General features: G+C 36.3%; 1 protein-coding gene across 4 annotated transcripts; it reads left to right on the top strand.

Moving 5' to 3' along the window:
• The first annotated feature begins 10,792 nt into the window (after window positions 1-10,792).
• Window positions 10,793-111,787, top strand: LOC136025149 (protein CREBRF homolog). 4 transcript variants are annotated; one of them, XM_065700901.1, is made up of 11 exons: window positions 10,793-10,849; window positions 59,943-60,256; window positions 74,149-74,350; window positions 77,716-78,407; window positions 81,562-81,809; window positions 84,675-84,779; window positions 87,491-87,683; window positions 89,669-89,845; window positions 95,615-95,688; window positions 97,928-98,065; window positions 103,433-111,787. In XM_065700901.1, exons 2-11 carry the CDS (start codon window positions 60,117-60,119, stop codon window positions 103,525-103,527), a joined length of 2,064 nt encoding a protein of 687 aa, XP_065556973.1. In that variant the 5' UTR covers window positions 10,793-10,849; window positions 59,943-60,116; the 3' UTR covers window positions 103,528-111,787. The 4 variants fall into 4 exon arrangements, with proteins under 4 accessions (XP_065556973.1, XP_065556972.1, XP_065556975.1 ...); XM_065700900.1 differs by lacking the exon at window positions 10,793-10,849 and adding an exon at window positions 33,161-33,231; XM_065700903.1 differs by lacking the exons at window positions 10,793-10,849; window positions 59,943-60,256 and adding an exon at window positions 60,645-60,769.
• Window positions 111,788-112,767: the final 980 nt, after the last annotated feature.

Genomic DNA, 112,767 nt, shown 5'->3' on the forward strand with positions numbered 1-112,767 from the left:
TTCCGGTTTCCAAGATTTCTGTTTCCCCCCTTCAGCCCCCTATGTCCCCAGATCCGATTCGAATAGAAAATAGAGCATCTGAGACATGATATATTTCTATATATCAAGTTTCATTAAGATCCGATCACCAATTCGTAAGATAAAGATACCTCAATTTTCAAGTTTTCCAAGATTTCCGGTTTATCCCTCCAACTAACCCAATGTCACCGGATCTGGTCGGGATTTGAAATAAGAGCTCTAAAGCATAAGATCCTTCTAAATATCAAATTTCAGTAAGATCTGATACACCCGTTCGTAAGTTACAAATACCTGATTTTTTTAATTTTTCCGAATTACCCGTTCGTAACTTAAAAATACCTCATTTTCTCTAATTTTTCGGAATTAACCCTCCCCCAAACTCCCCAAAAGAGAGCGGATCCGTTCCAGTTATGTCGGTCACGTATCCAGGACTTGTGTTTATTTTCCCCACGAAGTTTCATCCCGATCCCTCCACACTAAGCGTATTCCAAGATTTCAGGTTTCCCCTCCAACTCCTCCCAATGTCACCAAATCCGGTCGAGATTTGAAATAAGAGCTCTGAGAACGCAATATCCTTCCAAATATCAAATTTTATTAGGATCCGATCACCCGTTCGTAAGTTAAAAATACCTCATTTTTTCTAATTTTTAAGAAATTAACCGTCCCCCCCCAGATGGTCGAATCAGGGAAACGAAAATTTCTAATGTCATGTGGTCTGGTCCCTGATACGCCTGCCAAATTTCATCGTCCTGGCTTATCTGGAAGTGCCTAAACTAACAAAACCGGGACCGACAGACAGACCGACGGAATTTGCGATCGCTATATGTCACTTGGTAGGTACCAAGTGCCATAAAAACGAACATAAATTATTCCGTATATGAAACAGTTCTTCACCTCCTCAACGCCCTGCTCTTTACGCGAAAGCTTTTAATTGTTTTAAAATTGTGGGAACGAGTCAAACTTTAGCATAAAGAGCGGGGCGTTGAGGAGGGGACAGCCCCTTTCATATGCGGAATGAATTTTTTTCCGTTTTTAGTTTTAATGTTCCTCCTTACTTTCAGTTAAAAAAGACTTGTTTTCTTTTTTAATTTCTGAACATTTTGAATTAACGCAGTTTTTGATTTTGACACATCGCTCATTAATAATTAACACAAAATTGGGTATTAATTTTACTTCTTTGGCCAAATGGCTTCCTTAAAATTTGGATCAGACGATTTTGAGAAAAATGGTTGAGGGAGGGGGCCAAATTTGCCCTCTAATTTTGTTGGTTACGTAAAAAGACCACTAGAACTTTAAATTTTATTTACGAACGTTTTTATTAGTAATAAATATATGTAACTTACGAATTAACTTACGTAACGAGCTTCCATATTCGTATATTCTTATTATGTATATGAGGGAGTTCGCCCCCTCGTCAATACCTCGCTCTTTACGCTAAAGTTTTAATTTGTTCCAATTCTTTCAGAATGACCCTTGAATCACAAAAGCCGTTTAATTAGAATAAATAACTCTTTTGAAATTACTAAAAATACTTTAGCGTAAAAAGCGAGATATTGAGGAGAGGATGAACCCTCTCATATACGTAATAATTTCTGTTCGTTTTAAGTTTTAATTTTGCTCCTTACTTTCAGTTGTAAAAACCTCCACGAGAAATTCCTCCATGGAAAGATCCTCCCGCGTAACTCCGTCCCCCAGACCACCTACCACCAGAAAAATTCCCCCTAAAAACGTCGGTATACTTCCCAATAACCAATACTGTATGTAAACAATGGGTAAGGTTCATAACTTGCAGCCCTTCCCCCAGGGACTGTGGGGGATTAAGTCGTCCTCAAAGACATAGCTATTAGACTTGTCGACTATGTTGTACAAAATGGCTATCTCAAAATTTTGATCCGGTGACTTTGGAAAAAATTAGCGTGGGAGGGGACCTAGTTGCCCTCCAATTTTTTCGGTCACTTAAAAAGGGCACTAGAACTTTTAATTTCTGTTCGAACGAGCCCTCTCGTCACATTCTAGGACCCCTGGGTCGATACGATCACCCCTGAGAAAAAGAAAAAAAACAACAAAAAGACAAATAAACACACATCCATGATCTTTCTTCTCGCAAAAACTACAAAATTCCACATTTTTGCAGATAGGAGCTTTAAACCTGTATAGTAGGGTTCTCTGATTTGCAGAATCTGATGGTATGATTTTCATTAAAATTATGCGACATTAGAAGTGGTTTCCCACTTTTTTCGAAAATAAGGCAAATTTTCTCAGGCTCGTAACTTTTGATGGGTATAACTAATCTTGATGAAAGTAATATATTTCAAATCAACATAAAAATCCGATTCATTTGATATATCTATTGGTATCAAAATTCCGTTTTTTAGAGTGTTTGTCTCTATTGAGCCGTTTTGTTCCTTACTTGCAGTTCGTTTCCACGAACTGCTTGATACGCTTAACATAAACGTGGTTATCAGATAGTGAAAAGTCAACAGCTTATAATATGCATGGTTATACTGTTGTTCATGTCCCTAGAATGGTAACAAAGGGCTCAGGAGGTATTTCTTTATTTATGAAATCTGATATTCAATTTAGTAGAGGGTCTGACCTTGAATGATTATTTACATTAGTAGTTTCTAATTGTATGACAGTTTATTCTCTTGTCATTGATCTGAACATCCAGTTTACATGTGATACTGTCTGTTTGTTTTATAAACCCCTTTCTTTCCAACGCATCTTTTCTGTGACTTGCTTGATCAGCTTTATTGAGTTTGAAACTTTCTCTAAAAAACGTGTTTGTGTTTTGGGAGATTTTAATTCCTGTTCCAGTTCCAAAATTGCAGGGGAGGTATATGAACTAACAACAAGTCCTTTCACCTCTTTGACTTCTTTTTCAGAAGCACTAGCCACTGGAAGCGCTATTCTCCTCCAGTCTGCAAACAATCAATATGTGCAATTATGAACAATAATACACTGTTATTGATTGTGGGAAGTGCGAGTACCTGAGCTACCTGTCCCCGGCAGTTTAAGGCCACTAGGCCGGCCGGTACCAATACGGCTCTTCCTACTCATTCCCACTCTCTTCTGCACAATCAAAAACTATAGATAAATCATGTCCTTTTAAAAATTGACTTCTTCAAGCTTTAATAATTATTAAACAATATTTCTCTTCTTTAAGATATCAATTGCTGCCTTAAATATCTTACGATAAATTTCCCATGGCAGGTTAGAATCCAGGATAGCTGTATAAGTATTTGGAATCTTAGCCAAGGAGCAGAAACGCTTAAGAGCAATAGTCTCCTCACTCTGAGCTTGGCAATCAAATAATATATACTGGATTGTTTCATCTGCTGAAAAGCAGACTTAATTGCAATATGTTAAATTCTGGATCAAATGATGAATGTGACTATCTTTTTGATCGACTTTCATCTCTTTCAATTTCTTTCTTTCTCGTGTTGACCTTAAAAGAAATTCTGCCACTTTAATAGATAATATATTTATTTTTCATCCACCTAATTTGAAGTTTACTTCTGGTCTTGTGTTCACGGATCTTTCTGATCACTTCCCTATTTATCTATCACTATTTGTGCCTAAAACTGAGATTGCTGTGGATGAGCAGGGTGAGTCTTCTTGTAGAACTATTACAGATAAAAAAAAATTCTAATTTAAGACAGAGTGATCTTCAGAGTGATGATTGGTCTGATGTTCTTAAAGCTAATGATGTTAAATATGCAACAAGTTCATTTTTGTGTCGTATGGGAACTCTGTGGATAAACATTTTCCTCTTAGAAAGAGGCCAAGGAATTCGACGCCCAAATGTTCTTAAATGTCTAGAGGTCTGATCAATGCTACACATATGAAGGCATCTCTGTTCAAGGCTACATGTAAAAGTAAGACACAGGATGGTTTTTGAAGTATAAATAACATAAAAATGTGCTTACTTCTTCAGTACATGCAGTCAAAAAGCTGTATTTTTCATGTCGAATTGATGAGTTTAAAGAGATTTTGTGCAAGGTTTGGTCTGTAGTTAAGGAAGCTCTATCTTGTGAGAAACTGAAACAACTTTTCCCATGTCTTTACAGAAAAGCTGATGGATCTATTGTGGACGAAAATTCTTCAGCAAGCACCTTCAATTCGTATTTCACCACACTTCCTTCGGTTCTCATTCCACCCCAAAGCAGAGTGAGTAGTTTCCCTTAGCAGAAAAGTATTTCCTCCTTTCCCCATGCAGTGATACCAAAATTTCTAGTATTATTTCTCAGCTTCCAAGTAGCCGTTCAGGTGATGGTTTTGGTTTGAGTAATAATGTCCTTAAAAAGATTGGTCATTTGTTTCTAACCCCATCTCACATAAAACTAATCTCTCTCTTTCTTCTGGTGTTTTTCCTCATTTACTAAAGTTGTTAATGTTGCACTTTTGCATAAAAAGGTGATTCGTCTCTATTTCAAACTATAGACTTATTTCTCTTCCTCCCTTCGTCTCTAAGGTTTTTTAAAAAGTAGTGCATCGTAGACTCTCTTCATTTGTATTTAGTACTAAAACGACTGTATAAAATTGTCTCATAACTAACCATCAGGATGTTTTCGTCCCATTTTCTCTACTTTGTCTGCACTCTCAAATACAACAGAGTTTGCGGAAGTCAATCTGGACAAGGAATTGTGTGTGTTGGGTGTTTTTCTTCACTTTTGGCTAGCATTTGATATTTTAATCTTGTTGATGGTCTTTATTGCCATTTGCACCCTGTTATTTTTGCTGACAACAGTAACTTTTTCATTGCTGCAGTGGACCTGCCATCTGCCACTTCCATTGTTCAAGATCTTCTTGAAAAAGTAAAAGATTGGTACTGGTTAAATAATATGGCTCATAACAGCTGGAAGAGTGCCATTGTGCATTTCAGGACCCCTTATCATATGAGAGACGAGAGGAAACAATCACCCAGACTTATGGGAACGATATTCTACCGGAAGCTAGTATGGGGAATTTTTTATGTGTGTATCTTGACTTTTTCTTGTTTTAGATCACATATAGCTCACACTAGTTCCCTCATCCTCCGCCAGTCTTCAGTGTTGCAACGGGTTAACTCATTTCTTCCCCCAAAGGTTAAACTTTCTCTTTATTATGCTTTTATTTTTCCTTACTTTTCTTATTGTTGCTCTGTCTGGGGTAGTGCTAACAAATTTCTTCTTTGCTCACTTCAGAGAACCCAAAATAGGGCAGTGAAGGCTACTTTTCTTCTCTCTCAGCTATACCCTTCCTCTGATCTTTATAATGATGCTGGAATAGATCCGCTGGATCCTATTGTTGATAAAAGTAATCTTTATTTAGCGCATTCCGCTTTAGTAGGCACATTTCCTCTGTCTCTGTAGCAGTTTTCCCCACGGACAAGCTCAGTTAGCTACTCTTCTTCTTTGCATAGTTCTTCTCTAAGATCTAATTTACCTAAGCAATCATCAACAGCAGCTCAGAGGCCTCCTGTTTATCATTCCATTCTACTATAGAATTCCATCCCTTCTGATGTCCCTCTATCTCTCCTTGCAAAAGCAGTTTCTCGGCGGGTCTTTCAAGTCCATTAAGTTTTGTTCTTTTTTATTCGTAGTATTGTTATTTTAAATTCTATCCCAATTTATGTGTTTCTCTCGTTTTGTTTTAAAGTGATTTTCAGAAACCTTTCTGTCTGTTAAAAGTCCTTGTCCTATTCCAATGTGTTTCTATTGTATGTATTTTAGTGCTATATAAAAGTCCAATGTTTTATTATTGTATTGTGTCACCCACTACAGGCCAAGCTTCTTGGGCCAAGCAATCGTTTTACATTTATAATTGCTTTTTTTAATCAACAAATGGTTGAGTGATTGATTGATTGACACTACTTTGTATATAATTTTTTATACAATTCTGAAAAAAGATTATACCAGCTTTGTCTCTCACTCAGATAATCTGTCTTGGCTTTTTCAACTTTTGAAAGTTGAAAGCCATGGCTCTCAACTTTTTCATCACAGTCCACCAAGTTGATTTTAATTCAATTATTTTAAATTCTTTTTTTTTAACTTTAACTATTGTATAGACACTTTAAAATTATACAAAAATATTTTTTGATGTAACTAAATGTTTTTTTTAACTAAAAGCATGTTAGAAAAAATATTCAAAAAATTTTTTTATTTAAATTTGATTCAGGAAAAATAGATATTACATAAACAGTAAATATATAAACAATAAAAGTTAATTATTAAGACAGATTTTAGAGATTTTCAAAAAAGCTTAAAAGACTACAAAATGGTGTTAGATCAAATAAAAACTAAGCCATTTGAATCACGATGGTCAAAAACCTTCGAACGGAGGCTCAACATCCTTCTTCTTCAATACCAATAAATAATCTAAAGCTTAAAAGGCATTACGTGACAAAACATTGGCTCTATGGCCAGTGAGAAGAAAAAATAGAACAAACACAAGAATGTTTCGTCAATATAACTTCACACAAATAAAACCAGGTGTCTTAACCAGTCAAGTGTCTTTACTTGTCTGTTTTATCAACAAGTTTTGGTTTCAGCAATGGTTCTTCTCTTAGTCATCTTTTGGCTATTTTTTTTTTTTTTTTTTTTTTTTTTTTTTTTTTTTTTTTTTTCTTTTTTTTTTTTTTTTATTGCATTGAAACACCCGTTATTCAGTGTTTCCGACTCGTCCCTTGTTTCAGATGTAGCTTTATGAACAATAATTTCTGCTTTTAGAACCCCACAAAGTTTATTTCTCGATCATTTAAATTAATTTACTAAACAAAAAAACAACTGAAGAATAGAAAAGGCTACATTTTCTGGATATTTTGCTAATAAAAAGGGATAACAGGTTGATTTTCTCTATATATGGAAAACCTATACAATAATGATAGATATTTTAAAAAAACACAACCATAATGAAAAACCATAAAAAAAAAAACAAGCGTAAAAAAATAAAGATTCACGATCTACTGATTCTAAAACTTCAAATAGCTATATCCCTTTACACTATGTTCCAGTCCTGGGTGAAAAACTTGAACGAACTTTACTTAAACATGGGATTGAAACTTGCTTCTAATCGATAGAATCTTTGGGTAACTTTTGAATTCTGGGAATCGTGAGACTTGCGGTAATTTAGGGAGAGAAGCTTTAAGCATTCTTTACTTTTGTCGTTTCCCAAAAGAATAATTAATTTCTTGTTCAAATTCATTTTCTTATTTTGGTCCAGTTGCTTTTGTGTTTTCATGGAATCTTCTCGCTAATTGTGTGTATTTTCTACTGCTTTATTTAAGAGAGTAGCAATTGCATATGTATTGGCTTTATCTTTTATTTTCATTCTTTTTATTTTAGATTTCTTTTTGTCTTTTAAATTGCTATGTTTTAGATTATTTCTGTATCAACAATGAAGACACCTAGCGTTATACAGGCAAAATATTTGCATGATTGTTTTCTCTTCGTATTTCCTTACTGACCATAGACCCGTCATTTTTCTCAAGTTTGTTTTTTGTCTTATCTTTAATTTTCCCGCTCAGCCTCTTATGTTAAAAATACAGCCCTTTTGCATTTGAAACCATCGTGGATGACTTGTTTCAAACACATAAAAAAAACTGACGAGAAAAACTTGTCGGTACGACAAAAAAAGTGTTTAAAAGGTAGGTTCAAGATGCTTCCTAAAAACGAAAATATCATGTATAAGTACACACTTTCTGTTGCCAAAATTTGGCGGAAAAACCTCCTTTGTAAATATTTATAAATGGAAAGCGTTACAATTATAAATTACCCAAAACCACTAGATTTGGTGGTTCCCATCCAGAAACAATAGTTTATATACGAGACGAGTCATGCTCTGTTTAAAGCAAGCATGAGAAAAGGAATATATATATATATATATATATTCTTTTTTTTTACAATTTGTCACTGAACCATATAATCAGCTATGAAATATATTTCGGCTGCTATAACTTTTCTCAAAATACCTACAGTGTCTTTGAAATCTATGTTAATCTTGAAGTAGAAGCAAAACATGCTGTTAACTAGGAATCAAAAATATTGTCACGCTACTTGTAATGCAACGCTAGGACTGGTATTCCTAAAGAAATAAACATATGTTATCAATACCCCCCCAGATATTTTTTGAAAAATACCTTTTTTGATAATTAAACTGAAAAATACCTCTTTTTAGAACTTTTGTTAAAAAAATTGCTCCAGTGGATTAAAAAAAACTTTTTGCCTGCTTCCCGCAAGGTTTTTATGGCACTTGGTATTAACCAAGTAACATATAGCAATCGCAAATTCTGTCGGTCTGTCTGTCGGTCCCGGTTTTGCTACTTTAGGCACTTCCAGGTAAGCTAGGACGATGAAATTTGGCAAGCGTATCAGGGACCGGACCAGATTAAATTAGGAATAGTCGTTTTCCCGATTTGACCATCTGGGGCGAGTGGGGGGCCGGTTAATTTGGAAAAAAATAGAAAAAAGGAAGTAATTTTAACTTATGAGCAGGTGATGGGATCTTAATGAAATTTGATGTTTGGAATGATATTGTGTCTCAGAGCTCTTATTTTAAATCCTGACCGGATCTGATGATATTGGGGGGAGTTGGAGGGGGGAACCTAAAATCTTGGAAAACACTTAGAGTGGAGGGATCGGGATGAAACTTGATGGGAAAAATAAGCACAAGTCCCAGATACATGATTGACATAATCAGAACGGATCCGCTCTCTTTGGGGTAGTTGGGGGGAGGGGTAATTCTGAAAAATTAGAAAAAATGAGGTATTTTTAACTTACGAACGGGTAATCGGATCTCAATGAAATTTGATGTTTAGAAGGATATCGTGTCTTAGAGCTCTTATTTTAAATCCCGGCCGCATCTGGTGACATTGGGGGGAATTGGGAGGGGGAAACCTAAAACTTGGAAAACACTTAGAGTGGAGGGATCGAGATGAAACTTGGTGGGAAAAATAAACACAAGTCCTAAATACATGATTGACATAAACGGAACGGATCCGCTCTCTTTGGGGTAGTTGGGGGGGGGGGGGGGGTATTTCTGAAAAATTAGAAAAAAATGAGGTATTTTTAACTTACGAACAGGCGATCGGATCTCAATGAAATTTGATATTTAGAAGGATATCGTGTCTCAGAGCTCTTATTTTAAATCCCGACCGGATCTGGTGACATTGGGGGGAGTTGGGAGAGGGAAACCTAAAACTTGGAAAACACTTAGAGTGGAGGGATCGGGATGAAACTTGGTGGGAAAAATAAGCACAAGTCCTAGATACATGATTGACATAACCGGAATGGATCCGCTCTCTTTGGGGTAGTTGGGGGAAGGGTTAATTCTGAAAAATTAGAAAAAATGAGGTATTTTTAACTTACGAACGGGTGATCGAATCTCAGTGAAATTTGATATTTAGAAGGATATCGTGTCTCAAAGCTCTTATTTTAAATCCTGACCGGATCTGGTGACATTGGGGAATGTTTAGGGTGGGGGAACCGAAAATCATGGAAAACGCTTAGATTGGAGGGATCGGGATGAAACTTGGTGGGAAAAATAAGCAGAAGTCTTACATACGTGATTTACATAATTGGAACGGATCCGCTCTATTGGAGGGGGGGGGGGTTAATGCTGAAAAATAAGAAAAAATTAAGTATTTTTAACTTACGAAGGAGTGATCGGATCTTCATGAAACTTCATATATAGAGGGACCTCGTAACTCAGATCTCTTATTTTAAATCTCAACCGGATCAAGCGTAATTGGGGGGGAGGGGCAGGTGGGGGGACCGCGAATCTTAGAAAATACTGAAAACGGTGAGATCAGGATGAAACTGGATGCGAAGAATAGAAACCTGTCTAAGATACGTGACTAACATAAACGGACCGGATCTGCTCTCTTTGGTAGAATTGGGGGGGGGGGGATAATTTTGAAAATTGAGGTATTTGTAATTTACGAAAGGGTGACCAGATCTTAATGAAATTTGATATTTTTAGAAGGATCTTGTGCTTTAAAGTTCTAATTTTAAATCCCGACTAGATCCTGTGACATTGGGGGGAGTTTTAGGGGGAAACTGGAATTCTTGAAGAACGCGAAAATTGGGGCATTTTTATCTTACGAATAGATGATCGGATCTTAATGAACTATGATTTTTATAAGGAATTCATGTCTCAAAGCTTTTATTTCAAATCCCGACCAGATCTTTTGACATTGGGGGGAGTTGGAGGGGGAAATCTTGGAAAAACACTTGGAGTGGAGGAATCGGGATGAAGCTTGGTGGATAGAATAAACAAATATCCTTAATACGTGATTGACAGAATCGTACTGGATTCGCTCTCTTTGGAGGAATTGGGGGGAGGGTTTCAGTGATTGGCGAGTTTGGTGCTTCTGGACGTGCTAGGACGATGAAAATTGGTAGGCGTGTCAGGGAGCTGCACAGTTCGACTTGATAAAGTCGTTTTCCCAGATTCAAACATCTGGGGGGGCTAAAGGGAGAGGAAAAATTAGATATTTATAACTTACGAGTGGGTGATCGGATCTTAATGAATTTTGATATTTAGAAGGACATCGTGACTCAGAGCTCTTATTTTAAATCCTGACCGGCATTAAGCCTCTTATTTTCTTTTTAAATCAATCTATTGATTCATAGAATTTTGTTCGAGCTCATACCATATGATCTCTTGGCTCTTAGCTCTTCTCGCCTCGTCACAAGTGCCATATGAGCTCTTAGCTCTTGTTGTGAATTGGTATCACTGGCTAAGTTTAAGTTTCTATCCTACGCCATCTAACACGATTAAACAGAAGGCACGTTTTATATTCAACATTAGCAAATGGTTTAAAAGATTGAAAACATTGTTTTCGTTAAAGGTTCTGCTTTGTTTTATTTCGATTTTCTTATTAACTTTTGTAGTCATAATCAAATAAAAAGCAAGCTTGGTAAAATTCTAGCTTACCTATTTTTTTTTATCTTGGGAAGGGGTTAGGTTGGGAAGATGGAAATTTCAGTAATGAGTCCAGGGCAAAAAAAACTCTGAGAAGGTAGGCTATTGCCAAGCTTTCATGTTATCCCTCGTCTGACTTTTAAGTCTTGGAAATTCGCTAGCCTATTTAAAGGTGTATTCCTATTGAAATTTGGCAAAACAACATTTTACCTTAATTTTCAGCTATCAGTTTCTTTCTCTCTGGTTTCAGTTCTGAAAATAGGCTAACTAAACTTCTAGTTTAGCTACTTTATGCTATCTTGGAAAAGGGTGAGCCTAAGCTAGGAAAACAAAACTTTCAAGGATGGATCTAGGCTACAAACAAAACTTTCAAGGATGGATCTAGGCTACAAACTAAGTATGTCCCTGTAAGTAAAGTATGTCCCTTTATTCAAAAAGGACAATGTACTTCTTGAGTAAATCCAATGAAGGCCCACTAAGCTGATTGCCAGTATGGAAAACAAGCCCTACAGTGAACAGCTGAGGGAACTCAGCCTCCCCTCTTTAGTCTTCAGGTGAAAATGTGGGGACATTATCCAGGCACACAAACTTCTCTCTACCAATCAAGAAAGTGAGATCCTGGAGATTAACCCCTCCCACATACCACAAGGACACCCAAAACAAATCTGCAACTTCATGCAAGAACTAGAGCAAGATACAGCTTCTTCTCAAACCAGATTGTGAACCTCTGGAACAATCTCAAGGAGAACACTGTTTCTGCTTAATCAATAGATGTATTTAAACACCATCTAGATGCTGAGTAGAGTGACAAACTGTAGAGATTTGACTGGGATTTTTAGTAATTTCAACTATTTATTCTACAGCCTTTCTGATTCAGGGGCCATTCTTAAAGAATTGGGACAAAACTTACAATTTAGTGTAAAGAGCAAGGTATTAACAAGGGTACAAATCCCCTTGTATACATAATAAAAATATAAGAATATTAAAGTTTGTTATGTAAGTTAATTCTTAAGTTATATATATTTTTCACTAATAAAAACGTTTGTTAAAAATTAAAAGTTCTAGTTTCCTTTTTAAGTAACCAAAAAATTGGAGGGCAACTAGGCCTCCTTCCCCACCCCTTATTTCTCAAAATTGTCTGATCAAAACTAAGAGAAAGTCATTTAGCCAAAAAAAGAATTAACATACAAATTTCATTTTAATAATTTATGTGCAGAGAGCCAAAATCAAACATGCATTAATTCAAAAACATTCAGAAATTAAATAAAAAAAAAACTAGTTTTTTTAACTGAAAGTAAGGAGCAACTTTAAAACTTAAAACAAACAGGAATTACTCCATATATGAAATTGGTTGTCCCCTCTGCAATCCCTTGCTCTTTACACTAAAGTTTGACTCTTTGCCACAATTCTACTATTTAAAACAATTAAAAGCTTTAGCGTAAAGAGCAAGGGATTGTGGAGGGGACAACCCATTTCATATATTGAGTAATTTCTGTTCGGCTTAAGTTTTAAAGCTGCTCCTTACTTTCAGTTAAAAATAACTATTTTTTTTAATTTAATTTTCAGTTAGAAAAACCTTCCAAGTAACTGGGTGGTGAATAGCCTGTTTTTCAATACTGTCAGCAATTTTATTTCCCTTAATCATTATGTAAAGGAACCCAAATCATTTTCAGTTGAAGAACCTGGGAAGACATTATTTTCTAAATCCTTTCCTGTAGATGAACAATGATTGGAATAACTTTTCCCTGTCTCTTTTTCAAATCAAAATAACACTTAGAATCAGAGAAGATAACAAAAGCTGGCTTCCAGCACATTATCCAGAGCCTTTTGGAGAGCATGACATTCTGCATGAAAAATAGAGGCTCCATATGAGACTTTAATCCCAACTGATGAATCATTCCATTCAGAAAAAATGCCTGTGGATTCCTTACCATCTTTGGAGCTTGGCAATATGTTCTCAGAGTATGTTTTGCCCCTGGATTCAGTACTGTAAGTTTCATTTTCCTAGCCCTAACCCCTTTCTAAGATAGCAACAAGAGCTAAGAGCTCATATGGCACTTGTGACAAGGCAAGAAGAGCTAAGAGCCATGAGCTCTAACAAAATTCTAAGAATTGATAGATTGATCTAAAAGGGAAATCAGAGGCTTAATGCCAGTCAGGATTTAAAATAAGAGCTCTGAATCACAATGTCCTTCTAAATATCAAAATTCATTAAGATCCAATCATCTACTCATAACTTATAAATACCTCATTTTTTCTAATTTTTCCTCTCCCTTTAGCCCCCCAGATAGTTTTCCCAGAATCTGGAAAACTGACTTTATCAAGTCAATTTGTGCAGCTCCCTGACACCCCTACCAATTTTCATTGTCCTAGCATGTCCAGAAGCATCAAACTCGCTAAAGCACTGAACCTCTCCCCCCAACTCCCCTAAAGAGAGCAAATCCAGTATGGTTATGTCAATCATGTATCTATAACATTTGTTTATTCTATCCACCAAGCTTCACCCTGATTCCTCCACTCTAAGTGTTTTCCAAGATTTCCAATTTCCCCCTCCAACTCCCCCCAATGTCAACAGATCTGGTTGGGATTTGAAATAAGAGCTCTGAGACATGAATTCCTTCTAAATATCAAATTTCATTAAGATCTGGTCACCTGTTCTTAAGTTAAAAATACCTTAACTTTTCCATATTAACACCCCCCAGCTCCTCCAAAGAGAATGGATCCATTCCAATTACGTCAATCACGTATCTAGTACTTGTGCTTTTTCTTCCCATCAAGTTTCATCCCAATCTCTCCACTCTAAGCGTTTTCCAAGGTTTCTGTTTCCCTCCTCCAACCCCCTGTGTCCCTGGCCCCAATTCGAGTTGAAAATGGAGCATCTGAGACATACAATCCTTCTATGTATCAAGTTTCATTAAGATACGATCTCCTATTCATAAGATAAAAATACCGCAATTTTCACATTTTCCAAGAATTCCGGTCCCCCCCTCCAACTCCCCCTCCCCAATGTCACAGGATCTGGTCAAAATTTAAAATAAGAGCTTTAAAGCACAAGATCCTTCTAAATATCAAATTTCATTAAAATCTGATCATCCCTTTGTAAGTTACAAATACCTCATTTTTCCGAATTATCCCCCTCCCCACTAACTCCACCAAAGTAAGCGGATCTGGTCCGGTTATGCCAGTCTCGTATCTTAGACTTGTTTTTATTCTCCCCATCCAGTTTCATCCTGATCTCTATGCTTTATATTTTTTTGTATTTTCTAAGATTTCCAGTCCCCCCCTTCAATGATGTTGGATCCGGTTGAGATTTAAAATAAAAGATATGAGTTATGAGGTCCATCTAAATATGAAGTTTCATGAAGATCTGATCACTCCTTTGTAAGTTAAAAATACATAATTTTTTCTAATTTTTCAGAATTAGCCCCCTCCCAATAGAGTGGATCCAATCACGTATCTAAGACTTCTGCTTATTTTTCCCATCAAGTTTCATCCCGATCCCTCCACTTCAAGCGTTTTCTATGATTTTAGCCCCCCCAAACTCTCGCAATGTCACCAAATCTGTTCTGGATTTAAAACAAGAGCTTTGAGACAGGATTAACTTTGAGACAGAATTTTTCAGGATTAACCCTCCTCCCAACTAAGCGGATCCCCCTCCCCCCCTAAAGAGAGCGGATCCGCTCTGGTTATGTCAATCATGTATCTAGGACTTGTGCTTATTTTTCCCACCAAGTTTCATCCCAATCCCTCCACTCTAAGTGTTTTCCAAGGTTTTAGGTTCCCCCCTCCCAACCTACCCCCCCCCTAATGTCACCAGATCCGGTTGGGATTTGAAATAAGAGCTCTGAGACACGATATCCTTCCAGACATCAAATTTCATTAAGATCTGATCAACTGTTTGCAAGTTAAAAATACTTCATTTTTTCTATTTTCTCCGAATTAACTGGCCCCGCTCTCCCCCCCCCCCCCAGATTGTCAAATTGGGAAAAAGACTAATTCTAATTTAATCTGGTCTGGTCCCTGATACGTCTGCCAAGTTTCATCGTCCTAGCTTACGTGGAAGTGCCTAAAGTAGCAAAACCAGGACCAAAAGACAGACAGACCAAAAGAATTTGCAATTGCTATATGTCACTTGGTTAATACCAAGTGCAGTAAAAAGTACTTAAACTATAATTTTATTGAAAATGCAATTCCTGTTATTTGAGTAGAATATTAAGTTAGTTCAATGTTTTCTTTTGAAAATTTAGGATAGTATATGTATTTGAAGATCTCTGAAATCTAATAAATTGGGATTGAGTGAAGTTGAGAATCTTAAAACAGTTTTTGGAAAAATTCTACTTTAGCTACTTTTTGCTGTCTTGGAAAGGAGTTACCTTAGGAAAATGAAACTTTCAGGAATGGGTCTACAGACTAAAATAAGTCCCAGAAGGTATTTTGAGGTGCCTGCCTCCACTGCTTCTCTCTCTCTTGAGGGCTGTGACCTTTGATGACCTTTAAAAATCTTTGTGTTATTCAAGCAAAACCTTGCAAAACAAATCTTCTGCTTAAGTGAAGCACAAGAAAACAGTTTTAAGTTTTTCAACTTTGCTCAATCCCAATTTATGAGGTATCAAAGATCTACAAATACATTTCCTAAACTTAGAAGAAAAAAACCATTAGTATGGCTTAAAATTTTACTTAAATAACAGGAATTGCATTTTTCAGAACTAAAGCCAGAGAAAAATAAACTGATAACTGAAAATTAATGTAAAATGTTGTTTGGTCAAAATTTCAGTAGATATAGACTTGTCAAGTTGGAAAATTTATAAGACCTAGAAATCAGAGGAGAGTTAGATGGAAGCTTGGCAATACCTCCCCACAGTATATTTTTGGCCCTGGATTCATTGCAGAAGGTTTCACTTTCCTACCCTAACCCCTTTCCAAGGTGGCAAAAAGAAGCTAAACTAGAATTTTACCCAGATTTTTTTTTGTACTTCATTTCAGAAGAAGATCTGTTTTGCAAGGTTTTAATTTCAAAACACAAATATTTTAAAGTCATCAAAGGTCACCTTTCCTGACTAAAGATTAGGATATACCTTAGTCTGTAGACACAACCCTGATAGTGTCATTTTCCTAATCTAACCACATTCCAAGATTGCAAAAGATAGCTGAACTTGAATTTTACCACAAGTTTTTTCAGTATATGCCTAGTTAATTACCTACAGGGAAGGAAACGTGTTAAAAAAACTATTCTCACTTCATAATATACAGAATAATTGTAGCTAACACATTTTTAGCTAGCCCCACTATACTTTACCCCCCTAATGCTCAAATATATAGCCTAAAGTATATATTTCCCGTCTATTCTTCTATTGCAGCCCTCTTGTTTCAACCCATGCTCCTTTAAATTGAATCAATTGTTACAAAACAAGAACCACACAATAAAGTGGTGAGTTGCAGAATGCATGGAATTGTATAATTTGGGGGTACTTATATGGGTCTAAGCCTAGGAGACCAGCCATACATAAGGAAACATGTTGAGAAAACAGTTCTTACTTCATAATATGCAGAATAATCCTAGTTAACACATTTTGCAGCAGTAGAACTTTTATCTTCACTTCTTTCTTTTTATATCCAGTTTTTCTATCACATTTATAAATATTTATGCCTATTCTCCTAGTTTTGAAAAGTGTTTATAAACAAATGCCATCTAACCAAACCTAACTTATCTCTATTTGTCTATTAACATGTTTTTGTGAGAAATAATTAGATGCCAGTGATGGTGTTTAATTAGATTTATGGAGTATTTGAAAACTGAAAAATGCAGTTGAATCCAAAAAAGAAAAGAAGAAATCAATTGATGAAAAAAAAAATTATATTATTGATTTCATTTATATTCTGAGTGAAAGGAACTAAAGCTCTTGCTAATCCTTTTGTTTGAGAAGTATTATTTTGCTTTTTCATTTAATTCTATTGCGGGGTTAGAGTTTCTGGAATTTCCCTCTCCTGAACTCAATGTTTCCTAACACTTCTAGCCCCCTCAGGGAAGGGGGCCAAGCATCTAATTGGTTATCAGAAGCTGATATTCCTATTGTTGTATCTCCAATATCCAATGATGATAGCCTGAATGAAACCATGATTACTGTCTCTGAGCCACCAATCTCTGAAACTGACAACCTGCTAAATGAGGATTTTCAGACAGTAGGCAGAAAATAGAAACGAAAAAAACCTTCTATGAGTCCTCCTGAAATAATGGGACTCTCAAACCCAAATCCAGCTGTGGAGATAAATGACAAATCAATTATCCTTTTTACTCCAACAGTAGAAGATCAATCTTTCTCTATCAAAAATATTACTAACATTAGAATGAATCTTTTCAAAACTTTTAGATGCAGCTTCACTGTGAATGTGAACAGAGATGGTTCACTAATGGTTATGTTTCTAGACAGAAATGAAGCCTACAAAGCCCTTAGCCTAAATAAAATTGGCAATATCCCTGTTACACCTGAATGGTAATAACCAACCCTGAAAAATTCTCAGAAAATAGTACTGTACAACATACCATTGGAACTGTCAAATGACGACTTGAAAGATGGCCTTATGAACAATAAGGGGGAAATGCTGGAGGTTCTGGATGTTCATCGTATGGGCAAACTAGATTCTAAGGGAACAAGAAGTAGTAAGAGTGTCCTCTTTATCTTACCTGCTAGTTCCCAATTTGACTCAGTATTCCTTTTTGGTCAGCAAAAAGCTCATAAAATATACCAAGAAAAACCTCTTCAATGCTCAAAATGTTTTAAGCTTGGTCACTCATCTAAGTATGGTTCTTCTTCTGTGCCAGGGTGCCCTAATTGCCTTGGTAATCACTCCTTGTCTACAGAAAGTAGATGCACTGAAGTGCCTAAATGTACAAACTGTGATGGTAGACATCAATCAACAGATCACAATTCATGTCCTAAATAGGTTCAACGAGCTAAAGTTTTAAAGATTGCTCTTCAAGAAAATGTTCCTTTCCCAATAGCTGCAATGCAGCTGGCCAAGCGGTCCAAAGTACCATCAGGTCCAAGAGTTAATGAGGCCAAAGAAGGGAATTTAGCCCTTCCTCAAAAACCCTGGCTACAGGTCCACAAGAACCAGCCGAATCAGGCACTCATACTTCCTACTGAGACTTCTTACCCTCCATTGGCTAAAGAGCATCCCAAGGTGGCTGAAGCTAGTCCATCCCTCAACAATCCTAAAACTAATCCTAAATCTTGGTCTGAAAGAGTGGCAGCTTTTCCTAATATTTCTACTCAAGCCATAACTATGCAAGATAGAGTTGGACCTCATATTACTAATTTAATTAAATATGTTGCATCAGTGGACCTAATATTACAATAAAATCTGGCTAAAGATAAAAAAGCCAGTATAACAAAAGAAATTGCAGAACACTACTTTTCCAATTCTATTTTCAATGAAATAGGAACAGAATTACAATGGAATTGCGTCTCTTTAAATTCAAATAAACTTGCTGATCTTATCCAATGTGCAAATGATAAGAGAATTGGAATTATTTGTCTACAAGAGACTAATCTTCATCAGTACAAGAAAATCAAAATGCCTGGGTACAAGTGCTACAGGAAGGATAGATCAACTAACAGAAAGGAAGGGGGTGTGGCAATTTTTGTTCATCTTTCAATCCAACACTCCCCTCAACCCTTAACTATCTACAGGGATGAAATAGATGTTGTAGGCATATTAATTACCTTAGTCAATGATAACCATCTTGCCATAAAATCCTTTTATAATCCATGTGGGAGTAAGGACATCCAAAGTATCTTGGAAACAGAATTATCAGGTAATAATACCTTTATTTTTGGTGATTTTAATGCCCACAGTCCTCTCTGGGAACAATCAGCAGGTAGCAACAAAGCAGGAAGAGGAATAGAGTACATATTGTCCAATTCTCCGGACACCTTGATTTTCACTCCATTTGACTTTCAGACTAGGTATAATATTTCTTCTAACTCTTTCTCAACTATAGATTTGCTTCTAGGTCCTTCTTCATATTATGATTTAGTTCAGATGGTAAAGGTGTCGTCTCTTCAATCTGATCATTGTGCAATTCTTACATCATTTCAAGATTTATGCTACACTCCCAAACCCTACGTCCCTACATTTATCAACTCCAAAGGTAATTGGTCCCTTTTTCGTGAGATATTAAATGAAGTAGGTTTTTCCTTTGTTTCTCCTAATTATGATATTAATGCCATTGAGTCTAATTTGAGATCAATCCTGCTGGAGTCAGCTAAATCGGCAATTCCAATGACTAGGGTACGTTTTTACAATGGCTCGAAAAGACACAAGAATTGGTGGAATGATGAGTGTAGGGTTGCAGTTCTGGCAAAAAGAAAGGCTCGTAAAATGTTTCAAAAGCACCCATCTCAGTCAACAGCAATCTTTTATAAGCAGTCATGTGCTAAGGTGAAACTAATTTGTAGGAGAGCTAAACAGAGTACATGGCTGAATTTTAGCTCAAGTATCAGTTTTAGAACCCCTATTTCAAAGGTCCATAATTTCATTAGCCAACTAAATAGTGGAAAGCAGCCTAATGATGACCGTAGATATGATATCATTCAGGATGGATATCCAATTGTCTCAGATAAAAAGAAGGCAGATCTGTTTACCAATGTTTTTAAAAATGATTGCTCAGATTTTCATCCCAGCCGACCTCCTTTTTGTAATCTCCCTCTTACCTGTTCTTATAAGGGTACTCTGATGAAACCTTTTTCCCAAGATGAATTTTGTGTAGCACTTAATTCTCTTAACATCAAGTCTTCCCCAGGTTATGATGGTATTTATATGAAGTGGATTCTTGAGTCCCCAAAGGTGGTTCATACAGCCCTCTTAAGTCTTTATAATCTTATTTGGTCAAGTCAAAAGTTCCCAGATGCCTGGAAGATTGCTCAGGTATTCCCAGCTTTAAAACCTTCTTATTCATCTAATGATCTCAAGTCTTACCGTCCTATATCAGTATAATCTTCCTTTAATAAAATCCTGGAAAGGCTTGTCTTATCAAGAATTGAGTGGTTTTCTGAAGTCAATCTCTTTCCTAGTGAACAAACAGGTTTCAGAAAAGGACATTGCTCTTTAGATAACATTACCCGGCTAGAAATTGATGTTTGTAACTCTCTCAACAAAAGACATGTCACAATGGCTGTTCTGTTTGAGCCGTCGAATGCCTATGGAAATGTAGTCCACAATAAATTATTGGAAATCCTAATAAATCTTGACTTCCCGTATCCTTTTATAAGTTTTATAAAGCCTTTTCTAACTGATAGATATTTTTACGTTCAAGTAAATCAGTCTAGAAGTGAGCAATGCCCCATTACGAGAGGACTTCCTCAAGGTGCAATATTGAGTCCTCTTCTATTCAACTTGTATGTTTCTGAATTTCAAGTATCTCATGCATCATTTGGCCTTTATGCAGATGATTTGATCATTTGGAAGTCAGGAAGGGATATTAGCCTTCTTCAAAGCCTTATTCAACAGGATATAAGTTTAGTCCAGAGATTCTCTTTAGCATTTGGCTTCCCAATATCAATCAGTAAAACTAAAGCCATTATATTTACTAATGGTACTCTAGATCCTCCTAATCCACTGACAATTTTCTCAAGGGAGATCCCATATTGCAATTCAGTGAAGTTACTTGGTTTATTAATGGATTCTAAAATGCAGTGGCATGAACATATTAATTCTTTGAAATCTCTGATTATTCAGAGACTTTGTATTCTAAAGAGACTTGCTGGAAGTAAGTGGGGATGTCACCCAAAAATTATTTTGGATTTTTACAAATTATATATTCGTTCAAATATAGAATATGGGATTCAAATATTTTCAGCTCGTCCCCCATCCTCATTCAAAATCCTTGAATCTTTACAAAATTCTGCTATTCGAATAGCTTTGGGTGTGCATAAGCATACTCCTCTGTCAAAGTTAAGAACACTGTCGGGATTGGTGTCCCTAAGTGAAAGAGCATCTAGTCTGAGGATAAAGTATTTCTCGCAAATCCAGGCTTATGGAGCCAAGCATGCTGTATATGCACATACCTTTGCTGAGAAGTCAGCCTGTTCCAATGCCCATTCATCATGGAATCAGTTTCAACTGGAGGTCCCAAACTGGAATCAACATTTGCTTTATGCATATCCCTTTACTGAGTCCCCCCATGGAAAATGAGTCCTCCAAGCTGTCAAGTAGAACTTATCTCTATTAGTAAAGATTTGATTCCTAATTATGAGATCCAGACTATTTTGGCTGAACACATCTCAAAGGCTTACCCCAACTATAGAAAAATATATACAGATGGATCCGTCCAGAGGGAAAGAGCTGGAGCAGGAGCATGTATCCCATCCCTGAATTTGAACATTTATTCTCCTCTCCCATTGGGATCTTCTATCTTGTCTGCTGAATTATGTGCCATCCGCCTGGCCTTGGATGCACTTATAAATTATAACATTGAATCTGAAAATATACTCTGTCTCTCCGACTCTAAATCAGCATTACTACTGATCCAAAATATTAATAGAATTGCTAATGACAAAGATTTATATAATATTAGAAGACAGCTTCTTAATCTTAAGATCAAGGAAAATGAAGTTTATTTTCAACATGTTCCTAGTCATAAAGGTATAAAATATAATGATATGGCTGATTCTCTAGAAGCAAAGGCTTCCATGTTATCTCCAATCCTTCCTCTGACCTCAATTCACGAGATATTATCAGGCAAAGATCCAAAGTTAATCACAGTACATTAATGTTATCTCCATTTCATACAAGATTAAATACAGTGCTATATTACCGGCTGAAATCAGGTGCCCTACTTCTAAATAGCTTGTTATTTAATTGGAAGCTACATCATTCCCCTTTATGCCGAATCTGCTTTTCAACAGAGGAAACAATCCAGCATATTTTATTTGATTGCCAGGCTCAGAGTGAGGAGACTGTTGCTCTTAAGCGTTTCTGCTCCTTGGCTAAGATTCCAAATACTTATACAGCTATCCTGGATTCTAACCTGCCATGGGAAATTGATCGTAAGATATTTAAGGCAGCAATTGATACCTTAAAGAAGAGAAATATTGTTTAATAAAGATTAAAGCTTGAAGAAGTCAATTTTTAAAGGGACGCGATTTATCCATAGTTTTTGATTGTGCAGAAGAGAGCGGGAATGAGTAGGAAGAGCCGTATTGGTACCGGCCGGCCTAGTGCCTTAAACTGCTGGGGACAGGTAGCTCAGGTACTCGCACTTCCCACAATCAATAACAGTGTATTATTGTTCATAATCGTATATATCCATTGTTTGCAGACTGGAGGAGAATAGCGCTTCCAGTAGCTAGTTTTTCTGAAGAAGAAGTCAAAGAGGTGAAAGGACTTGTTGTTAGTCCATATACCTCCCTACAATTTTTGGAACTGGAACTGGAATCCATTCCTGTTTTTCAGATTTTTTTTTCTTTTTTTTTAATTGTACATCAGTGAAAGAAGTGAAGATAAAGGTTTCCCCATGCAAAATGTGTTAACTAGGATTAGTCCGCATATTATGAAGTAAGAATTGTTTTCTTCGCATTTTTCTTTATATTTGGCTAGGGTTCTAGGCTTATACCCTTATCTGTTATAGCACCTACGTTAAATTCTTCATCTAAGTAGAACCTATTTCTCTGACCAATCCAATATATTTTGTGAAATATATTTTGTGAAATATAACAAAATATAATGAGAATGTAATACTTCAGAAACAAATTTGGGCTATATATTTGCACATTGGGGGGGGGGTGGGGTGGAGGAGAAGTATAGAGGGTCAGCATACAACATGATTTAGGTACAATTATTCTGCATATTATGAATTAAGAATTGTTTTCTAACTTCACACTGTCCAAATACTTTATTTACATGAAATTAACATGATTAGTGCTCACTACCATTATGCCTTCTCAGGGCCAGAATATAATTTAAATTTTACTTAAAAAAATAACAAATGAATATGCATTGTCTCTTCAATATTCATATGCTCATCATATTTATTCTTTAAAATCTAAAAAAAAAAATATTTATTAAAGTTATATAAGTGAAAACATTTAATTTTTTTGCGTAAAGTGCAAATTTAATTTTTGCCTGAGGAGGCATCAGGGTTCTGACCCCATCATGATACTTTCATGGTAATTTCTGCTTGTTTTGAGAATGATTCTGTTATTTATTTTAATTTCAGTTTGTTTTGGGTATCATTTATTTATTGATGCTGATTTGTGGTAGTTTTATGCTTGATAGATTGTTTGATTCCATTTTTGCCCATTTTTGGTATAATGGAGATCTTTAAATTCATTTCAAAACTTATTTTTGGGAAAAAGTTTTTTTTTTATTAATTTGTTTTATAGTCCTTTTCAGGGGAAAAAATTGGAAGGCTGATTGCCCTACAATCACTTTTGATTCTTAAAAAGGGCACTAGAACTTATAATTCCCAATGAAATTAGCTTCTTTAAAACATCAACAATGTTACTAGTTATGATAGAGCAGTGCTGCCTATGATATTATTTGTATGCCCTTTTAATGCCTGCATGCATATAGTTTTGTGTTTAATAGAAACTCCCCCTAAAAGTTTCAACTTATTGCCCTTAGTGTCATTCGTTACAGAAGAAGTAATATTAAAGTATGCACATAGTATGTTCTGGCTAGTTCAAAATTTGCCACAACTTACCCTCAAAGGTATAACTTAATAATGTAAACTGTTGTTGTGATATTGCTTTGTCTCCCTTTTGACAATCTCCATGTTGTTTTGATTTAGTTAAAATTTTTCCTCTATATTCTGTCAAAATTTTCACCTTCGTACACTTAGCCTTAATTGTACTAGTTTCATAGTAGTAGTGGTTGTAGTAGGAACAGTGGTAGCAGTAATAATTAATACTGATAGTTGTAGTAGCAGTATTAATAGCAGTAGTAGCAGGTACATTTTGCCTCTGAATATCTCACTCATGATATTCATGCAGTTTCCTCTTGATATGATGAGCCATTCAAAAAATAGCTGATACATCTCCATCAGCAATCTCTATGCACATAATATGCATTGATTTAGTTCAATTTTCCCCTCAACGTTTCTTCAGATGTTTATTTCAATATTCTCAGCCTTAGTAGTACACACTATAGAAATAGTAGCTTTAGTGGTAATAGTGGTAGTCCCCCATATGCCCCCAGGGCATAATTTACAGCCCTTTCTCTAGGACTCTGGGGGTTTCTGTCAACTCTGGTGGTTTGTAACATCCCCAAAAACCTTGTTTTGAGTTCAATGTTTTGAATTCAATGGCTATCTCAAAATTTCTATCAGATATATGTTAAGAAAACACAAAAGTGTGGAGGGGCGGTAGCTGTCCTCTGAAATCATTTTAGACTCTTAAAAGGCACTATAACTTCCAATGTCAAATCAAATGAGTCCCATCTGAAATTAATATGACCATATTCCATAAAAACCTTATTTGCCCCCCACGACATAACTTACAAACCTTACCCTAGAACTCTGGGGGGGGGGGGGTTGTGCCAACCCTAGTGGCATTGTTTTATGTTCTTTGGAATACTTTGAGTAAAATGGCTATCTCACAATTCAAATTAGATACATTTGGTGAAAAGAGGGGTAGTTGGGGGGGGGGTCTAGTTGCCCTCCATCACCCATGACTCTTAAAAGGGAACTAGAATTTCCAATTTTCAACCAAATGAGACTTTTAAAGTTTATTCTACTATCCCTCCGATAATAACCTTAAATGCCCCTGGGGCATAACTTATAACCCTTACCCCAAGGCTCTGGTTTTTTCAGCCCCATAAGCCTTGTTATGTGACTATTTTGAATAAAATGGCTATCTTAAAATTTAAATTGGATGTATTTTGGGAAAATACAATGTGTGTCTGTGGGGGGGGATAGCTTATGCCTGATTAAGATTATGCCTGAATACCAATTACAAGCTTCAGATAATGCACTATTTTCAGGTCATTTAGGAAATTCAGTGCTAACTTGGACCTTGCAAGTTGGGATTGCCACAAATTCAGCACAATGCAGTGCATGAGTGATTTCTGCACAAAAAAAATGTTCAGTAGAATTTTTTTTCACTCTCCAGTAGGGCTGATACCCAAATGAGAAGTTGATGGGGAACTTTGATCCTCTTAAGACTTTCGTCTAAGACCTGCGAATTGTTTTGCCACAGTTGATTCAATTTACAGATACACAGGCTGAAACAAGAGAGATACATTGGGAAAATAGATGGGAAACATAAAATTTCGGCTATATTTTTGCACATTAGGGAGGGGGTTAAGTAATGCAGGGCTGCATGCAAAATGTGTTAGCTACAATTAGCGTGCATATTATGAAGCATGAATTGTTTTTCTAACATGTTTCCTTCTCTACAGGTCCTTGTCTAGGTTTATACCCAAGTGTTTATCTTGTCCTAAGTCAGTAAGCATTTGATACCAGATGAACTCGCCAAGCTATATTTAGGCTACCAAGGCCTTCCAAAACTGCATGAAAGATGGCATGTGATTCCTTTAATTATCCCAAACTATCATTTTGGCTACCATATATTTTTTTGTTTTTGCTTTCTTAAATATTAATGGAAGGCTGATGCTTGGCTAGTACTTACTACATTCTTATCAGAATAACTTCATTAAATGTTCTTTTATAGGCTAGGCTCCTGTAATTGGTTAAGTCTGTCTATAGGACAGAAAGCAGATAGGAAAAAAAAGAAGAAAATACCACGTGGTTCAGTAAATATGCAATTTTTAACATAATTTTGAAAGAAGGTGAATACGTCAGTTGATTATTTTTTATGATCTTCCATAATTCAGTAGTTGCTTTGAGGGCAGTTTACATTTTGAGCCCTTAATGGGGCCCAACAGGCAAAATAGTCCATAGTAACCAGAAGTTCAAACATATGTTTCTAAAAAAAAAACTGTCTAGTGAGAAAAAATTGTCATTTGCAGCTGATCCAGTAGCCTAATGGTAATAATTATTTTGCTTAGCCTAGTCTTAATAGTAAAATGTTATTTTAAAAACAAATTTGCAGGAATATTTAAGAAAAGTCTGAAACTCCTTGAAAATGACATCACAGCAAAACTGAGATCATTTTTGAAGGGTTTCTGGCTTATTTTAAAATTTTCTGCAGATTGGTTTTTATGGCACTTGGTATCTACCAAGTGACATATAACGATCGCATTCTGTTGGTCTGTCTATCCCGGTTTTGCTACTTTAGGCACTTCCAGGTAAGCTAGGACGATGGAATTTGTCAGGCGTATCAGGAACCAGACCAGATTAAATTAGAAATTGTCTTTTCCCCGATTCGACCATCTGGGGGGGGCGGGGAGTGGGGGGACGGTTAAATCGGAAAAATTAGAAAAAATGAGGTATGTTTAACTTACGAATGGGTAATCGGATCTTAATGAAATTTGATTTTTGGAAGGATATCGTGTCTCAGACTCTTATTTTAAATCCCGACCGGATCCGGTGACATTGGGGGGAGTTGGAGGGAACCTAAAATCTTGGAAAACGCTTAAAGTGGAGGGATCGGGATGAAACTTGGTGGGAAAAATAAGCACAAGTCCTAGATACGTGATTGACATAACCAGTATTTGATTTTAATGAGGTATTTTTCACTTAAGATCCGAGTGATCGGATCTTAATGAAATTTTATATTTAGAAGGACCTCGTAACTCAGATCTCTTATCTTAAATCCCGACCGTATCCAGTGTCATTGGGGGTGGGGGAGACCGGGAATCTTGGAAAACGCTTAAAGCGAAGAGATCAGGATGAAACTTGGTGGGAAGAATAAGCACAAGTCCAAGATATTTGACGGAAATAACCGGACCGGATCCGCTCTCTTTGGTGGAGTTACGGGGGGGGGGGTAATTCGGAAAAATTAGAAAAAATGAGGTATTTTTAACTTACGAATCGGTGATCAGATCTTTATGAAATTTGATCTTTAGAAGGATCTTGTAATTTAGAACTCTCATTTTAAATTCCGACCAGATATGGGGGGGGGAACTGGAGGGGAAAACATAAATCTTAGAAACCGAAATCTTGGAAAACGATTAGAGAGTGGAGAGATCGGGATGAAACTTGATGGGACGAATAAGCACAAGTTATAAATATGTAATTGACATAATTGGAACGGATCCGTTCTCTTTAGGGGAGCTGGGGGTTGTTAATTTGGAAAAATTGGAAAAATTAGAAAAGTTGAGGTATTTTAACTTAAGAACGGATGACCGAATCTTGATGAAATTTGACATTTTGAAGGAACTGATGTCTCAGAGCTCTTATTTCAAATCCCTGCCAGGTCTGTTGACATTAGAGAGAGTTGGAGGGGGAAACCGGAAATCTTGGAAAACGCTTATAAACGTCGTAGATACATGATTGACGTAACTGGACTGGATCCGCTCTCTTTGGGGGAGTTAGGGGGTGGGGTTCATTGCTTTGGCGAGTTTGGTGCTTCTGGACGTGCTAGGACGATGAAAATTGGTAGGCATGTCAGGGAGCTGCACAAATTGACTTAATAAAGTTGTTTTCCCCGACTCGACCATCTGGTGGGCTGAAGGGAGAGGAAAAATTAGAAAAATTGAGGTATTTTTAACTTACGAGTGGGTGATCGGATCTTAATAAATTTTGATATTTAGAAGGACCTCGTGACTCAGAACACTTATTTCAAATCACGACCGGCGTTAAGCTTCTGATTTTCCTTTTAAAGCAATCTATTGATTCTTAAAATTTTGCCAGAGCTTATACCATATAAGCTCTTGGCTCTTCCGACCTCGTCACAAGTGCCATATGAGCTCTTAGCTCTTGTTATACTAACATTTTACTTGTAAGAATACAGAAATTAATAGTTGCCATTACTGAATCAGCTACAAATGGCAATCTTTTCTCACTACTCAGTTTTTTTCTTTTTTTTGTAGAAATATGTTTTGAACATTTGATTGATGTATTTACTTTCATCCTAGCAAAGTCATGTTGAAAACTGCATAATTTCCTTCGGTTCCCTATCCAGTCTTATGTCCAAATGTAATTATCATTGCTGTGTTGATTACATCCCAGCCCTATCCTCAGAGTTGCTACCCCAAAAAAATTAACAGTAACCTACTACTCGGGGTTTCTCAAAATCACTACCTATTGAACTAACCAAAAGGTTCTATCTGTATTCTGGTACTGCTACTCCTACTGCTAGTCCATTACTTTTACTAAAGGTAAGGGTATTCACATTAGATTTTCTGGAAATATTCAAGGGGATTTTAAATATAAAAAACAAACATAATATGTATGCAGATTGTGTTTAGAAGAATGCTGAACTAACCAAAGGGCTTAGAGCATTCAGTTGAAATTTAAGGGCATGTTGGGGGATTTTGGACTAATGATGAGGCATTATGATCATTCTACCACTAATACCACTACTGCTACTGCAACTACCACTGCTACTGAGGCAAAAATTAAGGTAAGACTTCCAAGGAATGCTTAGGGGATTCTGAGCCAAACCAAAATACAGTATGTGCACACATTTTGTCAAAAAGGTGTATCAGCAATATATTAGGAACAGCTTTAAGTGCTAAGTTTAAACTTTCAGGGCATATTTTGGGGGATTTTGAACTGACCGAAAGGTATTACGTACATACTACTACTATTTCTGCTACTACTGCTTCTACAACTACCACTACTGAGGTTAAAGGTATTAAGTTTAAACTTTCCACACATGTTTAACTAATCAAAAGGCAGTATGTGCATGATGCTACTACTACTTTTACTGCTTGTCTACTACTTTTACTAAGGGTAAGGGTATTAAGATAAAATTATCTGGAAATATTTAGGGGGATATTGAACTAAATCAAAACACATTAGGTGCATGCAGGTCGTCATAAGGAAGTACCAGCAGTATATAAGGATCTAAATGCCCTCTCAGGGCATGTTAAGGGGGATTTAGAACTAACATACCCAAAAGGCAATATGTGTATTATACCACAATATGTTTATTATACCACTACTACTACTGTTACTGAGGCTAAAGGTATTAATGTAAAACATTCAAGGAATGTTTTGGAGGATTTTGAACTAAATCAAAATCCAGTATATTCAAGCATGTTGTCAAAAGGGCCTATCAGCAGCATCTTAGGAATGGCTTTGAGTATTAAGTTGAAACCTGTTTTTATGCTGAGGAGGATGTTTAACTAACCAAAAGGTACTATGTGCTAAATACCACTATTGGTACTACTACTACCGCTGCTATGATTACTACTTCTATGGAGGCTAACTGTTAAAGGTAAAACTTTCAAGAATTATTAGGGGAATCTTGAACTAAATCAACATACACTATGTGCATTCAGTTTGTCAAAAGTTTGTATCAGCAGTATCCCAGGAACAGCTTTAGGGCATGTTAAGGGGGACGTTGAACTAACTACTACTACTATAGCTGTGCTACTACTACCACTATTGGAGCTAAGGGTATTGAGGTGAAACTTTCAGGAAATGTTGAGGGGGATGTTGAACTAAGTCAAAACACACCCCGAAGATGTAGGTTGTCAAAAGGGCGTAACAGCTTAGAGTATTAAATTGAAACGTTCAGTGTATGTCGAGGGGATACTGAACCAGCAGAAAGGTGGATATATGTATAGGCCTACTACTACTTCTGCTGCTACAACTATTACTATTACTAATACTAGTACTTCTAAATTTAAGCGTATTCGAGTGAAATTTTCAGAAGAATTTGAGGGGGATGCTGAATTAATCAAAACACGCAATGTGTATGTTGGCTGGCGAAAGGGCAGCAATATCTCGGGAACGGCTTTGAGTATTGAGTTGAGACTTTCAGGGTATGTTGAGGAGGATATTGACCTAATAAAAAGGCACTATATGAATACTACTACTATTTTGCACTGACACATGCGTCACCAAGAGCAGGATTTTCTGACCTTTTTGGCACTTCTTTACCAATTCTAACTTTCCGACTAGGCACAGCAGCTGTCTCTGCGCACTTAAAGCATGGAAAATTTCGATGCAACAAATGTTTAAACACATTTGTTTTTATTCTTCTTGAATCAGTGCGTTCTTCTGTAATAACAGGAAAGGTATTCTAATTTTGGCAAGAATCTCGTCTGATACTGCATGGTATGTATTCAGGTGGATTTTGCGGAAGGGGGATTTCAGCGAGGATTAAATTTCCGGTAGGAAATTTTACTGGTGGGGGGTTGTAATTTAAGTGGGAGGGACGTTCCTCGGAGGAGTTTTCTGCGAGGGGAGAAAATTGTTCATGGAGGGTGAGCCAAATTTACCAGTATTATTTGAAACACAGTAAGAAATTAATTTAAACAATTGGAAGTAAGGAGCAACATCAACACTAAAAAACAAGAAGAAATTATTTCGTATATAAAGGGTTCCCCCTCCACAATACCTTACTCTTTAAGCTAAGGCTTGACTGTTTATCCGAATTTTTTAATAACGACTCCTGAAACGCAAGAACTGTTTAATTAGAGTAGGAAGTTTTTTTTTAAAGTGCTTTAAAAGCTTTAGTTTAAAGAGCAAGGTATTGAGGAGGGGGCAACCCCTTCATAGACGGAATAATTTCTGTTCGTTTTGAGTTTTAATGTTGCTCCTAACTTTCAGTGCAAAAAATTTGTTCTGTTTTTTTTTTTTTTTTTTTTTTTTTTTTTTTAAATTTAATCTGTGTAGAGTTCACTGTTCTCAGTTATATAATAGCCCAGTAGCCCAACAGTTGCTCACCTACTTGATCTTGTTCATGTCTTTTTTATATTGAAAAAAAAATATCATGAGAAGAGCAATTTTATCGCCTTTATTTTGAATTATTGAAGTATTTGATGGAACTGCCAACAAGGACAAGCAACCCTTTCCTGCAGTGAAAGTATCGACTGGTAAACCCAGTTGGGGCTATTGAGAAGCATATTTGTTCTACTGAATGCCAAGAGTCCTTTCTGTAGAGTGCCCATCTTCGGTCCTTTCTGTATTTCCCATGTTCGGTGTTGTCGAAGTATGTTTTTCTTTCTGTTGCTTCTTTTTTGTTTTTCTTGATTGGTACTTGTCTGTTATATAAAATACACTCGAGAAGTGAAGTTTGATGACAATAAAATGTGATGAAAATAGAATATTTTACTAGCAAAATTGTGAAGGTCATTTTTGAATTATTAAATTGGGAGCTTCGACGTCGGCTGACCGCCTCAAAGACAAAGTTTATTATTAACTTGATTCTTGACCTAGTTCATTTTAGTTCATTATTAGCGCGATTCTTGAGGACACCGGCTAGTTTGCATTGACTAGTGATAGAATATAGTGTCTCACCATGGATGTTGAAATTAAGATTTGGGATTTAAGATTGGGATCCGCAATCCCTCGCTCTTTACGCTAAAGTTTTTAATTGTTTTAAAAAGTAGAATTGTGGCAAAGAGTCAAACTTTAGCGTAAAGAGCGGGGGATTGCGGAGGAGACAACCCATTTCATATACGGAGTAATTTCTGATCGTTTTAAGTTTTAATGTCGCTCCTTACTTTCAGTTATAAAAACTAGTTTTTTTTTATTTAATTTCCGAACGTTTTTGAATTAATGTATGTTTGATTTTGGCTCTCCGTACATAAATTATATAAATGAAATTTGCATATTAATTCTTTTTTGGCTAAATGGCTTTCTCTTAGTTTTGATCAGACAATTTTGAGAAATAAGGGGTTGGGAAGGAGGCCTAGTTGCCCTCCAATTTTTCGGTTACTTAAAAAGGCAACTAGAATTTTTAATTTTTAACGAACGTTTCTATTAGAAAAAATATACGTAACTTAAGAATTAACTTACGTAACAAACTTTTATATTCTTATATTTTTGATTATATATATGAGGGGGTTTGTCCCCTCGTTAATATCTCGCTTATCACACTAAATCTTAAGTTTTGTCCCAATTCTCTAAGAATGACCCCTGAATCAGAAAGGCCGTAGAATAAATAGTTGAAATTACTAAAAATACTTTAGGATAAAGAGCGAAGTATTTATCTCCTCCTAAATACCTCGCTCTTTATGCTAAAGTATTTTTAGAAACCCTCATATGCGTAATAATCTCTGTTCGTTTTAAGTTTTAATGCTACTCCTTACTTTCAATTGAAAAACTTTTTCACGTTTATATTTTCATTATTTTTTTAATAGTAATGCTAGAAAATCCTGCGCTCTTTTCATTGAATTTCTCTTCCCCCATGAAATATTCCTCCAAGGAAAGATCCTCCCTCATAGCTCCCTCCCCTCAACCCGACACCCAAACCAAAAAAAATCCCCCTGAAAACGTCGGTACACTTCCCAATAACCATTACTGTATGTAAACATTGATCAAAGTTTGTAACTTGCAGCCCCTCCCCTAGGGACTGTGGGAGAGTAAGTCATCCCCAAAGACATAGTTATAACGGTTTTCGACTATGCGGAACAAAATGGCAATCTCAAAATTTTGATCCGTTGACTTTGGGAAAAAAATGAGCGTGGGAGGGGGCCTAGGTGCCCACAAATTTTTTTGGTCACTTAAAAAGGGCACTAGAACTTTTCATTTCCGTTAGAATGAGCCCTCTTGCAACACTCTAGGACCACTTGGTCGTTACGATGACCCCTGGGAAAAAACAAACAAACAAATAAACACGCACCCGTGATCTGTCTTCTGGCAAAAAATACGAAATTCCACATTTTTTGTAGATTGGAGCTTGAAATTTTTGCTAGTGGGTTCTCTGATACGCTGAATGCGATGGTGTGATATTCGTTAAGATCCTATGACTTTTAGGGGATGTTTCCCCCTATTTTCCAAAATAAGGCAAATTTTCTCAGGCTCGTAACTTTTGATGACAAAGACGAAATTTGATAACACTTATATATTTAAAATCAGCATAAAAATCCGATTCTTTTGATATATATATATTTTAGCATAGAAGTTCCGTTTTTTAGAGTTTCGTTTACTATTGAGCCGGGTTGCTCCTTACTACAGTTCGTTACCACGAACTGTTTGAAAGACCGTTCAGAAGTATAAACCTTTCACATACCACTCTTGAATAATCCTTTTTTCTTTTTTTTCGAATGGACGATTATAAATGCTTAATTGATAAAAATAAGATCAAGGGTTATCGACTTCAAGACAATTTGAAAATTGGCGCAATGTCTTCCCCTTTCAACTCCCATTAAGACATGCCTCCTTTTTTCGTTTACGTCACAGCATGTGATCGATACAAAGCGTCCTTGGAGTAAACCGCCCAGCGGAACCAAAACATTCGAGTAGATTTGTGCCTCAAGTTAGGATTTATTCTATTTAACAGATTCAAGGTATTGTTATTATTAGTAGTTTTCGGAGTAATAAATTTATATGGAGATTCTGCATTTATAGTTTTATTTTTAAGAATTCAAAGATGTAATGAGGGGGTTTTCACGCTATTTTAGAGAAAGGATAAATTAAGGTTTTACATCCTCATGTCACAAATAATTAAATAAAAACAAGTTTTTTAATTAAAAGTGAGGAGCAACATTAAAACTTAAAACGAACAGAAATTATTCTGGGTAAAATTCTAGTTAAGTGACTTCTTGCTATCTTGGAAAGGGGTTAGGTTAGGAAAATGAAACTTTTAGAGATGGGTCTACAGGCTAAAGTATATCCTGGGAAGGTATTTTAAAGTACCCACTTCCACTTCTTCTCCCTCTAGAGGGCCCTGAAATTTGCCTACATGACAGGTCTATTACCTATTGAAATTTTGGCAAAACAACATTTTACCTTAATTTTCAGTTACTAGTTGCTTTTTCTCTGCCTTTAGTTCTGAAAATGCAATTCCCGTTATTTGGGTAGAATTTTGAGCCATATCAATGTTTTTTGTTCAATGTTCCTATTACCTGAACAATTGTTTAGGGTCATGAAACTGTTGTTAATAGATGCATTTTGACTTTTTGAACATTTTTTCTCTTGCAAAATTACCTTATTATATATTTGCACATTAGGGGAGGGGGGGGGTAAAGCATAGCATATATTAAATACAGCGATGGTTAGTTTACATATTTAATATATACTATGCTTTACCCCCACCCCCCTGATGTGCAAATATATAGCCCAAATTTGTTTCTAAACTATTACATCAACGAAACGGAAATGATTGCAATTCTATATGTGTAAATACAGGATATTTGGGCCGGAATAACTCCATAACGGTGAGTTTGTGGTAGTTTTACTTTAGGCATGTTTTTATGAGCAAAATTACAAATTGGAAAAACCTTTTAAAGCATATAAATCCACTCCTTCCCTCTCCAAAGAGTACTGATCTTTGATGACCTTGCACTTTGTATTATAAAAATCTAAATACTTCTACAGCGCAAACGAGGCCCAGGGAGAGTGTTCATACAGTGAGGATCATACCATGACTAATAACGTTTTAAGGAGTTTGAAGAATTATGTCTTAAATTTAACAACGTTTTCTTCTTCTTCTGTATTGTTCACATCGGCAAGACAGTCCCCAAAACAGTGTTTTTGATACCCAAAACTGGCCCTCAGGAAAAACCATCCTTCCCTCAGCCCCTGTCTAGTTCTGTATTAGCACTACTGTGTATAGTACCAGTACAAATCAGTATGACTGGTCATAACGGTAGTTATGGGTATTGATGACGAAGAACTGCAAGTACAATTACTTTTACCTTCCCCTATAATTGCATTTTTGGGTTGTACATTGCAACATCACTGCTCGAAATGGTCTGACAGCAGATTTCTTGTAATTTTATAAACAAAACTTTTCAAGACCCTAAGGATTTCCGAAATAAAATAGAGTTTTGATTGTGAATCAAATAAAAATTGATTTAACTCAAAGCTATTTTCTGAACTAAAAGTCGCTGTGGGTCCCTTCAAAGCTTGGGCTCAAGAACGTGTTCCTCTCCCCTTGCGGCATCCATATCTCTAGGATTTGAGCTGTTTTTTTTTATCTAATTTAATTTTTTTCCAAAATTAGAACCTATTTTCATAGAATCTTTGTAACCATAAAGCATGTAGAAGTGGCGGTAGAAGCTAAAAAATACTTCCCGAACCGTTACCACGGCAACAGATTCATTCCTTGAAGCTTCGTTCACGTAGTACATTGTTTTCCACAGTTCAAAAGAATTCAGTGTGTGGTTGAGATGGGTAATTCATCCCCCCTAATTTTGGAGCACAATATTGGATGTACGTCTGTCCTTGAAACTTTCATTCACGTACAACAGCTCTTCCAAGTTGGAAAAAGCCTTTCCTCTCTGCGTTTGCACATGCTTTTCACGAGGAGTTCGATATCTCAAATTTTAAACAAGGAGAAACTAACTCAAATAAGAAGTCAAATTTGACACGATTAAACAACAAAAACGATAGAAATTACAACAACAAATAAATTGAGTTGCCCCCTCCCCCCCTCAAATTCTCCCTAAAGACTATATTGCCATTTTTGGTTTGTTGAAAACTAAATACATTGCCTAGAGTTTTACTAATTAATGTTTCTGAAAGTTATTTATTTTCTAAACATTCGGAAGGAATATTTCAAGAAGAGAGAAAATCTTAAACAAAACATAACTCGTCCTTATAGTAAAGCTACTTATAAACGCATATATTTTAGTGTTAGGTGGACGTGTAGTACCTTGTTGAAATCAAAATCATACAAGAATTTATGATCTGTACTGCTGAAGGACCCTTGGTGGGGTCCAGGTAATTTTTCTCGATGCAGGGGAAAGTCTGCAAATACTTTCTGGGTAAAGACAAGGATTTTCCTCTCAGATGATTATCACATATTTTTTTTTGGGAATCACAAAATCGTGCTTCTTGCATGTTTTTAGTTTCCTTAGAAAGATAGGAAGTTATGGGTCAAAATATAGATGTAAAATCGGATATAGGTTTAAGGTCCAAAAAGAATTGTTAGAAGGCGAAAATTCGGGTACATCCAAAAAGATAGTGTACTATCAATTAAAAATAGTAAGTAATAATTATGTAATTAGTTTGCAATTCCAGCTGGTTTTGTCGAATTTCATGAATGAAAAAGTTTAATTAAATTGAAGAGGTCAGAAAAAGAACCTGGACTATGAAAACGGGTTCTTAGCCTATATACGTCAGCCTTTTCTATCAGTTAACCTTGAAAAGATCGGGACTGGTATATTTTGTGTTTATTAAATCTTTTCTGGGTACTGGTTGGCATCATTTCTTTTTTCTACAACCTGACGAAACAAGTAACCATATGACTCAATCCTTGTTCGTCTTATCTATTGTTTCTGGAATTCAGGCTAGGAAAAGCCAAGCTATATGGTTACATATTTTGCCAAGACCCGCCTACCTATAAGCCAATCAAAAAGGTTTAAAGATTCTTGCCAAAATTTAAGTAACTTGTTTACCTTCAATAATTAAAATGTTCTTCATTTTATTGGCTTGACGAATGAATGTCCGAGTCTTGTTATCATCCGGGTTATTAGAAAGGTTTCTCAGGGACAATTTGAAGGGGATGTTCTGAACAATTTTCTTTTTTTCTTTTCTTAGATCCGAGATCTATTGGTTTTCTTTTCTGTATAAATATGCAATTTAGAATAGCATAGGATTTGTCTGGGACTGATATTTGCTTACCCAAGCATTATCAAACTCAACAGGAGAACTTAGAACTAGATTCTTGTCTCAGATTTTCCTCTCGTCCTTATTTATATCATACAAAGGCGACGGCAGAAAATTTTCATGGGGGGAGGGGCAGACGCCAAAATAGCAGTGTTGTTGGGTGACAGGGAACATATTGAAGGATCTTTTCGTAGGAATAAGTTTATTTTTAAATACTTTTAGGAAAAAACTCAAATAAAAAGAACAATTAAATTGCATACAGAATGAAAAAAAATACAGTAAATCTTAAACGAAAAGGATTCCTGGCAAAGGAATCAATTTATTTAATCAATAATATTTTTGATTATTATGCATTATCTTAAAAGGAAATCAAACTCAAACCAAAATCACAGAAAGACTTATTTCTTCTGTATACTATAACAGACGTAAACTTGTCCTACACCTCAGAAAAATTTACAGAAGGAGTAGAGATACTAAAAAATCATCCTGCCTGCATAGATACCACGTTTTGATTTTGTAACTGCCACGTAAAATGTACCTCTTTCATAACAGGAAAGTTCTCCCCCTCGAACTTAAATCCCTTATATATTCAGACATTGAAAAAAAAGTTGAGATAGCGAAAGAAAAATAAATTTAAACTTACTATCCATCCGTCAAATTGACCCTCTTTCTTTTTATTGTCGTATCCAACTAAATAAAATGAACAGGTTCAAAAAAATTACCGTCACAAGAGAATCTTACTAAATAGTTTGTGATAATAAACGGGAAGTAAAAGTGACCTGGTCCAATATTCACCAAAACTAAAATGGAATTCTCATAATATTTGCTAAACCGGCAGTATTGGCTTTTTATGCTGGTTCTAAATGTATAAAATTCTTTCAGTATGTTGTTACCCATGCAAAACTAAAAATCTGAGGAAATTCTTGAAAAAAGGGGAAACACCCCCCCCAAAAAACAAGCGATCTTGTTGAAAATCTCTTTATTAGATACATCATATCAGAGAACCCTACCGTATAGTTTTCAAGCTCCAATATTAAAAATGTAGAGTTTCGCATTTTTTTTTTCAGAAGAAACGTCATCGATACATGTTTATTTGTTTTTAGTTTTTCCCAGGGGTGATTGCATCAAACCGAAGGTACAAGATAATTGAGAGGGGGCTCGTTCAAACACAAATTTAGAGCTCTTTAAGTGACTGTACAGGTTTGGCCAGGGGAAAGTCTTGTTTTCTGCCGTTTTATGGCACCAAACTGCGACTTCATCCCAAAGACAATGAACTTGCAATTAATTTAAAATTCTGAGAAGCTAATTGATTTAAAAGTATCAATAACTATATTTTAGGCTTTCCAGTTGCAAAAGAAGTAATGCCACACTGTGGCAGTACCGGATTCAACCAAATTGATTCGTTTTATTTGTAATGAAATTAGGCTATGTTTGGTGATCTGTAATTGCGTATCAGCTATAATGAGGGGGGAGTCATTGTTTAGGTGGGGTAGGTTAGATTCCTCAAAAAGTACATTTTCATCTACAAACTGCTAAAATCTCTCTCTTTACAGCTAAAATATCACATTCCCATACCTACCAGCACAGAGGTGCAAAATGCAAGGCAAGCCATCATCAGCCCCGCCAGGAAATTTCTTTGGGTCGGCAAACACTGCTAGGAACTTAGTTTTCAACATTTTTAATGTTAATATTGATATTTTTCTATTTATATGAAACACTTCAGTATATTTAAACAAATGTATATAATGTATTAATCTGTAAGAAAATCCTATTGTAGAGGTTGTGATGGCTTCAGTTATGTAGAAGATCAAAAGTCTCACATAATTTCCATGCATACAAACAATAATACTCCTTTTCATTTAATCGAAATTCTTTAGTAGTAATATTAGCCAAGACTTTTTACCAAAATTATTATTCATCGCCAATTTTTTAAGTATGCTCAAATTTTATCCAAGATTGGAATTGCAAATTTAAACGTACAACTGTACTAATTAACGTACGATTATTGATTTACAAGTTTTAAAGGCAATTAACCAGGGATTCAAGGGGCATTTACCTCAAATTATATATTGGTTAGACCTGGGTATGATTTTGAAAACAATCAGAAATTGAATAAAAAGAAGAGCCATTCAAGAGAAATAATGAACAAGGTGTTAAGAAGAGGACATTCCCCTTATATACAGAGTAATTTCAATTTGTTTTATGTTTTAAACTTGCTCCTTACTTTAGTCGAAAAATTTTATCTGTTTGTTTAATTACATTTCATGAAACTGTAAAGTTTTACGAGTACAATTCTTTTGGTAATGCAGAAAAAAACGATCAGTATTTCAATGATCTCTGTTTGAATTTTGATGGGTAATCGACAGTTCGTGGTAACGAACTGTAAGTAAGGAGCGACCCGGCTCAATAGTAATCGAAACTCTAAAAAATGAAATTTTGATATCCATAATAAATCTAAAGAATTGGCTTATTATCACGACTCCAGTCGTGAAACCAACTTACTCGGTCATCCTAAAGCAGCCACCGAAAGGGCTTGATAAACCTGCGCAGCGTAAGGATTATCTTGAAAGTCTTGCTGACAGTGCATGTTGCTCCCACATTCTTGACTTAAAACCCCTTCGGAAAGAATGGCGTATTGTGTTGGACGATAAGAAAGCTGTAGCCTCCCTTGCGAATTCTGCTCAAGATGCGAAACTGAAAGCCCCCTTACATTTAGGCATAATTCGTCACGTGCCTGATGACATTTCCGACTTGGACTTATGTGCGATGATTCAGAACTGTGTGAAAGCTGAGAAGATACGTCAGACTCGTTCATACAAACTAGCGTTTGAACAGAAAGCTGATTTACAGAGAGCCTGTATGAACCCTATTGTTTTTGGTTACGAGAGGCACCGAATTGAGGAATACAGGTTCCTTCCTTTGCGCTGTTATAACTGTCAGCAATATGGACATTCCGCGAAAGCGTGTAAGAACTCTGCCTGTTGTTCTTGGTGCACTGGTGATCACAGTAATTCAAAAGACAGTCCCTGTTCTGGTGTTATGAAGTGTGCGCTCTGTGGTTCTACTGATCACCCATGCTATAGCATCAAGTGCCAAGTATCAAAGGCGCTCCTGAGTAACAAATGACGAATTCCCCGCTTAGAGTTTGTACGTGGAACGTAAATGGGGCTATCATTGAGAAAATACCATTCATAGAAAGCACACTCTGCTCCAATGATGTACTCTGCTTACAAGAACATTTCCTGACGAAAATACAATGACAGTATCCGTGTTTTTGCAGTTCCTGCAGTTTCTGCAGTTCGATCCAGAAGAGGGAGGCCCCCTGGGGGCGTTGCAGTACTTGTGAGTTCACGGTGGTCCACTGAATTAATTGCGGAAAACGAACATTTCGTTGCTGTGAAAGTCGGCCAGACTTGTATATTTTCTGTTTATCTGCCGACTGATTATCGTGACCTAGCGTCTGAGGAGCGATTCAGCAGCGCCTGTGCTAAACTCGTGAAAGTTGTTCACGATTGTTGTGACAAATATGGTAGTATCATAATAGCTGGTCATTCCAACTGCAACGTTGCCGGAAGTTCTAACACAAGGTCACAGTTGCCCCTACCTGCTTTACCTGGGTTTCAAGTCGTTGACAATGACCACAATTTTACCTACCTACATAACTCGGGGTCCACCAGCTCTCTAGACTTTTTTCTCTATTGTGATGGCATCAGACCAGTAGGTTTGAGCCACGTGGACACTGGTGTTTGCGCTTCCGACCACTTCCCACTTACCTGTAAATTTGAAGTGGAGCCAACTTGTATCAGTAGTACAGTCAGAACAAAGTGGTTTTACAAATCTGATTGGGGCAAAATCGACACCGCTGGTTACATGTGCATGCTAGACGATATTCTATCCAAAATAAAAGTGCCATTTCAGCTACTTCAAATAAACCTGGATATACCTCAAAGTGAAAAACGAATCCTACTGAATATTTACTGCTCAGAGATTACTCATGCTCTACGTAGTGCGGAAGCCTTAGCTGTACCTCGTCGGAGGGTTCGTGTTGCGTCGGAAGTGCCCAGGTGGTCACTGAACCCCGATCTTGTGGCTGCGTGTCACAAATCTAAGTTTTGGTTCGGTATATGGAATGAATGTGAGAGGCCAGGCTCCGGACCTGTATATGAAACTATGGTGTTTACAAAGCGTAAGCTTTCTAAAGCCTTGACTAAGCATAAGACTACGGTAATTGACAGTTTATCTGAGCGACTAAAAGATAATCCCAATGAAATTTGGAAATTTTTGAATAAAAAGACAGCAGCTAGTGATCCCTCTTTGCCTGTACTCCCAAGTGAAAAGCAGTGGATGAACTATTTTACTAGTGAATTTTCACCACCCGACCCTCTCCCAGAGGAGAGTTTCTCGGCTCAACCAGATGAAGCTCTTTGTCGATATTCTCGTGACCTAGGTTTTATAAATGCTTCAAATATCCGTGATTGTGTAAAGAAAGTGAAAAAGAAACAATCGCACGGAATTGATGAGCTATGCGGCTTGCACTTACTTTACGGTACTGAATTTTTAGTTCGCCATCTGGAGCTGCTGTATCAAATGATTCTTAATTGTGAAGTAGTTCCAGATATATTTTGTGCGGATGTTATTACCCGTGTTCCTAAGAAGGGGAAAAATAAAAGTAGTTGTAGTTCTTACCGGCCAATTACTGTTTCGCCGATTTTTGTAAGTTGTTTGTACTGTTGGTGATGGATGATATTAATCAAGCTTGTTCCTCACCAGACCATCAGTTTGGTTTGAAAAAGGGTTATAGTCGAGAACATGTCCGTACAATTATTGCTAATATTTTGGTAGAAATAGAAAAAAGTGGTGAAACGGTGATTATGGCTGGGCATGACGTCTGTCGAGCATTTGATTCAGGAATACATCCCCAATTGTTGCTGAGTGCTGAGGCTCGTGGTCTGAATCGGTCAATAGTGCGTGTATATAGGGACATGTATAGTAAGCTGTACGTTGTTGTAAAAGTGCCGTTTTCTAATGGCTATGTGCTATCTCGGGTCCGTATAAGAGTTTGGAAAGGTATTCGACAGGGTGGTGTTTCATCCCCTCCTCTTTATAATATTAGTGTAGTGGAGGCCCAAAAAAGGTTGTAACTAGTTTCATTTTTAGAGGCCTTGATCTGTCGTTTGCTAACTATGCAGATGACATGTTGAATTTAAGTAAATTTTGATATTTTAAGTTATGAGTATAAACAGATTGCTCTTAGATTTAACCCAGAAAAGAGTGAAGTTGTTGTAGTAGGAAAGTCGACTAGTCGTTCATCTGCTGAAAATATTCGCCTTGGATCGCATCTTTCAAAGCCTTCGTCTAGTATTACTTACCTTGGTTTGCCAACTGGCTCTAGTTTAAAGCATACTAGGACCCTACTGCTTGAGTTTTTAAGTGAAAGACTGCGAAGGACGTATGGACTTCTTGTTTCATGTAAATCCAGGTTTAAGCGGGCAATTCTAGGAAGGATATACAATGCGTTTGCTGTGCCCCATCTACTAACATTAGCAACCTTTTGGGAACTTTTTAGTCAAACTGAAAAAACAGCTATTTGCCGACTGTATTTCCTTTATGCGAAGTTCCTTTTAGGTATCCCTTTATGGAAGAGTGATCGATGACTTGTGTTTAGTTTTGGTATAGCGCAACCATTTGTAGTCATTGAAGAACGCCGGTCTCGCTTTATGAATACGCTAGATCGTGAAAATAGTTTACTGGGTGCTTTTTTGTTGTGAGATTTAATTGAATGTATCTTTTCTTTTTCTTTTTGTTTTTTTTTTCTTGTCATTACTCCATGTTAGCACTATGTGTGTCTTTTCGGAAATAAAATGATAATAAATAATAATATAAGGCTGATTAAATTAGTTTCTACCCATTAAAAGCTACGAACCTAAGAAAATTATTCGATTTTGAAAAAAGGAGGGAAGGTCCGCCCTAGAAGATGAAAAACCTCCTCTTGTATCTTTTTTCACCCATGGGAGCCCTATTGTACTCCATGGCATTGGATCAAAATTTACATTTATTTTTTTTCCAAAATTTTGTAATTTTTGCCAGAAGAAAGATCACAGATGCGTGTTTATCTGTTGTTTTTTTCCCAGGGGTGATCGTATCGACCCAGTGGGCCTACAACGCCAAGAGAGGGCTCATTCTAACGGAAATGAAAAGTTCTAGTGTCCTTCTTAAGTGGCCAAAAAATTAGAGGGCAACTGGGACCCCTCCGACGCCACTTTTTCCCAAAGTTGTCCGATCAAAATTTTGAGACAGCTATTTTGTTCAGCATAGTTGAAAGGCGCATTAACTATGTCTTTGGAGATAAACAGCCTCTGAGAAAAGGTTTTTAAATTACAAAAATGTGTCCATTGTTTACGTATAGTATTTGTTATTGGGAAGTATGCACACATTTTCTGGGTGGGGATGGAGGACGAATTTTCTACTGGGAGGGATTTTGGACGGGGAGAATTTTCTATGGAGAGGGAAGTTTCCAGGGGGTGAACTGTTCAGGGGAAATTTTACATTGGTGAATTTGCCAGAATTCCTATATGAAATTTCTTTATATGTCTTGCTTTCTCTTTACCGATTTAATTTTACGATTGGAAATGTTAAGGGTAACTGTCCGGGATAAGTTTCGCCAGGATTGAAATGTGCAAAGGATATTGGACATTTGGGGACTATTGGGGAGGGAGATTTTTCGTGGAGGTCGAGCCAGACATCCTGGCGTTATTAAAAAAAAAATGATCCGAAATTAAATGAAAAAAAACAAACAAGTTTTTCAACTGAAAGCAAGGAGCAACACTAAAACTTGAGATATGCTAAATGAGGGGGGTGTCCCCTCCTCAACACCTTGCCCTTTGCGCTAAAGTTTAAATTTTTTCCAGATTCTTTAAAAACGACAAATGAAACACAATGGTCGTTTAATTAGAACAATTAAATAAAAAAAACAAGTTTTTTTTAACTGAAAGTAAGGAGCGACATTAAAACTTAAAACGCACAGAAATTACTTCGTATATGAAAGAGGCTGCTTCCTCATCAACGCCCCGCTCTTTACGCTAAAGTTTGACTCTTTCTCTCAATTCTTCTTTTTAAAACAGTAAAAAACTTTAGCGTAAAGAGCGGGGCGTTGATGAGGAAGCAGCCTCTTTCATATACGAAGTAATTTCTGTGCGTTTTAAGTTTGATGTCGCTCCTTACTTTCAGTTAAAAAAACTTGTTTTTTTATATTTAATTTCTGAACGTTTTTGAATCAATGCATGTTTTGATTTTGGCTCTCCGCAGAGGAATAATCAAAACGAAATTTGCATATTTTTTGTTGGCTTAATGGCTTTCTCATAATTTTGATCGAATGATTTTGAGAAAAAAAGAGCGGGGGACGAAACCTAGTTGCCCCCCGATTTTTCGGTTAATTAAAAAGGCAACTAGAACTTTTAATTTTTTACGAATCTTTTTATTGGTAAAAGATTTACGTAACTTATAAATTAGCTTACGTAAAGAACTTTTGTATTCTCATTTTCGTATTACATATATGAGGGGATTCGCCCCATCGTCAGTACCTCGCTCTTTACACTAGAGCTTAAATTTTATCCCAATTCATTAAGAATGACCCCATGAATCACAAAAGCCGTAGAATAAGTAGTTGAAATTACTGAAAATACTTTAGCGTAAAGAGCGAGGTATTAGAAGGAGGTGAGCCCCTCATATGGGTAATAATTTCTGTTTGTTTTAAGTTTTATTGCTGTTCCTTACTTCCAGCTGAAAAAGCTTTTTCACTTTTATTTTTTAATTGTTTTTTTTTTTTAAATAATGCTAGTAGCCTATATCCTGCTCTCTCTTCATGGAAATTTTCTTCTCCCATTACAAATTCTCTAAGGAAAGTTCCCCCAGCATATCCCCCTCTTCTCAACCCCTCCCCCAAACCAAAAAAATCCTCCTGAAAACGCCTGTATACTTCCCAATAACCATTACTATATGTAAGCACAGGTCAAAGTTTGTAACTTGTTGCCCCTCCCACGGGGACTGTGGGGGAGTAAGTCGTCCCCAAAGACATAGTTATAAGGTTTTTCGACTACGCTGAATAAAATGGCTATCTCAGAATTTTGATCCGTTGACTTTGGGAAAATAAATAGCGTGGGAGGGGGCCTAGGTGCCCTCCAATTTTTTTGGTCACTTAAAAAGGGCACTAGATTTCTTCATTTCCGTTAGAATGAGCCCTCTTGCAACATTCTAGGACAACTGGGTCGATACGATCACCCCTGGGAAAAAGAAAAAAAAACAAACAAAAAAACAAATAAACACGCATCCGTGATCTGCCTTCTGGCAAAAAATGCAAAATTCCATATTTTTGTAGATAGGAGCTCGAAACTTCTACAGTAGGGTTCTCTGATACGCTGAATCTGATGGTGCGATTTTCGTTAAGATTCTATGACTTTTAGGGGGCGTTTCCCCCTATTTTCTAAAATAACGCAAATTTTCTCAGGCTCGTAACTTTTGATGGGTAAGACTAAACTTGATGAAACTTATATATTTAAAACCAGCATTAAAATGCGATTCTTTTGATGTAGCTATTGGTATCAAAATTCCATTTTTTAGAGTTTTGGTTACTATTGAGCCGGGTCGCTCCTTACTACAGTTCGTTACCACGAACTGTTTGATAAGTAACTTTTTTTTCAGAGCCTAAAAACTAGCGTGAAGAGCGAGGTGTTATTTAATGAAGCTTAGAGACAAACATCTGTCTAAAGGCAATGGAAAAAATGTCAGTTCTATTAAAAGTATATGAAAATGAAAAAAAAAGTAATTACAAAAAATACACAAAACAATCGCCTATTTACAAAAACTAAGATATACATTCCCAGCATTCAGTTCTGTTGAGCAATGCCGAAGCGTTGGACGAATGTTTTTAACAGATATCGACAGTTTTGAACATGGTTATCAAACACCAAAGTGTTTAATGCCTTTAGACTCAGTGCTTGTAAAAAGGAATGCATTATCAAAGTAGTTAGTTCAAACATAAATATAAATATAAATTTATTTTGAGGGAAAAAGCTTGAAAAACCCTTAGTTGTAATAATGTGTGCCAGAAGGGTTTCATCGGCGGGAGGGGGGCTGGTACATTGTGCGACGCTGGCCTCAAATGCTAGGAGTTATCAGAAGAAACGCTAATGTTTTGACAGTTTAATTAATTTGAGATCCATGATCCACAATTATGACACTCGATTTTCTGGGGAGAAAGCTCTATTCCTGCTTTTAAACGGAGCCCTATTCCGTCATTCCATGACAGCCAGCAGATGCACGTTACGTCATAGGGAATGTTTTTTTAATAGATTCAGGTGCATCTTATGTTTATAAAAAACTTATGAGGGCCGAGTCTTCCTTACACCACTAAGATTGTTCCGTAATAGTCTTTAAAAAACCTTCAGGGCCCGCTAGTGGGGACCTTCAAAACGCTGGACCCCTAGCGAGCAATTCTACCAGCGCCCTAGCATCTAATGCCAATTGAGCCCTAGCAAGCAATTCTAATGGGGCCCTAGCATCCTATTCCATTGGGGGTCCCCTAGCATCTATTTCGCCGGGGGCGCCTAATCTAACCACCAGAGGGGACCTAGCATCCAATTTCACTAGGAGGGGGATGCCCTAGCATCCAATTTCACTAGGAGGGGGATGCCCTAGCATCAAATTCCATCGAGGGCCTAATCTAACCATACGGGTGCCCTAGCGACCAGTTCGACCGGGGGCCTTAGGGGCCCTAGCAAGGAATTCCATCGGGGACCCTAGCAACCAATTCCAACAGGAACCCTTCATCCAATTCCATCGGGGTCCTAGCGTCCAATTTCATCAGGGGCCCTAACGTAACCACCAGGGGCCCTAGCAACCGTTTCAACCGGAGCCCTCGCGAGCAATTCCATTGGGGTCATAGCAATCAATTTCATCAACAAGACGTTTTTCAAGATGTTTCAATATTTCTTTGGATGTCATGTAATAGGGGAATGTTTACTTACGTCAAGTATGACGCAATCATTCGTGACATGCTAGACTTCATGGGAGCCGTGGAGAAATACCCGCTTGTAACTGAGGAGGGCACACCAGTGGGTGTTACGTTCTATTTTACGTAATTACATATGGTCCCCCTGCTAGGGACCCTGGATGCTAGGCCCCCTCTGGTGGTTAGGTTAGGCGCCCCCGGTTACATTGGATGCTGGGGGCCCCCAATGGAATAAGATGCTAGGGCCCCATTGGAATTGCTTGCTAGGGCTCAGTTGGTATTGGATGCTAGAACGCTGGTAGAATTGCTCGCTAGGGGTCCGGCGACTTGAAGGTCCCCCACTAGTAGGCCCTGAAGGTTTTTTATGGCACTTGGTATTAACCAAGTGACATATAGCAATCGCAAATTCTGTCGGTCGGTCTGTCGGTCCCGGTTTTGCTACTTTAGGCACTTCCAAGTAAGCTAGGATGATGAAATTTGGCAAGCGTATCAGGGACCGGACCAGATTAAATTAGAAATAGTCGTTTTCCCGATTTGACCATCTGGGGAGGAGTGGGGGCCGGTTAATTCGGAAAAAATAGAAAAAATGAAGTATTTTTAACTTATGAGCGGGTGATGGGATCTTAATGAAATTTGATGTTTGGAATGATATTGTGTCTCAGAGCTCTTATTTTAAATCCTGACCGGATCTGATGATATTGGGGGGAGTTGGAGGGGGAAACCTAAAATCTTGGAAAACACTTAGAGTGGAGGGATCGGGATGAAACTTGGTGGGAAAAATAAACACAAGTCCTAGATACATGATTGACATAAACGGAACGGATCCGCTCTCTTTGGGGTAGTTGGGGGGGGGATTATTTCTGAAAAATTAGAAAAAATGAGTTATTTTTAACTATGAATGGGTGATCGGATCTCAATTAAATTTGATATTTAGAAGGATATCGTGTCTCAGAGCTCTTATTTTAAGTCCCGGCCAGATCTGGTGACATTGGGGGGAGTTGGGAAGGCGGAACCTAAAACTTGGAAAACACTTAGAGTGGAGGGATCGGGATGAAACTTGGTGGGAAAGATAAGCACAAGTCCTAGATACATGATTGACATAACCGGAATGGATCCGCTCTCTTTGGGGTAGTTGGGGGAGGGGTTAATTCTGAAAAATTAGAAAAAATGAGGTATTTTTAACTTACGAACGGGTGATCGGATCTCAATGAAATTTGATATTTAGAAGGATATCGTGTCTCAAAGCTCTTATTTTAAATCCTGACCGGATCTGGTGACATTGAGGGAAGTTTGGGTGAACCTAAAATGAATGAACCTAAATCATGGAAAACGCTTAGATTGGAGGGATCGGGATGAAACTTGTTGGGAAAAATAAGCAGAAGTCTAACATACGGGATTTAAATAATTGGAACGGATCCGCTCTATTGGGGGGGGGGGGCTAATTCTGAAAAAATAAGAAAAAAATACGTATTTTTAACTTACGAAGGAGTGATCGGATCTTCATGAAACTTCGTATTTAGAAGATCCTCGTAACTCAGATCTCTTATTTTAAATCTCAACCGGATCAAGCGTAATTGGGGGGGGGTGGGGTAGTTGGGGGGACTGGAAATCTTAGAAAATACTTAAAGCGGTGAGATCAGGATGAAACTGGTTGAGAAGAATAGAAACCTGTCTAAGATACGTGACTGACATAACCAGACCGGATCTGCTCTCTTTGATGAATTGGGAGGGGGGGGGTAATTTGGAAAATTGAGGTATTTGTAACTTACGAAAGGGTGACCAGAGCTTAATGAAATTTGATATTTAGAAGGATCTTGTGCTTTAAAGTTCTAATTTTAAATTCCGACCAGATCCTGTGACATTGGGGGGAGTTGGAGGGGGAAACCGGAATTTTTGGAAAACGTGAAAATTGGGGTATTTTTATCTTATGAATAGATGATCGGATCTTAATGAAATTTGATTTTTAGAAGGAATCCGTGTCTCAGAGCTCTTATTTCAAATCCCGACCAGATCTTTTGACATTGGGAGGGGAGTTGGGGGAGTTCTTGAGGGGGAAATCTTGGAAAAACACTTGGAGTGGAGGAATCAGGATGAAGCTTGGTGGATAGAATAAACAAATGTCCTTGATACGTGATTGACAGAATCGTACTGGATTCGCTCTCTTTGGAGGAGTTGGGGGGAGGGGTTCAGTGATTTGGCGAGATTGGTGCTTCTGGACGTGCTAGGACGATAAAAATTAGTAGGCGTGTTAGGGAGCTGCACAATTTGACTTGATAAAGTCGTTTTCCCAGATTCGACCATCTGGGGTGCTAAAGGGAGAGAAAAAATTAGAAAAATTTAGGTGTTTATAACTTACGAGTGGGTGATCGGATCTTAATGAATTTTGATTTTTAGAAGGAAATTGTGACTCAGAGCTCTTATTTTAAATCCTGACCGGCATTAAGCCTCTTATTTTCCTTTTTAAATCAATCTATTGATTCATAGAATTTTGTTAGAGCTCATACCATAAGATCTTTTGGCTCTTAGCTCTTCTCGCCTCGTCACAAGTGCCATATGAGCTCTTAGCTCTTGTTTAAAGACTTATGTAACAATCTTAGAAATCCTGGAGTAAGGAAGCCCCGGCCCTCGTAGTTTTTTTTTTTATAAATACAACATACACCTGAATCTACTAATAAACATTTCATTTGACGTAACATGCATCTGCTGGCTGTCATGGACTAACGGAATAGGGCTCCGTTTAAAAGCAGGGATAGGGTTCCGTTTAAAAGCAGAGTCATCACTACTATTCTAAAACGAAACAAATTTTTCCATCAATTAAATACCATCAATATTGTAGGCAATAGCACTGCCTAAATAAATAGCGGTATAGGTTCTATGTACTGCTTTTTTTTTTACCAGGCCGCTTCATATGGAAGGGGTTGTCTTAGAAACTCCACAGGGGGCTTTTTCGATTGAAAATCAAAAATTCTAGTGCCTTTTCGAGAGTTAGAAGTGGTTGGAGGGCGACCAGTCCCCCTAGTGATTAGAAGGCTATCAACACCATCTTAGCAATAAAAATTACCAGTTAAAATAAATAATACCAGATTATTCCCTTTGTTCATAGTATGTTCGACTTCTAAAACGGAAATATTTATAACTTAATATCAATATGCAGCATGTCTAGGTTCAATTATATAATAAGCGTTGTTCTGCGTATTTTCGAAAAGAAACCGATATTGCGAAACTTTTGTAAAACTGTTGTAACATTTCTTGGGGAATGTAAAGACTCGTGACAACTTTTCTATCGTTATTACAAAATGTTCGCCTGCTGGATTTATTCAACTACTCACTGTAACTACTGATTATGCAATTTATCCATGATAGATATAAATAACTTCTGCTAAATTTTTGTTTTGCTAAATGTACACGTGGACAAACTCTTACGTCATTTTCGCAAAATATCACGTGTCTCACTGCACCAGAAAACTTTCTCGTGCCTTTTGTTGGCATCCAATGCCTCAGTAAAATGATGTAAGTTAGTCACGTTATTGGTTGCCCACGTGCTTAGGTTTTGACTTGAAACGTGAGCTTCGTGGAAAATATTTTGAGTCTCAATTTGATCTTTTGCATAAATCAGCAGAAAAAAAATTTCTACTTGAAAGTAAGGAGCGAAATTGAAACCTAAGATGAATAAAATCTATTGTTTCTAACCCTCAGTGACGTAAATGATTATGAAGTTACCGCAAATAAACTGACTGCTGATATTTGCCTATATTAGTATAGTTATGCAAACTGGTTTTGTCCAGAAAACTCAAAATAATACGTGGAATTTTGTACAGCACAAGCAAAAAGCAATTTATGACGTTTTGTGAAGTTTAAATTCACTTCATTTGATGTGACTTTTGCGAAATGAACCTAATGCAATTTTTGGGGAGAATTTGTAGGCTATACGAAATGACTCCTGGTTATTAATAATATAAATAAAAAAAACAGCCTTTTCAGCTCAAAGTAAGGAGCAATATCAAAATTTAAAACGAATAGAAATAGTTACGTATAGCCTATGAGGGGGCTACCCCCTCCTCTGCACTTCGCTCTTTATGCTAAAGTTTGACTTTTTGTTTCAATTATTTAAGAATGACTCCGGATAAAGAAGGGCCGTTTAATTAGAATAATAACCTCTTTACAAATTCAGAAACTACTTTCGCGTAAAGAGCGAGACACTGAAGACGGAGCAACCCCCTCATATACGTAATAATTTCTGTTCTTTTTTAGTTTTAATATTGCTCCTTACTTTCAGTCGAAAAATTCTTGTTTCTTTTTTAGTTTCTGATAGTTTTGTAATTAATACTGGGAAATATCCCATATAAGGTCATCCCATGTAAGCACCCCCACCAGAAAATCCCCCCTGAAAATATCTTTATGCTTCCCAATAGCCAATGCTATATTCAAGCAATGGGCAAAGTTCGTGACTTGCAGCCCTTCCCTGGGGGCTGTGGAGGGTCAATTCATCCTCAAAGATATAGTTATTAGATCTTTCCACCATGCTGAAAAAATCGCTATCTCAAAATTTTGATCGGACAATTTTGGGTAAAAAGGGGGTGGGAGAGGAGTAGTTTCCCTACAATAGTTTTAGTCATTTTGAAAAGGGCACTAAAAGTTTTCATTTCCGATCAAATGAGTTCTCTCCCGATCTTCTAAGATCACTGACTTGATATTATCGTCCCTGGGAAAAAACAAACAAATGAACATGCATCTGTGATCTTGCTTTTGGCTAAAAATTCAAAATTCCAACATTTTTGTATATAGGAGCTTGAAACCTTTACAGAAGGGTTCTCTGATATTCTGAATCTCATGTTGTGATTTTCATTAAGATCTTTTAATTTTTTAGGGGTGTTTCCGCCCTTTTTCAAAAATTAGGCAAGTTTTCTGAGGCTCGTAACTTTTGATGTGTAACATTAAACTTCATGAATTTTTTATCTTATTCGAAATTTAATTCTTTTGATATATTTATTATTATCAACACTCTGTTTGTTACAGTTTCTGTTACTATTGAGCCGCATAGTTCCTTACTTACAGTTCGTTGCCACGAACTGTTTGATAATACATATAATCTAATTGTGTTGCGAGAGCAACACTTTGCTTTTGTCCCGTTTTTTTTCTATGCCGCTGATCTCAGCTTATTTCTGGAAACTGGTAAGGGTCTAAACTGTGCGGTTTTTACGGAAAGTGTGGACCTCAGGCCGGATTGACGAATATGACTTTACATTTTGGAAAGCTCCGGAGAACTCTTGCCTGGGGCCAAAAAGGATGGTTTTTGCTTGTCCACGAGCCAGAGCCTATGGTGTGCGAAGTGGAGTGGAGCTATATAGCCTGTGTCAGAGAGGAGTATCTGAAGTTTTGCAGCCAAACTTTCGTTTCATCAAACCATGTTTCTGCTTTCAAGTGGAAAGCTCCGTTCTAGCAGGCAAGCAGGCAGGCACCACTTTCAAATTGAAGATGGACTAAAATCTATAAGTGTTAAATATATGCGGCAGTTACCCGGCCCCACAGCCAATATATCTTCTTTGAGTAATAAATAGACAAATTTACAGAAGCAAAAATATGGCATTTTCCCACGGGTCCGAAAGTACTGCCATCTATTGTTTCCACCCATTTCTGTTCGTGATTTCAGCTGAGTTTATTATTTGGTTTTTCGGACTTTGGATTGCGGTAGAGAAATATTATCAGATGTGCCTAATAAACTTTAAAAGTTCTCTCATTGCTAAAGAAATTGGAGCTGATCCTTAGCTCCTTTCTAAGTGGTGGCGCTAGAAAGTTGGCCTATGGCAAAAAAATCAACTTTAGAACTAAGACAGATAGAATTTTTTATTCGACGGCAATCGATAGCTCTTGATGAGCTGATCAAAGTATATGGCATCTATTTTTGGTACAAAAATTTCTCCATGAGGTATACCAGTTTGAAGGTTTCAAGTGGTTGACAACTTCAGTAGTAAGGTACACACTGAAACGAAACCTAGGCCGATACAAATTGTGAGACATATAGAGGACTTGTAAGCAACAGTTGGCTGTTAGGTAATAATCTTAGCAACTTTTGCTAGTTGTTGTATCTGTTATTTGTTTCCAGTGTATTTGATGGTAAAACCAATTTGGTTCCAGTGGTAAGACATGTAGGGGACTTGTAAGTAATAATCTGCTGTTAGGCTACAGTCATCTTCAACGATGAAGGGTTTGCAACTATGCTAGTTGGTGTACCCATTTATTTGTTTTCGGTGAACTTGAGGCCTATCACGGGAGAGGGACTTGTAAGTAAGAATCTGTTCACTTTGGGCTAGAAATTTGTGCAAATTGGTGCACATTGTATTTGATCTCTTTAAATCTGACAGAATTAATTGTTTACGCAACGGGTACAAATGATAACGTAAAACAATGAGGTAGTTTCGTAATAATTAGTGTCACCTAATGTATTTTAATCTTGAAAAGTTATGGATAGCTTTATAATACCAACTAGCTTATATAAGATACTAGCTGTTGGGGTGGCGCTTCGCGCCACCCCAACACCTAGTTGGTGGGGCGCTTCGCGCCCCCCAAGCTCCCCCGCGCGCGTAAGTCGTTACGCGCCATATTAGTTACGCGCCATTGTAGTTGTGTCCCTGTGTCCCACCTGTGAATATAGATAGATTTATATATGTGTTTCAAACTACGTAAAAATTGCGAATATACAACATTCTTGGCTTTCCCACTACTGGGAGCTTTCCGTTTCCAATTGCCAGCAATTGATCTGAAAATGTTTGACCAGAGTCATCGTTTTGCAATCGGACACGCATATTTGTAGTTAATTTTAATATTTTTACGTGTGCCCATAAATTAGAATTTTTCAGGCAAGCATTCATTTCGTCTGCAGGAGTTAAACTACGTAAAAATTGCGAATATACAACATTCTTGGCTTTCCTATTGTCTGTGCATATACAAAGCCGTATGTACTAATAATGACGTCATATGCAAACGCTCTTCTTACAAACAAACAAACATGCATACACACAACTCGTTTTTATATAGATAGATAGATAGATAGATAGATAGATACAATACAAATTAACTCCGTAAAACTTGCGAATATACAACATTCTTTGCTGTCCAATTGTCGCTGCATATAAATAGATTGTCAGGTTTACCGACCCTCGAACATGCAACGTACAATTGTCCATGGGAAAAACAATCAGTATTAAGATCTATACCACATTTTTCTAATGATTGACCTTGAGCTTTGTTAATGGTGATTGCAAATGCTAATCGAATTGGGAATTGCAATCTTTTAAATTGAAAAGGCAGATCCGTTGGAATCATGGGAATGCGAGGAATAAGAACAGCATCACCCTCAAAAGGCCTTGTCAAGATTGTGGCCTCTATAATTTTTAGAATATTCGGAAATACTTTTTCAATCAATTCATTTTTGGACGTCACTAAATTATAGAAATCAGCAGGTAGTTGTATACGTCCTGAAATTGAGTCTATCGTATCATAAATGTCTTTTTGTTCCGACGTTAACTTGGAAATGTTATTTTGTACATACGACAATAGATCACTCATACTGTAACTTTGTTCACGATCCAATTCTACACATGTCGAAACAGCAGCGATACGGTTAGGTGAAGGCATTCCCAAATCCTGAAGAGGTTTGTTTGCCATATGTACGCACAAATCTTCTATAATAACTAAAGTGTAGTTATAAATTTCTGATATAAAATCAAAAGTCATATCTGACGTCTCTAACTGTTTTCGATGGAGTATATCTTCGGACATTTTTGACTTATATTTTTCCCATGACTCTGTAGGAGCTGATGGAGAGCAAGTTGTTAAAATGATGCCAAACAATGCACGAATTTGACTTGGGGTTGACGTTTCGCACGCGTCATTGATGCAGTTATCCCAGTGTTGGTCATTCTCCAATAAATTCAGAGCTTGGCATGCACTACGGTAAGTGTCATGTATAGTACCGTTTACAGTTCTCAAATACTCAAAGGATGTCGGACCGGGTACATTCACCAAAAGCAGGCGTAGAAAGAAGCATTCATGTTGATTGGGGTGAACGGTGTAGAGTATTCCTATCGTGGTATCTTTGAAGATGGTAGGTTGGCCGTCGACTGACTTACCCTGTTTTCGACGTTCAAATACTTTATTTTTAGTATTCCACGTGTAATACGAAGGCACTTCAGTATACAGCAGTTTTTTTGCAAAAGAATCATTTTTGCAAAGCGAAAAAAAAAGCTGTTAATTTTGTGTCCGGTGGATTCAGGGCTCTTTGTTGCACGTTGGTTTCCGGGAAATAAACACGTTGACCATTCTGTAAATGTACCGCTAAGTGAACAACAGCTGGGCTACGTTCATGTATCGGAAATGAAAGAATTCGCCAAACAGCTTCATTACTGCTTATGTATCTTCCAGCCTGATATTGTACGATTTCGTCGAAATCTTTGATTTCGGGCTGCAAGCCAAAAACTGCCATGTCACTGCCTTTGTTGACGTATTTACATATGTATTTGATTGCCTTTACGGAGTTACAGTATTCAACGTTTATGTGTGCATTAAATGTTTTTGATAATAATGGGGAATATGGAACAACCCACTGGTTATCTACTTCGATGGTGGTACCGTTGCCATTGTAGGTTCTTCAGTCATTTTACAATTAGAAATTTCTCTTTCAACGGTCTTCTTACAATTAAAAATTTGTCTTTGAACGATATTCTTAAATACCTGTGTCCCGGTCGTCATTTATATTCCCTGTGTCCCGGTCGTCATTTGTGTCCCGGTATCCCAATCTGTAATTTCTCTTTGAGTGTCCCGGTCGTTATTTATATTCCCTCTGTCCCGGTCGTCATTTGTGTCCCGGTTTGTAATTTCTCTTTGAGTGTTTTTTCTTTTTAGTATTTTTTAGTTTTTTACATTTTTTCTTTTTTCAGTTTTCTTTTTCTTCTTTATTTTTCAGCTTCACTATGAAATACATATCGCCGAACCTTTGTTTTTTTTAACTAAAATCTGGTAGGCATTGATGACCTTATCCAAGTCAAAATCCCAAACCCAATCATCATCGCTATCATTTTCAGTTTTGATATGTTTTGACTCTCGCTGTCCAGGTGGATCTTCATCTAACTGCGCGGTTTTGCGTTCTTTAGCCTCAAGCCTGTTTCCTTGCTGTTCTTTTGATTTCTCGGCACTCTTTCTTTTCTGACTGTCTCTATCAGCAGCAAGTTTTTTGGCATAGACTCTTTGAGCATCTTCATCGGCTTTTGCCATGGTAAGTTCATCAGTCATTGTAAACTTAAACATTAATAGATTTCTACGTGAACATATGTCTTAAATATCTTGAATGACGTCACCTTCAAAGCAAAAATGACGACAACTAATTTCATGACGTCAGCCGACACAGAAACATGGCGTCACCTGATCCACAGACAGACAGACAACTTATTTTAATATATATAGATATCTATATATATAAAAATAAGTTGTCTGTCTGTGGATCTGTGGATCAGGTGACGTCATGTTTCTGTGTCGGCTGACGTCATGAAATTAGTTGTCGTCAATTTTGCTTTGACGATGCTTAGTATATTGTAAAACACATTAATTTGGTTAATAATATACCATTTAAAACACCAAAATGAACATTCTGGAGTAGTCACTCGATGAGAGAGGGTGTCAGAACGGAGAATGAAGGTCCCAGGTTCAAATCCTGGTTAGGCTAAAAAAGGTAAAAAACTAAAAACTAAAAAAAAAACTGAAAAAACTAAAAAAAGGCAAAAACTACAAAAAAAACTAAAAACTAATAAAAAAAATAAAAAAGCTAAAAAACTAAAAAAACTAAAAAAACTAAAAAAACTAAAAAACTAAAAACTAAAAAAAAACCTAAACTAAAAACTAAAAAAAAAACTTAAAAAAAAAGGAAAAAACTGAAAAATAGAAGAGAAAAAGAAAACTAATAAAATTAATAAAAATAAAAAAAAATAAAAAAGATAAAAACTAAAAAAGTAAAAAGAAAAAACGAAAAAAAAACTGAAAAAAAAAGGTAAAAACCAATAAAAAACTAAAAAGAAAAAAAGGAAAAAAACTAAAAAAAAATTTCGAGAAAAAGAAAACTAAAAAAATATAAATAAAAATAAAAAAAACTAAAAAGATAAAAACTTAAAAAAAAACTAAAAAGAAAAAATAAAAAAACTAAAAAACCTAAAAAAGGTCAAAACCAATAAAAAAAAAACTAAAAGGAAAAAAAGGGAAAAAATTAAAAATTTATTTCATCATATACCAATTCAAAAACGAATGTATACCGGGATGACGACCGGGACACAGGGAATATAAATGACGACCGGGACGCAGGAACACAACTACAACGGTGACGCCGGGGGCACAGGAGGGACATAGATGACGACGGGGACACAGGCAATGTTCGATTAGCAATCATCATCAACAAAGCTCAAGGGGCAACAAAGCTCACCATCAAACAAAGACGAACGGGACGCTCAAAGAGAAATTACAGACTGGAACACTGGGACACAAATGACGACCGGGATACTGGGAATATAAATGACGACCGGGACACAGGGAATGTTCAATTAGCAATCACCATCAACAAAGCTCAAGGGCAATCATTAGAATCATGAGGTATAGATCTGAATATGGATTGTTTTTCCCATGGACAATTATATGTTGCATGTTCAAGAGTCGGTAAACCTGACAATCTAAATAAATGACGACACTCAAAGAGAAAGCGACCGGGACAAAAGGAATGTTCGATTAGCAATCAACAAAGCACCGGGACACAGGGAGTATAAATGACGACCAGGACATAAGTAAAAAAAACTAAAAAAACTAAAAAAAAAGGTAAAAACTACAAAAAAACTAAAAAGAAAAAAATATATAAAATACGATGGATATATAAATGACGATGGCGACTCAGGGAATGGTCGATTAGCAATCACCATCAACAAAGCTCAAGGGCAATCATTAGAATCATGAGGTATAGATCTGAATACGGATTGTTTTCCCATGGACCATTATATGTTGCATGTTCAAGAGTCGGTAAACCTGACAATCTATTTATATGCACAGACAATGGGACAGCAAAGAATGTTGTATATTCGCAAGTTTTACGTAGTTAAAAACATATATATATATATATATATATATATATATATATATATATATATATATATATATATATATATATATATATATATATATATATATATATATATATATATATATATATATATATATATATATATATATATATATCTATATTCACAGGTGGGACATAGGGACACAACTACAATGGCGCGTAACTAATATGGCGCGTAACGACTTACGCGCGCGGGGGGGCTTGGGGGGGGGGCGCGAAGCGCCCCCACCAACTAGGTGTTGGGGTGGCGCGAAGCGCCACCCCAACAGCTAGTCTATATATATAAAAATAAGTTGTCTGTCTGTCTGTCTGTGGATCAGGTGACGTCATGTTTCTGTGTCGGCTGACGTCATGTTTTCGACTGACGAAATTACAGACCGGGACATCGGGACACAAATGACGACCGGGACACCGGCACAAAGGGAATATAAATGACGACCGGGACACAAGGAATGTTCGATTAGCAATCACCATCAACAAAGCACCGGGACACAAATGACGACCGGGACACAGGGAGTATAAATGATGACCAGGACATAAGTAAAAAAAATTAAAAACTAAAAAAAAGGTAAAAACTACAAAAAAACTAAAAAGAAAAAAAAACTAAAAACTAATAAAAAACTAAAAAAGCTAAAAAGCTAAAAAAAAAACTAAAAAAGAAAATAGAATGAAAACAGAAAAAAAATGAAAAATAAAGGAGAAAAACAAAACTAAAAAAAAAGAAAAAAAAACTAAAAAAAGGTAAAAAACTAAAACCTAAAAAAAGACCAATTCAAAAACGAATGTATATACAGACCGGGACACAAATGACGACCGGGACACAGGGAATATAAATGACAACCAGGACACTCAAAGAGAAATTACAGACCGGGACACCGGAACACAAATGACGACCGAGACAAAAATGACGACCGGGACACCGCGACACAGGGAATATAAATTACGACCGCGACACTCAAAGAGAAATTACAAACTGGGACACCGGGACACAAATGACGACCGGGACACAGGGAAACAACAACAACGGGGACGCCGGGGGGCACAGGGGGATATATAAATGACGACAGGGACACAGGGAATGTTCGATTAGCAATCACCATCAACAAAGCTCAAGGGCAATCATAAGAATAATGAGGTATAGATCTGAACTCAGATTGTTTTTCCCATGGACAATTATATGTTGCATGTTCAAGAGTCGGTAAACCTGACAATCTATTTATATGCACAGACAATGGGACAGCCAAGAATGTTGTACATTCGCAAGTTTTACGTAGTTAAAAATATATATATCTATCTATATTCACAGGTGGGACACAGGGACGCAACTACAATGGCGCGTAACTAATATGGCGCGTAACGACTTGCGCGCGCGGGGGGGGGCTTGGGGGGACGCGAAGCGCCCCCACCAACTAGGTGTTGGGGTGGCGCGAAGCGCCACCCCACTTAAGATTGAGATTTAAGCTCAATCTTATTTAGATAAGACTCAGGTGACTTTGTGATTTTTGACGACACGTGATCTGTGTCGCACCAATGGAAACTGATGAAGCAAACCAGACCCCCTCCCTCCCAGAGAGTTGTCAAGTCCTTCTTGTTTATAGCTCTTGTGAGAAATTGTCATACAGGTTATGCCGATGTCGAGTTAAGCATTCAAATTGGTTTGTTTATGGTTGCCTCTTTTCGTTTAATTTTGTATTCGTAAACTGAAAATAATAAAAGGCTTGCAATCTTACGTTGCCATGAACCTACTATGCAAATCTGGGTGCAACAATGTATTTGGTACTTGTGTATCAAAACCACGCGCTACTAGTAAATGCATTATGAGGTATCTTAGTTATACCCTCTCTGTTCACCTTGACTGGCATGACTAATATTCTTATTGGTACTTGTGTATTAGCCAGTACACACTCGAGTAGTGAAGTTAGGTTAATCATAATGAAATAGAGCCTTCATATAACCTTTAGTTAATATAATAATATAACTTGGGGTATATATTTGCACATTAGGGGGGATGGGTAAAGTATTTGAACAGCGCCCCTAGCCTAACCACACCCCCACCCCCTGTTGTGCAAATGTATAACCCAAGTTATACAAGTCCAGTGCATTGTATCAACCGTTGCTTATCTTCGTAGCTATGAAACAGGTTTTTTGAGATATAATCTAAGCGTAATTCTAGAGTGTGTACTGGCTAATACACAAATACTTTCTTATTTATTATATATTTTTTTCTATTTATTGCACCTATATGCTCATTCATCTATTTTATTATTTTTTTTTATTTTATTTTTTTGTAGATAAAGCGACAACAAAATCTGTGATTCAGAACCAGTGAAATAGCTTAAGCGAAGTCCAAAACCGTGATTACCGAAGAACAAATTCTGTGATATAACGAGAAGCTATTGTGCATAGAAGAAAAGTCAGTTATTCTATGAAAATTGTGAAAGTGATTTAAAGTTCTGTTTGTGATTATGACGCTTCCTAGTTTTGGAATGGCTGGGTTTGACCCAATATTTGATTTAACGGAACTACTTTCTAATGACGAAAACCTACAAAGTTTAAATCCAGATGCACTGGTGAAACAAGAGTCATTCATTGACGAAAATATGCCGTAAGTTTGTTTTGCCTCTTTTCTTTCTATTTTATTGCTAAACATAGCTTGAGGGTAAACATTGACATTGAGGGTAAAATTAAAACGAAATTTACGATTGCTGTTTTCTTAGTTATTCTGGTCAAACTGTTTCTACTATCCCAAGTCCTAGATGTACCCTTTTTTAGATCCTTTCACTAAAGTAGAGTAATAAAGTCACACAACCCTGTATGATATCAATAAAATATCCGGCTTTGATCTTGGTTCAGGTATTGTTAGTCAAATTTTGAAAAATTATCGACACATTGGAGCCATTTGGAAGGCAAATATCTTTTTTGGCAAACATTTCAATTCAAAGGTCACATGCTTTAGTCAACAGGATTTGGTACCAAATTGGACGAATGTCAAAGATTTTATAAACATAATAATGCGGTTGTTGATGTCCAGTTCAGTTTCTTATACTTGTACAGATAGAAATATTTTTCCCATGGGATTTATTTGAAATTTTTTCCTGCTATCGGACCCTTGAGGAAGGCAAGTCGTGCTAAAGCTTATAAACTAGTTGTTAAAGGGTTCTGTGTCACATTGATGCATACTTTTTACGATGATACAAATGGTTCGCGTTTACGTGGAACAAGGTTGGTAACAGTCTAGTTTGGTGGCTCTTCAGAACCAAACATCATAATAAAACGAAAGTAGTATCATTAGATTTTTCCTTTGTATTGTTTCCAAATGTTATATTTGCGTTTCTGATAATGCACCTCACACCCTGGTGGTACATATCCCAGGGGGGGGGGGATCTGGATTCTTTGCCAAAGCCTGGTAAGTAAGGTAAAGAGATGTGGCCACTGGAAAATTCAAGAACACGAAAATTGAGGCTCTTATTATTTATTATTTGTGTCATGCTTGTTTTGTCTCTTTTTGTTATTTCATGTAAATATTTAAAGCTTTAGTGTCATTGCATAATACGACACCGCTCAGCTATAACAGTACAAAATCAGGGCACTTTGACGAAGAAATTGTGTGGAAACATGAGTGGAAGCTCGTATGCCTATCACTATGTGTTGGTTCTTTATATATTAAGAACGTCAATTGATTTTCTCTTTTTGTCAATCAAACATCTGGAAAAGGTAACTTTTCTCCTCCAACTCCAGGGTATTTTTTTTCAACCCTGTTTAAAGTGTTGAAAAATAGAGTTACTAAGGACTCCATTCCATGCCTCCAAATACATAAAATGGCGTCCATTAACTTACCCCAGAGGCAAGAAGGATAAACTACCCCAGAAGGCAAAAATGTATCGTAAAATGTTGAGAGGTGGTGGTTAATTATACAAAGAATTGTTCCCAAGTTGGTAATATTAGACCTATAACAGATAGCTCCAGTCTTGCCTCGATTAAATCGAGTTTCTCCTGAATGATGAGAAATGATAAGAATGTCACTGTTATTGCGTTTCCTTTTAGTTTCGTATATATCCAAGGGGGTGTGTTCTGTTTTGTTTTTTGTCAGATGACTCTTTATCTCTTTTTGCCAAATCGCTATTGTTTCGAGATCGGATCAACTTTGTTTAATTATACTATTGAAACTTGGTTCAAGTCGATCAGACCTATGGGTAGCCCTCTAAGTTTTGAGAAAGAAAAAATGCGGTAATCTTGGAACCAGAGCGTGTACCTTGCTCTTATGGTAAGTTCTACATTACTCGTACTCACCGGCAATTTCTGGAACGATTTTTTGAGCGTTGCAATTCAATAGATAAAGCTTTCAAATTTAGGAAATCTCTTGAAACCTTTTGCTTTGGTTTGGTAGAGAATAGTTCTTCTCAGCCTGACCATTTTATTTGATTTGAGGAAATGACAGCTATTTTAACAAGATAAAGGTTATATATATATATATATATATATATATATATATATATATATATATATATATATAATATATATATATATATATATATATATATATATTCGTGGATTAGTGATTATCAGAGATTTTGGTAGCCTAGATGTTGATTCAATCTATATATATAAAAATAAGTTGTCTGTCTGTGGATGTGTGGATGGATGTGTGGATGGATGTGTCAGGTGACGTCACCTGAAAAAACTGGATTAGGTGACGTCAAAACTAAAAAAACTAAAAAAAGGCAAAAACTACAAAAAAAACTAAAAACTAATAAAAAAAATAAAAAAGCTAAAAAACTAAAAAAACTATAAAGGTAAAAACCGATAAAAAACTAAAAAAAAAACTGAAAAAACTAAAAAAAGGCAAAAACTACAAAAAAAAACTAAAAACTAATAAAAAAAGTAAAAAAGCTAAAAAACTAAAAAAACTAAAAAAACTAAAAAAAGGTAAAAAACTAAAAAAAATAAAAAATAAAAAAAAACTAAAAAAAAGGAAAAAAATGAAAAATAAGCTAAAATAAAGGTAAAAACCAATAAAAAACTAAAAAAAAAGGAAAAAACTAATAAATGACGACACTCAAAGAGAAAGCGACCAGGACAAAAAACTAAAAAAAAAGGCAAAAACTACAAAAAAACTAAAAACTAATAAAAAAAATAAAAAAGCTAAAAAACTAAAAAAACTAAAAAAAGGTAAAAAACTAAAAAAACTAAAAACTAAAAAAAAACTAAAAAAGGTAAAAACTAAAAGAACTAAAAAAGAAAAAAATAAATGACGACACTCAAAGAGAAAGCGACCAGGACAAAAGGAATGTTCGATTAGCAATCAACAAAGCACCGGGACACAGGGAGTATAAATGACGACCAGGACACAAGTAAAAAAAAAAATTAACAAAACTAAAAAGAAGGTAAAAACTACAAAAAAACTAAAAAGAAAAAAAAACTAAAAACTAATAAAAAAACTAAAAAATCTAAAAATCTAAATAAACTAAAAAAGAAAAAAAAGGAAAAAAATAAAGGAGAAAAACAAAACTAAAAAACGAATGTATATACAGACCGGTACACCGGGATACAAATGACGACCGGGACACAGGGAATATAAATAACGACCGGGACACAGGGACACAACTACAACGGGGACACCGGGGGAAACAGGGGGATAACCTGACAATCTATTTATATGCAAAGACAATGGGACAGCAAAGAATGTTGTATATTCGCAAGTTTTACGTAGTTAAAACCATATATATATATATATATCTATATTCACAGGTGGGACATAGGGACACAACTACAATGGCGCGTAACTATTATGGCGCGTAACGACTTACGCGCGCGGGGGGGCTTGGGGGGGGGCGCGAAGCGCCCCCACCAACTAGGTGTTGGGGTGGCGCGAAGCGCCACCCCAACAGCTAGTTTACTATATAATTTAAAAAACGAACCTAATATCAAAAGTTGTAATTCGGTCCTGCAAAATCGCAAAAGGATTCAGAACGAAGGCGGTGCCATAGGACTTCGTTAAGTGAAGTGCCATGAGTCTTCAATGTATTGTATTTTTGATTTTTTGTTGTTTAATTCCCTCCCACTTTGCATGAAAGGGGTGGTCGTTGAAACTTAGGAGGAGGCTCCTTCAGTTGGAAATTGAACGTCTTAGCTCCCTGTTTAACTAGCAACAGTGATTGGTGGGCAACAAGCCCCCCTCCCGCTTCTTAACAAACAAATACAACGTAGAGACAATAAGGAAAATTTCAAGACAGTGGAAATTATTTCTGTAGATATTTCGGCCCTATGTCCAAGGGCCGTCTTCAGCACAATACAAGAATAAGAGAGAAACTATATATATATATATAAAAGAACTTACATCAAATTGTGAGGATTAAAAACTGAATAATTAAAAACACTTTTTAAAACTTTTTTTTTAAAATAGCCCTAGCATCCTTACTTCAACGAAGTTCAACCAGGACTGGCGAAAAGAATGAAATGAGAATATAAGCTCATTCAAACTGAAGAGAATAAAATGATTAGATGCAATTTCTTAAAGCTAATCTTGCTTGTTTAGCAGCCTGTCTCAAAGGCCTTTTCGTAGTTGGTTCAGTACTATTATAAATCGGTTTAGTAAAATATTTTGTTAGATCATTTTTAATTAAATTTGAGTATAAAGAATTTAGTGAGTATTCCCCCAAGTGAATAATTAAAAATGATCTAACAAAATATTTTACTAAACCGATTTATAATAGTACTGAACCAACTACGAAAAGGCCTTTGAGACAGGCTGCTAAACAAGCAAGATTAGCTTTAAGAAATTGCATCTAATCATTTTATTCTCTTCAGTTTGAATGAGCTTATATTCTCATTCCATTCTTTTCGCCAGTCCTGGTTGAACTTCGTTGAAGTAAGGATGCTAGGGCTATTTTTAAAAAAAGTTTTAAAAAGTGTTTTTAATAATTCAGTTTTTAATCCTCACAATTTGATGTAAGTTCTTTTATATATATATATATATAGTTTCTCTCTTATTCTTGTATTGTGCTGAAGACGGCCCTTGGACATAGGGCCGAAATATCTACAGAAATAATTTCCACTGTCTTGAAATTTTCCCTATTGTCTCTACGTTGTATTTGTTTGTTATGGAAAGGCAGTGTGGTCTTCGTCGCTATTTTCCTCCCGCTTCTTTTTCACTATCTCACCAACCCGGTAAACCCCAAAAACATCCAAACAAAATTTTGAAGAACTCATTTTGTTCCAGCCTTTGAGCATGACATTACCCCACAGCCCCTGGGTCAAGGACCGTAAATAATGTAAATTGCCCAATTTGTTAAAATGTATTTTTTGTATAATGGAAAAGTGGGGGCTTGCTTGATGCTGATTGTGCAATTTGATCAAATTTTTTCAGAGGCTATTCTCTGGGTCAAAAGGATCAATCATATTGTTGCAGGAGGGGTAGTAGGGGCTGGAAATAGGCCAAGAAATTCTTAGTCCCTGATCAGTTTGAAACTTGCAGTCGCAAGTCCTTGGACCAAGAGAAGCCCAATATGCATAAAGTTATGGGAAAGCCCCCCCCCCCCCTTAAAAAAAGAAAGAGAAGAAGAAGAAGCTTGAAAATAGGTGCCAAAAGTGATTTGAGGGTAACTAGCCTCCCGAGCGCTTTTGTGCCAACTCCCCCCATCCCTAAGTAAGTCAAATGGTATTGGGTCCTAATTTTGTGATAACGGTAGGCTTTAATAGAGAAGCTCTCAGGGATCGTTTAGAAGGCCAAAATTCCCAAAATTTTTGAAGGGTATAATCTTGAAACGGCACGAGTACCTGAAGTTTATATTTTTGACATTAGGGGGGGGGGCAAAGTCTGTCCATCGGATTCCATCGATTGTCTTAAGCTACTTAGGTTGAAGTTTGTTGAGACGGCGCTGGACAGCTGCAGTTGTGGGCCAAGTTTCAGCTCCTTATAGCAGGATCTAATAGACTGACCCTCTAAGGATCTTCGTTTTGGTGGCTCGTTTGATCATTGGCTTCTTTCAAATATGGCTCAGTCTACCGAAGACGCAGAGGCATTGGCTGCACGGACGGCAACTTCATGGTCGATGCAGTCAACCTTTGATATAATAAAACCAAGGTAAGTGAAGTGGTCAACCACTTCGATTTGGTTTCCGGTGACCAAGTAACTAGAATTATCGGCGTCTGATTTTAGCTGCACTACCATGGCTTTCGTCTTCTTCCAGCTAATGAATAGTCCAGCCTTGACAGCTTCACCCAGAAGCGTGTTTAGAGCCATCAACAGCTGTGACTTGGAGTTGTTGACTAATGCTATCTCATCGGTGGAGTCATAACCAGTGACAACTCTATCCCTGTACCTGAGTCTAAAGCTCAACTTCCGGCTTTTGCAAGTCGTAACATGATAAAAAATACAGTTAAATAGCTCAGAAGCAACTGAACAACCTTGCCTAACTCCTGTTTTTACTGGAAAGGATGCGCTAAGTCTACTTTTCACTTGCACACAGATTTCAGTCTCTTGATGCATGGCCCTGAGTAGGCAGACATATCTTGGCGGGAGGCCAGTATTAGAAAGGATATTCCATAGAGGATCACGCTCAATTGAGTCGAATACTGCTTTGAAACCAACATAAGCAATGAAAGCCTGCTGGCGAAACTCGCTCGTCATCTCGATGATTTGTCTTATAGAGAATATCTGCTCTGTCGTTGATCGGCCAGGCATAAAACCAGTCTGCTCTACTCTGCGCTTTCGTTGGAGGTGTGTAAAACATCGCTTCAACAAAACCAAACAAAATAGCTTGCCTGGTACCGAGAGGAGCGTTATCCCTCTATAGTTCTTGCACTCCCTCCTGGAACCTTTTGTCTTCCACAGTGGTAGGATCACTACCGTATGCCAGTCTTTCGGGATGATCTCTGGGTCCCATATTGCATAGAATAGCATTTGGAACTATAACAAAATAGTGCCACCGCCGTTTTTAAGCAGCTCTTGCGGAGATCCAACAAAAACCAAGTGATTTGCGGTTTTTCAATTTCTTCGCAGCATTCTGAAGTTCTACCACAGAGAACGGCTTAATGTCAACATTAACGAGGCTATTATAAATCAAAGCTTGGGGAATGGCAGGGGTCGCTACAGATGTAGAGAAGCAGAGATGAAAAGTGTTCGTTCTACCTTGAAAGGTTGGACACTATGTTTTCAAGTAACACCCCGTCCACAGATAGTATGTTTTCAATTGGTTGAGCATACTTGCCCGAGAGGTAACGTAAGCGTTTTTACACGGCTCCAACGTCCTTCCTCGTGGCAGCTTCTTGTAACTCAACTTTGGCGTCATCGAACAACTTGAGATCTCCATGTATTAGCGTATTTCTGACGCCATTGAGATGTCGATTGGTCTTCATATCCCCACCCAATCTGGCTTGCCTCCGGAATTAATGGCGTCCACAGCCTCCTGTGACAGCTAAGACTTTTTGACCTGAACTTGCAAGCTAAGAGTTGTTCTAGCTGCGTCGGTGACTCCAGTTTTAAACGAGTCCCACATGGTTTCAATATCCGAAAGCTCAGACAGGCTTTCAAAACGGTTTTTAATCTGAACTGCGTACCGCTCTTTGATCACATGAGTATCAAGATTGTGGATATTTAGCGTTGTAATGGGCTTGTCGACCTTCTGAAATTTCAGCTTAAGACGAATTTTTGCAACTACAAGTCGGTGGTTGTTATTAACCAGGTCAGCACCATGAAACAAGTGGCAATTAAAAGCTGGCAACCTCCATCGTCGAGAGATGGTGATATAATCTATCATTTTCTTTGTGACGCCGTCGTTACTATACCAAATACACAGATGAAATTGAGGTCTTTCGAAAACTGTGTTGGAGATAACAAGCTGATGGGTTCTGTAGAACTGAAGCAAAAGATTTCCTTTGGCTAAATATTCTAGGTGTCTGGTCAACCTAAATGTTTTTGGACAATAGGACACTTTATAGTGTTTTTGCGCTTTAAGCCCTAATGGGACTTCTATATTCAAGGTTAAGTAGTAAATTAAATTAAAAGACACTATGTGTGGCCTGATCATCAAGATAAAGTATGTGCTCTTTTTGTAATATTATCACCTCTTCTCATTTAATAGGTAAACATAAATAATTTTTGGGTATTATACTTTTATTTACCAAATATTAAAAAAACTGCTCGGCTGTATTTTTAGAGTACCCTTCCGTCATAGGGCACCACTGTCACGGTAGAACTAAACTTAAAAAAAAATCAACAGAAATACTTTTCAGTCACTCGAAAATCCCTCTCTACCATGAATATCAATTCGTGAAAAAAAAACTCCAAAATGCTTAAAATTCCCAAATGCTCCAAATGAAAAACCTTGTCTTTGCACCAATTTACACCAAAGATACACTTAACAATTGCACTAGGTTTTTAATTTCCATTTTTAAATATTTAGCTCAATTATTTTCACACAGCCCTATCGAACTAATCAAAAAAGCAATTAAACACCTCTTTTATCTATGAATGTGTGTATTATTTGTTTATTCTTTTACACCCTCTTGGGAACGGTTTATGAGATCAAGTTGAAACTTAGTGTTTTTTCGGGGGGGGGGATTTTGACTGCGGATTTTAACTCAGGGAGTGGACAAAGAAAAGCTAATCACATTTTCCTCAAATCTACTTAAAAGTGTTAGCACATTAAGCCCTTGTGGGATTAGAGTCTATTTACTGTGAAGTAGCAATGTAAATCGAAAGACTATGTTTACCCAGTTTAACAAAACAGAATATTCACAATATCTCAAGAACATCTTGGGAGAAGGAATTAAAACTTTAATTATTAGGTAGTCTAGAGGTGGGGCAATGAGGTCTTCAAATTATGTAGGCTATGTGGAGGGGGGAGGAGTGGATAAAACTGCTGTCTCCAAGTAGTGAAGTAATTCCAAAGGCATTATTTGGTGCAAGTTTTTCAAATTACTAAATCCGCAAAGTCTCTGGAAAGGTTTTAACTTGGAGGGAGTGTTCGGGAGCTAAATGGACCTCAAATATTTACTTGGAAAAGGGAGCAGATGCAGACTGTCTAAGGATTCGGTCTCCTATCTGTTTAATGTTTGTGGTACTAGCAGCCCCTATTTCACTAAAGCGATTCCCGGTGAAGTAGCGATATAGAACGAAAGAAATCGTGTTTATTCAGTTTATCAAAATAGCGTATCTGCATTATCAGGAACAGCTGGGAGAATTTGGTTGGAATTTTCAAGGAGTGTTGGAGATCTAAGTGAACATCGATTTGTGATTCGGGGGATGGCCAGAGGTTGAAAAAATAACAAAGAAACGTAGGTCTCCAGGTTATCAAAACGGCTTATCTGCGACATCCTGAGATGGATGGGATGGGGATTGAGCTGAAACTTTAAGTGTCAGTGGGATAGAGGACGCAAGGGGTCTTTATGTTTTGTCTTTAAGGATTGGAGGTGTTGGAGTTAAAAAATGAACATCTTCAATCCGCCTTGAAGTTTCTAAACTATTATCCTATTAGGAATTTTGAACCTATTCATGGTGAAGTAGTGAGGTAAATCGAAAGAGAGTATATTAAGCCAGGCTGTCAGAGTAGTGTGTCTTTAATATCTCGGGGATGATTAGGGGGCTTAAATTATTCAGATAGGTTCTCTGGAGGGCAAGGGGACTGGAAACGCTACTTTTGAGGAGAGCTATTAGGGCATAAAAGCATTTTTGTGTTCAATTGCTTTGCCTGAAAAAGGATCAACAATTTTTCGTGGAAGATTTAACTGTAAGCTATTTGGTCAAGAAGACCCTAATGCACAGAGAAAACTTTCGCTTGGGAATGGGCTCTAAACATTTTTTCCGACAATTTAGACTCGTAACTTTTTGGTTCAGCCCAGTTACTTGACTCAATGTATTTTTATCATTCCTGAAGAAAAGACTTAAGACGCTCGAAAACGGGGCCTTATATTTTGTCTCTCCAATAAGCTGTAAAATAACTTTCATAAGTTTCTTGGCCAGATGGACCTATATGTAAAAAACAATCTGAAACTAATTTTGGCGACACTGGTTTGTGACGCCGCAAACTGGGCCCAAAATTTATTTCCTCTCTTGTTGGTTTGTAGGTTATAGGGTAAATAGAATTGGCTGGATAGACCTAAATGAAAACAGAAATATCTTGAAGATTAGCTATATCTATATGTGACATCTGAAACGGACCAATTGGTTCATACTTAATTTACATTGCAGTAAATATCAAAGACCATAAAAACATTGGCCTTAAGGACAATGAAGCCAAAGCTATTTGAAAAAAAAACCTATCGATTAATAACGCCCAAAATGGGTCTAAATTCTTTCTTGTCCCCAACCAGCTAGCAACTTATCGGGCGTGTAAACTGGGTCATACAAACTAAACAGTAAAAAAACAAATGAAAAAAATTATTGCTTCGGTTCTTGAAACCCTAAAATGGGCCAAACATGGTTTTCCTGCTATTGGCTAAAAACTTCCGATTGGCGAGAACAGTAAATTTTGTTAGAACAAATCGGTTTTGTCGATTCTTAGCACGAAAAATGTGATTCTTTTTTCTTACATTGATGTGTTTTTAAGTTCCAGGTCATGTAGACACATCAATTAAGATTTCAGTTGGGGGAATCATACACCTCTTGAAATTTTAGGAGAAAGGAAAGCTAATATACTTTAATACCCCCCCCCCTCCCCCTGACGTATAAAACCAAGAAGGTTATTAATCTTTTTGATAGCAAATTCAGTTTTTGCTTCTTTTTTTCAAAGAACATATCTTGGTTGTTCAATGTTCTAAAGGTTAAAACTAAAATCCACTCCTTTCTTATGGTGACAACTAAAGTCCACCCCGTAGAGAGAGAGACAGAGACAAATGTTTCACGAAACTTTTTGATTACCAGGCTCTGTTTAGATTTTTCACGCGTTTTGTTGAATAAATTCCTGATATTAACCGATTACCTATGCAACGCAAAGCTGAATAGGATAAAAAAAAAGATCAGTTTATTGAAGGAAGTTAACAAAAAATTTCTGTAAATTTCCTCATAACATGTTACTGCTTGCAATGTTAATGATCAAGCTTGACTTGCATGAAATGTAACGATTCTGAATTTTCACGAGCAATCACCTTCACAACCAGTTTCGTTCGATCTTTTTAAAAGGATATTTGTCCTCTTTGGCGCCTTGCCTTGAGCTTGACACCAGCAACGTGTTCTGATTGAGGCAAGAGTAAAAAAAAGTCATATTTCCAGTTTTAATAAAGGTTCAAATTCCTCTTGGAAGGGGTTTTTAACTTAACTATTGAGCACAAGCTCTTTAATATTTTTTTTTATTATTATGATTGTTTAACGCTCTCAAAAAGCTACTTAAATGGCCCTCCAGTTTCAGAGGGCATACTGGCGCACGGGTTGGCACATTTATCTCCAAACATAAATGCTCTCCATAGAAAATGAATCTGTATTACAGACTGTTAGTCCAGTAAAACAAACATTTATGGATACTCACCAATATTTTTTGGTGAGTATACAAGAATAACTTATTGGAATTATATTGAACCTGAAAAATAAATAATTGCTTAGTAATTATTTACAATATTTTTTCACTGTTGTTCACCGTCTTTTTGGGCGCATGTCTGTAGAACCGTTTTCGAGGGGGGGGGGGCTAAAGCCTCAAAAGAAGCATTTTAGGTCTCGATTGTTAAACATCCAATAGGAGTAGCTTCAGATAAATCTTGAGTGGAGTTTAACATCTGATCTCTATTCACTTGTATGTTTATATTTGGAATAAATATGTAATCTGTATGCTGAGAGGATGACAGATCGCCTCTAATTCTGAAACAGTAGTTTTTAACAAGAAATTTTACGATTTATATGTTCAAGCATTGTAATAAAAAGTTGAACTGAAGTTTAAAAGGCGGTGTCTATTGCTAGTGACAGACTTCTCTCGTTTAGGAAATTTGTATTTTATCTTGTAAAGCAAACACTCTTTTTCGAAGTGTTCTTATACAATATTCAAACTTTCAAAGAGTTCGTGGTAACGAACTGTAAGTAAGGAGCGACCCGGCTCACTAGTAACCGAAAGTCTAAAAAACGGAATTTATTATACCAATAGATATATCAAAAGAATCGGATTTTTATGCTAATTTCAAATACGTAAGTTTCATTAAGTTCAGTCTCACCCATCAAAGGTTAAGCGCCTAAGAAATTTGCCTTATTTTCAAAAAGAGGGGATACACCCCCTAAAAGTCATAGAGTCTTAATGAAAATCGCATCATCAGATTCAGCGTATCAGAGAACCCTATTTTAGAGGTTGTAAGCTTCTATCTGCAAAAATGTGGAATTTTGTGTTTTTTGCCAGAAGAAAGATCACGTATGCGTGTTCGTTTTTTTTTTTTTTTTTCAGGGGTGATCGTGTAGACCCAGTGGTCCTAGAATGTCGTGAGAGGGCTCGTTCGAACAGAAATTAGAAACTAATGCAAGTGGCCAAAAAGAATGGAGGAAAACTAGGCCCCCTCCCCCACACCTTTCTTCACCAACATCGGCCGATTAAAATTTTGTGATAGCCATTTTGTTCATCATAGTTAAAAGGTCCAATAACTATACCTTTGGATATAATATGACCCCCTACAGCCCCAGGGGAAAGGTTTTTAAGTTATAAAAATTGCCCATTGTTTACGCATAATATTTGTTATTGGGAAGCATGCATACATTTTTGGGTTCTCTGCTTTTTTTCACGGAGGAACTTTCCATGGGGAGGGAGGTTTTCAGCGGGTGAATTTGTCAGAGGAAATTATACTGTGGGGGAATTTACCAAAATTCCCATGCAAAATTCTTTTTATATTTCTTGCTTTCTCTTTTCGGTCTCAATTATATGCGTGAAGTTGTTAAGGGTAATTGTCTTGGGTAAGTTTTCACCAGAATTGAATTGTATTGAGGAGATGTCCATGGGGAGGATAATTCTCCACGAAGGTTGGGCCATATTTTCTGGGATTGTTAAAAAAACGATAAGAAATCCCATAAAAAAAAAGTTTTTTTAACTGAAGGTAAGGAGCAACATTAAAACTTAAAACCAGCAGAAATTGTTACGTATATGAAAGGGGTTGCCTCTTCCTCAACATCTCACTCTTTACGCTAAAGTTTGAATTTTGTCCCAATTCTTTAAGAACGACTCCTGAAACACAAGGGTCGTTTAAATGGAACAATAAGTTCTAAACAACTTTCACGTAAACAACGAGTCTCGAGGAGGACGCAATCCCCCCCATATCCGTCATAATTTCTGTTCGTTTTAAGTTCTTGTCACTGAAAAGGGGCACTAGAACCATAGTTTTCCCCGGCTTTCCATGACCGTCCGTTCTATATGACTTTGAAAAATGTGCGGCAGATATATCGCTCTTTACTGTTTATAAGCTATTGTGTTGAATTTAATGTGTTCTGGGTTTTAGTAGTGACATCAGAATCAACTGAGTTGAATGTGGTCCGTTTTCTGAGCTATAGTAATTTCACTTCTGATCAGAATAATTATAATCTTCGCAATACTGAAAATCATATTCAAGTTCCTTTTACTCCTTGTGTAAGGTCAGACTTTAATCCTTTAATTGCGAGCTATATTGTATGGAATAAGTTGCCCGAATCAGCTCGAAGGTGCCACTCATTCGGTTTGTTCAAAAAAATTATTAAAAATTCATTGGCTTCTTAGAAATTATTTTATCTCTTTTTATATGTGTATATGCGTGTATGTATGCATATATATTTCCTGATTATTTCATTGGAGTCTATTTTATCTACAGATCTACTTAATTAATTTAGTCTGTTCAATCTATTAGTCTATTTAGTTTTGTTTTCTATAGTTTTTCATTTTATTTATACTTTCCTCTCTTCTCCTTTTTGCTCTTCTCTCTGTGAGTAAGTGATTATTTTTTTTCTTCTCTGAGTAAGTGGCTCGTTCATTTTCCCCTTTTTTACAGGCCAAAGAGCCTTTGGGGAAATAGTAAAATGTAATATTGTATGTGTGTTTCGTGATGAATAAATCTTATCTTATCTTATCTTACTAATAAAAAGAAAACTTTGCTCCTTACTAGTTCATATTATCACAGAAAACTCAGACTCACACTCCATTTATGTCTATCCACAGGAGCCCCCCCCCCTTCTGGATTCTACCCTGGTCTTAAATATTACTGGAAACGGGGTTGTGATTAGGACGGCTGATAGCTGAAAAACATACTTCTGCGTCTCTTTGCTAAAATGTAACCGAATTGGTGCTATTTTTAAGAACCATACTGATCAGCTTGGTAAAATGACGATTCAAGCGCACTAGGCTCAGACATTTTGTCAGCTTAGGATTTTGGTTTGGCTTTATATTGGGTTTCGTGAATTTTTTTTTTTTTTTGCTGTTTCATCTTGTCCTAACCAGGGTTGCCATTCGTGAGAGAAAAAACACTTGATTTTAGTGATTTTTTTTATTGATTTAGGGATTTTTTAGGCAATATAAAAATCACTAGAAATAGTGGTAGATCTCTAATCTCGTATATTCTAATTTCCAGGTTTGATGCAACTATCAACGGAATACCTATTAACAATAGACGAACAATGGACTACGAAGATTCTAGTAACTACGCCAACCTTCCATCATACATAACCCAGGATCCAAACTTAATGTGGTCAAATATCAACCGGCCCGTAAAAATTGAGGATTTGGATCAGAACATGAAGATTTTCCCCATTGAAGAAGATGACAGTGTACAGGTAAGGAAATATAGTAAACTATTTTCGTTTTCTAACTAGGTGCCGTAAGGTTTTTTCTCTTCTTATCCCTAAACAAGCCATAACATTATATACCAAATCTTTTAATTTCAGATTTAAAACGTTTTCTGAAGGAAAATAACTTTTCCATGAAACCTTTCCATGAAAAACTTATTTTGTGGAAAAATTTTTTATAGTTAATTCATATTCATTTTACATTGGCATATTCTTTTCTGGAAAAAAAATAGTTTAAATCTTTTTCGGTTATTCTATAAGTTGCCTGTTATTGTGTATGTTGGAGAAACTTTTTCTACAGTCTTTAACAACATACATCCTTTTAAAAATCTGGACACAAAAAGGAGAGCTTAATTTAGTTCTATACCTCCTCTGGTTGACCTGAAAAAATAAAATGTAATACTATTCACAAAAAATCTATATATGCTCTTTTACAGCTTGGATACACTTAAACTCTTTCGATTTAGTTAAATTTTAAGAGCAGGACTAGTAATAGAAGTAGCCCCGAAGTTTGAACATAATGCTCTTAGTCGTCCTGAGATTGTTGAGATGTTTTTTTTGGCAACCAGCATACACACAGGTTTTTTTTTTATTTAATCTTATGGCAACATTTAGTTTTAAAACATAGTGGCAAATTAAATAACTGTGGGGGGTTGACCTACGTATTATCCCTAGAGATACAGTTGCAAGGCCGTCCAGCTATGCTGAACAAAATGGCTATCTTTAATTTTGATTAGGAGTGTTCGGAAAATCATGAGCTAAAGAGGAGGGATGATTGCCCTCCAATCACATTTGAATCTTAAAAAGGGTACTAGAACTTTAAATTTCTAATCAAATTAGCTCCTTTAAAATATCAATGATTCTACTAGCTATAATAGATCACTGCTGCCTATGAAATTGTTATATGACCAGCTATAATACATCAGTGCTGCCTATGAAATTGCTTATATGCCCTTTAATACTTGCATGCGAATAGTTTTTTTTGTTTAATTGGAGCCCCCTCGACGCGTTTCAACTTAATGTCCTTAGTTTCATTAGTTACTGTAATCGTAGAAGTAGGTTGGGCCCTAGTGTTGACAACACAACTCCTCCTTTTCAGAGTAATTCATATTTATTTTAAGATTTAATGTCATTCTTTGCATATAGAAGCTATATTAAAGTGCTACGGACCTATTTACTGTTTCCATCTGTCACTTTCTAGCAGAAGATAGCGCAGGGTATACAAACAGTGAAAACGCATTTTTGTACGTTTAGAATTAATGGTTTATTTGGCTACTTCTCATCCGTCTCACACTAACCTAAGATGTCACAAAGAAGGAATTGACTTAAGACTGTGGGGACTATACAGAACCTTGAGCAGGCAGCAAAAGACCTGAAAGTACGTTATAGTGTCAGTTTCTATCCTTTGTTCAAATACGGTTCTTTCTAACTGGTTGCGCAACTTCGATTTTTGTATCGAATCCAAATTAAGCATGTTTTAAAGTGATTACTAAACGAGTTTTTTCTATTATTCATGATTGTTATGGAGAATATAAATTTAAATGAAGTTTTATCAAGAATACAAATTTCAAAGAAGGCGTGACAAAGTATCTTTATTTCTTCCAGCAAAAACAGAAAAATGCCTTGCTTAGAACAAACCTTAAAGAACAAACAACACAATTTTTTTTGTAAAAACATAGATAAAACTCTTTTTTCTACTAAAAGTAGAGAAAGGTGTTAAAATTTAGTAGAGAACGGAAAATGGTCCAGCCACAGTAGGAGAAGGACAACCCCCTTAACTCTTCTCTTTTTGATGAAGCTTGCCACGAGGATCTTTCCTGCCACGACGCTACACTGTTCTGTCCCGCCTCACCATGTCGTGCCACTTTCCACTGTGCTTTGTGACGCCATAAACATTCTAGGAAGACCGAGCCGAACCGATCGTAATTTCTGTGATTTAGTGGCTTTTAAAGAGATGAAAAGAGTCATGGGACAACACCGTTCTTTGCTCCCTATGCAACTTCGTAAACTTTACATTAAAAATCAGGGAGTAAGGGAGGAAGAGGCAGCCACTCCTCATATACGGAATAATAGCATTTCTATAATCCATCGGGAACAGTTTGGGAGGATCGAGCCGAAATTTCCAGAGTGTTGGAAAGACACTATGCATGTTCAGGCTATCCAAATAGCATATCTGTAATATTTCGGGAATGACTAGGGGGGTGAGTTGAAGCTTCCAGAATGTTGTAGTGATTAAGGAGAGGGAACAATTTTTGTGTTTAAGGGAGGGAATCAGGGGACCGAAAATTTGTTTCTCTTTGATTCGCCTAAAAGTTCTAGCACGATAAGGCCCAGTGGAAAATAGAATCTATTCACGGTGAAATAGCGAGGAAAATCAGAATACACTATCTGTATCTAGATTATCAAAATATAGTATTTGCAATATCTTGGGAATGGTTTGGAGGATCAAGTCAAAACTCTAAAAAAATACTGCAATATCTTCGGGAAACATTAACCCTAATCGAGAAAATAGAAACTGATTTGGTCCTGTCGATTAGTGCCCAAACTCTTGTTTTGTCTCTGATTGGCTTGAAACTTAGGGGAAAGTAAACAGGCTCAAGTAGACCTCAAGAAAGACTAGGGATTTCAAAGTTTAGTTTTATCGAAATGTGTCATGTGACTATCGTGGTGCGTCTGACTGACTTAGCTTAAAAAATGATATTTTCTCCGATTTGCTTGAAAATTACACGCACATGGGGATATAAAAAAGACAAAAATGTTGAAATAAATCGGTGTTGATTTGTGACATCTGAAAAGGCTACGGAAACAGAAAGAGAAGAAAAATAGTCGCGAATATTTTGCCTATATGGAAAAAGGCGTCTTCGGCAGGGGCGAAATAAGATAACGAAAAAAGTGGAATCAATGCAAGTAGAGAAGCTTAAAGCCTGAAACCTGAAAATTATTAAAATAAAAAAAGAGGAAAACAAACCTATAGCCACTATTCCCCAAATAATCCAGATAGTAGCAAAATATGCAATTCGGTCTACTTGCTTCGTGTACTTCGAATCAGTAGTTTCGGGTTCAAATCCGTCTGGATATACTTTTTTTCAATTCTAGCGCAACTAATGCACCATTGCAATCTAAAAATGAATTAATAAAGAAAATTTAATGAAAATTTATAAATTTAATGAAAATTTATAAATTTAATGAATTCCCAACTTCATGTCAGCTGTTAAATTTCTTTTTTTACAAGTCAGAAAGTGGATCTCTGTCTTCCTTTCCCTCCCCTCTCTCTCGATCTCTCTCTGTTTATCTCTCTTTCTGTTTTTTCTTTGAATAAGAATTTTAGTATGAGCCATGTCTTTTCATTTCAGATGACAGATAATCAGAATTACCTACCAGAACCAACGCTTTCTTCGTTAAACAATGCTGCCCTTTCTGATTTCAACCTGGAAGAATTCCTTGTCCCTATGGATTTGCCGAACTTAGAACGAATAGATGCTGGTGACTCTGAATCCTATAATGCTGATGCGTTACGTAATGCCGAAGAACTAATTGCGGCTGAGTTGCGCAATCAAGACAAAGTACAGGATGTCCCACTTCTTCTCGAGAAGAGTAAAATGCCTGAATTGGCTACCATTGATCAACGAGGCTATGACTTACAGCGTGATTATCAAGATTTCGACCAACTTCCTGATAATCCTCGGCCAAGACACGGGAGCATTGGAAGCCTCCAGCAGGCTTTACAAAGACATTCGATAAATTCACCATCTAGACACGGGCAGTCCCCTCTAAATTCCACTATGAATTTTAGTGCTCGTGAATTATTAAATCGTAAAAGAACGCTGGAAACCAACTCAACGCAAGAGACGCTTTTAAGTTCAAGTCCAAAATTTTCACTTTTGAACCCTCCAACTAGTGTCATGCCTTTTAGGCGTTCACCAGGACATGAGCCAAGTGCACTAAGCCCTCTCGGACTGCCGCCGGCGTCAACATCAAGAAATCAGAGCTCTAGCTCTAGGTATCGACAGAGAGCCAATACACTTCATGGATTTGTCAGCCACAGGTTTTACTCCTTTCTTTGTTATCTTCTTTGTCTTCTTTTCTTTTATTGGAAAATTATAGAAAAAATCATAAAACATCGATAGGAAACCTAAAAAACAACCCTCCCTGCTCAGCCACTAAGCATGTTTCTTTTACGGGGTGGCAAGGGAGCTCACAGAGGAGGGAAAAGAGGTTTTCTTTCCCCTTTGCCCACCTAGGGGATCAAAAATATGCAGCAATTGCTAACTTTGGTTAGATTTTTAGTGATATATGAAAACCTTTCGGCCCTTCCGAAGAATTATATTTTTTCCAATTTTCACCACCTTTTCCCTACAGAAAATACTAAGTCCGCTTCCATGGATAATGTCCATGGGCAAGCTTGCTTTGTGTGTTAGAAAGCAAGGAAAGTAAATTCCTGGTGTAGTTGTAAATTTTACTCTTCTAAAAAATATTCAGTTGTTTGTATGTGCCATAATTGACTTTTGCTCCAACCATCCTACTAATGTTATCTGCACCGGTTTTGACACGCATCATAGTTGCAGCAGAAGCTACAGCCTATGAAGTGCAAACCAAGATCCTTAGTAACTAAAGCTAAAAAAACGTATTCTTGAAGAAACTGCATTGTGAGAAATGTCCCACTTTACACTAATTTGGAGATGGTAAATTTTATCCATATTAAACTCAGCAATAATTGGTAATTATAAAAAAAAAGTTTTCTGGAATTCAGAAAAAAGCCTGAAAGCTTTCCAACCTGACGCCAAATTGAAATAAAATACGCTTTCGAAATCCCCACAGTGGAGAACCTTCAACCAGAGGTTTACAGTCTCCCTTCTTGAAAATAATGAAGATGGCATTTTTGCACGGGTGGCACTGATGATTCTCCTCTTTTTTTCATAAGGTCATCGTGTAAAACGGATGGATGGATGGAATGTATGTGAAATGGAGGGGATTAGAAAACTGTTCAGTTCCCTTCAAGAAAAATATTGTTAAGGGGAATCCCACGAAAAGGTATAAACTTGGCCGCCAGATGAGACAGTGTCTATGTTTACTTAGGTTCAAATGGTTTTGAATCCTGAAATTGGGTTTAGTTTTTTGTCCTTCAGAGTTCTCGGCGACTGTTACTGAATAGAACAAATTGCGGTTTAGTTCATTTATTTTTACATATCTGTTACTATTTTGGTCCATTTGGCAATTTTGGCTTTGGTAACTCAGATAGCGTTATTTAAACAACATAACTTTTGGATGAGAGCGAAAGAAAGAAAACACGTTTCGGGCTTTGTTATCATTAAAAAAAATAAAAATAAAAAATTGGTTATGGTAACTCATAAGGCGGTTTTTTTTTTACCTAAATTTTAAATTCAAGAGTGGTGCTATTTTTGCCGATTTATAAAAAATACGTGGTATTTAACATTAGCTTTCTTATTAGCCCTTATTCATCTATGAACAACCATCCATTCTTTATATTGACTCTTTGGGGGGAAAAGGTAGACACATCAGGGCTATCAATGTAAACATGCGTTTTTTGCTTTTTTTTCCAGATACCTCTTATTTCAAAGGATTTGTAAATATCTAGGGTTTCTATTTCATTTACGTACTTTTGATTTCGATTTAAAATCATATTTGAGGCTTTCAGGGTATTTTCCAGAATTCCCGAAAATATTTTTCTGTTTGCACATCACTATTCTATTGAATGTGGATAAAAGTTACCGTTTTTGAATTAGCGCCAAGTATGAATGTGTTTGAACTAACAGTTTCTTTAAATTTCGGTTACTAGGGGTTGAGGTTCGCTCTTTATAAGTTTGCAGCTCCTGTGGCTACTGCTGTTATCGTGACAATTTCTGAGGGGCTAGTACCTGTTAGGAAAAATATTGTTTAGAGGAATTACTGAAATGTATGTAAACCTGATTGGATGTATGCAGCATTGAATTAAGGATGGATATCTTATTAATGTTAGCTTAGAATAATGTTATCTTAGCTCAAATGACAGAGTGTTTGCTTAGCCTACCCTTTATTAGCCTGCCACTTAGTTTTCAAAGAAAAGAATATGGTGCCTAAATACTGAATGTTAGTGCAAACAAATTGGTAACAAACCAAGTCCTTCTTTTATCGTTTTGATTGGAGAAGAATCCGTCTGTTCCTCAGTTATCAAATCGTAACTATCGTAATCAAATCGTATTACTCGTAACTATCGTATGTATCGATAATTAATCGTAACTATCGTAATCAAATCGTAATCAGTTATCAAATCGTAACTATTGTAATTTTTGAACACTAATTTTGTTGTACCGTAACTGCTGGATCATCAAATGATTCTAAAAAATTTCCCCAAATGGTTTAATGCTCTACAATTTTTGGCTTTTTTTTGCGTGTTTTGAATGTTTTTTTTGCATGTTTTTTTTTTTTTTTAATAAAGTAGTATTTTTGCACCACATCACTAATAAAAGGAAATATCATTAGTCAGTTTGTTTGTGGTTGTTATGTTGATACATGGCCTAGGCCGGGAAGTGAAAATTTGGTTCGTTTTAAGTTTTAATTTAACCTTTTACTTCCAGCAGAAGAGGATTTTTTCTTGTTATTTTCACAGAAAAATGATTATGCAAACAAGGTTATGATGAAGTATCAATTAAGAAGGTTTGAACAAACCTTAGCTTTAATAATTTTTTAGTCTAAGCTAATGAATTTAGTAAAAAGCTGGCAGTTCATCACCTTTCCAATGATCAAGTTAAAATGAAATTTAATATTGCAAACAAACAATTGTTATTTGACATGGATTTCATAAAGAAAAATTTTAATTGTATCTGTAACATTGGCTTGACTTCACAGAAATTTGGGGGGGAGGAGGAGTTAGTTTTCAAAATTAAGGGAGGGGCAAATTTATATATTTTTTTAGTTTATTCTAAACTAAAGATTGAAAGTACCGTGATAAAGCCGACAATAAAAAAAAGAGATATAGAAGTGAAAGATGGAAGAAATCCATATTGAGTTAAAACGGATTTTATGAAATTTTGCACATTTAGTCTATAAAAAGGCAAAATGAATAACTAAAAGCCGGTAACGTATGGAGGAGCTTGTATGGTGTGGAGGGTTGATACTTACACAGTAATATAAACGTTTTGGCTTAGGATTATCTAATTGAGGTTTTCTGTGGCGACAGGTAATATATGCTTTTTTCTCAGGTCAAGCACTCATAGTCCCTCCCCTGGTCCTTCTCGGACAGGACGAATATCCTCACCAGGTCCCTCAAAAATGACTCAACATCAGGGTATTCCAATTAATCCTGGTAGTTCCTCGCAAAGCAGACTTTGTTCATCTGCCCCTACTCACACCGGACTTGATATTTTCTGGCAAAGAAGGGAGCCACGACAACATCTATTATCTACTAGTTCTATTGCTGGTGACTATAATTCCATCTCCAGTCTCTCTGGTAATTTCTTTTATCCTTTTTTTTTATTGAAATTAAAACTTGAGAAGTTTTTGTCATTATTTTCATTTTAAAATAATGCACAGATTTTGGTCTGTTTTTTCTTTTTCTTAGCATTTTCTCTGTGGTTAAAACATGTAAAATTTTCAATATGTTCATCATAAAATGGTAAACAATTTCTTCAGACCTGGATTTAGTCTTTAACAAACCTAAGGGTTGACAAATCTGATTAGTAAATTTGGATATGGAACAAAAATCTAGGTCAAAGCCATTTTGCCTCTGAACACCATTTTAGATTATGCAAATTTCCTCTTTCAATTGGCTGTTTTAAATTTTTATTATCTACAGTTTAATATCAAGTCCCTTAAATGGGAATTTTTTTTTCTTTTCAGTGACGCCCAATCTTTGCTATCAAAATTAAAAATAGATCGTAAAACGCTTTGATGTAACAATAAAAACTAACGTTTGGATTAGATAAGACATTGATAAGTATGGAATGAGGGAGATAATGCCCACACTGGGAACCATGAATGTATTGTAATGACTTGGCGTTCTATTTCTTACAATTATATAGAATTAAACTATTTGTTTCTATGCCTTAATTAATCAAGACTACTAAATCCAAAATCAATTAAGTAAGAATTTACTTATACAATTTAGTTTGTAAAGATTTAAGTTCGTTCGACAGTTACCATCAAACACAAACAGTTGTAGTATGGATGGCAACTTCTAACTTCGGTTTCGATATATTCCTTCTCTGCACTTGTGTGTAGCAGTGTATATAGGTGAAGCATACACCTAGACTTCTCATGGAATCGGAGTTTCCCAACAGGAGGTTTTTCATGCAAAGCTGAGCCTTCCAAAACCCTGGGGATGAGGAGGGTTCATTTCCCAGAAGAAATTTTCTTTATATAAGAACTGTATTTGGCTATCATCTGGTACTGACTCTCCACCGATTCAGTGGTAGAAACATTACGGACCAGTTCTAAATCAATATGACTTTTAATAAATTAAACGGAGTCATTCCAATATGAGGAGTAAAGGGTCAATCCTGCCATCCAAGTAATATCTAGGCTCAGTTCCATCAGTGACTTCAGAGTAACCATGGTAACTCCACGTTTTTATATGCTTTTGGAATTCTACTCAATAATTGCAGCACTTAATAATGAGAGCACTAAGTATGAAGTGCTCTGCAACTTTCGTTGCAAGACTACGTCCATGCAGACCTGAGGAGGATAGTGAATTAAATTAGTGGAAATCACAATAAAAATGGAGGTAAAATTTAAACGAACAGAATAGTCACAAATAAGGATGGTGTTACATATCGTGTTATGATTTTGAATATTTTGCAATATTAGCTTTGTAATCAACAAGCTTTGATATCCTTGTATTGAAACTGGTAGAAAGAAGATGCCGTTTTTGAAAATGTACCTACGCAGCTTATTTTGTTTTGGGGCCCTCATATTGCTATTGGTGCCATAGTTTTAACCAGTGACTTCAAAAACTCTAAAGTATCAACTTTACATTACTTGTAATATTCGCCTCAGCTTTCTTGTCAGTAAGCCCCAGAACGCTTAGACTACAAATTTGATGGAAATCTATTTATTTAATCCCCTGAATCATCATAAGGTCTAATATTTCTGTGTGTATAGTTGAGGGTGGAGACGAAATACCGGAGAATGCAAGGACCAAACTACCCCACTTAGGATCCTTCACGGATGCATATCTAAAATTATAATATGACTCTTGAGTTCTGTAAGGTGTAACAATCGTAAAAAAGGGTAACTTTTTTTTAACAGGAGACTTAAAAAAAGACAGGGAATTTCACTAAAATTTATTTATACAGACCATGTTGAAACAAGCTATTGGCATTTCATTGTCATTAAAAAAATTAACCATTTCCAATATAATTGTATTACAATTATAAATATAAAGCCAGTGTGGTCAAAGGAATTATTTAGTAATGTGGAACATTTCACTAAAATTTATGCATAAAAACTTTAAAGGAAATATTAGCATTATTGACAGTCACTGTCTCCCTGCCTCTATAAGTCACTTCAACCCTGGAGTAATAACTTTTGGAGTGCCCGGGGGACCACAGACCATTAAAAGAATGGTTGGCTGCCCTCCACCTGACCTGGATCTGGTATGTACACAGGAATCAATTTGGATGAGAAAATTCATGATTTTTCAAAAATATACAGAAGAGGCAAGATACATGAAACGTGTCTAAATTTTAGGGGAATAAGTAAAAATTACGATATATTTATGGAAGCAGAATCCCCAGTCCAACACCGCACACGTGTTTGGTGTTAATTCGTTTAAAAATGGCTATTTTGTTTGGACAACGAAAAAGACTAACAAAGGGAATTTGCACAATAAAACGTGTTATTAAGCAGTAACTAACGTGAAGTTAGTTAGTTTTTAAAGTACTATGTTGGTATGCTTTTTAGTCTATTCATGTTGTTAAGTATTTCAGTAGAGTCAAAGTCGTTTTTATGTTTTCATATCTCTCCTGTCTGTATCCAATCTGCATCTCAAGGCAGCTTTATAGAGGCAGACCTACCTTTGCAGCTTTGATTCGGGAGTGGGACAAGAAAATAGAATGTTTCTTGGGAGCAGTAAGCCGAAATCGATGCAAAACACTGTTTTAGCCATCACAAAAAAAGCAAAAAAATTTAACGCTGTTTAACTCATTTTCTATGGATTTTTAGGTGATGGATAATCAGTTTAGCCTTAGTTCGTGTATAAGGGAAAGAAAGTTAATTTATCCTTGAGTAAGTTTAAATTATTCTTTATAAATATTTTTTTGAAGATACCACATTGTTATGCCAACATTCGTTTAAACCATTTCATTTGTAATCGCAGGAAGTGTTCTTTCTCCAACATCTATTGACGCATCCCACGATGAGGGATTCGACTCTGAAGATGATAGTGAACATGAGAACTATGACGACGTTGAAACTGAGTCAGGTGAATAATTGTTTTTTTTTTTTCACAGTGAAGCCACGTAGGCGGTCAATGGATTTTGAAAGGCTATTGTTTTGAAAAACAATATGTCGTACAGCCCAAACAAGTCTTCTGTGAAAATTAAATGAAATTTACGGTCTTAAGAATCTTCATAAGAGTAACCGGGAGGATGAAGAAATAAATCCGTTTAATAAAGAGAATGGACCATTTAATAAAATGTTGTTCTTTTTCATTTAACTGTTCGCTATTTCGGATTCGCATACATTTGGTTTCTATGTATAACCAAATCACATTAGGTATCTTAAAAGTTATTTTTCCTAAAGGGTGATTGAATTATCCTAATGAGCTAAAATCTTCATCGAAAGGACAATTATGATATATTGACATACTTTAATAATATATATGGGCCCATCGATGATGGAAAGCCCATAACAATACCGACACGGAAGGTAAATTGGTCTTTTCACCCCGCCTTTAAGGTCGCTTTAAAGAAGTCCTAGAAAAACTGAAAAATTTTGCATATGAAATTTTTTTTTTTTACTTGTTGACCTCCCTGGCAGAATCTGCTAACGTCTCCCCCACCCCAATTTTCGTATACTTGCGCACCTTTTTCCGTAACCACTGAGTCTGAGCTACATCTCGATTGTTTTTTTTTTTATTTTGTTTTTTTCACCATCGTGTATAAATCTGGGAAGTTAAGGCCTATTGTATGACCCGAAATCTTCAATTTCTGAATACTATAGAAGGGCCAGGTCCCTCTTGATAATAAAACGCTGTTAATGAAATCATATATATATATATATATATATATATACATACACACACACACATGTATATATATATATATATATATATATATATATATATATATATATATATATATATATATATATATATATATATATATATATATATGTATATATATATATGTATATATATATATATATATATATATATATATATATATATATATATATATATATATATATATATATATATATATATATATATATGTATATATATATATATATATATATATATATATATATATATATATATATATATATATATATATATATATATATATATATAAAAATAAGTTGTCTGTCTGTCTGTGGATCAGGTGACGTCATGTTTCTGTGTTGACTGACGTCATGAAATTAGTTGTCGTCATTTTTGCTTTGACGGTGACGTCATTAACGGTATTTAAGACATTTGTTCACGGAAAAATGTTTAACTGTAAAATGACTGAAGAACCTACAATGGCAACAGCTGAGGAAGCTGCTCAAAGAGTTTATGCCAAAAAACTTGCTGCTGATAGAGAAAGTAAGAAAAGAAAGCGTTCCGAGGAATCACAAGAACAGCAAGAAAACAGGCTTGCAGCTGATAGAGAAAGTAAGAAAAGAAAGCGTGCCGGGGAATCACAAGAACAGCAAGAAAACAGGCTTGCGGCTAAAGAACGCAAAACCGCGCAGTTAGATGAAAATCCACCTGGACAGCGAGAGTCAAAACATATCAAAACTAAAAATGATAGCGATGATGATTGGGTTTGGGATTTTGACTTGGATAAGGTCATCAATGCCTACCAGATTTAAGTTAAAAAAACAAAGGTCGTCGATATGTACTTCATAGTGACGCTGAAAAATAAAGAAGAAAAAGAAAACTGAAAAAAGAAAAAAGGTAAAAAACTAAAAAAAAAACTAAAAAGAAAAAACACTCAAAGAGAAATTACAGACCGGGACACAAATGACGACCGAGACAGAGGGAATATAAGTGACGACCGGGAACCTCAAAGAGAAATTACAGACTGGGACACCCGGACACAAATCACGACCGGGACACAGGGAATATAAATGACGACCGGGACACAGGGACACAACTACAACGGGGACGCCGGGGGCACAGGCGGGATATATAAATGACGACCGGGACACAGGGATTGTTCGAATAGAAATTACAGACCGGGACACCGGGACACAAATGACGACCGGGACACCGGGACACAGGGAATATAAATGACGACCGGGACACAGGGAATATAAATGACGACCGGGACACAGGGACACATCATTAGAATAATAAGGTATAGATCTGAATACGGATTGTTTTTCCCATGGACAATTATATGTTGCATGTTCAAGAGTCAGTAAACCTGACAATCTATTTATATGCACAGACAATGGGACAGCGAAGAATGTTGTATATTCGCATGTTTTACGTAGTTAAAAACATATATTTATATCTATCTCTATTCACAGGTGGGACACAGGGACACAACTACAATGGCGCGTAACTAATATGGCGCGTAACGACTTACGCGCGCGGGGGGGCTTGGGGGGGCGCGAAGCGCCCCACCAACTAGGTGTTGGGGTGGCGCTTGCGCCACCCCAACAGCTAGTATATATATATATATATATAATTCTAGCCAAGGCCGTATCCAGGATTTTTATTCAGGGGAGGGAAGTTACAAAAAAAAATTCAAAGAACTAAGATTTGTTTATATGTATTTTGTTATATTTTACGAATCGGACAAAAATATTTTTTGACGAAGGGGGGAGGGGCTCACCCCTCCCCTCCTGGACACGGCCGTGATTCTAGCCCTTCTCAGATTTTTTTCCCTATTACTCTAGGACATATCTGAGGGGTGGTAATTGTCTCCCTTAGCCTGCTATGTTCATTTATACCGTATTTGACACCATCTATTCCTTTTTTAGACTGTGACTCTGAAGCAGAAGGTCGGAAGTCTACAACAGGGAAGAAGGAAAGGTATTTTTGGCAGTACAACGTTCAATCCAAAGGCCCAAAAGGGCGAAAAGTAGTGATGCAGACTGACATAGGCGATCCTCATTTTTTGGACTCTGTAAAAGACCCAGTTTTTGATATCCAAGTTGAAGGAGTTAAGCATAGGTAATTAAAATAAGATTTTAGTAGGAGTTGCATGTAATGATAATATTATGAAAGATGATATGAGCCATTTAGAAGCCGAATACGTTTCTTTTATTACATAAATATTTGAAGAAAAAATTCTTTTTTTCAATTTACCAACGTTTTTGGTGAAAAGGTCTGGTATTTTCGGTTTTTGTGTGTTTGAGGATAAAAAATGTGTCTTAATCATTTTTAGCGTGGACCTTCTCAAATCACCAGCTAAAATGATTGCCTATAATTCAATAGTAAGATCTTCTTGGGATTGTTCGATATTAATCTTTAATTTTTGGGTAAAGGTGTACCAGATTGCAAATTTTAGATTTTTAAAAGTCCTTTGACGCTAATTTTTACGAAATTTGTGAAAGTGAACTTCATCGATTTGGTAGAAAATTTGTCTGAAACAAACCTTTTAAGTATTATGTTACCACGCTTATTTAAAAATTTATTGACATAATTGAATAAAAAAGAGACATGCTATTTTAGAACCATTTTCCCCTGCTTCTGTGCAACAAAATCAGTTAAAAACGAAGGTCTGAGAAAAGACGGTTTCTAATTTTTGAATCTATTCCGTTGCAGTTCCTGCAATAAACTACTATAACAAGCGGTGTATTATTTGATTGAGAGAGATTGATTTGAAGTTTGAGTTGATTATGGTTATGTTATGATTTGTAATGGAATATAAATTATTACTTGTTACTGCCGTGCGTCTACAAAACTGTAAAGTGTTTCTTAGCGCGGCAGCATTTTATAGAAGATGTGTTTTGGTTTTGTATGTGAAGAAAAATAAATGATGAAAAAAAAAATTAAGATACTGCATATTATTGTTCTAATATGGCAGGAATAACTTTGTTTTGGTCACAAGCTTGAACACAAGGTGGCTCCAACTAGCTTTGACCAACCTTAAAAAACAAACGAAAAATGAAATTAGCTAAAATTTACAGTGCATCACGAGCCATTGGAGCTTATTGCGCCATCAAGCAAAATAAGAAACATTTTTAACAAATACTTTGAGGCAACGAAGCGGGAGCTATAAGCATGCTTATAAGCTCCCGTAAAGGAGGTGAGTTCACTCGTAAAAGAAGCAGTCATTGATACCTCATCAAACTTTGCATTTAAAGATAGAAGCTGGTCTTTGGTAATGCTGCAGCCTGTCCTCGCTTGCTCTACTGAGGATAATTTGGAGAAGTGCCAAGTGTTACTTGGAACCCATGCAGGAAATGGCTAGCCATATTTGGTTGTAGGTTGTACATCGAGCTGGATAAAAAAAATGGCATATGGTGCGACGAATTGTTCCCTGCTTTCAAGCCACGGAGGATTGGGTCTGACGGAGGTTGGAGCTTCCAAAAAAGACCAACCACTAAATGAATTTCTAGCGGATAAAATATATCAACTTTTGAGGATTTGATTTATATCGGTGGAGCCAGGATGACGGCACGGGATCGTCGATAAGGACGAACGAACTTTTTTATTAACATAAAAAATTGATATCATAATAAACATCAAACTATTTCTCGCTTGAAGGCAAAGGAAAACATTTATACAAGGAAAAGGTTAATAAAGCTTTAGGCATGGAAACGTAACTTGAAAATTTCTTCGTTTAAGAAATATTTGTGGACAACGTATTGGGGTTTCTAGTTTTGGATCTTATGCTCGTTCATTTTGTTAAATCTTAACTGATGTTCTGTATCTTTTTCTGTTTTAATGTTACATTTTCTATCCTTGGAGTGGTTCTATCTTCTGACTAGAATGAGCTCTTATTGCTAATTTATCTGAATATTAGATAATTTGCTCATGAAATCATCAAATCATTCGGCTTTCGTTACTACGTATTTAGACCCGATTATGAAATACAAATTCTGGGAATGAAATCTCTTCACCAGTGGCCTCTAAATGCGTGTTTTATGACACCCTTGGCTATGTCGATGTGTTAGATAACCGTTCATAGCATAGAATTTTCCCATTTTTAGTGGAAAAGCCAGACGTGGGGATGGTAATGACTTAACACCGTCACCTCGTAAACTCGCTTCCATTGGCAAAGAGCTTGATAAACTGAATAGACTTATCACTGACATGATACCTGTGTCTGAACTACCTGCCGCTGCCCGATCTGATACTAGGAAAGAGAAGAATAAACTGGCATCTAGGTCAGTATTGAACAGAATCTAAATTATTTAAATTGTTTTGCATTACATGCCTCGTAGTGACCAGCTCATAATATTCATCGTCATTAATTACTGTGGTTACAAAAAAAATTCTGGAAGTTACAAATTATTTTTTATCGGGAGTAGGGGAGTACAAAAATACGCATCAAAAATTTTTATATTCATGTTTGTTACTTTTTTACGAGTCAGAAAAACATTCAGGGGTGGGGGGTCAACCCCCCCCCTGGATATGGCCTTGCCTACAGGTATAGGGAATTATCAGCTCTTAGTTAATTTGTGTTTATTTTATTTTATATTTGTTGGCTAGGCTGAAAACGTATAACTTTTGTTCGTTTTGAGTTTCAGTTTTGCTCATTACATTTATCATCTGTTTTTATGGCACTTGGTATTAACCAAGTGACATATAGCAATCGCAAATTCTGTCGGTCTGTCTGTCTGTCTGTCGGTCCCGGTTTTGCTACTTAAGCCATTTCCAGTTAAGCTAGGACGATGAAATTTGGCAAGCGTATCAGCGACCGGGCCAGATTAAATTAGAAATAGTCGTTCAGATTAAATTAGAAATAGTCGAGTGGGGGGCCGGTTAATTCGGAAAAAATGGAAAAAATGAAGTATTTTTAACTTATGAGCGGGTGATGGGATCTTAATGAAATTTGATGTTTGGAATGATAATGTGTCTCAGAGCTTCTTATTTTAAATCCCGATCGGATATGATGACATTGGGGGAAGTTGGAGGGGGGGGGGAACCTAAAATCTTGGAAACACTTAGAGTGGAGGGATCGGGATGAAACTTGATGGGGAAAATAAGCACAAGTCCCAGATACATGATTGACATAATCGTAACGGATCCGCTCTCTTTGGGATTGTTGGGGGGGGGGGGGGAATTCTGAAAAATTAGAAAAAATGAGGTATTTTTAACTTACGAACGGTTGATCGGATCTCAATGAAATTTGATGTTAAAAGGATATCGTGTCTTAGAGCTCTTATTTTAAATAACGACCGGATCTGGTGACATTGGGAGGGGGAGTTGGGAGGGGGAAACCTAAAACTTGGAAAACACTTAGAGTGGAGGGATCGGGATGAAACTTGGTGGGAAAAATAAACACAAGTCCTAGATACATGATTGACATAAACGGAACGGATCCGCTCTCTTTGGGGTAGCTGCAGGGGGGGGGGGGGGGGTTATTTCTGAAAAATTAGAAAAAATGAGGTATTTATAACTTACGAACGAGTGATCGGATCTCAATGAAATTTGATATTTAGAAGGATATCGTGGCTCAGAGCTCTTATTTTAAATCCGAACGGATCTGGTGACATTGGGGGGGGGGGAGTTGGGAGGGGGAAACCTAAAACTTGGAAAACACTTAGTGGAGGGATCGGGATGAAACTTGGTGGGAAAAATAATCACGAGTCCTAGATACATGATTGACATAACCGGAACGGATCCGCTCTTTTTGGGGTAGTTGGCGGAGGGGTTAATTCTGAAAAATTAGAAAAAAACGAGGTATATTTTAACTTACGAACGGGTGATCGGATCTCAATGAAATTTGATCTTTAGAAGGATATCGTGTCTCAAAGCTCTTATTTTAAATCCTGACCGGATCTGGTGACATTGGGGGAAGTTTGGGGTGGAGGAACCTAAAATCGTGGAAAACGCTTAGATTGGAGGGATCGGGATGAAACTTGGTGGGAAAAATAAGCAGAAGTCTTATATAAGTGATTTATATAATTGGAACGGATCCGTTCTATTGGAGGGGGGGGGGGGGGTTAATTCTGAAAAACAAGAAAAAATGACGTATTTTTAACTTACGAAGGAGTGATCGGATCTTCATGAAACTTCATATTTAGAAGGACCTCGTAATTCAGATCTCTTATTTTAAATCTCAACCGGATCAACCGTAATTGGGGGGGGGGGGAGGGAAGTTGGGGGGGGACCGAAAATCTTAGAAAATACTTAAAGCGGTGAGATCAGGTTGAAACTGGATGCGAAGAATAGAAACCTGTCTAAGATGCGTGACTAACATGACCGGACCGGATCTGCTCTCTTTGGTGGAATTGGGGGGGGGGGGTAATTTTGAAAATTGAGGTGTTTGTAACTTACGAAAGGGTGACCAGATCTTAATGAAATTTGATGTTTAGAAGGATCTTGTGCTTTAAAGTTCTAATTTTAAATTCCGACCAGATTGTGTGACATTGGGGGGAGTTGGAGGTGGAAACCGGAATTCTTGGAAAACGTGAAAATTGGGGTATTTTTATCTTACGAATAGATGATCGGATCTTAATGAAATTTGATTTTTAGAAGGAATTCATGTCTCAGAGCTCTTATTTCAAATCCCGACCAGATCTTTTGACATTGGGGGGAGTTGGAGGGGGAAATCTTGGAAAAACACCTGGAGTGGAGCAATCGGGATGAAGCTTGGTGGATAGAATAAACAAATGTCCTTGATACGTGATTGACAGAATCGTACTGGATTCGCTCTCTTTGGGGGAGTTGGGGGGAGGGGTTCAGTGATTTGGCGAGTTTGGTGCTTCTGGACGTGCTATAGGACGATGAAAATTGGTAGGCGTGTCAGGGAGCTGCACAATTTGACTTGATAAAGTCGTTTTCCCAGATTCGACCATCTGGGGGGCTAAAGGGAGAGGAAGAACTAGAAAAAAATTAGGTATTTATAACTTACGAGTGGGTGATCGGATCTTAATGAATTTTGATATTTAGAAGGACATCGTGACTCAGAGCTCTTATTTTAAATACTGACCGGCATTAAGCCTCTTAGTTTCTTTTTAAATCAATCTATTGATTCTTAGAATTTTGTTAGAGCTCATACCATATGATTTCTTGGCTCTTAGCTCTTCTCGCCTCTTCACAAGTGCCATATGAGCTCTTAGCTCTTGTTTTTTTTGACCGGAGCCAAAATTAGGCAGCGTAGCACGAGCGGGCTGTATTGTCCCCGAATCATCACAAACAGTTGTACATAAAGTAGCCAACTGAAAAACTGCTATTTAGTTTCTCAAAAACGAGAAGAGGGCTAACACTTTTCCTCAACTGTTGTATTTTATTACTGTCCTGTCTAATAATAAACAGTTGTTTTTTTTTGTTTTTTTTTTCTGTGGCAAACCTCGTACAGAATGTCACTATTAAAATTGGGCAAATTCTTTAAATTATCTGTTGGATTTTGCAAGTTTTGATAAGTAAGTGCTGGTCAAGTGTAAACAGAGATAAGTGACTGTGAAGTAAATTTTGTTTCTTGTTAACTAGTCTTATCTTGAAATAACTGTGTAGGTGTCTTGTTTGAAATTTGAAATGATCTTATTTAAAACATTGTTTGACATCTGCTCATAAAATTTCAACATGAGTCATTTTTCTTTAGTGAACCCTTAATTGATATAAAGGTTTAGTGGTATAGATCGTTTTATATTAATATTTGAGCCACAGTCAAAATTATGGCCACCTGTGGGGGGAAATATTTTCGCCTCCTTGAGGTTTATTCCCTTGAATATTATTGTAGGCTTACATCCACCTCTTCCCCAAGAAAAATTACACATGTAAATTTCTATTTGTCGATGAAAGAGGCATAAGTACCAAATTCCATCAAGTTTTTTTGAAGAGTGGAATAATATTAAAAAATTAATTTGTTTTTAAAAGCCTATATTGGTTTGATACTGAACTGCATGCCTATGATAAAATAAATATTTTTTCCTCTTGTCCCAAGGAGCTGTATTGGTAATTTTTGAGACAATTATACACCCAAAATCAATATGCCGCGCCCAACCTCCATTTTCCACGATGAAATTTGTGAAAAGTGACAATTTTCATAAGTTTCGGCCTTTATCGCAAGGGGTGGGAAGATCATGCCATCCCTGGAGGCATATTTATTTGTCTTTAAGACAGTTCCGAACAAAAGGGCTGTCTCAAAAGTTTGAATCCGATTTCATGTAGGCTGGTGGTAAGGGATCTAGGTAGTAAAAATAAGCATGGAAGGGGGATATATTCCCCTTCAGTCACTTTCGACCCTTAGAAATGGTATTAGACAAAGAGAGAGAGAAAAAAAATAATACAAAAAACAATCGCCAATAAACCTTTTGGCTTGTATGGGCCTCTCCGAACTATAGTTACAAGCACTTAATTATTAATTAATTCTTCAGTAAAAGAAAGAAAAAAATCTCGACTTTAATACCCTGTTCAATGTAACGATAGCATTCGATACTTTTCCCTACTTAAAAAAATAATAATAAATAAATACCTAGACAATGGCTCTTAAACGACGTAAGAAAAGTCGGCTTATCTCCCTCTTGAGTAATATCACAAGGAAGGGACTTCTATATAGAAGGAAGAACGTTACGAATCGAGAATGCAGACCTTGGAAACTCTCTTAATCGGCTTTCTAATTAATAGCGAATTCCTTGTCCCATAATCATGCTGATCACTGGACTCAAACATGCAACTGAAAGATTCAGGTGATTTTTGTGCGTAAGAAGAGCCTTATAAATTTAAAAATACATGAAACAGGCAAAATCCTTTCGTGTAGAAGTATTAATGACAGTACTAAAAGGATTCTCGCTTAACCACTTCAGCTGAATTAACGCTGTGGAATATTTACATGGCTGTGCGATTTACTAACTGTGTAATAGCTCAATACTTAAAACAGTTATGTAACTGGGCAACAGTCTGGCATTAGGCGTGCAAAACACCTATAGTAATTAAGAGTAACAATGGCATAACTATTATTACAAAATTCTATCCTTTGCTCTTCTATCCCTCTGATGCAGAACTAATATTTTCAGAGTCTGCCGCTACGTAAAATAGCTAATTATGTAAAACACTTATGTAACTCTGCAATAGTATGGTATTAGGTGTGCAAAACACCTATAGTAATTAAGAGCAACAATGGCATAACTATTATTACAAAATTCTATCCTTTGCTCTTCTATCCCTCTGATGCAGAACTAATATTTTCAGAGTCTGCCGCTACGTAAAATAGCTAATTATGTAAAACACTTATGTAACTCTGCAATAGTATGGTATTAGGTTTGCAAAACACCTATAGTAATTAAGAATGGCATAACTATTATTGCAACATTTTTTCCTTTGCTCTTCTATCCTTCTGATGCAGAACTAATATTTTCAGAGTGTGCCGCTACGTAAAATAGCTAATTACGTAAAATATTTATGTAACTGTGCAATAGTCTGGTATTAGGCGTGCAAAACACCTATAAGTAATTAAGAGTAACAATGGCATGACAGTTACTGCAAAATTCTATCCTCTGCTTAATTCTCTCCTTCTGATGCAGAACTAATATTTTCAGTGTGCCGCCACGTAAAATAGCTAATTAGGTAAAACATTTACGTAACTCTGCAATAGTCTGGTATTTGGCGTGCAAAACACCTATAAGTAATTAATTTGTGCCGCTACGTAAAATAGCTAATTACGTAAAACATTTATGTAACTGTGCAATAGTCTGGTATTAGGCGTGCAAAACACCTATAAGTAATTAAGAGTAACAATGGCATGACAGTTACTGCAAAATTCTATCCTCTGCTTAATTCTCTCCTTCTGATGCGGAACTAATATTTTCAGAGTGTGCCGCTACGTAAAATAGCTAATTACGTAAAACATTTATGTAACTGTGCAATAGTCTGGTATTAGGCGTGCAAAACACGTATAAGTAATTAAGAGTAACAATGGCATGACAGTTACTGTAAAATTCCATCCTCTGCTTAACTCTATCCTTCTAATGCAGAACTAATGTTTTCAGGGTGTGCCGTCTGAAAAAGAAGGCTCAGCACGAAGCAAACAAACTTAAGCTATATGGACTTCAAGAAGAGCACAGTAAGTATTGTTTAACTTGTGATTTATATCGTTTGTTAAATATAGTTGTAATTGGAATTCTGGTTGGACTACCAAATGTCTCAAAGATATGTCTTGTCAATAGTTTTTATAGTCGTATGAACCAGATTAGTTTCCTAAGAACACCGCAAATTTAAAACTGTAATTGACAATTTGTGGGAATCAGCTTGACCTAATTTGTGGAAATCGTTTATTATCTGGCTCCTACAAAGACCTTTAATTTAAGATATTCTAAAATAACACGGCCCCTTTTTCGAAAATCAGAATAACATATCTCTAATTTTGAAACTCATATTTAAAACTCACTTTCCATGCTATCAGCACCTGGGGCCTTGTTATTGTTCAGTTCTTTTAGTACTATCTTTGTCTCTTCCTTGTTAAATAAATCTCCCTTCACTTCCAAATTGTCGTAAATCTTTCTTTCTTTTCTATATCACATCCTACAACTTTATCACGGTTCAACACGCTCTCAAAGTGTTCTGTTCATCTCTTTTAATTTCTTTGTCCCTAATTGAGGCCTGTTCCTATATTTAACTGGGACAAATTCAGACTGACTACTTCCTATCAGCTTCTTAGCAAGCCATTAAAATATTGTACTATTATGCCATCTAGCCGCATCTTCTAGGACGTTGACAGTTTTATCTGTGACCACGTTAGTCCACATTTAAATGTGTTCTTTACTTCTTTACTTTCCTCATTTCTTGTGTGAAACTTCTTGCACAAATCACTTCTCTTTTCTAAAAAGCGTGAAGTGTTTTCACTAATATTCCTAGGAGCGTTTCTACTTTCCTCCTTAAGGCATCTCAGTATTTGTCAAAATGTTTTCATATAATTATCCCACCTACCTTCTACATTGTCAAATTCTAAACTCACCAGTTTCAAATGTTCTTGGAAAAATTCTTCTTAATTTCTCAACCTAGAGCCTTTCAGCGTTATAACTGCCTGGGAGGAGTTACCCTTCCCAGATTTCAGCTTTAAATTAACTGTACTCACTTCTAGATGTTGATCTTTGCTTTTAACTTTAATGTCAACCCTCTTATATACTCTATTGTCCTGTATCGATCCTGCCAGTCTTTGATTTTCAGTAACACAATCAATAACGTTGACAGTCTTACCGTCATGTGAACACTATGCTAAGCTCTTGGTCATTTTATGTACCTACAAATACTGTTTTGGTTGTAGCTCGACTATTTTACCTGTTACGATTACTATTTTTCTTCCCTACGCAAGATTCACTGATGCTGGATAACATCAGTCCATATTTTACCAGCTGTGGGATTTGGGTTTGAATAATGCAATATTTCTACCTGGTGTCAATGTTTTCCTGTAACTGTATGTGAAATTCATCGGGTTCTCTAAGGTCTCTATCAGTCAGTCCTACAGGAACATTGACTACTATGATACCTTACGATTTTTGTCATAAAGTGAGCAACTAAAATTCTATTATCTATACCTTCCCAACCTAAGGAAGACTTAGATGCTTAAGGATCCAGCACTAGAATTTATAGTCCAAACCGATTGTGCTGATCCCCGCTTCATCGATCTTCGGCCAGGAATTGGGCTGAGGGGTTTGGGGCCAGTCATCTCATGCTTCCGTACATGCTTCAAATTTATCTTCCAAGATCTCCCCAGGTATCCATTTAAAGCTAGGTCGACTCTGGCTGAGCCTACAGAGTCACACCACTGTTTCCTTTCTCAAACCTAAAATTACAGCAACACCAGGACTCAAACCCCAGCCCTGAAGGAGACGGAATCACAAGTTCAGCGCGCTAACTATTCGGTTAGTGTGCCTGTTATTCACGATTTCTTATTTATATCTTAGAAGCCTCCTTGTTCACTGAGTCCTAGTCCCTGCCTATATGTCCTATCCTTCCTACCTGGATCCATTTTTTATTTTTAAGTTAAGTTTTCTTAGCCATGCTCATGATTTCTGCTGAAAATTTTCAGAAGTGGATTTTATTCTGCTAGAATTTTATGTTTCTCGCGTGAATAATCTAGTTTTTTTTTCTGGGCATTGAAAACAGAGACAAGTAGTTGATTCTACAAATATACTGGTAAAAGAGGGGGCTCTTTTTAGCAAAAAGAAGATGAATAAAGAATACTATGAACTTCGCTTTTTTAGTATTTCAAATCCTATCTCTTCCTATTCTTAGTTTTCGATTGTAAGGTCCAAGTTTTCTTTTGGTACCTTGTCCTATGAATATCGAACTTATTCTTTTAGAGAAGATGATGAATATAATTGGACAAGTGAAGCAGCTGATACTTGCCAAACATGAAGCAATGATTACAGGGACCTGCAGTGAAGCCGATTTTAGGGAAGCAACAGTACGGATAGACGCACTTGTCAAACATGGAATAAGTAAGTGTTTTCTCATAATTTGAAGGAAGCGATAAAACTCGCTAGTGCAGTAACTGGCAAGTACATTCGCAAGTATACAGACAGTTACATTGTATTCTTGCTTGCCTTTCTAAATGGTAATATTTTCACCACTAGCCCTTTCTTTTTTTTACTTACCTGTGTGTGCTTAATTGTTGAAGATAAAACAAAAAAATGTCATTTTAAATGGTTTAAATGGTAAATGCCTTTCTAAATGGTAATATTTTCACCACTAGCCCTTTCTTTCTTTTTTTTTTTTTACTTACCTGTGTGTGCTTAATTGTTGAAGATAAAACTCAAAAATGTCATTTTAAATGGTTTAAATGGTAAATGCCTTTCTAAATGGTAATATTGTCACCACTAGTCCTTTCTTTCTATTTTTTACTTACCTTTGTGTGCTTAATTGTTGAAGATGAAGCAAAAAATGTGATACCTGAGCCGCTGGCTCTAGTTGCTGTAAAGCCTTAAAAAAGTTAAAAATTTTCGCATTTCAACACGTTTGTATTATATTCTTTCAGTGAATTCCTTAAATGATAATTTTTCCTTGTTCTTGTTCTTAGATAATTCTCTAAGAAAAGTTTAGGCTTTAAACTAGACTTTATTTTCTGATCCAAGTAAAATTATTCTTTATAACCCACGTGAATAAAATTTGAAACTTTTTTAGTTGTTGTAGACCTGTTTGAGAATAAATGAAAAGGAAGCAAATGGATGGGGAAATTCTGCCAATTGTGCTATTAAAAACCCGGTAGGCTAATACGTGCAGTGTTCGGCCGAATTTGCGAGCGATCGCAAATTCTGTCGGTCTGTGTCTGAATTCTGTCGGTCTGTCTGTTTGTCCCGGTTTTGCTACTTTAGGCACTTCTAGGTAAGCTAGGACGATGAAATTTGGCAGGCGTATCAGGGACCGGACCAGATTAAATTAGAAATAGTCGTTTTCCCGATTTGACCATCTGGGAGGAGTGGGGGCCGATTAATTTTGAAAAAATATAAAAAATGAAGTATTTTTAACTTATGAACGGGTGATGGGATCTTAATGAAATTTGATATTTGGATCGTGTCTCAGAGCTCTTATTTTAAAGTCTGACCAGATCCGGTGACATTGGGGAGAGTTGAGTTGGAACCTAAAATCTTGGAATACGCTTATAGTGGAGGGATCGGGATGAAACTTAGTGGGAAAAATAAGCAGAAGTCCTAGATACGTGATTGACATAACCGGAACGGATCTGCTCTGTTTGGGGGAGTTGGGGGGGGGAGGTTTAATTCTGAAAAATGAGAAAAAATGAGGTATTTTTAACTTATGAAGGAGTGATTGGATCTTAATGAAATTTGATGTTTGGAAGGATATCGTGTCTCGGAGCTCTTATTTTAAATCCCGACCGGATCCGGTGACGTTGGGGAGAGTTGGGGGTGGGACCTATAATCTTGGAAAACGCTTAGAGTGGAGGGATCGGAATGAAGCTTGATGGGAAAAATAATTGTTAGTCCTAGATACGTGATTGACATAACCGGAACAGATCCGCTCTCTTTGGGGGAGTTGGGGGGGAGGTTAATTCTGAAATATGAGGTACTTTTAACTTACGAAGGAGTGGTCGGATCTCAATGAAATTTGATGTTTGGAAGGATATCATGTCTCAGAGCTCTTATATTAAATCCTGACCGGATCCGGTGGAGGGGAAGTTGGGGGGGGTGGAATCTAAAATCTTGGAAAACGCTTATAGTGGAGGGATCGGGATGAAACCTGGTAGGAAAAATAAGCACAAGTCCTAGATACGGGATTGACATAACCGGAACGGATCTGCCCTCTTTGGGGAGTTGGGGGGAGGATTAATTCTAAAAAATTAGAAAAAATGAGGTATTTTTAACTTACGAATGAGTGATCGTATCTTAATAAAATTTCATATCTAGAAGGACCGCGAAACTCAGATCTCTTATTTTAAATCCCGACCGGATCCAATGTCATTAGGGGGGGGGGTGGAAATCTTGGAAAACGCTTAAAGTGATCAGGATGAAACTTGGTGGAAAGAATAAGCACAAGTCCAAGATAGGTGACTGACATAACCGGACCGGATCTTCTCTCTTTGGTGGGGGGGGGGAGTAATTCGGAAAAATTAGAAAAAATGAGGTACTTGTAACTTACGAACGGGTGATCAGATCTTAATGAAATTCGATATCTAGAAGGATCTTGTGCTTTAGAACTCTTATTTTAAGTCCCGACCAGATCTGGTGACATTGAAGGGAGTCGGAGGTGGAAACCAGAATTCTTAGAAATCGTGAAAATCGAAGTATCTTACGAATGGGTGATCGGATCTTAATGAATTTTGATATTCAGAAGGTCCTCGTGACTCTGAGCTCTTATTTTAAATCTCGACCGCCATTAAGCCTCTGATTTTCCTTTTAAAGCAATTTATTGATTCTTAGAATTTTGCTAGAGCTCATACCATATGAGCTCTTGGCTCTTGGTTCTTCCGATCTCGTCAAAAGTGCCATATGAGCTCTTAGCTCTTGTTTATTTTTTTCTAGGGCTGATCCTTGCTATTTTTTGTTTTGAAATAATTTGGTATAATTAAAGGCTCAAAAAAAAAGAAAAAAAATATTCTGACCCCACCAAAATTTGATCACTCTTTTACGTAAATTACTGATAACGCAAATAGTGTTGTGTTTAAGACGATGCAGTACCTTATTGAATCACCCTATCTTGCCCATTATAAGTTTTTTTTTAGTTTGTATGGCCAAACTATTTTGAATTGATTGAGCGGTCTTGGCATAACTTGTGGAGCTTGAATTGCAGATCCAGAAAAATAACAAAAAACTAGAATTTGACACCTACTTTCCCAAAAATCATAGAAAAATATTTAACTAACCCTGTTTCGTGCTGGAGATAGAAATATTCAGTTTTAATATAACTTACATCATCAAAAAATGTAAATTTTGTGTTTTCAATTAAACGCAGCAGGATTTTCTTTTTAAAATTCATGAAAGGGCAATCCCTAAAAATTGTCTAGCATACCTGCTCGGAAAATACTTAAAATCAATTCATATGAATCGTCATTTGAGTAATTTGGCCGCTTTGGGAGTTCTCTGTGGTTCTGCTTGCTTTGATTGAGAAATTTGCCGACAGAAGGTAAGCAAGATCTCACTCATTTACCAGTCAAATTTCACAGTAAAACCATAAATTCTTGACAGCTTTTGATGATAGCTAGTCCCCTGGGAGAATTCCACAATAGACCCGTCGTCTTTGGGACGTTCAGCCGGCATTGACTTTCGCAACATGATTTTTGAGGTATCACATCTCTGTAAGGTCAATTGTGTTTTAGTTCTTGTGGTTTAACGGAAAAACTAATGATTTCTGAACATCCTTAACAAGAAAGGTCGCTGGAGTTGTGTTGTATGTTCTTTCTGGCCAGGTCACGTTGTCATCCCCCAACATCAAACGTCACAGAACTTTTTTTTTAACTACAAAAAGATATTAAATTCAATGGGAGAGACTATCGCTCCATAAGGTTAGAGCTAAACATGACCCAGCTTCAATTCATCCAGTAACCAGTGACCATTTTTGTTTTTAAAAAGTTACTTCGGCTTCCAGACTGAACATTATTTTTAGGACATTAGAGAGTTGTACATTCTTCAATCCCAATGCAACAGTTTTGCATGTTTTAACTACAGCTGAGCTTGATTGCTAAAGATGATTTTCACTCTGAGGCCCAATCTACAAAATTTCTATGCAATAAAGGGCTAATGGGTTGTCATGGTATAAATTTTAAGGTCATTTAAAGCAAAATAAAAGCACAACGATATTTGGATGGGGGAAGTTGGTGTGATTCTGAAAGCTCAGCCGCCCCAAGTCCGGGGAGCTTACTTCTAAACAGAATCCCACGAAACATATGAGTTTCGGATGTGAGGTGGGTGAAGAATATCCTAGTCCTGCTGCAAGTACAAATATAGTAAATGTAATAGATAAAATAATAGTAAAATATAGTAAATGTAATAGATAAAATAATAGTAAAATATAGTAAATGTAATAGATAAAATAATAGTAAAATATAGTAAATGTAATAGATGTAATAGTCTTTGGGACTCCTATGCTATGTCACATCTTTCTAAGTTTCAAGATTGTGTATATTTTAAGCAATTACTTTTCTATGGCCAAAGCCAAGACTTCGGTATAGTCAAATAATTGATTTATTTTTGTACAAACAATAAATGATCAGTTTTTTTCGAGCAAATCAAAAGAAAGTAATTGAGAAAAGTGAATCTAAACCAATACATACTTGTCTTGCCATATTTCGGGTAATGGATGGATCTGTTGCTCCATTAGAATAGATCTAAGTTCCGTTAAAAGGAAACAATGAAAAACTTACTTGGCAAAAGAACCCAATTCCTCAAACAAGCACCTATAGTGAAGAAGGAAGAGACGTGTTAGGAGTGAATGTAACAGGGTGAATGCTTACTATCTTAACTCTTTGAAATTTGTTTTAAGGATTAAGGAATGATACTAAATTAAAATATTTTCTTTCTTGCTCTTGCCACAGCTAAGTGACCGATTACCTGATCAAATAATAAACTTTGAGTTGTCCTATTCTGTGGGCATGAGATTGAGGGCGTAATTTAGCTCGAGTCATTATTGTTTATTTTCATTTCTTAATCATCAGCTAAGAAAGGAATCTTTTGTCAGTCTAATTTGCAGCCATTGTGCTAAGAAACAATCTCAAAACTGTTTCTATATTAGGGAAACGCTGACCGGATATGATGGTTAAATGTTATCTTATGTAGATCCTGATGATAATTTCCTCTGATGTTACCATTACTTACCAAGAAGTGGTGTTTTTTGTAATAAATAATACACGTATAGAAAAAATTAACAATATCCTACTTCAGTTGTAATCTTAGTTAAATCAACTACATTATAGAAAAACAAAACAGCAACAAATGTGTACATTAATAGTTAACTTAATGCAGTGAAAACAAAATAATTTGTAGTTTTTAATGTGTAGATCGTTCAACTATGCATCTAATGAAAAAATACTTAGTTTATGTATTAAATTTAGATTTTCTTGGTATACTGATTAAAAATTGATGCTACATATTTTTATATTGGCGCTAAGATAATTGGGTGAAGAGTATGAGACGTTTCAGATGTGCGGCATTGGACAATTTTTTGAGGGCTCTAAGTCATAGCTTGTGCAGCTTATAAATAAATCCTGCACAGGGCATGGAAACAGAAAGTCAAACAAAAAGAGTGTTAGAAGGGGAACACTGTATTTGTATTCCAAAGATTACGAAACAGGATGAGGGTTAAGACAAAGAGAGAAGGAGACGGAGTCTTTTCAACTGATAATATCTTTCTTTCAGAGCACAAAGTGGCTGGACACACTGCCGACTATGTCAATCGTGTGATAGATCGAGTCTATAGTGGTGATCCAACTGGTGCTATCAATGACATCTAGGCACTTGTTAAATCTTGTCAGCATTTCTTTTTGTCAGTTTCTCTCTATTTTATGAAATTGCCTGTTATTTGTATTTTCAAGTGTGAGCACCCCCTGGTTAATTTGTTTTTATTGCTTTTGTAATTTTTGTATTTAGTCTAGGTGCATAATTTTTGCTTTCTAATTCTTTTTTGAATAAGCCACATGTCATTCTGGTTTTGCTTTCCATAAAAGTCAACCATACAAAATAGGGCAAAGGCTAACTTTACAAACTAGAGGATAGGTAAGTATGGGACGTGTGCCCCAAGAATTTGAAGAATTTGGGATGCTCTCAAGACTGAAAGAACTGCACTATGAAGATTGTTTTTATTGAACCCGCTTATCTAAGTTTATGGTTGTGAAGTATGCCTTGTTTTCAATCAACCTCCTCTCCCATCCCTCCCTTTTGAAGAAACTTAAAAAATGTTTGGCCACCCGTGCCCAATAGAGTTATACGAGCTATAACTCTAGAGTTAGAGTTATATTACATACAATTATAGAGTTATAATATAACGCAAATTGGAACTCAGAAAGATTGCCAGTGACAACGCTTAATAACCGGAAAGGGGTTTGGTGAAAGTAACGTCTTATTGCTTTGTGTCTTACACTTTGAAGATATTCCGAAGTTGACCTGACGAGCATTCTACACGTACTCATAATTATAATATGGCCTAATGGCTAATGAAATTAACATGGCGTTTTTACGGATACAGTGACGTATGTGAAAATTTGCCGTGCTTAATCAAAATTTGCTGATGCAGTGGTATCGTTATTTTTTAGTATTTTTACGTGAATATGATGTGAAAGTAATAAGTTCTGTCATTAATGGTTAAATCTGAAAAAAAAGGAATATGTGAGGAATATCAAAATTTTGACATTTTGGATGCATTAAAGCTTTTATGAAAAATAAGTAGTGCTTAATCAATACTACACTTTGCATTCTCAGTTTAGTTTTTGTTTTAAAAGAATCGTTTAACAAATATCCGTAAATTTGACATTTACTTTTTGTTCATGGAGATGTGCTATTGCGCAATAAGGGATTTTTTCATATTTTATGTCAAATTTCATCTGATTTTTGTCGCACGTTTTTATTGTTATGACGACTTCGATTGAATTTATATATTAACTGATTTGTTGAAAAATACTTTTTTCAAGTAAATAAAAAAAGAGAACACTATTGACTGTTAAAAAGTGAGTTTCACTTTTGACAAGTTCTTCTGTTCTCTGAGAGTAAATATAAGATTTTTTTTTTTTTTTTTTTTTTTTTTTTTTTTTTTTTTTTTTTTTTTTTTTTTAAATCCATGTTTCTTCTTATGTCGTTTGCGTTTTTGCAGATGCAATTGACCGATTAGATGTGAACTCATTCTTTGTTATACATGCATAACCCCCATCTGTTATAAATGAGCCGTTTGTGAAAAATAAGTTATTGAACATAAATAACTTTCTTATTTACTTTATGCTAGCCGAGTGGTTAGCACGCTAGACTTGAAATCCTTTGTCCGTGAGGAATGGGGCTCGAGTCCTGGTGTCGCTAGTTATTTGGTTTAGAATGGGTGTCAGTGGTACGACTCTTTAAGCCCAGCTAGAGTCGAACCAGTTCTAAATGAGTACTTGAAGAAACCCGGGGGAAGGTAAACATGAAGGGTTTGCGAAAGCATGGGATGACTGGCCTCCAATCCCCCATTACACTTCCTGGATGAAGGGTCATGAAACAGTGATCAGCTCTGTCCGTAGAGACTGTAAAGTGCAGTGTCGTATTCTTTACCTTATTTTTATCTCGAGAATGTTTCATTGTTCATTTTGGTTTAAATGAGTATTTTTGGAAAAGGCAATTGACAATATTTATATGGATAGTAACAGCTGACGGCAATGTCTGCACTTTTTATAATCTGTTTTGGCAATTATTGTATTTATCAACTATCATTGAATTCAGTGACGAGCTAACGTATAGTGATGTAAATTTACGCTTATGTTGATTGTTGTGTTATGAATCCTCAGCTGTTTATGCCATGTGATACGATTTTGACTGACAGAGCATTCTGTCAGGATCTGATATCGGATTGGATATTCTAATAGAATTTCAGCTTTTTCGTTTATAAGTGCTAAATTTCTAAATGTGTTGCATTTCTTACATAATTTCTATCTGTTAGTGGACTGTTCATTTATTATGTTTTCTTTATTGTGCTATAAGGTTCTGTATGGGCGTAGCAGGTCTATAACCTTCTCGCCACTCCTGAATTCTATTCTTTTTTTATACTGGATACTATTCTATTTAAGAGAAAAGTGTACTTCTAGAATTTCTTATTTGTTATGGAAATAATTTTCCAGTTTTAATTTTGTTTACACACCTAACTTATTTGGTGACTTGTAACACATCCAAGAACAATGCCTATCATCTGTTACTTGTGGATCAGGGCTCTTAGGGTTGTTAAAACCCAAGTGCATATTAAATCCGGACTTGGGTTTGGGTTCAAACGTTCATGTTTAATAAGTGCTATCTTTCATGCTGTCTATAATCACATAGCTTATATTAGTATGGACTAGGGTTTTTTTTTCAGTTTGATTTGATTAGTGTATCAATCTTTGATTTTTTGAGGCTTGAAAATTTCACTGAATAAATTCAATTTTTTCAAAATCTTTTAGAGGGTGTTGCAATAAATTTCCAAAAATCACGGGGGGTCACGGGAGAAAAGGGAATCCCACATCGAAAGTTTTATAAATAAACAAAACGTGGAATGGTATCTTGGCTGGACCATTATCCTAGGGCTATTGAATTTCACTATTTAGTACGCTCTTTGAAATTGATGCAATGTCTCAAAGAATGCTCATCTAAAAATTGCAGACGATATTAACAGGACTGTCGTTTCCTTTGATTCTGTATAATGTCCAGCTTAAACATCATGGAGAAAGGTTTGATTAGGTAGGAACAGCTTCAGATGAACCTTTTCTTAAGCAAACTAGACAATGAGTCTAGACCCGCACATGAGGGAAGGGATGTTTTATCTGGGGATGTTGAGTATATTAATAAAGCTGTGATCTTCAACATGAGGGGTTATGTAGGTAGGGATAAGTCTCAGGTAAAATATTTCTCGAGAAAATTAGGGGGGGGAAGCAAAGCACGCACAAGACAAGTACGTTTGTGAATATTTTGCAAGGGCTTGTACACGGTGTGGTCTTTGTGCCCAGTCTCTCAAGTTTTAATAGCGTTTATCCGTTTTCTCCATATATAGTTGTTTTAAGCGGTTAACCCCCTCCCTCCAGTAAAAAAAGAAAGCCCCTTTCTATGGCATTCTCTTCCTAAGGTCTGTCTTTCATCCTTCTAAAAATTACTGTCAAAGTACTGCACCAATCTTTCCCTTTAAACCTAGGATATGCCTTTTGAAAATTCCACTGGGTTGCATAAGATACTATCTTTATGTATCCAAAAAATGAACGTTAAAAATTTTGTATTTAATTTGGAAAGTCATTAATATCTGCAATATCCTTTGATGGGACGTTGTTTAAGATATTATTTCAGTTTAGGTGAAATTAAGGCATTACGCAACAAGCTTTAGTATAATTAGGTAGCCTTGGAGGAAAAGACCCATGAAAATGACATAACAAGAATTTCTATCTCATCTTGCCATCCTCAAATAGGCTTAAAAGTTTTTGATTTATTGCGACACCCTCCAGGAAATTTTTAAAGATTTTCACTGTTCTGGTTGCCAAACACTCAATGTTCCACATCAACAAAGTGACGGGGATACAAGTTCTAATAATATGAATTCCTTCTATTTGTCTATAAACAGCATAAAAATGCAACACGAATTGAATGTTAACCATTATAGGTATGTGAAACACAGGAAATACCCAGATGAGCCCAATCTATATTTATGACTAATATCTGAACTTGCGGGGTGAAAATTTAAATTTATGAAGAAAATAGTACTGAAGTTTACAAGTTACAATTTAAAGATTCATATTGGATGTTTTTTCATATTTTGAACAATATGTTCAACCAAACTGTTTTGGAACGGATGCGGCATAGGGGCTTGTGTCGCTTGCTCAGTTCTCGTCGTAAACAAGTTCATTCAGGTTTCAAATAAGCAATTCGAAAGTCAAATCGATTAGTTAATTGGCAGAGGGAGAAAACTAAAAAAGAAATGCGTTACCGGTGAGGATTTTAATGTACCAAAACAATTTGATGTTTTCCCATGTGATTGACCATGGTTGAAGTGTTGAAGCACATTTTAGTATGGTCTGTGTTAAATTGAATAAATTGAATTTAGGTTTGATGGCCAGAATGTTGTTTGCCATATTTTGCCATTTCATAAGAACGAAGAATCAATCAAGTACTTGACGCTCAAATAGAAAGTAAAAATATAAAGTATGTCCTGGTCAATTTTGGTTCTGAGCCATTCAATCAATGCAAAGAAAATAGAGGCTGGTGGAGATTTTTGGGAGTATTAGGCCTTTACCTATGGTATTGTCAATATTTATTTAAAACAGTTCGCTAAGAATCGGGGTTGCAAGAGCAAACCACATATTAACCTTAACATTACTTATCGCTAAATGGGATGCTCCGGAATTTTGCGTTGTGATTTTTAGAAGCTTTAAGTTATTGGAGGGGGTTTGCCGTACAGCTTTGTTATATAAGAACGCAAGCTATTAGATGGATTTAATCATATGTTTTAAACATTATAGACATAGACGTAGCTCTAAATCTGGTATATAACTGCTTGAATTTGCGTTTCCGTTCCAACTTGATTTAAATTTATAATGGATATTGGAATTGGATGATTGTTTGCCTGTTTTTATTCAATGACCGTGGCTTTAAATGATTCTCAATGAACTTGTGGTAATGCCTTTGACTTAAATAAAACTTTTCGAACATAACCTATACACCAAAATTGGTGCTTTTTCTTCCTTTGGCCGATGTCGAATTAATTTATATGATAGTTAAATCAATATGTATTTTCTGTATAAGATTGAATGATCTCCTTCCTAGATATATGGCTATACATATACTTGACAGACTTTTATTGATCATAGCATTCATTTTCTGTGCCATTGCCCAGTAACTATGGACAGTAATTGCTCAAAATGCTTTTTTTGCCAGGAATCTGTTTTGATTTCGGACCACCCTGTGCTCTAACTATTTCCAAAGCCATTAAAAAAAGTAATTTTTTTCTTTTCTTTCTTTTTTTATATGCAGAAATTAGTCCTTTAGAACTTTATTAAGGGATTTGGAAAGATGGTGTAGGAAAAACTAAATAGCTAGTTGTCTATTGTTTGAATGCTAGAGCTCTGAATTTGCGCTATTTGACTTTTATCATCTAATCTATCAAAAAAGCTTTTATACTCCCAAAGACATATATATTTACTTCTTTTTAACCTAAAAAGTACTTGTATTTCACCCCCTCTGAGTCTTTAAGAAGTGTGTGGGGATGTAAGGGGTTTGCTTAATAGATGGGAGTGTAAAAAATAAAAAGCTGCATTTTGAGCCACAGTTTTTCAATTTTATCGACAGTAAACGATTTGATTTGGATCGTATTTAAGTAGGAGACCCCCCCCCCTTTGTGTGTGATTGTAAGGAACTTCAGTAAAAACTCTGACTAGATGTTGAAAGAATTCTTTTGCTTTAAGAAAAGTTCCACTAGAAATAAAGTAAGATCCATATAACTAGTGATAATTCACTGAGTGTGAAAAACAATAGTCAATAATATTATAGTGGGAGGTAAACCCCCCCCCTCCAAAAAAATAACAAAGATAACGACAGAGCAGCTATTGTTTATGCTAGAATTTGTTGGGGCTTTTTTCATGACTGTTAACTTATTAACTAGTTCTTTGCCACTGAAAAAGCTTCCAAGGTTTGGGTAAGTGGGACCATGGCTCAAGAATGAGTTGAGCCTAATTGACAGTTGTAGACATTGGATTTATTTGAGATATTAATATAATCATTATTATCATTCAGTCACTCTAAAAGTTTCTATGACAGAATAAATTCTGGGTCTTCTTAATTTTCCATTTAATAATTAAAATGTGAAGATGTTTCGGCAACTAAAATCAGCTATAATTTAACGAGTTCTGATGGTAGTTTCTTAAGATACAAGGCTTTTCTATACATCCGAATTTTAAGAATAACTGTATGTAGAATATAATCAGTGTTATATATAACGTAGTAACTTTGTGTTTGTTGCAGAATATCTTAAAGGTGTTCAGACGAAAATATAGTAAAGTGTTTCTGGAAAACAAAATTGAAATATAGAGACAATCGAATGTGGTAAAACTGAAGATATACCAGGAATTTCCTTTAGAGGAATCAGCATTAAAGAATAATCTCAGCCAAGAACGAATTTGAGAAAATTTCATTAGGACTCTGCTCCCTGCCTTCTCTTAAGGCTATGAAATTGTAAAGGAACGTGTGAAAAAAACGCACACATTTATCACAAATGGTATAAAATTAGAGATTTTCTACAGTATCATAATTTTTTCCAGTTATATATGGACCCCCCTCCCCCCCCAGAGAAATTCAAAAGGGTGTCTTGGCTTGGCATAATTGCATTATTAAACTCGGTCTTGAGTGTTACTATAGTTATCCGCTTCACAATCTTTGTAATTATATTGCTTAATTATGCTCTTCTCACTTACATATGATGTATAAACACGGTTGAAAATTACAAACCTTTTGTTGTGTAAAAGCTGCTAAACTATTTATTATCAGCTAGGATCAACTAATAAAAGTGAGAAAATACTTTTTTTGTATTCTTAATTTGATATGTTGTGTCCCTATGGGAAAGAATTGACATTGGTAGTATTGCTGAAACTGAAACTGACCGACTTATTATTTCTTTAGGTTTATATTCCCCTTGGTGATTGAAATGAAATATTTCATAACTGAAAGGGGCATTTGACAAGTTTTGAAAGAAAGAAGAAATAAGCCCAGTTTATTTTACTGAGCAAACAAAATTGCCTTACTAAAGCTAATAGTAGTAGTAAAATGGTTATATAAAAAGTAAGCTGCAATTAGTAAGAATGTAATTAGTTTATACAGTTGTTTCCACTATTTTTTTCCATTGGTGAGATTGAATAGATGGATATTGATATATACTGTTGTAATGAGGAAATTTCTTTAATTAGAGGAGGTTAGGTACATGATTACCGAAAAGGGTGTAAAAACTCGAAGTTTGTCACTTAAAATGTGAGATTCTCGAGAATATTTTGGGTAAGAATTTAGAATTTTATTCAGCTATGGTTGGTTAAAGTCTTTATTATGGGGTCGGCTAAGCTCAACTGTTACTTGATTAGTTCTGCGGTACCTTATAGCGAACTACAGTAATTTTATTCTGAAAATAATAGTAAGAATAGAAAACCGAATAAGTGCATACGCCAAAAAGACATAATTTTTGTGAAAACAAAAGGGGAGCCTTGAATCCTAGAGCTAAAGTTCTTTTCTTAACTCGCTATTGTTTCTAGCTGTGTTTTGTAATTCCTAAATTGTAGCTCCTTTTTTTCAATCTAACTTATCGATGAATCAAAAATATAATGAGCTTTTTAGCCATGCTTTTTACGCGGGGGGGGGGGGGGGTTCTAGATAATATCCAGATCTTAGACTACCAAGTATAAATTTGAATAATCAGGTCTTTTTTTTATCGAAAATTTGAGGCTTTTCATCCATGTTTTGACATCTTAGGGATAACTAGGCTGCCATGGCCCTCCTGAAATCATACTCTTGCTCAGGATAACCAATAGTCTTTGGTTGTGGTTATCTAGAAGTTATATGTGACATTAATTTACGGATTAAAATTTTTACCACACTTTTTTTAAATGAGTGTGTTAAACTCCGCTTTATTTTCCAGTCTTTGATTTAATTATCAAAATACCTTGGAAGTTTTTTTTCTACAAAATTTATTGGTCTTTTTCCGCTCCCTGGTTTAACCCGAGAAGTAAAATATTAAAAAAAAACTTCGTTTCTAAAAACAAATCCTGCTCATTATTAACAGTCGAACAATCCAAAGCCGTTTCCGACTTTTTGGTGTGTAAAATTTATTTTCGTAATTAAAGCTCTGAAAAATAGCAGTGGCTTGGAAATTTATTTTATAGCCAAAAGTTGTTATATGTATAGTGCGGTAGTGGTGTGAAGACGGGTCATTATGAGATGTACAAAAATTTCGAAGTGATTTACCGGTGATTTTTTTTCCTTTATCTTATTGTACGGTTGCCTGTAACATTCGTTTTTCGAAATTAAATTTTTGAGAAAGTAGTCAGTTTTTATTTGTGATTTTCTCCGTTTCTGTAGAGCTCTTCTTACTCTTTTTCTGTTTTTATGGCACATGGTATTAACCAAGAGACATATAGCAATCGCAAATTCTGTCGGTCCCGGTTTTGCTACTTTAGGCACTTCCAGGTAAGCTAGGACGATGAAATTTGGCAAGTGTATCAGGGTCCGGAAAAGATTAAATTAGAAATAGTCGTTTTCCCGATTTGACCATCTGGGGGGAGTGGGGGGGCCGGTTAATTGGGAAAAAATAGAAAAAATGAAGTATTTGTAACTTATGAGGGGGTGATGGGATCTTAATGAAATTTGATGTTTGGAATGATATTGTGTCTCAGAGCTCTTATTTTAAATCCCGACCGGATCTGATGACATTGGGGGGAGTTGGAGAATGAACGGGTGATCGGATCTCAATGAAATTTGATGTTTAGAAGGATATTGTGTCTTAGAGCTCTTATTTTAAATCCCGACCGGATCTGGTGACATTGGGGGGGGGGGGGGATTTGGGAGGGGGAAACCTAAAACTTGGAAAACACTTAGAGTGGAGGGATCGGGATGAAACTTGGTGGAAAAAATAAACACAAGTCCTAGATACATGATTGACATAAACGGAACGGATCCGCTCTCTTTGGGGTTGTTGGGGGGGGTATTTCTGAAAAATTAGAAAAAATGAAGTATTTTTAACTTACGACCGGGTGATCGGAACTCAATGAAATTTGATATTTAGAAGGATATCGTGTCCCAGAGCTCTTATTTTAAATCCCGACCGGATCTGGTGACATTGGGGGAGGGAGTTGGGAGGGGGAAACCTAAAACTTGGAAAACACTTAGAGTGGAGGGATCGGGATGAAACTTGGTGGGAAAAATAAGCACAAGTCCTAGATACATGATTGACATAACCGGAACGGATCCGCTCTCTTTGGGGTGTTGGGGGAGGAGTTAATTCTGAAAAATTAGAAAAAATGAGG

Source organism: Artemia franciscana, chromosome 3, assembly GCF_032884065.1.
Source record: "Artemia franciscana chromosome 3, ASM3288406v1, whole genome shotgun sequence".
NCBI classification, from domain to species: Eukaryota; Metazoa; Arthropoda; class Branchiopoda; order Anostraca; family Artemiidae; genus Artemia; species Artemia franciscana.

Bases quoted from the DNA above. Each gene is read 5' to 3' on its own strand.
- LOC136025149 (XM_065700901.1), top strand. From the start codon at position 60,117: ATGACGCTTCCTAGTTTTGGAATGGCTGGGTTTGACCCAATATTTGAT. The intron at 95,689-97,927 runs GTAAGTATTGTT...TTATTCTTTTAG, and splicing joins TGGACTTCAAGAAGAGCACA to AGAAGATGATGAATATAATT. The intron at 98,066-103,432 runs GTAAGTGTTTTC...TCTTTCTTTCAG, and splicing joins ACTTGTCAAACATGGAATAA to AGCACAAAGTGGCTGGACAC.